The sequence below is a fragment of the Xiphophorus hellerii genome, chromosome 1, assembly GCF_003331165.1.
Source record: "Xiphophorus hellerii strain 12219 chromosome 1, Xiphophorus_hellerii-4.1, whole genome shotgun sequence".
Taxonomy (NCBI): domain Eukaryota; kingdom Metazoa; phylum Chordata; class Actinopteri; order Cyprinodontiformes; family Poeciliidae; genus Xiphophorus; species Xiphophorus hellerii.
This window is the reverse complement of record NC_045672.1, coordinates 9877610-9984457: the sequence shown is the minus strand read 5'-3', so window position 1 is coordinate 9984457 and position 106848 is coordinate 9877610. Positions and strand designations below refer to the sequence as shown.

Sequence of the window (106848 nt, the reverse complement as noted above, 5' to 3'; positions counted from 1 at the left end):
GCCAATGGCTTCAAACACAGAATGTGCGCTTCTAAAAATCTCAGACTTGACTCATTTTGACCTCACACTGTCTGCTCTTCTTCAATAGTTCAAAAATCAACATAATTACATAATTACAGAGTGTAGTAATGGGAAGCTAAAAGATGCTCAAGAAAATGTCTGAAAGGTTTTATTAGGACAGTAAAACTTTATTTCTGGTTAATTAGACTCACTATAATCAATGTTGGATGTGTGTTCAAGACAAAAGTTGCTTTAAAAATTGTCTACTGGTGTGGATGCCTATGCAACCATGTTACAGGACGTTTTATTTTTTATTTTATTAACATTTTTTAAAGGTGGAAAAAGTTAATATCATGGTTTCATTTTTTCCATTATGGCCAAGCATTTATATTGACTTTAAGAGTCAATATAAATGGATTTCATAGATATAAAAAATGAATTTGTAAGCACAAATGTGTCATCACAAGACGGTTACTCATACGTTTTACATAGGTGTTGTCTTTTCAGCATTTATTCTTCGAAAAGTAAGACAGCTCATCATATGCAGGGCAAAGCAGTCACAAAGTGTCTGCTTGGAACGAAGTCTCCGTGGAAAAGTCCTAGCTTACCATAATGTATCTCCAAAGGCCCAGAAACAAACCGATTTGACCAACCCAGATGGTACAGCAAAATGCATCAGTTCTAGGCTCTGAGGTGTTGAAATCCAAAGGTGTGAAGAAAAACGGCTTCACGGTCGGAGGGATTAGTTCAGCAGGGAATCTCTAGAATCCACCCTGAAAAGTTATGGATTTAAAACTTTCCTTTGTAGTTTCTTATCTGTCCATGAAAACATATTCTACACGCTCTCCTAGGATTTATCTGAATGCTGTCCGTTAGGATCCTGAAGTCTATAGTCTACAATCATTTGTAAACTTTCTCTCCTGATTTTCCATCAGCAGGCTACAGGCCCCCAGCGAACCCCAGCAGAAAGCCAGGGAGATTGTGAAATGCTTTATCTCCCTCCCCCCTCTGCCACCAGATGGTTCTGCTTGGATCATGTTGAATTTGTTGGAGCAGATTGTGCTATCTGATTCCGTGGTAAGCTGTGTTTTTTAACACCTCGGTGTTGTGCTTTTTAAGGATAGAGACCAGCATACACGCTTTCATCTTATCACATCTGGATAACTACAACACTCTCTTTGCAGGCCTCAACCTAAAAACCCTTTGATTTGTTCCAGATTGTGAATAATTCTGTTAATGCCTCAAGTGATAAGATCGCACCGAACCTGTTTAGCGTCTTTGAATTAGGTTATAGCGTTTTTAATAGAAAGAATATGGAAACTGTGACATTTTAAAGGTGGTTTATTGTCTCTTGGATATATATTTAAACTTACTGTGCCTTCTTGTTTGTATTATTTAGGTCATGTGGAAAACTAGAAGGGGAAAATACATCTTAAGTACATCTGGCTGACACATTCTACTTGTTTTCAACACATCCTTATCAAATAGCCTCATGAGGTGATTAAATGGCCATGGAGATCTTTAGTATAAGAAATAAGCAACATAAAAAATGGCCAACATAAAACACCAGACAACGTAAAACTTCAAAATTGATTCAGCCAAAAGTTTTCAAACGTTTTGACATTTTGTTGTCATTTGAACCACTCTAATGCTCACCTTTCATTGGGATTTGATGTAGCAAACTAAAGAAAAAGTTTTAGATTTCAATTTACGGGGCACAGCTGCCTCGTAAATTGACAAGTCCTGTGTACTTGTTAAGTAAAAAATAAAAATGCTTCAGATTTTCAGACTTGCTGATAGAAAATATGCTAATCTGAAAAGTATTCAAAATCTTCTGCTGCAGTTAAAGCTCCGGGTTTATTGGATATGTTTTTAACCAGCTTTGCATGCTGATATTTGTCTCTGTTCTTTGTTTTTGACATAATTTTAAGTTTTGCAACAGATTTTAGCATAGATCTAGGTCTAGTCTTTGGTCATTGTATGTTTTTGAAAGGGACTTCTGATAACTTAATCTCGACTTCTTCCTAAGAGGCCAGTTTAATGCATCCCTGTGCTACACACCTTTGAAATCATGCAGAATTTTTGCCAATTTCATAACCATGAGGAGCTTTTTGTTGGTCTGTTACAGAAACATCTACTAAAATTCAGTTGAAATTCAGTAGTTGTAGTGTCACAAAATGTGGAAAACATTAAGAGGTGTGATTGTTTTTTTCCAGGACACTGGAAAAAACTTCATTTATGGTCAGTAAATGAAGGATAGCTTCACCAACTCTATCAGACGTAAAGATGGAAAAAATCCTTTAAACAGATCTACCTAATTCTGATTATTTAAGTAGAATTGGCCAGTATGAGGTCACAAGCAAAACCACAAACAGAGCTGTGCCTGTTAAATGAAAAGCACATGTTGCGTGGAGCAGGGCAAGATCTGCAGCGTTTCAATGTGAGAACTGATCCTCTCCAGCACAAAGAAAGTCTCTTGTCCTCTATCAGCATCGGTGAGTTTAGACTCCTCCAGTGGGTGTAATCAGTAACAAAATAAGATGTTTGAACAAAAAAAGGTGTTTGAACTCCACCACATAAAGACAGCCCAGTGGTTCAGAGCTAATAGGTCTAAATCGGAGCTTACAAAGCAGCTGTGGCCTGTAAATTGAAATGTAAAACTTTTTCTTGGAATTCTTTTAAGTTGACTCAAGAAAACAGGAGGGAGGTTTTACAAATCTTGTCACTGCAGCAGGATATGAGTACAGGAGAACAATACATTCACCATAATTGCTGTTTCTGCTGAAGGAATACTCATTTTCAAATATGCTTTTGGTGGATTTTTTTTGTCAAACTCACCTTTCAGTGCATTTTAAATGAATTCCTATACACTTTACCACATTTGGTGTCAAGTATTGTACCACAATCAGTTTTTGTACTGTTTATTCATCTATTCATCTGTCTATCTATGACATCCTTACTCAGAACTAGGGACTGCTGAGTTGGTAACAACAAATTGCAATTGACTCTCTGCTTTTGCTAAATACTTATTCAGGAAGAGTGATTGCTGCAAAGTCAGACTCAAAGCAGTCAGATGGGTTTCCTAAGAAATAAAATGTTTTATCAAGAGGAAAATATTTTATAACTAGGATTAAATTCTAAGCTTTGAATCTGTTTGCATGATTGGATTGAATTGAAGATGTATTTCTACATATTATTAAGATTATACTTTTTCAAATTTGTCTTGGAGAATTGCTGTATTAATGAACTGATGTAAATGGAATTAAAATCCTGCATTATGTGGTAAAAATAAAAAAAAATCCTCCCAGCAAGATCACATGGTTGTTTATACCTAGAATGGTAACTCGCTGTAGCTCTTCAGTAGCTCTAATCGCAGACTTAAATACACTCAGGAACAATTAAAGGTGAACCAGTTTTGGTTCAGACTCTTAAACCCAATGATGCTTATTCAGTAGACACTCATGTTGTGAGCCAAACAGAAGAACTCTTGTTCTGATCTCCCCCCCAAACAAGCTGTGGGAATTATTTTCTAATAATCCAAAGATTTTGATCAAAAATTGATTGTGAGGATATTTGTGGTGATGTTTTTTTGTTTGTTTGTTTCATTTCTGTACAATTTTTAGATCAGCTGATTTCACCTTCCACTCACAGTTCTGCTACACTACAATTGTATCTACTATTTCATGCTTCATTAACCCTCCAAAGCCTTGAAAAACAGCCAAAGTATTTGCCAAAGTGCTGCCATTAAATTGCTAAAAAATTATTCTGAATTATCTTAAAGTCTGAACCTGCTAACTCTACTCACATGGCGTTTAAAATACTGCCAATTTCTCTTAGAGACACAGGGCCCACAATTTCTTTGTGACCTTTTAAATAACTAGTTTCTATTTATTGCAGTTTGTTGCTTTATGTTCAGCAGAATATATATACAGTACGCTTGTGTTTACACAACCGTCAGGAGAACAAGAGCATATGCAAAAATTCAACTTTGACGATAAACTTACTGAAACATGACAGAATAGGACTGGAAGATGTTAAAATGAAGCTTCATTTTAGAGCATTTCCAGAAAATCTGCAGCAGTTATAAAAGCCAGCAACAGAACAAAAAACACAGGTCAGTATTTTTTATTTTTTTTACTTTCATTTATAGTTCAGTATTTAATGAAGACACTGAACAGTGAAGTCTTGGTGAAGGCACTTTCATACTTTAACAAGTGATTATTAGGCCAAAATACAGACTGAGTGTGTTTAACCTTCAGCTGTGTACCTACTCTTTAACCTCATTCTTAAGGAAATAGGTCATCAGTCCCTTTGTTCACTTCTCATTGTCCACCTAATGAATCATCATTGTGTCCATGAAATAGCAGTCACTAGTCAATACAGTTGATGATATAGGAGCCAGTTAATTTCCTGGTCGCAGTGATATTCTTTTCAACACTTCCAGGAAAACAGCTCCAGCTGCAAACAGATGTTTCTGCAACAACAAAAGGAAGAACATGTTTTTATGCTGTTCGAACAGTGATGCCATTGCTATTAGAAACGGATGGAGATGCAGACTAAGTGCTGCTTCCACCCTGAACGGAATAAACAACCCTGAGCAAAACAAACACCTGGTTGGTTAGGGGTCGGGGTTAAGTCGCCACGGTAACGCTTTGGTTGCTGAGAAATCTGGCCTTTATGTGACGTACTGCTGGTTGTTTACCTTTACCCGCACTCACATCATTTCCTGTTCTCTTCCTGTTCAGGATCAGTCCTGAAATTGGATTTGTTTCTTTTTTTCCAGGTCGTCTTGATTGTGTTGGAGGTAATGAGCAGCCTGACAGGACCGGCTCATTGTGAATGATGGCGGCAGCAGCTGTGCGGTGCTGGCTGACGAAGCACGTACCTCTGGAACAGCCCACCTGAGACCAAACCCTTTTCAAACACACTCTGCAGTACACCCCATGTTGTAAAAACTGTCAGTGAATCACTTGACGTACCCACACATTCACACACACTTACACCCTACGGGCTTACGGTTGTAAAATTCGGTCAGGAAACAATTAAAAATCTTTATTTCTTCATGATTTAGAGCTGAAAAAAAAATTACAACATCTGTCTTCTGTCTCATTCAGCCCTCTTGCCTTTTGTGATATTATGAAAAACTGATTACACGCTGAGATTTAATAAACATCCAACCCTGTTATCCTCCATTCACCTTTGTGAGGCCTCACAGTAAACAGTTTCTTTAGTCTAGACAACACTTTAGTTCTGCTTTGTGTTCAAATTTCACAGATGTGCATGCAAGGATAAAGAATTATTCACATATCTTTGTGTGTGTGATCCATATATAGTATATTGGGAAGTCTTTTACTTCCTGCAGATTAATCAGATCTTGTGAGTCATTCTCTTTCCGTGCAAGAACATGTTGAAAGCAATGCAAAAATAGAAAAAAAAGAAACAGGTTTAACCTTTCATTGTGCAGTAGTATGTTCTGATATTTAGGTTAACTCCTACTCAATAAAACCTACACCTTCACACAGCTGTTTTCATTTGTACTTATGGTAATGCATTTCAGATGCCGATGCATTCTTTCATTGAAGTACCTGTGTAATATTTGGTTGATTTATTGTTTACTCAGTAAGAGGTGTTTCATCCATTTAACATGTGGAAGCACCTTACAAAAAGTCTTTAAAAATGTCCTGTTCACCGTTAATCATCATAAATACAAAATTCAGTGTGTTTTCATCTACAGGTGTCAATTTAACAGACTAAGAGCATATTAAACAAACTAGTGGGCAACAATAAAGGTGTTACAGATTATTTACTTTTAGTTAGTTATTTTTTGAAACATGTGAGCATTATGATTGGTTTTCCTTTTGGCTTTTTGAGTTAGTTTTCTAATTATGTCAAATACATAGAAATAATGAAAAGAAAAAGATACGGGCAGTTGAATGAGAAGACTGGACTCAAGCTTTCAGCAGAATTGTCCCCTTTACCAGATGAGCAACCTGGGGTTGTTAACAAATGATGTTCATTTACATTTCTTTGGAAAAGCACCGTTCCCCAGCATTGACTGTCAACAGACTAAACAGGTCCTGGATTTCTTTTTTTTTTTTGTAGAAATGTTCAGGTTTTGTCCTTTTTTCCAATACAGACTCACAGCCCTTTTCCAATAAGGCTGCGAGGGTGCAGCCTTATTGTTTTACAAACAAAATGTTTTTTTTACAGATTTGTTAAAACCGTCACCATGTTGTGACAATATAACATGAGACACATAATCTGTGAAAAAACATAAAACTCTTCTGCCATGTGGTTTTTCGAACATCTGCAGAAATGCACCGCTCCTGGTTGGAAACAACCAATCAAAAACAGGAGGAAGGTCTTAGTGCTGTCAATCATGCAGGTGTAGAGTTTCTTTTAAATGTGACATTGCTTTGCGTCTTGCTCTACAACAAAATTTAGAATTTGAAATAAATAAACGTAAAGGTTCATGAAATTGCATTCCCACAAGCATCTATGCTTTTCTTTTTAACACTGGAGTTGTAAGAAAGAAGTCCACTTTGGTCTTGGGCTCATGTCAGACTAGCCATGAGCTAGTCTGACATATATATATATATTCTGTTGATATAATTGTTAGTATTATTACTGCTCTGAAAGCTGTGGTTGTTTAGCCTCCTTCTCTTCAGGTTGAAGCATGGTTTGTCTCTGTTTTTTTGGACTAGTTGTTGATTCTTTGGATTCTGTTTGACTTGGCATGACTAGTCCGACTGTTTTTGTTTTGTTTTGGTGGATGTAAATCCACCAGTTCTGGATTTACATGTAAAACAGAGGCCAATAGAGCTATCTAATGCAGGTAAGAAATGAGTTATTTGTAACTTTAGGTTACAAATAACCTAAAGTTATTTGATACTTGTCTAAATGTTCAAAAATAAATGATTAAAAAATTAAAAAATAATGAATGAATTAATTATTTTATGATTTATTAATTTATTTTATTAATGTATTTGTTACAACAAAAGATACTGAGGTTCGACACATTATCATATTTTGTTCCTTTTTAATTTGTTTCCATTTCCAAAACGACTCCTAATGGAGTCATTTTCAGAAATGTTTGTACTTCCCTCCGACATGAAATCATGTGCCAACTATGTCGTCATCATTTGAATATGAAGTCCAAGACGCTCAAATGACATGACTCATAACATGAGCGTCTTGGAGTGACTTTGAATGTCCTAAAAATCGCTACATGAATTTGATGTATTATCATTATTATTATTATTATGATTCAGGGAGGAAGCAGAACCTTGTGCTGACATGAAAGATTGAATTTCCTGATTTTCCTTCAGGGACATTTTCTCTTTGGCTGAAGGTGTTCCTGACTGGTCCAAAGTGCTCAGCAGCAATACTGTGGAGTCCAGATAGTCTGCTTCTTTTCTCTGCAGAGAACATAACAATGATTAGATATGCCAATCTATTGTGAGTCGAGCCTTTTTCCTACAGCAACGTTTAAGCTGTAATGGAAACCCTTTGCTGCTGATGAGCCGTAACTGGAGATTCTCTAATGTCTAAGTACGATAAACTTTCCCAGATTGTCAGTCAGTTAAATTTTAAAAATTCTTTCAAGAATTTTATCCCTTATTGTCTTTATTCTCTTTTCTTCCCACTAGTTTCCTCATAAAGACATATGTGATTATTTGTCATAATTGTAGCTTTTTATTGTTGTATATATCACAGAATGTTGAAATGTCTTTTTCTCTTGCTGTGGGTAATCACTGAGGTAATTACTCCTAATTGGGTTCATTAATCATTAGACCTGTCAGGTTGTTTTATTGTCTGGTACTAGCCATGCGTGTCTGTGTATATTTTAAGAAAAGTGGGCAAGAAGTGGTTGATTTTATTCATATTATTCACATATTGTACATTTTTTGGTGCACTAACCAAATAACCAGTAAAAAGTCTGAAAAATGACGATTTAGCAATACTCAAAAACTCAAAGGTTTTCAGCTCTTTGCACAGATATGTAAATGACCTTTCATATTCAGAAGACAATAATGTTTCCATCAAACTTATTTCTCGCTTTAAAAATGTTGTGCTTCTTACCCACTGGGCAAATGCAACATCTTTTTTCGAACACCCTCTTCAATTCTGTATAACTGAGGGATTTCAAGAGTCTTTGGATGGGATCTGTAGATTTATTTCATGTCTGTTCTTATACATTCCACTTTAGGGTATGTGCTGTGTGACTGTTTCCAGTTCCAGGAAAACTAAAAGGCTTTGGGATATTTATTAAAATAGTTTTATCAAAAACAAACAAAATAAAAGAATCAAAAAGATGTGAAAGGTACGTGATGAAGCAAACAGAGAAAAAGTGTCAACTGGTTCCAAACAAGATTTCTATGTGTAAATCTGTTCATGTCACAAATATCTTATGTTATATTCAGGGACAAAAGCTGAAGCTGAATAAAATATGATGTTTAACATTACTCCACATAAAGACAGAATGTAAGCCTTTGTCTGTCTGCAATTTAACAAGTCTTAATAATTTAGTCATATCTGGACAAACATGGAGTAATGAAAAAAACACAGGGGCCCTCACTTTTCTGCTGCAACTTAGACCCAGTGATAAGGGTTAGTGGTAACCAGTAAAAATCAGCCAGCGGAAATGAGCTCAATTAAGACCCCACGGACCATTGCAAACCCGTTTTACTCTCGCAGAATTCTGACGGCCTTTGAAAACACAGGGGAAATTAAGGGCTCCAAGTCTGAGGATTACAGACACAATTTAATTTCCAGTGACTTTATGACTGGTGACAGCACGTTGTGCGTGTGTGTATAAGTTTAAGTGAATACTTAAACACATGCGAGTGTTCATGAATTAGGAATGAAAGCCTCACTTATTGCTGTGAGTCTCTACCAATGTAAATGTGTGTACATGTTGCCGGTGCCCACAAGCAGTTCTTAATGGAATCAGAATGATTCATGTCGGACACGTTTACACATGCTTCAATTTTAAAAGAGACGAGGAAAACATTTTAACCCCCCATCACCTCTGTACTTTTCTGTTTGTTTAATGTGTCGAAGGGTCTGCAAAACATCTGTCATCACATCGGCAGTTCAGCTCTGGAGATCAACTGTGAGAAAAGGTGGATGAAGCTCGTTTTTGTTGAAATCAGGGAGATAATCCACAAAACATGATTTGAAGGAACTCTCGTAAAAAGCAACATGGTAATTATATCAGTGTCAAGACAACTGGGTTGCAATAAAGTTGCTTTGTTTAATTAGGTGACGATTGAGACTGGCTGCAGGGCTCTTGATTTTTTTTCTGTATCTAACGAAAAATTAATAGTCATGCTTTTCTGTTCCATTGCATGCCATAGTACATTTTACAAACAGCACTTACATTTAAAAATGTAGCCTTTGTAATTGACATTAATACATTTAGACTCATACTTCAAAACTATTTTTGCTGTTCATATAATAAATAATTAACATTTCCCTTCATGCAAGCATCTACCTGCCATGTACAGTACAGACCAAAAGTTTGGACACACCTTCTCATTGAATTCAATTAGAAAGTGTGTCCAAACCTTTGGTCTGTACTGTATGTTAACATCAATATTTACAAAAACTCTGTGGTATGGTAAAGCTTGTAAACGCCAGATCTTTTACTGCCCCCATGTGGTCTAAACATGTAAAATAATGAAATGAGGAGACAAAAGGACTAAAGCACAGGTGTCAAACTCCAGTCCTCGAGGGCCACTGTCCTACAGCTTTTAGATGTGCCACAGGTACAAAACACTGGAATGAAATGGCTTAATTACCTCCTCCTTGTGTAGATCAGTTCTCCCAGCCTTGCTAATGACCTAATTATTCTATTCAGGTGTGGTGCAGCAGAGGCTCATCTAAAAGTTGGAGGACACCGGCCCTTGAGGACTGGAGTTTGACACCCCTGCATTAATCAATCAATCAATCAAATTTTATTTGTATAGCACATTTCAGCAGCAAGGCATTTCAAAGTGCTTTACATCATATCAAACACAGAAACACAATGCAACATAGAATCAACAATCAAAATAGGACATTAAGTCAGGTTCCATCAATAAATTTGTAATTGATTACGTTTCAAATACAATCCTAAACAGGTGGGTTTTTAGTCGAGTTTGCATCCATAAAAGGTTTATCTGTTACACTCCTACTGTGTTATATGGAACAAAATACCTATTGCCATTTTTATTCCCACTCACAATCACACAGTTTAAAACGATGTAGACAGCATTTTAATGGGCTTCTGGCACGAGGCTCCGTACTCCTCGTTCACAGAATTTCGAGCAGGGACTCCGCCGTCCCTCACGGATTTTTGTGCAATTCTTTTTGTAATTATTTTTTTATTTAGAAAGAGAGATTTCCATCACATTCGTTAATTACAGCTTTACCCATCTGAGATTGTACATGAGTATACAACCGGAGAATCCAAGTGATTTTGTCCATACTGCCTTTCTGGTATTTTCTTTTACAGACTATTACTAAATTTTGTTGTGAACAATAACAAAAATGAACAGAATTGAACAATAACGGGGATTGCACCATCTCGAGCAATAAAAAAAACACAAGAACATACAAGGGCAGGGCACATAGTTCTCAAGAACAATCAAATGAAGTCAGATCTAATTGGTTTTACATACTCAGTCCAATTGGTCCAGATCTTATAAAACTTTCCTCTTTCAACTTTGAGGGAAAAATAAATCTTTCCCATAACAAAAATCTGATCAACAATTTCAATCCATTCGTCGATAGTGGGTGGGTCTGGTTTTAGCCATTTCCTTGTGATGGCTTTCTTACTGGCTGCCAGTAGTATAGCCAGAAGATTTTTGTCTTTGTTGGTCCATGTGTCCAACTGTAGGCTGCCCAAGTACAACGTTTCACATTTGAATGAAATTTTTACATTGAATATATTTTCAATATGTTTGTGGAACTCTTCCCAATATGGTTTTATTACTTGGCAGTCTCAAAAAACATGGAAGTGGTTGGCTCCTTTAGACTCACCAAGTCTCCAGCAGGCGTCCCCGTTATTTTGATATCGTCTCTGAATGGGTGTAACAAAAAATCGTGCAATGTTTTTCCAACAAAACTCCCGCCATGTGTTTGATCCGGTCGAGACCCACTGCAGTTGACATATTTCTTCCCATCTTCTTGTGAGATTATTACCTTAATTTCCTTTCCCCATTTCCTCTTTATGTATTCTGTATTCTCATGTTTAGATAGCTGTATGGCATTGTATAACTTAGAGATAATTCTGCTGTCTGATCTGGGTTTAATTAGTGTTAGAAATACCTCCATGAAACTGGAATCATTTTTTCTCAACACCTCTTTAAAATTTCTATTAAAATAATGTCTCACCTGCAGGTACCTAAAAAATCATCTTTTTCCAGTCCATGATCCTTCTGTAAGGTTTCAAAACTCTGAAATATCCCTTTGTGGACAAATGAATAAAAGGTAGTTAAGCCCTTTGAGATCCATAACTTGAATCTGTTATCATTTCTATTTGGTGTAAAATCCGAATCATAGGCTCACCACCTCATAATTTTAGATGCGTCTCAGAGGCATTCAAAATATGATGCAGCACTTCTTTTTTTTTTCACGTCCGCGCGAACGTTTCTTCCTTTCTTCACGACGTCTCCGTTCTGCCTTGCAGACGTCGCAGCCAGATAGGAGGGGTTCTCGTCTCCTGGGAGCTTTGGGAAGTTTGGGGGGGTATTTGTCCAATACGACAGATTGGGTCTCTTTCTTTAATGTCGCTGACAGATCTGAGGTTGGGCCAGAGGTTGGGTCAGAGGTTGGGTCGGAGGTTGGGTCGGAGGTTGGGTCAGAGGTTGGGCCAGAGGTTGGGCCAGAGGTTGGGTCGGAGGTTGGGTCAGAGGTTGGGTCGGAGGTTGGGTCAGAGGTTGGGCCAGAGGTTGGGTCAGAGGTTGGGTCGGAGGTTGGGTCAGAGGTTGGGTCAGAGGTTGGGTCGGAGGTTGGGCCAGAGGTTGGGTCAGAGGTTGGGTCGGAGGTTGGGCCAGAGGTTGGGTCAGAGGTTGGGTCAGAGGTTGGGCCAGAGGTTGGGTCAGAGGTTGGGCCAGAGGTTTTGTCTACGGACTCAACTTCTAAGGTCAAGTGAGAGGTTGAGTCTTTGGGCTCAACCTCTGAAGGTTTTTTTGCTTCACAGCAAACTTCCCCAGCCGGGGAAGTCTCTTTTTCAGTATCGTCATCTGTAGACTCATCGTGCTGCGAGTCTTCTCTATCCGGTATAGTTTGCTTCCGAGTCCCGAAAGTATTGAACAGGTAGTCCGAGTAATCCACGTTCTCGTCTTCATAGCTGCTACAATCAAATGTGACACCAGGAAATAGTGTGGTCACAAGTTTTCTCACACCAGTCGTTACTAAATACCCAGCGCCAAAAGACAACGGAAAAAAGACGGCAGCTGATAAAAGTTTCTCCATATTACAATCCTAGTAAAAGAGAGCGAGGAGTTGAAATGTTATCTGTCAAAGTGCTATTTGTAAAATACCTGATGTTTTGAGATGGACGCATTCATAACCTCGGATGTTCTTTGATCTCTGACATAGATCTATGACATAGATCTATGTCATAGATGTCGTCATAGCTACAATGAGCTCACTGTAGTTCTGGGGGAATGTCTTGCTTCTGAACGTTGCTATGGAAACGGTCAGATCAGTTCTGCATGACTCAAACTATTAACCCTTTGCAAGTGTATATTTCAGGAGGCTGGGGATTAAAACAGGGATTTTAATAGTTAATTAGTAAGTTTAGTTTGACAATAGTATATTAAAACCATTAATTTAAGTAGGTTTTTTTTATCATTCTATCAGGTTTAAAATTTTGAATCATACTTGACTTAAAAATATCTTGAGAGGAAAATTAAATGTAACTTACAGACATTTGCTGCTGCTGTTGTTGTAAAATGTGACAAGAAATTTTGCCCGCTTGGAGAAGAGCTACAAAGAAATAATTTTGGTTTAATCATTTTACACGTTAGCATAAATATAGAATAAAGAATGATCCCAAAGAAATGATGCTGCCGCTCCATATTTGATGGGTTGTAAACAATCCACTCCAACACATTTGTTCTGTATGGTGCGGACATGCAAGTAATAGACAGAATGTAAAGTCTTCCAGCTTTTTCTGTGTAATTGAGAGCTTGACACCAACAGCAGCCCACATTGCTGATAGCCGGGAAGGAGATAAATGAGTCCATTTCTATGCTCTCCTGTAAACTGGTTATGAGTCTGTTGGTTTTTTGTGTATTTTAACTATTAAAACTGGTAAACAAATGTTTATATCTGTTTTTAAAAGAATAGCAGCTTCTCTCTTATGTCTCCATCAGATGACCAGCATTAGCAGCTTTTGGTGACATTATTATTAATAATAATTAGATTGTTTTTGAATACGATGCAGGATTTAAAATGAACTGATGAAGATGGTCTATGTGTCAAGTCTGGCCTGGGAGGGATGTCTGTGGTTCCTTTCTGGACCTGTTAAACCTTCAACCCGATGTGATAGATGTTACTGGCACCAGACCTAGGGGAATCTGAGCCAGTATCAAGCGGTGCAAAGGCACATGAATCCTTTGCAACCAATTTCTGTGGATCACAGAGGAAGCGAGTTGAAACAATGTTGCTCTGGCAGAGCTCGTTTATTCTGAGCCGCGCATTTTCAATTAAACAAACACAACCACAATACAATTCAAATGCAGTCAACAACATCCGGAGTTTCCACAAACAAATAAAATAAAATAAAATAAAATCCTCAAATAAAATAACATAATAGCAAAAGAAATTAAGAAAATCTAATCCTAAATTAACATAACCCAACTGAACAAAACATTCCATCTACAACACACAGTAAACACCAACGTTTGTCAGTTACAACTGTTTTTTTAACGTTTGTCAGTTGTAACTGTTACAGCGGCCACAAAAGAGATCAAGCCCACCACAAATAAATACACTGTTATAAGAAACAAAAATATTATAATGCTACCCAAACAATACTGACCGATCAAGTGATATAAATAAATTTAAAAATCCCCAAGGCTCCAACAACAAAAAGCAAGCTACACGCCGACACAGTAGTGATGTTACGTGATGTGCCGAGGCTTCGAGGCGTGTGTCGAGTAATGAAGGGGGCGTTTCCGTAAAGCGCGTATCGAGGCTTGCTTCATTTAGGGGAGGAGCCGAAAACGATGACGTCCGAAGCCTCGCTGCCTGGCTGTACCACGTGACTGCTTCGGGAAGTGGCTCAGATGTTGGCGCGGGGTTTGACAGCTTTAAAAACCCCACAGGCTCCATTCAAAATGTGGGTTGTTGTAGGTGAGTTGCGGTCAGTTGAGAGAGTGGATAGAGTTTTGATAGTTTGGATAGCAGAGTTTGGATAGTGGTTATTTAGTTTGAGACAGTTAGTTCGGTGTTTGGAGAGTTTAGGAGAGAGAGAGATAGATAGGAGATTTAGGAGCGCGAGGACAGGATAGGAGTAGGATGGAGCCGGCGAGAAAGAGGAGGATTTCCCCTATGTGGGAACATTTCGATTTGATAAGCCCTAACAAGGTAAGGTGAACTGAACATTTGCAGATGCATTAGGTTTGCTTATGAGGAACTGTATTTTTCACTGTTTCTTATTTTCTGTAAAGGTGAGGTGTGTATTGTGCTCCAAGGAGTTGGGGTACAATAATAACACCTCATCCATGTAGTGTCAAAAAAGAGAAATCGTGTGAAACCAAAAACTGTGGAGAAATTGTTGTTTCTTAATAAAAAATGCATGAAATCATCCAAGTTACACAAGCATTAGCCTATTCACTACCCCCTCCCTAGTTCCACAAGCACTTTCACTGTCCTCTGCCTGATTAAGCCCAGGCCATTTTTCTAGAGTCACAGAAAAACATTATTACACAACATGCCATATCACATGACACTACTATTTTGGGAATAATTACACACAGAGGATACATTCAAACAATATTTTATTATACACATATGTGTATACATAATTTATGTAGACAAATGATTTCGTCCTACACCTTTTGTGAAGTCATTCCCAAGAGCCATAATAGACAAAAATTCAATGCATCACACGTGTTAAGATACAGCTGGCTGTGATTATACACCTGGCCAGTAGGTGGTTTCGTGTGCACATGAAGCTTCAAGAAATGAACCCTTTCTCGAACCAGTTGGCTCAAGTGGTTCAATGCCTCATGAGGCTTCATCTCACCATCACTACGACACAGATCAACGGCAATACAAAACTTTGCAAATTATACATGTAAGTTATACAATAGACTCCGAAATTAATCTTTATATATGTACAGATCATTTTACATGGCCTATGAGAGTGGCCTTCTATCTTACCTATGGATCACAGAGGAAGGGAGTTGAAACAATGTTACTCTGGCAGAGCTCGTTTATTCTGAGCCGCGCATGCCCAGAGCCAGGAAACTCGTTCTCCTCGCTAGACCCACGGCGGCGCGAGAGCGCCCCCACTGGCAAGAAGACACACGCACACAACAAACACGTCTACACACACAGGAAAGAAACAAAGACAAAAGACAAGACCAACTCTGATAGAAAAATAGGGGGTGTATTTTCTATTTATTTATTAATTTTTTTTTACCTTTTTTCCTCAACCCACTACACTAGCAATTTGGTATTGTAATCTAATTCTTTGAAACTTGAAGTTCACACCTCTATTAGACAATCATTTCTCAGTAGCCCAGGGTCTAGACCCGGTGTATGAAGCAAAGCGTAAATCAAGGAGCTGGGTTTTTCCAGGCTAGTGGGACACAACAGATAGAAATTGATCTTAAGTATGTGTGCATAGATGCGTCTTTGTCAGTGACCCTCAGGACAACCTGTGAACAACAAAAACATTCAGCAACCATGGTAACTGCGGCCGTCAGACAGTAGAAACCGATGTCAGAGAACGTTGGTGTGGTTAGTTTTGAGTTTTAGCTGAAATTGTGATTTGTGGAATTTCTAACCGTATCAGAAAAACATTTGTTCTGCTTCTGGTGTGACGTATAAAAGAAAAAAAGACAAGCAGCACAAAGCTTACTTCAAGATATTTATTGTTGTATCACTGTCATCACTGATTTACATAAAATGTCAATTAAGACAGAGATCATCTCAAAGCAGAAAGGGGAACAGTATACAACACGTCAAACAGGTCCAGTGCAAAAACAAGGCAACAGAAGTTTTCCTGACTACATGACTAATAAAATTTTAATTTTTCACACATATATATTTATGTTTATATATATACTCATGTATTTGGTCTCATTAATCACAACTTCATGGAAAACACCAATTAAAACTTGAATCTTGTAGCCCAATATCAGTTTTTGATGAAAAAACAGTCAATAAATGATCAGCGTTTTGGAGATTTGCATCGTATTTAGGATTTAATTAGGAAGTTTACTTAGTTTAAAGAATCATCTTATGAATATAACATTTGTCCTCAGATGTAATAAGATGCACCAACAGATGCAAAAAAACCCAGACAGTTTATGCAGGATCATTGGCTCAAAAGGCATCGTGTCACAGTGTGACTCTCTGTCCTCTAATCAAGCTCACTGTGTCCTGTCGGCTCTGGCTGAACGCAGAAGGAAGAGGAGACTGATACTTTCACAATATATCAGCTACTACAATGGACAGAGGAACTAACAAGTTCATGTCATCATCTGGGAGGAGGTTACTGGTTTCTCAGTCACAAGCTGGTTGCAAACCTGAGGCCAGCAGGTGTCAGTCAGTTATGGTAGATCTGAAATTTGGTTTGATGACCTCAATATGAGAAGCTACAGACTGATAGGAGGAACCAAAGAGCTCTGTAAAGGTAAAGGCAAATCTTTGTGCTGGAAAGCAATATTTTCTAGCGACTTCAAAAAAATCTCAATCGTGAATTTGTCAAAAGTGGAAAAGCTTCTCATCACTGGTGCCAGTTACTGCAATTGCTTGGTATTATTTTGTTTCACCTGAAAACCTACTAAAGTTTCTACACTAGACCCTTAAAAACATTCAGGTTAGCGAGCACATTACTCTCTTTTGTAGCAAACAAAAACAGGAGAAGTAAAATAATCCAGCTCCGATTTACGCTGTCTAATCTGTTTAAACTCTGCTCTGAAGTCAGTCAGAGAGGATTCCCAGGTCTAATCTTTGCGTAGAGGTGACTGAGGGAATATTGGGGAAAACTGAAGCAATAAAAGCGAGACTGAAGCACAGAGATTTCCTTATTAATTGTCTGTCTGAATATTTCTTTTCGTACCCAAACAGCAATACACTACATCGTCAGTTCTGTGAACTCACGAAAACCCTTGCAAAAGTTTTCACAAACTCTATGGAAGCCCGTTTCTGCCATTTATTTATTTAAAAATAAATAAATAAATAATCTCATAATAATGAGATACTATCTCATATCTCAGATACTATGTCATTATTTTGAGATTGACGCTTAAAATAATGAGATATCTCAAAATATCTCATTATTTTCAGATACTATCTCATTATAATGAGATTATTTTTTATTTATTTTTTTAACAGAGTGGTGGAAACGGGCTTCCATACGTTTCCGCCACTCTGTTAAAAAAAAAATATATATATTTTTTTATTTTATATATTTTTAGATTATTTATCTCATTGTAATGAGATAAATAATCTCATTACAATGAGATTATTTATTTTATTTTTTTTAACAGAGTGGCAGAAACGTATGGAAGCCCGTTTCCACCACTCTGTTAAAAAAATTAAATAAATTATCTTATTATTTTGAGGTTGACGCTTAAAATAATGAGATATCTCAAAATATCTCATTATTTTGAGATATCTCAAAATAAAATACTATTTTGTATTTTATACAAAATAGTATTATATAGTATTATATCTACAAAATAGTAAAATATCTTATATTTTGTATCTTATTATACATTATTATTTAGTATCTCATTATTTTGAGATATTATCTCATTATTTAGAGATAATTTATTTATTTATTTATTTATTTTTTAACAGAGTGGCGGAAACAGGCTTCCATATTGTATTGACATTTTAATGCAATACAAAAATGTTTTTAAAAGTAAAAAAAAAAAAAAGGATGCAGACCCTGTATAGAAAATAAAAAAGGCGAGTTAAACAGCAACTCTGACAGATCATCAGTAGAGCGGTAGCTAATCTACCACATTGATCACTTATTAATAATCTTAAATAAACATCAAGCAATAAAAACATAAAACTGTAATGGACTGCATATTCTGTTTTTTTTGTGTGGCAATATTAATATTACTTTTATTATTATTAAAAAAACATCCATTTATTATCTAGTGTGAACAAAATCTTTTTGTACTGTGGGAGGAAGCCGGAGCACCCGGAGAGAACCCATTAATCCACAGGTGTCAAACTCCAGTCCTCGAGGGCCGCTGTCCTACAGCTTTTAGATGTGCCACAGGTACAAAACACTGGAATGAAATGGCTTAATTACCTCCTCCTTGTGTAGATCAGTTCTCCCAGCCTTGCTAATGACCTAATTATTCTATTCAGGTGTGGTGCAGCAGAGGCACATCTAAAAGTTGGAGGACACCGGCCCTTGAGGACTGGAGCTTGACACCCCTGGATGGCAGTAAAGTTATATTTTCTAAACTCAGTTGAGCAGGAAAAGATGTAAAGCAGGTTGCAAGTGTAAAGGATAGAAATGTTTAATTTACTGACATATACAGAGAGAAAAAGTGAAAGCAATAAATAAGTATAAAGCCACAAACTGTACAAAGAACAAACTGTTCTATAAAGACTAATTTATAGTGTTTATAGTTATTTAGATTTAATTTGCAGACACTAAAATGGATGACAGGGTGAGAAGGCAGTTGTTTTAGTTGACTTATGGTGTGATATTGAGATTAATTACCTTCTAGCAGAGAATGTCGATGGGTTAATAAACTCGCTAAGACTATACCTGAGAAATGAAGAAAAACCATATTGGTACCACCTGCTGGAGTGATGTCCAGAGACGTAATACAAATTTAAAAAATACTTTATTAATTTCAATAATCAGGGGAAATTAAATGTTGTTGTAACTCTTATTAATTCAAATTCTTCAAAGATTGCAGCGGTCTGTATTACTGCAAATTTGAAGAAACCTCTGACTGAAAACACAGTTTTCCCAATATAGACTCATGAACAGCCCGGTCAGGGTTGTTCATAATTTTCTTGATTTTATGAAGAATCCTTCTTTGTATTATCATCTCCAGTGGTTCCACACTCATCCCCAGAACAGAACCATAACTACAAACCGATAAAGTTGTTGGCAAACAGTTGATAAAGGATGGCAAACGGTTGTTTAAGATACATTTTATACATTTAGTGGGAGGCCCAACATGATCCAGGAGAGGGTTCAGCCCAGAACCCAACCTGAAAGCTAAACAGCTGCACACAGACACAATCACACATTCCCAGCCTCATCCTCACACACAGATATTCACATCCACTCTCCCAACGTACTGAAGAGAAAAAAAATGTCTTCCTGATAGTAGTTTCATTTATTGAGATGCATGTGTAGATAATACACATAATATTGGACCCTATACACCCTTTCTTTGGTGGTTTTTACGGATGTGGATTATAGGTACCCAAGCTTTGTTTTTAAAACAGCAACTCATGCATAATAAACTGAATGGTGATTTTAACTAACCAAAATTATGAGAGTTTACCATTATTTATATGTATGTGTCCTGAGTAGGAGACTGGAAAATGGGAATAAGAGCAAAGTTGTATTTACTGACCACAGACCAGAATAGTAAGTCCTCCTTTTAGTTACTAATTTAAACACAATGCACAGTTCTAGTGTATTCAATAAACAATGAAAAGATGATAGTGTTCAAAAAAGTCAAGCAAATCTTTAAGTAACTGCATATTTTTATTGTATTAATCAAAAACATTTTGACATGACATTTCACAAAGACCCAGGTATATTACAGTGCACCACATTAACTTTGGCCTTTGACCTCAGACTTTCAGCTGCAGACCTCCCAACACTCCACTGTACCTTTGCCACTATATACAAAGCTCTGTTGTCCACAAAAATTGTTAGGCTGAAGACACAAATCGTGTTCAAGTGAACAGTTTAATCTTGCACACAGACACATGCACTCACTCAACATACAAACACATAGTAAGCTTTTCAAAAAAACACCACATCACATAGAATTGGGATATAAGGAAGATTTGGAAAAGAGGGCTTTTAGAACAACAAAAGACTTTAATTGGACACTGTCTGCAGGAAAAAAGCTTTTCTATTGGCTGTAAAGGATTAAAAAATGCTAAGGACAAGTCCTTGTCAGCAGAACACGAACACTAGAGAAATAAATCTACATTTATAAGGAAAACACAAAAATCCACAACAACTCAGCTTATCTTTCCACATAAATACGTAGGAATAATGATATTTAACATTGTGCTTTCTTTACCTCTCCATCTCTCATGTCATCATGTCATTGTCAGATGCATTAGCCACAAACTTTAGTCATGCAAGTTCAAGCACAAACAAAAGCTGGCTGAAAAGGGATACTCAGGCATGTTTGACATCACTGCTGATTCAGAATTAGTTGGTGCACATATGTCCAAAGCGCTGATCAGCTGCTCCCTTAAGAGTTGAAAATTCACTTTTTTAAGTCAATCTAGCCCTGTTCAATGTGGTGTCGAAGTGCTGAGTGTCCCTTTCATAGGCGTCATCGTTGAGTTTAGTTTAGAGACTTAATTACACATCTATAAAAAGGTACATAAATAACAATGACAATGATATCATACATCTAAAATCCCCACGCTTTGCTTTTAACTGGGATGAATACACTAACTTAAGATAATTTGACTAAAACCATGACATTTGGTGGTAGCAGCACAAAACATATCAGTACAGATTTTATTTCTGTAAAACATGAACACATGTTTTATCTAAGAAGACCCACCAGTTCCTTTCTTGCATATCAAAGTACCACAGACAGGCTCCTTATCTGAGCCTGTTCAAGCAATGAACACTAGGGGGCAGGCTACACACATCATGTTAGCACAAGCAACCAACAAATATGGTTTCTTTACAAATTAAACACCTAGAGACTAAGACATTTAAAAAGGAAAATCTTGCTGTGATAACTGTCCTTTAGCTAGAGTTTATACCCTCAACCAGCATCCAATGATTTCAATGACTGCAACACTACATAACAAGTGATTACAAAGTGTAGAATATTTTTTTCACAATCTGTAGAAAATGAATTTAGTGTGCTGAACTAGGAATCCCGTACTCACTGTATATCAGCTGCTAATCTATGTATCGCTAACAATTTAGGATTGAACAGTGTGAAAGACATGTTGTACTGCTTAGTATACAGAAAAGAAAAACTTTATTCTCACTCATAAATATCATGCTAATATGGATATATTTATATATTTATAAACTGTTCTGTAGCCCAAAAACATGGGTTGTCATATTTTGAGTCTGCTTAAATCTTCCCCCTTTCCTTTCACCTTTCCTACCATATTTATCCCTTTCCCCACAAACCACTGTTCTCATTATTTATCTTAAATGCCAAAAATGCTGGAAGCAAAAAGATCGACAGTAAGAATTACTGTTCTGAATTACGACCAAATTATTTTAGTTGTAATTTTTTACTTAGAAATTGATGCTATAAGCTCTAATTTGGTTCCTAATTGTATTCTCAAATCTCTTTTTAATAGATTGATTTATTCGTTCTATTGTTTCTTCCAGCTTTTTCTGTTTCGTAAATGACTTATTCTTCTTCCACTTTATGGAATATGAGTACATCTATCATTACCCACTCTCTAGTGGTTTTAACCAGCAATTAGATTTTTTATTAAGAGGCCAGTTATGACTCGTTCCTAACTAAGACCATATAAACTGACTGAAATAAATATTCTGATCAGAGATGCACCGAGGAAGACTTCTGACATCTGGTGATTGGAAACGGCTGATTCTCAGCTTGACCACCTCAACTGTTGACCACTGGGTTTGAAACCTTAACAAATTGAGCCTAGAACTATATCACTATATAAGTACTGTTTCTTCAATTACCAGTAACCTTTGAATGGAGTTTAGTGGAAACTGGTGATTAAATTGGTTGACAGTTTTTCTATTATAACACTATGAAGCTCATACATCCTGCTAACTTTAACTGTAAACCATTTGAAGTCATCACCTGTGTACTAACATTAGCAGTAATAGAGGAAGTAAATCCTTCACTCAAAGTAATATTTATGGTTTTAAACTATGTATGTTTTGTATTTTTGTTTTGTGCATGGTCTATGTTCTTTTGGGCAGGTCTTTCAGATATTATTTATTAAATGTCTATGGTACAAGATTCCCACAGTGATTATAATTTTGTCATCCATCCATCCATCCATCCATCTATCCATCCGGGGGGTCTCCTCCCAGAGAGACATGCCTGGAACACCTCCAGAATGTATTCTAACCAGACGCCTTATCCACCTTCACTGGCTCATCTCGATGTGGAAGAGCAGTGACTTTACTCTGAGTCCCTCCCAGATGACCAGGCTTTTCACCCCATCTCTAAGGTAGAATCCAGACATCCTGTGAAGGCAACTCATTTCGACCACTTGTATCCACAATCCTGCTCTTTTTGGTCACTACTGAAAGCTTATGTTCGTAGATGAGGGATAAGAACGTAGATCAACTGGTAAATCAAGAGTTTCGCTTTTCGGCTCAGCTCTTTCTTCACCATAATGGGCATGTACAGAACTTGCATCACTGCGGATGCTGCACAAAGTTGATCTCCCACTCCATTTTCCCTGATCCATGTATCAGGGATCCCAAGATGCTTAAACTCCACTTCATTCCTGCCCTGGATAAAACATTGATTCCAGTCTTTTCAAAGTCATTGTCTAGGATTTTGAGGGGTTGATTTTTATCCTGGATGATTCACATTTGGCTGTGAATTCTGCCAGTGAAAGTTGGAGATCACGGTTTGATGAAATCAAGAGAACCACATCATCTGCAAAAAGAAGAGGTCGCCAAAAAGGATCCCCTCAATTCCTTTGCTGTACCAAGAAATTCTGTCCATATAGGTCATAAAAAGAGTTGTTGACAAAGAGAAACCTCCCACAGAAAACCAGTCAGACTTACTGACAAACCAAGTTCTGACACCAGTCATACAGGAACCTAAAAGCTGATATGAAGAGGCCTGGTACCTCATACTTCTGAAAACTCCTGAGAGACACTGTCATACCTTTTGAAATGACCAGACTTCCACTTAAACCACCAGGGTGTCAACCCAACCTGGAAGTGTCTCTCCTGCTTCCGAAAGTCTCATCATCAAAACAAGCCTCTAAAACGTTACATGGAACTGGTGAAGCTTTGCATTGGCAGGTCAAAGCTTTAATAATCGAAAATTGGCCAGAAAACCCTGATCGGTGCATCCCTTGTTTTAAGTCTGTTGTTTATGATGATACAAACTCAATGTGTCAATGGAAACAACTAAAAAAATAAAACTGACTCAAGAATCCAACCCCACAACAAATTTATAACATTTTCACAAATAATAATGTGTTCCACAGGTGCTGGTAACTCTTCATGGCTCCATGGTGTAATTTGTACAAATAACAAGTGGTGATAAGAATGGAAGGGGGGCCACAGAAAGATGTTCATCAATTACTCTGGTTCTTACAAACGTCAGTGCAACATGCACATACATTTTAAACATAATTACTCGTTTTCAGTTCAAGACTATATTTTTGCATCATTCTTCCAGTTGTCGCTTTCTCCATTCTGCCCGTATTTAGGTCACTTAAAAAAATGTTATACATTGAAGAGTGCTTCTCAAAACCTTTAGGACTGTTCATGAGTAGTTGTAGGGTGTTGTCCAGAGAGTAACAGGTAATACACTAACTATTAAAGTAGTGGAAATGGCTTGTAGAATAAGCTTTAGATGTGTGTGTCAGTTTATTGCCTCCTCATGAGGGTGAATTTCCTCTCGCGTATTTGCTAGTACACGTGACTATCCTAGTGAAGCAGTGTAAAGGGATCGTGCAGAATCAGTTTGGGCAGTAAGGCAGCGCATGCAGGAAGCTGGTCACAGGGATGAGGAATCAGGGGGATGGTGTACCATATAGTGGTGGTATCCACAGATAAATAAACACAATACAGGAGGTGGTGTGTGTCTGTGCATGTCTTTATGTGTGTATTTGTATATGTGAACACCTCCATGAGTATCTGGTCTCTCAGTTACTTTCTTTCACTCTCCCTCTCACTCTTTTTCATCTGTTTCTCGTCATCGTTACTCCCGAGCACTTCGCGGTGCCCGAGAGCTCAGTTTCCCATCATGGGTCCTGCGGTTTCTCCCCTTTCGGATCTCCTGAAGATGCTTCCACTTCTTATTGGCCGGTCGGACAGCAGGACCCAAAGGTACGATCTCCTTCCTTGGAGACTCAAAACTCTTTGACACCTGGTCTGCACCAGCATGCTTCCGTGCCCAAACTTGCTCACAAATTTGGTCAACAGTGCTGAGGTTAGGGTGGTCCACCAGCTGCATGAAGTCCCGATACCAAAGCTTTTGATTGGTCAGTGAGGGACCACTTCCGCTACGAGGATCTAATCGAACAGGAGAGTCGGAGGGAAGATTGGAGATGGAGGAAGATGTCGATGGTACGACATCTAAAGTGATGCCCAGCAATGTCTGGGTGAATCCGTGCTCCATAGCGTGGCATTGGTAGACACCGACATCTCTCTTGAGAACCCGACGAATCAGTAGGCCCCTGTCTGTCTGCAGGATACGTTCATCAAGATGTACCTAGAGTCAAAAATATGATTCAGTTCACCTCTCACAACATGATTCTATTTCTCTGTTGAACTGTCTCTATGTGGCCTGGTGTTTTTGTTTAGCTGTGACACCTTTCTTGAGGGAATGACCCACCTACATTTTGTTGCCAATGACCAAATGTCCTCTGACTACTTAAAAAACCGAGGCCCTTTCTGTGTTTAACCATTTCTCTCCTGGGTAAAGTAAATGAAAGAGCTACTAACAATATGGAATATTTTTTTATCTAATAGCTTTCTCTCCAAGATCATGCCACAACAATACCTACTGCTGATTGAAGCTGCTATTTATCTGTACGGATAGAAATTATTGACTTGCAAAGTGTCTTAAGATTACATTTGTACAGAAATGAAATGTATGGAAATAAAATGTAATTACTTTCTTAGCACATCTAGTGAAATTCTTCTTTGCAAAATAGTTCAACTCATTCTGAATTGATGGAGTGTTTTAAAGCAACAGATTTCGAGGTTTTTTTTCTTACAGTCTCTTAATTCAACTAATATAAAATCCCTAAATTAATTCATGCCACCAGTTATGGTCCCATGTGTGATGGTGCAAATTGTGAGTCATTTTTAGCAGCCAGATTTTGACATATTCTGAAGAGAATAAAAATGAGAATGTTTTTCTGATCTGTATTTTTAGGTAATGCACTAGTGACATTATCTAGTCAGTGGGCCCTTATGTATAAACTTACTCTAATACATTTTCAGTTGTCATGGGAGGTGAATCATCCAAGTCAAAAGTAAAATATCATGAATTATAGCAATAAGAAGAAAATAAGGAATTGGATAATCTGATAAAAACAAAACAATACAGTGACCTCAGACAACATCATTACAATGTGCCTTCATCCCCAACTCGTCCTTAACTTTCCCCCTCTCACCTCCTCTCGTGGGTTCTGTGGTTGTTTCTGATAAGTCCAGGTGACTCTGGCCTGAAGGGATTTGGGGATACACTCCAAGAAAGTGCTGCTTCCCTCAACTCCATACAGCTTCTTCTCTGCAACACGATGCTTGTGGTGGTCTGAAGGGGGCAGAAGACACAAAGATATAATTATAGGCTTGATTAGAAGCCTGTAATTTGATTTTAAAAAAAAAAAGAAACTGCCTGGAAAATATATGCCTTTCGGTAACTTGGCTTATGTTGTTTGGAAGGGCATTTAAAAAAAAGAAAACTATTTAGAGGTGACAGTTCTTGTGTAGGAAAATTGATTATTCCTCTATACAAGATCATGCCTTCTCATTATTTATCAGAACTTAGTGAGTCGATCCAAATATTTATACATATTGCGACTTCTAATGTCCTAACTTATGACACCTTGTGCTTCTAAGCTTTGGCTAAAAGGAATGAAAGAAAAAAAGAACTATTCAATAAATAGAGAGAATAAAACTTTAGCAGCTTTAAGGGGAAACAATGGTGTGCAACCTGCCAAACAGGCTGACCAGCAATTTTTGGCCGGTCCAGTCACATCTGAGACAATTACGCTGATCTACATCAGTTTTGCTCGGCTTGTATGCCACATGATTTAATCGTATTACCCAGGAGCTCTTTCAGCTGGAGTGATTAGCCTGATTTAGTTGTGGTGTAGAAACACAGAGAGGGGCTGAATGCTCTCTTTGTGGTCTGAGAGGACAGATGTCACCAGAGGTGAAGCGTTTTGGCTGTTTTGCCAAGAGGACAGTACGACGTTAAATACCAAGACATCCATCATGTCAATACAGGAAAAGGCACAGACAGTGTTCATGTGCAAAACTCTAGCCTTAAAACCTGCTACATTCAACATATTTTAGTTTTTTTCCACACAAATTAACCATTAACAAACAGGGCTGTAACAAGATCTTATAGCACAAAAACCTTACAATATTAATACTCAATACATTTATTGTGATTTTCACTCAACACCATGCAGTTGTTATTAGGTTTTGAGGAAAGAAAGGAAGGAGTTCTTTAATTGTGTTGACAGCATCAACTGAATGCTGCTCATCAGCACTGCTAAATGAAGCCATGACCTATCGCTACATTTATTTTTAAATGTAATTTCAGAAAATATACAAAAAAGCAACAGCTGGTTCAAGTTGGAACTTTAAACTGAGAATGTTGACATGATGATGAACTATGAATGTGAATTATTTAACTTTGACCTTACACAGGTCTAGTTGTTTTTTAACATTAACTGGTACAAGATTGGTCGCCAGACTGCCCATCAACAGCTAAGGCATTGAAGAAGCTTACACCAATTTTAAAACATCTTTGAAGCAGATTTTTGATAATGTGACAGTGACCAAAAGTACAAATTAACTTTAATCACACAAATTAAATAGCACAACTGGCTAACTATTACCAGTTGGGCAAAAGTTGGTATGTGATTCAGTGCCTCCAGTCAGAATTGAAGGTTTTTGTTTTCAATAAACCCTGTATTGTATTTGATAAACTGTGATTCAAAATATCTTGACTTATCACACCTGAACTTGGCAACTCAGTACCAAAAAAGATTCTTTAAAAAAACAAAGTATAGAGATTTCTAAAAGCTTTATTTCTAAAACAGAAAAAGAGGCACATTAATGCACTTTAGTCATCAGGATTAGACAAGCAAAGCACAATATATGGACTTAAACATGTAAGGAGATATTTTGCAGAGCCTTGTAAATACTTTTGGTGGTTAATGAAACCGTCACTGTATTCATGGAAACACAAAAAAAAGGCGATTATTAGTTTTCCTGGAAATATTGTAAAAATGTGGTCTCCTCTTGTTCTCTTGAACCCATTATTTTACATCCTCATAAGCTGAATGGATCATTACACTTCTACTAATAAAATTTAACTGGGCTGCATTTTACAGTACGAGTTCTGTAAATTTACCTCCTGAGCAAAGGGTGTTGGGGTCTCCGTTCCTTACATCCTGTCGACGAAAACGTCTAGATGGAATAAAAAAAAAACTGGTTATAGTAATTTCCACTTCTGTCGAGACTTCAATTTCCTTACAGCTATCTCTCCATACAGTACGTATGCCATAGACATTTTGTCACAGACCTCTTTGTATTCGGTAGGTAACGAGTACAGGATGTTCCGTCCCAAGCGCAATATGGATCTCGGGCCAGGCAGCACTCGGCGCAAGCCTTCCCGTAAACACTGCACCGGTGAAGCGGGACTTGGGCGATTCCTGTGTCCGAGCCGACATACAGCTGTTGCTGTGAAAATAGGCAGGGACAAGATGGAAACGTTTGACAAAAAGGCCTAAAGAATGTCCATTTATCAGAACTGAAAACAGCTGGAGTTATCTGTCATAAATCCAATTGTTTGTATCTCTAACAGTGACGACTGTGGTAATTTATGAAGCCTTTAGGGGATTTGAAGTGAACTTTCTGTAACCATTCTGATTTAGTATTGTCACTAATCACCTTCTTTTACTGTTTGTTTTTTCAACATATGGCCCACGGTGGTCAGGTTGCCGGTATGTTTCTGTTCCCAAAAAGTGTTTTGGGAACAGGGGAGAATCAAAGTAAACTTACCCGTTTGGAAGAGATCTGCATGTTAATAACAGATGAGGCATCCTGAAGAAAAGAATGGATTAAAAGAAAAATTAGTACCCTTAAAGTACAAATAAGCCCTTCTTTTGTAGCAGTTGAAGTTACTTGTTTGTATTTTTTTATTTTAGGGAAAACAAACATTTTTAGAAAGCAGTATTTCAAAAACTGCTCTGTTGAAACAAGAAATGTTATTATGCAAGATGACTGTAAAAAAGGTGAACATTCTTAAGTTTTGCTTTAAACTTCTCTCTACTTTAAAGCGCAGGATATCATCCAGCGTAAAACCATTAAAAGAAAAGGTTTTTTTTCTCATTTTTGCACATTCACTGCCCAGCTAGTAAATGTAAAGCATTTTTGGGAAACAGTTGTTGGTTAAAAGGGCTAAAAATACCAACATCTACCCGAATGATGACAGTATTGTTACGGTTTTTGTCAATGTTTTTTTTTTTTATTTCACCATTATTGCTGATTAAACTATTCTTTTAAATTGCTGGATAAGGTGATTGTCTGTTAGCTCTCCAAGCTATTGTCTCTTCGACACTAAACAAGAACATAAATCTGCACCTCATAAACTCACAATCAAAATGAAAACTTTGCTGTCAAACTGATGCCATGGTTTGTTGTATTTTAAATCAAATTTTCAGTGTTTTTGAAACTTTAAGCAGAATTTTTGATTGTCTTGACTTTGTTTTTCATCATTTTTAATGTCTGTCTGAACACATTTGAAAGTAAGTTGGGAAATTTGCTTTTCTGGTCACTTAAAAAACAGTGGCTACATTGTTTTTCTATAAATTGCTGCTGAACTGTTTCCAATATGTCATATAAAATAAATAGACAGGTTAGGTAAAATCATAAAATGTGGTATTTATTTCTGCTGTCTTGTACAATACATTGAAGTTTATTTTATTCTTACTTTGAAGACCTCCAGCTCTTCCAGTAAAAGTTCTTCCATGTTGTTCCAGCTCTCCTTGGGGACACTGATCACCTTCAGGACTGTCCCTTTGTCTGAAATACCACATGCTCATTATCTCCCTGTCATTTTCATTTTACTAAAGAGAAAATGCAAAGTGAAGAAGAAACCTTTCATGTACCTGTTCCGATGAACATGACGTCATACTGTCCATCAGCAGCATTGACTCTGTCCACAGCGATCTGTGTGAAGCTGTACTCCACATTGGTTCTAACAAACACAGGCCGTCGATTCATGGGGTACACCGGGTTGTACATCAGAGGGTGGTGACGGGCAAACTGGATCACATCATCTGGGAAACCTTTTGTGGATTCAAAACTCCCGAATGTCTTACTGGGACACTAACAGAAGGAAAGGAGAAACACATTTTGTAGTTTCCAGAACTTGGTAAAACATGAAAATGAAACCGTTATGACTGAACTTATCCATTCCATTCAAAAATATTTTTGCCTTTGGTTTTATACAAGTGGAATAAAACATCTGACTCATCAGTGTTTCAGCTGGTTAAGAATGCACCAAGCCACAGTTGTGGGGCCACATTGAGGTCATTATGGTGCGAGGGCTGTCAGGAACTTGGAGGAGATTTACTCCAGGTCAGAGTCCAGTTTCTCTCTTTAATTAAAATTCCAGCTCTGGATTTTCTGAATACTTAGGTGCACATTAGCACCTTGAGACATCTTAGCTTAAAACTAGGTTATTTCTTCTGTGCTCTCATATGAAGAAATCTGACTCATTTACTTTGGTCCAGTCTGACTGTAAGCCTTGAAGGCCTGTGGGATCTGTATCTGAAATCCAAATCAGTAAAAATGCAGTTTCTGTTGTATTCTTACAGCATAATTTGCCTGCTAACTATTCAGTATGTCTAGTTCTGCTGTGGTCTTTTAAAATGAAGTTCAGCAAGAACAAATCCTGCTGACTGAGCTCTTCTGTGGTTGGTGGAGTGTGAAACCCATATTGATTGGGACAACTGTGGAAATGTTTTGCATGGAAAACTGGTATTTAGTACCATACTGGGTTCTCTGAAAATACTACCATTACACTGTTATATTAACATTATTTCTTTCAATGGCATTACATGATTTTTGTTTTTATTTTGGTCAGACTCAACCTTGGTCTGTTTAAAAGTAAAAAAAAATAAAGAAATAAAAATATTCTTTACAAATTCATTTTTGAAAAGATGTAACATGAGGATGGAGGTTAAGAAATAACCTTATTTAAAAAAATGGGCTTTGATTATTTTAATAACCTGTTATGATTGGACATTATTACAGTTTGTCTGCTGTTTTGTCCTTGCAGTTATTAACATACCATTCCTGGGCGGGGATATGGCACTTTTCCCTGGAAAGGGACCCATTGGTAGTTAGGCCCCTCTTTGTGTGCAAAAGGCCCCAGGAAGGCCCTCCGGATGTCATTCATGGAGTAAAGACACACAGCTGAGCCTTTAAACACACTGCTGCTGGGGGAACAAGAGGAGCAGGGTTAGATACAACAAACACATGCATAACATGTATGCACTTTGCTTCCTCACCATTCACTTTCCCTAATGCATATCCTCACACACTCACTCTTGCGCATAAACAAACATGCACATGTGACTAGACTCTGACCTGGAAGTAGAGAAGACAGTATAGACCAGAGGGTTCTTTTTGTCCCTTGTCTGCAGCAAGAACACGTCCCCTGAGGACAGACACACACAGACAGCCCGGTCAGGTGGCGGTAGCCCAGAGGTCAAAGGTTGGGAAAAAGATAAACAAAGCCCTATGGACATGTCTAACCACTTTAAAGAGACATTTCGCTGATTAGTGGGGGTCATGACATGAAACAGAATCCACTGCAGCTTAATGCGGATGTCAGGAAACTCAGTCTTGCTTCTTGAACAAAGAAGTCTTAAAATGTTACAATTTTATAGAAATTTTAAAAAAGTTTACAAACTAATGAAGTCCTTTTTTTAACCAGATAACTCCTATAGATTATTAACAGTTTTACAGAAAGATTCTCTCTATTTTTGGCCTCAGGTGCGGTCCCAAGCTCATCATCTAGATAAGAGCCTCATCGTTCACATGGAGAAATGTGAATGGCAGGTGTAGCCTGAGGCGGGGTTAGGGTTTGGACAAAGTCTTCCACTTAGTTAACCTTTCCTTCCGTCATGAGATGAGCACAAAGGCAGATCATATTGTAGCCCGAAGAGAGTTTCAGACACTTTTATCAGACACATCTTAAAAACTCCTGCAGCAGCTGGAAAAACCACATGACAACAGGTCTGAGAAAAACATTACATAACAAAACATCTTACTAGAAAAAGGAATTTTGGAGAATATTGAATATTATTGTATAACAATTGATGAATTTAGTTATTTATGTATTACATATTATTTGGTTAAAATTTAATAAAACTTAATTTATAATGTTTTTTTAATAATTCTTCACATTAAAAGTAAAGATGCTGGTTCAGACAGTTGTTATTTTAATTTGTTTTATGCCTTGATCACAATTCATTTTATTTAAAAAATGGAGGACATATTCATCAAAAAAACGGTGAAGGTACCACTCATAATTTTACAATTGGGCATCCATAAAATTTCCTGGCACCTTACTTAAGGCAGCAGTTTGACTTGAACTGGTTTTTGTGAACTGCAACAAGGAAGACGATTCTTAAAAATGTTAAATCCATTAATTGTTGACTCAATAAATGTTTTGGATGACCGTCTAATAAATGAAACTGCAGGTTTCCACTTGTTTCCAGCAAAAGTGTTTTCTTTTTTTAAACAAGATGAATCAAGTTTATAATGAAAGAGAAATTTTAGAGATTAAGTTTTGTTTTGTTATTTTGATTGGAAATGGAGGGACAGAAATATTGTAGGACATACAAGAATCATAAATATTATTGTAAATCTGTATTGCACTTTAAATTCTGCTGTTTTAATTTAATCTGTAATATGGATCCTTTAAGGCTAAACACAGAAAGGCTTCTAAATCCTGGTGAATTTATCAGGTTTTCCTAACATCTTCTCCATTTACACCACCAGAATGTGTTTCTGAGTAGAGATCCAGAGGAAAGGGTCAGAAAATCTTCCAACTTTTTTTCCCCCTTTTCTTAAAGCTTTCCCCTAGCTTTTCTTAAGGCCATATAAATAATCTTTTCCCTGAATTGTACAGCAGATATTGTCAGAAATGGAAACAGGAAGTATACATATCATTCCAAATATCTCATATTTTTCCTACGCTGACTGGAAATCACTACAACAAAAGTTGAGGCACTGAAACCAGGTCAGCCTTTTTCATGATTAAATTAACAGTCTACAAATTTTATTTGAGTTTCCTGGAGAACCCGAACTTCATATATTTTGTATGTTATACAATACTAAACCTAGAAATGTCCTTAAATTTGTAGTTTCACTTGAGTGTTTCTGTCTCAGAGTGTGCCCTGTACACTTACGCAGCTCGTCAAAGTACGTGTCACTGCCATCAGCTCCTGGCACTGAGCAGATCAGACGGGTCTTGAGGAACGTTGTCCATTTGTTCACCAGACTTCTCTGTCCACCCATGTCATTCTGACAAAATAAAACTCAATTATAATCAGATTTTGCATAAACAGAGTTTTTATCCCAATTTTCCACAGTTGTTGGATGTTGATTAAGTGATCTCTCACCCTGCATAACTGTCCAATGCGCGAGTAAGTGGACTTTCCCAAACCTTGAGCTTCAACCGCTGTCTCCCGGAAGAAGAAAAATATCTTGTCGTCATCTGGATTTTCACTCTCAGGGACCCAAAAGGAGCCGACAAACTTTGGTTCTGGTTGGCAGAATTAAAGGCAATTAACGCAGCGTCAGTCATCACACCACGTTGTCCCATGAGGGCGCTTGGAGCTTATTTACAAGATGAACAAAAGGACACACACCATTGAGCCAGCGTGAGTCGTGCTGTTCGGTGCGAATCGAGGGACGCTTGCCCAGACTTCTGAAGATGGTGAAGTCTCGTCCCATTAAGTCTGTGGCTACACCTGCATAAAGCTCATCACCTGGGAAACACAAATACTTTTGATTCTATGCGAGTTTCAGAACACGCATGATTTTTTTTTACAGTTTGTCACATTCATGTCACTCTTCATCTGGCAGAGTGACATGAAGTAATTCATAGTAGGACACACATGGTTTTCAATAAAAATAAAAATAAAGAAGTAATTAAAACTGGAGAGTGTGACACATTCAGTCTCTGAGTCAACACTTTCTAGAATCCACCTTTTGCTGCAGTTGCTACACGATGCCTTTGGGAGTTTGTTCCCAGCAGCTTCGTACAAAACAAGACTAGAGGTTTTACCTGCTCATTGAAGAAAAAGGGTTCAGTCAAAGTGAAAGAAGAGCGACTGTAGCACTCAATAAACCTGCCCACTAAACTTTGATCATTTGACAAAAACAGGTTTTCTTCTGACTTGGTGAATATTTGGCTCCATCCATCTTTCCATCAACTCTTTCCAGCTTTCCATGATGAAGAAACTCCTACACCCAGCATAATGAGTGTAGGTGTTTAACCAAGGAGGATGGAGCTGTCAGGCTGATGTGCAGTGTTAGCCTCCCACCTCACATACATTCATGTAGACTGAAGAGCAAACATTTTCTCTCATCTGACCAAAGCACCTTCTACCACATGACTGCTTTGTCCTCTATGACTGTCAACAGGACTTAAAGTGTTTTTTCCACAGTGGGTTTCCTCTTGCATGCAGACTAGACTTGGGCAATGGAGAACTAATGATTGTGCTGTCAGCAGATTGCTTGATTAATGCTCTCCTCACCCGGCCTGTCAGTTTTAGGTAGCCACATTGTGATAGGTTTACCACTGCAGTCTTTCCATGTTCAGATTACTGACTGAACAGTGTTGTGTGAGACCAACAAAGCTTGGGATATTAGTCTGTAACCTGACCTTGCTTTAACTTTTAAACATTCCCTCTGACCTGCCTGGTGTAATCCCTAGTATTCATCAAGCTGTTTCTTAGCTAATATTATCTATCAAACCACTAAGATGGTACTTACCAGTTTGGCTTCCTGAAGGCCTCTGGTTGCAATGGTTTAAGCTAAAATGTATAGGGTTAACCATGTGTACTTTTTCTTGCATTTGACAATTATGCATAATTTTGTGTTGGTCTAGCACAAACAAAAAAAAAAAAATTCAATAAAATAGAGTTTGAGGTTGAAATTGACAAAATTTGAATAATCTCGGTGTTTATGGACATATTTGTAAGGCTTTTCAATCACAGTCCAAAACACAGCGCAAAATATGAAAACCTTAGGTAGACCCAACCCATACTAAAACAATCAAGTGAATAATCAGATGAGATAATGTTATAAGGGTTCAGTTACCGATTAGCACAGAGGCAGCGTTATGCCGAGGATCGTATGGACTCTTCCCTTTCCCATCCTCAACCTTTGAGGGGTCGATCCTAAACACATGGTCCTACCAGGGAACCAGAACACAAAGAAAATTATTGTTATGCTACAGCAAGCAAGCTCACCTATGAAGTGCTAGATTCCAACTGTAATGAAGTACATTTGTTTTAGTGCGCATTGTTTGTTTCTCACCTCCATCCTGTGTCCCACCTCCACAAAGGCACAGGTAGGGTGGAAAGCTCCGGTGCCACAGGCGTACAGATGGGTTCGGTTGTAGTGGTGCACAATCTTCACATAGTTCACACAGTCAGACTGAAACACACAAATTGTTCTGGAATTAATTTTGATTAAATAGTGATTTTTCTTTTTTGTGCCATCGGGTTTAATAATACATCTTCTAAGCATCATGAACTACATATATGACCACAAATTTCAGGTTTTTACAGGGAGCTGTACCAGGCAAAGGTTGGACATTCTGTCCTTCAGCTTATTGATTCACATTCCTCACATAGCTCCTCAAGCTCTGTGCCTGTGACAACACGGCCAAGCTCTCAGATCAAACTCCAGGACACTGTTGTGACGCTCTTTGTGTCCTGGCTGAACACACACATGCCTGCAGAATGTTTTTATAAGGGTGTCTACAGCTATTCGTGTCCAAATCCTAATCCAAATTAATTAAAGTTGACAAGTTTACCTCAGATCTTTAGACTTTCAAATGAAGTGTTTAGTTGATAAACTATATAAGTGAACTAAACTAAAAGCCAACTTAAACAACAACAATAAAAAAAACACCCAATACCTTCAAAACCACTTCTTGTCATCTTTGTCATTTATTCCCCTGTACATACACCACTTTCAGCATGTTGACCTCTTTCTGATCCTTCTTTGTCCTATCGGATAGCGTGTTATTGACCCCGAAGCACATCTGTCCAACTCAGAGTCACAGTTACAGTTAGCATGTTCTCAAGGGACAGCTAACTAATGACTTATGGTACGCTAAGAAACTATAAGATGCATTAACGGTGTAACCTTAGAACAGTGAGTTATGAGGGGGCTGGCCCTTAAATAATGAGAATGTGGACATAACAATGAGCATAACCATTATTATTATTGATGGCATTTTTCTATAGAGGTACATCATCATATACTGATATGATTTGTCTGTGAAAGAAATTGCTGTGCTACAATAATAGGTCGGAAATACAAAGTGTCCATGGGGTTGATGCAGTGACACAAAGCACTGGCAGGAAATTGTGCAGGTCATCAGTACACATACAATATCAACAAGCATGGACACTAAGAAAGGAAGGATGGAAGTTGGAATAAGATGTTGAGGTTTCTGGGAAATTTGTGTTTGAAACTAATCAAATGTTTTTTTTATTAGTGTCCAGTCCACAAACCTAGTTGGCTGTGTTCATGAACCATCTTGGTTTAGCTTCAAATTTAGACTGTTTTATTTTGCACAATAGTCTGGAATAAGATCAAGCTCTCAAGGTTCAAAATGCAGTAATAAACATGCCTGTGATTGACAGTGATGAAACACCAGCAGCCTAAGAAGACTGCATGAAAATATTTTCAGATACCTTAAACTTTCCCTTAATTTGTCTGATAAAAACCATGAATTTCTGTCTATTTTATAGGATTCTCTCTGGAAGACCACAAGTGACCGGAATTGGAGAGTGAAAAAATGATACAGTTTATGTTTTATGTTTACTTATAAAAAATAAAAAAGGGGCCATTTCTAATCATTCACCCTTGCATCTGATCCTTCAAAAAAGAAATAAATAAGTAAATTAACTGGCTGAGTTTCACAGTGTGTAATATGATTTCTGTGTGAATCTAGCTGTTCTCTACTCTGTATCATATCCCAAAATTTGAACTTGTTACAGACAGCTAACTAAAATTAAATATATCCCAAAGCGACAGGTTGAACAAACACAGATAAAACTATATTCAAATGTAAGTGTCTAAAGTTTGACTCAACCTTTTTAGTTGGAAGATGCTTGACATCCTCAGCCTAAATGTCAACCATTAGTGTGTGTAGTTGGGTTTTTATTTGCATGTCTGTGTCATCACATTGTGAGACAGTCTGCATAGCTGTGATTCTTTGAAGTGACAGGGGAGAAAAAGACACAGGACAGCATTTAAAAGATGCTTAAGAGACGCACAGGACAGGGACCAGGACTTATGCCAGCAATCACATTTGCTTAAAGGGGGGGTTTGAGGATCTGTCTGTGAATGTGCTGGTGGGGGATGTTTAAGGGTTCAGTGAACCTACGACCTTTCACTGACTCATTAGTTGAAACAGTGAGCAAAGAAAGCAGCCTGTGACCTCAACAAGGCCTCACTTGACGTCTCACCTTCCCCTCTTTCAAAGCTGTATTGTCCCATTGAGGATGTCTGTTTTCCCTCCAACCTTTTGTCTTTTCTGGAGATTAACTTGATAGATCAATTTGTTTTCTGTCCTCCCATCTGTCTGTTTTGATAAATAATTGCAGCAATGTAATTTCATCAATGCTCCTGCAATACTTTTATAAGTTTCATACATATTTATTTTATTGTATTCATTCTTTTCTATGTGAACATCAGCTCCCTTTATGCTGTCTTTGACATTGTCCCACATGTGTAAAACTCATGTTTTGGTTATCGCAATATATCTTTAATTGCAATGGAATTAAAACCATAAAGTATAACTCTGGGAAAATTCAGCTAATTCAAAATGATTGCCACCCTCTCCACCCCAAAGGTCAAAGTAATAGAAATATCTCCCTCAGTTTGATGGGTTTTTGGGCTAATTTCTATTAAGGTAATCTTTGGTTGATGCAGTAGCAATGATTAAAAAGGGCCTGAGAAAAACTACCCTGGTTCCGAGGTTTCCTGAACAGTAAATGCAGTGACAATCACATTCTCCTATGGATTTAAATCCAGCTTCAGAGTGTCACTCAGAGTCCTGAGTCAGACCAAGTGTCTCGGTGAAGTGTCAACTGTTTATAGCTGCTGTCTAACTGTGTTTATGCGAACATGTCTCTGTTTGTTTGGATGCTTTCCTGTGTATGCCTGTCTGTTAGAGTGATGAACCGTTGCGGTACGGGCAATTGTTTTACTCAATTTACTGCCTTTTATAGTAAAGGCCACACTAGGTTATTGCCCAAAGTGCAATATTAAAACAAGTTTCCCACCCTAAAAACTTGAAAGAGTTTGATAATATTGGAAAAAAGGAAACAGTATTTAGATTAAAACAAGGCTGCACAGTTGGTAGCACTGTTGCCTGGCAGCAAGAAGGTCCTGGGTTCGATTCCCGGCCCGGGGTCTTTCTGCTCGAAGTTTGAATGTTCTCCCTGTGCATGAGTGGGTTCTCTCCGGGTACTCCGGCTTCCTCCCACAGTCCAAAAACATGACTGTCAGGTTAATTGGTCTCTCTAAATTCTCCCTAGATGTGAGTGTGTGTGTGCATGGTTGTGTGTCCTGTCTGTCTCTGTGTTGCCCTGCGACAGACTGGCGACCTGTCCAGGGTGAACCCTGCCTTGCGCCCGGAACGTTAGCTGGAGATAGACACCAGCACCTCCTGACCCCATCAGGGACAAGGGTGTTAGAAAATGGAGGGATTGATGGATGGATAGATTAAAAGAGAAGAGAGTATGAAGACAAAGAGGAGGAAAAAGTGTGTGAGGTACAGATGACCCATGGAGATGGATGGAAAAACAGACTTCTCTGTAATTTGGGTCAAAAGTGTAAGGTCAGGGCTGTTCCTGTGTGGGTGAGTTTCCACTTAGAAACCAGAAAAAATAGAATAAGAAATGAGGAAGAAAAGGTCTACAGAAGTAAAAAGTCATTCAATAAAACTAATTGCACAAAAAGAGATTTAATACTCTCAAGTTTTTTTAAACTTTCTCATTCTTTTGTTCAACCTATTTACTTTTTTCCTGAAACAATTTTAATCCTTTTTTCACCACTTATCACCGCCGTCATTACTTTCTCTTTCAGACACACAAACACGCTGAAACCTGAATATACACAGTCCATCTTCTGGTCATTTGAAACTGGAGCCTGGATTTTTGTATGAATGGAGCTCGTTGTCTGTCTGCTACAGCTGTGTAATCACACTGATGATGGGTTTGCTTTACACACACGCACACTCACGCAAACACACACACGTTCTGGATACTTTATACACACCATATGGAAATAAATGTAAACAGAGGCTCTATAACACACAGAGGGAAATCAATGAAATATATATGGAGACGGTTTTGTGGCCACATTCTATCCACATTCTGATTGGACAGTAAAATATAAAACATATTAACTGAAAAACAGATGCACAAAAATTTTGCAAAGGACTTTAAACTCTTAAAAAATGTATCGCCTTGCATGCGATTTATTTCTGGGTGGTCTTTGGTAATCCTTAAATCAATTAGTGAAGTAGAACCAGATTTTACATGCATAAATAAATGCATGACAAGCTGTAACACCAGATCAGGGTAAAAAAAACAACAAAAAAAACACGTCTGTTTAAATTTAAACCACTGACCAAAGAAAAGATACTAAGTCCATGACAAAATGACTGAAGCTTGAAAATAATTATAGTACGTTTCACATGCTTTGACTTCCTTCTTTGAGTTCCTTCCATGCTGTTGGTCAAGGTCACAGAATATAATATGTTTTAAAGAGTTGCAGGTTTTATATTTTATTCAATGTAAATATGAACAACAGATAAATTATGTTCAGTTTCAAGCCAGTAATCACAATTGCATAAAATCTGTGTTTCTTATGAATATTCCAGCACACTATAAAAAATACTGCTTTTAGGTAAATAATGGTCTAGCTTTGCCTTTCAATGAATTTCTGTAGTATGCATAATTTGATTTCCTGGCATTAGCATCACAACTTTGAGAATGCTGCCATATGCACAATGTCAGCTGCTCAAACATAGCAATGACAAAACATTAATATTACTTAATCTGAAGTCTGTTAGCACTGAGGAAGAATCACTCACATCGAGATGCTAAATGCTTGAAGTAAGTCCCAACTGCAGCCCAACCTATGTTAGGCTTTATGAAGCTAATATTTACTTGACAACTCAGTGGTACTTAGAGACTGCTAAAAGTACAGAAACTACAGCAGATGTTGATTAGATTTTCTAGAAAAATAAAATAAATGCTGTTGTCATGGTCAAATATTGTACCCTGTCCAAAGATATTTTTAATTTTACATAATTTATCTAAATATATACGTGATATACAAAACAGACAAAACAGTATTAGCATTTTCAATAAAATTCACCATTTTTCCTCATATTTAGACTGATGTAATGGGTCCATACACCACTATACCTAACAAAATGGGAAACAGTGTAACTACAGCTTAACCTGTAATCATAGTACAAGATGCTATGCCAAAGCTCCAAAGTATTTTGATCTCTTTACGGCATTTTTACCTTTGGGTTCTTAGGTGTGGGGAGGAAACAAAACAAATGTTTTGACTTTTCATCAGAGTGTAAATCTCAGTCACATGAGGTCTAAAATAACCAGCTATTGAGGAAATGATCTCACCACATGGTAGGTCTAAAAGTAGGGGTGCTGCACCTATTATTGCATGTTATCACAGAATGCTGTGATTCTGTCTTGTGATGACTCCCATGACTCCAGTGGATTAAAAGGTAGTATTGTGTTGGTCCGGGTAGGAGTGGACACCTCCATAGACTTTATTTTCATGCTCTGTGTAAAGTGTGTGATGGCTGTAGGCTCATAAGAAGCCTGATGTTCTAAAGGTTTATAAACAGGAAGTTATTATGTTGTACTTTGTAATTGTGCTTTTCAGCTGGAAAAGAAAAATACATGACGATAATTCTGGCAAAAACAGTTTTACTGAACTAGTTCTTTACCGAGCTTGAGGTTTTGCTATTTTTATATTTTTCAGAGACACTTTGAAAAGGTTTTCTTTTGCGTGATTCTATATGACTCAGAAACTGAAAAACAAATAAGAAGGAAACAGGACTTACAGTAATGTCCTTGCCAGCCCAATTACACTCCTCTCTCCAGTCAACAGGAGCTGGCCAATAGATCTGAAAAATGGAAGAAAACATTAGAAATGTATCAGCCTTTTAAAAGATTTGTAAAGACTGACTCCAGTTTTTGTAAGAAAAGGCACTGTCATTATTATAAACACTTTTTTTGGTGAATTGTCATCATTTTAGCTCCCATCTCACTTCCTGTCTCTTCCCTCTATCTAAGTCTGTCATTTCCGATTTCATCTCCTCTGATACCTTCTTCCCCTGCACATGTGACCACAAAGTGTAAAAGACATCAGCTATGGTGAACCTGCAAAGCCTGGCCATAAATCAAACTCACCCACATGCCAAAGTCCATCAAAGCTCTCAAATCTCACACGTCAAACATGTAATTTACTCCAAACAGCTGTGAACACATGTTGCCACTAGACTGTGTTTTGCTTATGTAGCACACATAACTATAGCTTTTGTCAGTATCACTGTACATTCTTATTGTAAAAGTACACTGGTAGTTCACTGAGTATTTTTAGGACATTGGTAGTATAAGTCTCTAACTTAAAAAGTAGATTATGACTATTATGTGTTGTTATGTCTGAAGTTTCTGTTAAAGAGTTGTTCTCTTTTCATGTTTATTGAAAACTTTTTTGGTTTTTTTTTATCTTCTCAATCCCACACTTATCTGACTCCCTGAGGTCTGAAACAGGGTTTTTTTTTTCACCTTCAAATCCTTTTCAAACATGTGTGTTCTTCTTTGGAAGAGCAGACAAAAACTAATTCCTAGAAAGTGAACGGTAAACGTAGCTTGCAAAAGGTCTCACTTCCCAAGAGGCCGCCTTTTGTTGCCAGAATTACACGTTAATCTACTTTGTGATAAGCATGAATGACAATAATCCATCTCTTTTTGGTTCAAATAATATAATCTATTTCACAGCTTTTCTTAATCTTTATACAAAATACTAAGTACGCGATAGTGTACGATCGCGGAAGGCCTGCTGTCACTGGGCAGGAAGTGGGTGGACTCTGGAGACGTCGCCAGTACATCTCAGGGTGGTGAAACAGATACCCATGTTAGTAATTACAATCTATTAAAAGGGCTTCAATGTCAAAGCATATTTGAAATTTACCTTATGTTCTTGTTTGGCAATGTTGTCCAGTGAGAGTGACAGCAAGAAGTTTTTGGCCCCTACAAACAGTCTGCCCCTCTCTTCGTCCAGCAGCATGGCGCTGAAACAGCAGGAGCGCTCCAGCTCAAATCGCCGCACGCCGTGGTACTGTTGCAATTCTAGAAAAAAAAGTCATTAATTAACCATGGCAAGCAAAATTTAGATGATTTTTGTTAAATTATCATCTGCAGCATAAACATTTGGAAACTAAAGATTAGGTGACACATCTCTGTGGGAATAAAAATGTTTTTATACTAACTGTGTAGTTCCTTTTGTTAGAGTTGCTACCTTTGACGTAGTTTATTGCTTATGTTTCTCTTGGTTAATTTGGGGAAAAGAAGCAGAAAATAACTTTGTGTAACAGACAAATTCACTAAAGCGATGAACACAACACTGGACTAAAAACCTTTTCAACATCTTATTATTAAAGTGATCTGGCTATAGGCCTACAGTATTCTGTGGTTGATTAAAATATTTATTTTTTTGTTATCTACATAACATTTCAAGGCTGTGTGTCCCAAGGTAAGTGACTTATGAAGAGGGACACAACCCTCCATCAGTAATGGTTTCAATGGAAAAAATGAGTGACTGCCGTTACAAAGTTGGCAAAAACAAATCTACGGGGAACGGTGCCCAGGAAAATCTAGCTTGTCTTTGTAAATTTAAGTTACAACAGTCCACCCAGGCAAATGGAAAAAAAAGCAAACTTGTTGGCCAGAGAAGTTAGAAAAATATCCTCCCTCATTGTCCTAACTTAAACAAGGAGTTTAAGAAAACAAGACCAAAGCGTTATTAATTTACACATTTAAAAGGGTTTATTAGCTTGTTATTGCTCTAACTCTGATGCCATAAAAAGGCAGCCTGCATGACATCAGGGACTTTATTTCTCAATCTTACTATCTTGCGGCTAAAACAACCTAGACTCCAATAAAAAACGTGCTGAATCAAAGAAATGACAGATTTCAATCCAATAATTGTTAAGGAATGGTGCAGACAACCTCTTAAATCCAACTGTCTGGTTAAAGCTACACTTGCAGCAGATATTTTGACACCATTACTACTAGCTAGTAGTAAGCTTGTAGTTTACTACTTACATGTACTAGTACTACTTACTAGTAGCTTACTACTGGCTAGTAGTAAGCTATAAGATTACTTACAGCTTAAGTAACTAACTTACTTAAGCTTACTTAAAGTATAAGCTAGTTACTAAGCACACAAAACCAATGCTTTAAAGATAATGATGAATTATATTTCCGTTTTTGTCTTACCTGTGAAATACAATCGTGTCGTTACTTGCTGATGCTTTAGCAGAAAAACTAAGAGTTTGTAAATACAGCTACCATTTCAATTTGATAAACATTTTTCTTTCAATCTATGACTGAATTGGAACAATTTTAGTTGCACACATGAGACTTTTATTCCTAACAAAAACATAAAATATTATTGAGACACGATGAGGCCATCACTCATTATGCTTACTTATTAAGGTTTTAATTGTCATCAACATTTCAGTCTCTAACCTACAGGTCACCCTGAGTTGAAATTGAAGCCGGCACAAATTTCAGCTGGGTAGGCAGCTTGCAGTGAACCTCTTGTCCTTCAGACTGACTTCAGACTGTAATTGCCAGTTTGAGGCGATGGCACACATCCCTGGTTTATGTGGTCATACTGGGCAGTCAGCTGCCTCCTCTAGCATTAAAAAACTTGAAATGGATCAAACAATCACGCCACTGTATTTCCAAGCTGTTGGTGTAGGCATGCACACGTACAGTATTCAGTTGTGTCCGGTTGTTTGTTTTTTGCTTACATCGGTAGTGTAGGTTTAGGACAAACTGACCTTTGCAGAGAGAAATGTCCTTACCTTTGTATGAAAGTTTCATGCGTGGTGAGGAGGAGGAGGTGGGAGCGGAGGATGAGGAAGATGAGGAGGAGGATGAAGATGAAGCACGGGTTACTGAGCTGGAAGAAGAGTAAGCAGCAGCCATCCCAAGCACCAACAGAGAGCTGCAGGTGACCATCATCATCATCATCATGGTCATCATTTTGGCACCCTTTTCACAAACCGCTTTCTATCAAAAGCTAGTGTTTAGTGGCTTTGGCCGCTTTGAGTGCTGAGTATTTGTACTGAGAGATGATTTATTTATCTGGTTCTTGTCCAGTTCTATTTCATCTTCACGCAAAGTGTTTCTCCTAATTCGAAGAAAAAACAAACAAACAAAAAAAAAACAGCTATCCTGGCTTGTAGTTGCCGTCAGACTTATTCCCAAGAGTTTTCTGGATATATCTTCTGGTCCTCTTTTGAAGGATGACCCAGATCACCTCTCACATCCGAGACAGGACAAAATCATTCCGCCTGGACACAGGGACCTAAAAATAGAGACAGAGAGAGGGAGACGATTCAGAAAGGAGCACTTCTTGTGCCAGGGATGCCCTTGCGTACACACACACACACACACACACGCCCCCACGTCTGCAAATACACACACAGTGAGGTATATTTAGTCTGAATCAGATTGATGCTCATGCCAGGGTGTGTCAATGCCAACCTCTATTATGGCAGCCGCACTATAATCCCTTCAGTTTACAGCAAGAACCAGGAACAGAGTTTAAATCACACACACACAAGCTGACCACACCAATGAAGACAGCATGTGTGAGTTAGAGATATGTAGCGCCTAATGCCAAGCCGGGCACAAGCCTAATGCATGTCTCTGGCACTGCCAAGACAGAAGACCCACTCCCACTTTCTTTCTCCACTTTTGCAGACTGCATGAAACCATCCCATTGGTGATAAGCCTGCAGCTGTGGATAAAGGTATCACAGCTATGTGAGAGCTGAGTTATTCAAAGCAGCACTCGAATATTCAAGTATTTATTTTGAATTATACATCGCAACATGACATAACAGTTTATGAGTGTATTTAAGGATCTACAGAATTCAAGGTAAAACATTATCTCAGAAGAAGCAATGACTTGAGTTGGATATGTTTTTATTTGACTCTACACACCTGGTTCAGTAACCAGGTCACCGGCTTGTAAACTAATCAGTAGGAATGTATCTGTGTGGTGTTGTACTGGAAACACACACACACACACCCCCATGCACAAACCTTTCTTCTAGTACTTTGGACTCTGCTGCCGGGCTGACGGAACAGTAAAGCTATTCACTGGAATCAGCCTCCTTCATTATATTGCACCTCATAGTTAGCGTTGAGGTTTTTAATGTTTTTTTTATTATTATTACAATTACTCCTCATCACTGCCTTTCATCTGTTACCTCCTTTAAGAACTAACATCTTCTGTAATGTTAGAATTAAAATAAAATAAAAACATTTGAAATCTTAAACAACTTTGTACCAGTGCTCAAAACTGAATGTCAATTTTTAACTGCTAAAAAATAAAGAAGGTAGAGTAAAAGTAGAAAAATAAATTGAAAGATGAGTGAATTATGGTAATCGCAGATTTCCCAGATAAAAGGAAGCTAAATTTCCTTTTTTTTAGACTTTTACAGAAACCAAGAAATCAAAGGGCCAAAAAAAAAAGAAGTTCAGTTGCCCTTCATGTTTTTCTTCAAACACTATTGCACTGCCATCAAATGCTGTGGTGAAGAATTAAAACACAAAGACAATTTCCACTTGCACACAGACACACAGCACAGCAAAGACGGCTGGCTTTCAGTTTTATGAATAATGGAGCTATTGAGGCAGTGAGACAGGAGAGCTCTCATAGGCTCATGGCTGCCAGTCCACAACACAACAGGGCAAAGCTGAAAGGAGGCATAAACTCCCTCGTACCCTGCAGTAAATAAACACACACAAACATGCACACATGTAATGAATGGACAAAAGCATACACATTCAAGTACACAAAGCGCTACTTTCGTAGACCCGGCCTTTATGAGGTTTGATGCACATTCGTACAGGAATAAAACATTAAAGTGCGAGCAATAAAGTGTTACAATGCGAAGCAGAAAGAAAGAGACACTGTGTGTGTTTGGTCAAGGTTGAACACAAAGCTACAAAGATGCTCGCAGTATTTTCAAGGAGATGGACGTCAGCGCCCTCGTCAGCTGGGGCACCATGACTCGCACTAAAGCGCAGTTCACGTCACAGTTCCTGGGAGTGACAGAGGCTCCAGTGAAATCCTTACTCTCCTGTCGGCTTGTATAAGCCAAACGACTGGTCCCATTGTCCCTCCGAGTCTCCCAGAAATGTGTGTGTGCAGTGTGTATGTCTGATGATGTTTTCTATATGTGCTATCATCACTTTAAAAGAATGATTTCTCTGAACTAACTTGCTTATTTGAACAACACACACCTCCCAGTCAGCACTTTGTTCTTCAGACACCCACTCTTGAGCTTGAGTACTCCTTAAATCTCCTGCATGCTCCATAAAGCATCTTAATAAAAAAAAAAAAGAAAAAAATGCCACCAGGCTCACCGACACTTGCATTCAGTTCGGCTTCAATGGACATGGAGCAGCAGCATGCCAAGAGGGAATGGATTAAAAATAAAGACAGACATAGATTCAGAGGGGGGGGAAGACGAGGGGCCAAGCTGTCCTGTCAAAAAACAGCCTAAATAAGACGGGCAGACAAAGCAGGCCTCCTCCAGGGTGAGACGTGCCTTAGCAGAGAGAGGTTAGAGTGCAACACTATAGCACCAAAAGCAACAATGAGTGAATGAATATTAGCAACTTAACTTCTAGCCTTTCACTTTCATCAGGGTGGAACAAAGAATGAATGTTTGACACCCCCAAAGTAATCTAAATGGTGGGTTTATGCTAATCACTATTACAGGATCCTAATGACATTATATTGTCAGATAAGGAAGATTTTGCTCTGCTTTATAAATGTAGCAATCCCGTTTTACAGGGACAGCTCTCTCACAACCGCTGCTGATGTCATCTGTACGACTCTACTCTGATGGGAGGATCCAATGACCGTATGTTATGCTCATATGTTAATTAAATCCATAACTAACATTAAAGGCTGTTAAAGAAAGTACATTTGGATGGAAAACCTTGTTCAATATGCTGGTTCAAGTCAAGAACCCAACTCGGTTGTGTTAACTAAATCCAAGACTGGATGGGTCTATGTTTGACCCAGGATTTAATTAGCAAATTATTCCAATTAATATGGACTTGTTGACCAAGTTGTTTGAGTAAAGTGGCATAAGAAACAAAAAGAAAGATCCGGAAACAAGAAGCAATAGAGGCGCAGCACATATCAACTCAGATGTAGGAACATTTAAGTGAGAAAAGAAATGTTTAAACAATAAAAATAAACAGGTTATAATCACAAGACGAAGGACTGTAATGGGATGATACCATTTGATATCTGGGAAAGAACTAAAGGAATGATAAGAGCTGTGAAAAAGGGTGAAAGCAGAACTACATGAGTTCATAAATATACAACAAAAAAAAGCAGAGTTGTTAGAAATCTGATTTACAAGCACAAAGCAGAACTGAAAAGGCAGGGAGAGACAAAAACAGCATGTGAGACTGGAAGTGGAGGGAAGTTCTGAAAGGACAAGGCTGTAGGGATTGGAGCACTTGAAGCCTGCAGCATGCCTGCATGCATACAGGCCCATGAAAATAATGAAAACGTATAGGGATAGAGAAGAAGAAAAAAAGACTATGTGATGGAAAGAAAGGAGACAATTGTTTTGCCTGCAGAGAGAAAAGAGTTTCCCTGGCCAGCAACCAACAAGGCTAAGCCTCCCTGGGACCAAGAAATGAAAGGCAGGAGAGATGGGTGGAAGAGAAGGAGGAATTAAAAGGAGCGAGTGAGGCGGAAGGAGGGGTCTACACTTTAAAGAGCAAAATGCCAAGCAGCAGGTATCTGGTGGCTTTTGGCTCACTTTGATTGACAGGAGACATTGAGGACAGGAGGAGGGTTAGAGTGGTTAGCTTTAATGGGAATTTCCATCTCCGCACCATGTCCAGCATATAATCACATGCATTGCTCTGCCGAAAAGAAGGAAAATCTTAAGAAGGGATAAGAGTTGAACTCAAGGAGTGACTGAAAGGGAAAGAAGGCACATAAACACAGAAAGAAAAAAGCTCAATCTGAAGAGTTAACTGCTGCACAAATGGGAACTACAGAGTTTCTACAAAGAAACTACTTGTTTGGTGAAAATGAAAGCACAGATTTCACACTCATACATTTTTTTCTCTGTTAATTTACTTTACAGAATGTATTAAACATGCTAGCTCGTTCATGAATTTATTTAGGGATGTCTAATTAAATGGGTTTGGATGCTTTTACGCTGAGCTTTATACCACATAACTCTGAAGCTGTGTATGCCAGCAGCCTACAGTCCAACCCACAGCTCAGCTACATGCATCTCTTTGTGTGTTCTGGCTCTTTATAAGTTTGGCATTAGGTATAGAATTATCACAAGAGAATGAAACAAATAGCAAAATGCTTTCCTTTTTCAGATTAGCCTCTTTATTTGTCCATCATATATATTCCACCTGCTTATCTGTGCAGAGTGTGGGGTTGGTGTCTATCTCCAGCACTCAGTGGGGGAGGTGTGTGTTTTTTATTATTCATTTTATATAAATTTAGAATATTTTTATTCAAGTATAAATTCTCTTCTGTTAAAAGCTTAATGTATTTATTTTTTCAACCTACAATTAGATGAAAAGTTAGTTTTATTTTAACTTGTGGTTAGTGCTAACTTTACACACTAAACATAAATTCCATTTTTCTACAAGCATTTTATTTAGGAGGAGCAAATGCCAAAATGCCTCTTAAGATTGTAAAGGTACTTACTCCTGTATTTTACTAAGCAGTAAAACGGGTTAAAATGAAGCCTCAAGATGTAAAAGAAGAAAAACAATAGGCCTTGTGATTAATATTTTGTTTTCGTCTGTTGTTTTATCCGTTTGGACAATTTATCACTCCCAGACAACAAGCTACGGTTCAAAAATAATATGAACCGGGATATGTTGGTCTGCAAGGTCCAAGAGACTCACCTTTTTCTGACTGCACCCTAAGCATTCTTACACACTAATTTATGAGGCATGTAAAAAGTTGGATGTGACTTGTGCAACATTCCAGCTTGCTCTGTCAAACAAAACCCATGCTGGAAAAGCACCATTAGGAGCAATTGTTGTGTTTTGATTCAGAAGAGATATTCAGCCTTGGAAAGGCAGGTGCGGTTGGAGAAGCATGGCAGAACGTGGACATGCTGCAGATTTCTGCAAACAAACCCGAGGCGGGAGCAAAAGCATGGAGGGGGTACTGTGAGTTTTGGGCAGCATTTAGTCTTACTCAGAATTACAGGTAGGTGAGGAGTGCTTCACTTCTCCTCTGCACGTTCAAAAAAATGAAGCGCACAGACCACCAGTGGTGTGAAAAATGTTTAGTTTAGTGATGATTAACTAAAGACATTGAACTGAAAGTAGTAGATAAGCTGACAAAAATGGACTGATTTACACCAGCACTTAAAAATAACAAATTACGTATGAAGGTTGAAAAAATGAATTTTAACTAATCCTTTGTTTCCGCTTCATAAGCATGAAAGTACTGCATTGTTTTTAGTGACTTGTTGCAGCAGCACCTTATAGTTCACACAGTCTCATCTAAATACGATCTCAAACACACCCAAGTGCTATAATCAAAGTGAAGCAGTTTCACAACAAAAGTTAAACAGTGTTCATGGGATTTTATGCTGAAACAAGGTGAACCAGTAAATGTAAGGCGATTAGGGGCAAATAAACTGAGTGCTCAAAAAGAAACCCTGTAAATGAAGAAGCAGCGAGACCGCAGCACTCTGCTGGTTGCTGGTACTGAGCCAGCTGGCCCTGCAACATGAAGGGGAAGTTTCCCAGCCGGCAAACCTGTGGCTAATCTTTGTTTGATTTGGATTAATTATTCCAAGTATCGGAGGCTTAAATTGGAAAAAGAAATGTTGCAGTTGGAGTGGGTTCAATTTACAGTGAGGATTAGAGTTGGGGTCGCTTTCTGCTAAATATGTCTCATAATTGTGGCTGTTTCCACTGGTCAGGTCAGTCAGGATGGACTGGCCTAATCATACTTTTGATAACAGTATGGAGATGCACAGATCAGGCTTTTATGTAGCTCATATCAGTATTTAAGTTTCCTTCAGATCTGCCCATTGCCATTTTGACAAATTCATAGTTTTTTTCATAAGAAAAATAATGTATGAATGAGAAAAAAAAGGTTCTGAAGCAGCTCCTATTGATGCATCCAAACATAATGTCCTTAATTATTACGTGATCTTTTGTAACAAAACTTGCATCAAAGTATAGGTTCTGTATTTGACCTGCCAATCACTGATCAGAGCCAATTAAGGAATAATTGTCACTTTTTGATCTCTACCTGATGCCTCTTCCAGAAATGTATGACTTTTAAAAATACCTCGCTGTTGTGGTTCAGTAAAGTATTGTAATTAAATAACAATAAAGGTGCAATTAGAGTAAATGAAGTTTACTGGTCACTGTTGGCATACGGCTTGGCTCTGTGAGAAACAGAAGCTGCTGTGAATCAAGACCTTGCAGAGCTGCCTCTGGTCTTCTGACTGGATCTGCTCCAAAGAGCTCCCAGAGGAAAGACAACTCACTGCTGTAAGTGAAACAAGATCTCAGCTTTCATTGTAGTTCTGTGAAGAAAAATCCCACAAGCAATCAACAAAACATGAAAGATACTTTGATATGCAATGGTTTGGGAATAGTATTGTTGCACACTTTGAGGTTCTAAAAACAGCTGGCTGAGTAAAGCTTTAACAGCTGTTATGTCTTCATTCAGATGGTCCAGTCTATGCAGCTAAAGCAACAACAGTTTACATTAGTAACTAGGGTTGTTGTGGAATTAAATTATCACAATAATTTTGTCAAAGTGACTACTGCTTTCAATATGAGCTTCTCTGGCAGAGGTTTTAGCTATTTATTAAGCTATTTATAGCTACAAATGTTAAGGAGCATGCTTTAAGTCTGACAGTCCTGAATCTTATTTTTAGACTCTTATTTTTTACTCTTAAGCAGAAAAGAAACTAATTCTTGAGACATAACCAAAGATAACTGAGCGCAGCACATCTAGCTAACTGTTGGTCATCGTGCAGTGCTAAATTTAAGGGTTATTTCACAATCTGAACTTCACATTTCCTTTCTAAAACCTAAACTATTTGGACTCATCAAACTTGTTGGCCTGGATAGACTTGGATAATACAATATTGAACAGAGGTCTTTAAAAAGAAGCTTTTTAAAACTGTTATTCTATTTTTAAAAACATAAAAGGGGATCACTTTTAGCAGAAGGACTTTACAAAAAGTAGAAAAGCATAAAAAAACTCAATGCCTAAGCTAAATTATCATGCTGCATTTTTTTTTTACACCAAGTACACATTTAGAACTAACACAGTTTGTGATCTGTGAAAGATCTATTGTGCAAGAAAATTTGGACTTTTAGATTCTCCATGAATAATCCTAGAATCTCCTCTCTGCTCATTCTTGTGAGTCAGTATCATGTATGACCTTTTACCCATAGGCAGTATTAGACCTAGACATTCAGGCTGCAGCCCTGATGTTTAGTGAATAGTCCCTTATTCCATCCATTCATTGTTTATACTAGCTAACCCATGCAGGGTGGGAGGGAGTCTCTGATTCCACTTGGGATCAAATTTATCAATATATTAATAAAATCATTTACTTATACTGTAAAATATGACTGCATGGTCTGTATGTTTACATAAAACCTGAGCAGATTTGTTTGCCTGTCCTCTGTGTCTCATAAAATCAGTGTCTGTCACAAAATCTAGCAGCATGGCTTGTATATGACGGACAAACATGTGTTGTGCACCTGATTGAGCATGTGGTTTCCACCAGTTATATTTACAACATCTTTGTTCATGCATATGACATTACATTAAATGATATATGTCATGTCTTTGACTGTTTATGATTGTATGTGCTAAATGCTGAATTTGCACTGTTAAAAAATTGTGAAGAATTTAAAAAATGGTAAAAGTGATAAATGCCGTTAAACTAGGTTTTAGAATGCATAAGAAATATCACTTTTTGTTGATAAAATTGCACGACAGCGAACGCCTAAAGAATGAATTCTGATAAAACAAGTCATGTATCAGCTACATTTATATAAAAAAAAAACTCTGTCAAAAAAGTCATGTATCAAGTTTTAAAGTATTAAAATATCTGTGTCTTAGAGAAGTGCAGCCATATCTGATGAGGGACAAAATGTTGCATCCCGCTGCAGAAACAGCAGACTTAAACTGCTTCTTCTACAAGAATCAGGGTTATTTGATCCAACTTGGCACATTGAACTGATATGAGACGTGTCTGTTATCATTCACAAAAAGTCTTCTGCTAAAGCAGATAAGTAAAAATAGGAAAATTTGATCTTTTTTATCCTTAAAAGTAGTTTTTTTGAGTGTGTTTTACTCTTGATGCTATAAAACACAGTAAAAAGATTGTGGTACTTTTTTTTATTTATTTCACATTGAAAAAAGGAGACCAGGCAGACCATAACTCATACAACATGTCTGCTACTGTTTTCATTTTAAATGACAAAAAAATGACTTTGCTGTCTAGGTAAATTAAAGTACTTTCGGACTGAGCTAAGCCCCAGGATCCTCACAATGCCTCCAGTAACACCCCTATTATTAAGCTAATGTCATTCATATACAAAAACACTTGAGCTGTTTCTGCAAGCAATTAAAACTCACCTTCCCATCCAGTTCCAAGAGATCAAAATCTGCAAAGGTTCAGAAATGTCCTGGCCAGGATCAGCATCCACCTGAGCCCTTCATGCCTCTTGTTGCACTTATTGCTTCCATTATGTGAAAAACTTTCTGTGTCGTCGGTACTATCAAAGTTATTGCTCATCCACACCTTTGAACTCTTGCTGAGCTCTTAAATTTCCATTAAAGGTTTAACATATCTCAAGTCAAAGTAGGGAATGAGGATGAAATCGAAATTACTTAAATTGCAATAGAACTCAGAAAGCAGGAGAATACATAAATCAAAATGTAGCAATCCTGGAAGAACTTCTGGAAAAATTTATACGAGTAATTCCAGTGAAGATGAGACAAAGAGTAAGCAGCTCTGCAGTCCTGGCTTGGTGAAAAATAAAAGTCCAGTTAATCTTTAAAAAAGTCCTATCAGCAGCTGTAAGTTGAAAAGCGACACGGAGATCTGAGTATTCCCCCGGCTGCAGTCAGCTACACTGATGAACGACTGCACTTCAGCTCCTCTTAAAAAAAAAAAACGCAGCGCTGTGCACACACATAAAACTCCTCTTAACACACACACACACGGGGAGTTCAAACACACACACATAGACGGGGAGTTTTCACAGGAGCTGAGTGGAGCAGCAGAAACGCTCAGAGGGAGAACAGGCTGAAAGAATGAACCTAATTCAAAAGGGGAGAGAACGGATGGGAGAGATAGATGGAGGGAGGGGTTGAAAAGAGGAGAAGAAAGGTGGGAGGTGAGAGGAGGGGCGTGGAAAGGGCCAGAGACATGGGGTGTGTTGTTCTTCTCTACGAGTATGAATGCTACTGTATATTTATGTAGCTACCTGGGTGAAACGGTTTCCTCTTCTGCCCTTGATTGTGACAAGAAACTTTAACAAACCGCTGAAGGCAGAAAACCTCAACTAAGAAACTCCCTTCATAAAGCACTCACTGTTAAACACTGTATGACTTTTTCTCAAAAGGCACCGGAAAATCTAAAAAGTTCTCCCAACATAACCTCATCATACTTTCCACGTGGCTTCCCATTGTTTTTGGTTTTATTGCTGCTTTTTAAATCAAGGACGTCTGCAGTGGCTTAGTGGTATGAAACTTCAGACTCGGATGGAGGAATGAAGAAAAAATGCAATTCTGAGAATTTGGGTGAAATCAATATCACATTCAGACAGAAATCTGACCATTTTTTATTTTCTAAAAGAGTCGCCAAGTACATCAACACGTCTCCAACTCATTCTGTTTGACACACATTTCGAACAAAGACTTTTAGCTAGAATCACCTCACACAGTGATTCATGCGATGAAACAAGTTGCACAGCTCTCATCTGTCAAGGCTTAAAAACTTGGCTGTCAATCGCTGGAAGACGTGACTTGACACTTACTCTGACCGACACAAGACTTCCCTCTAAAGACTTTGTGTATTGGTGTATGAAGATGGCAGAACCGTTTGGATTAAAATCTGTGTAAACATATAGAGATAAAAAAGCTTTCCAGACAAGTAAGAACGGTTTAGGCTGACACCACAATGCCTCACACTCTGATCCACGCCCAGTACGAGGGTAATTGGCAAACGTTTGTGGCAAATGGGGGCTTACATCATCTTGTGGTCATATCAGGGCTCAGATGTGGGTCTGTCTTTTGTCGTAGTTCAATTCTGAAAGGATTTTGGCAGAAAAAAATCATGAGAGCTCAAGAATGCCTCTTGCAGAATTAAATACAACAGTCACATCAGGAAAAAAACTAGAGTTTTAAAGATATATCAGGATTGTCAGTCTCAGCCCTGTGTTTCTACTCTTTCCTATGTCAACAGTTGATGAACAAGCCAATCTATAGAGTAACCCGTTTGGCTGAAAGGACTTGCAAGTTGGCTGCAAATAAATGCCACAACTGCGTGGTGGGCTCCACTGTACAACGGACAAACCTGAAACTATTTAAGACTGCTCCCAATAGGGGTTAGAATCAGACTGCCTTACTAAAGTATGTGTATGTATTTCTGCTACAATACCAGAGAATCATGAAGAACAGGATTTCAATACATTGCATGCATTTAAACAGGATGAAAAAAACATCCTCATAAATAGTGCTTGTGCTAGAGTGACATGACGCAAACTGCAAGAGATGCAGATAAACAGATCACTCCTGCAACTCTGGCTCTATATGCACAATGGTCATCTTGATATAAAACCTATGATTGTCTGGGGATTTTAGTTGTGATTTTGGCTTTCCAAGTTGGAATTACAAATTTCTTGGGATGTACCTTTTGGACGTTTGTTGACTTTGAATTCAGAAATTCCCACTTCAAACTAACTCACCACAAAGCATTTGTTGTTACCTTTTCCCTTTTTCCCCCCCATTCATCTGATTCATTTGTATGTTATTTTTTAAGATTCCCTTTAGACGATTAAGGTGATTCAGGCTGTTAACAAGAAGACTGTTTCCATTCAATGCCGACTTCAGTCCAGAGTTTAATTGACCGGATGTGCCAACAGATACATAAAACAAACAAACTCTGTGAAAACAGAGTTCTTGGTTAAAGTCTTACATTTACACCAATTATTACATTGATTGTTTTTCCAGCATTCCAGCAGCAGGTGCCACACCGCACCCGGCAACCGTGACTCAGTCACGCTCTCAAACACACACAGCCCACTGTGACCCGATCAGGGGTCTCACATCAGGCAGCGCATAAAGCAAGGGTGGGCTCTGTCCCCAGGTTTGCAGGGCAGTCGTCACACAATGCACACTCATCTCCAGGCCTCTAAACACTTTCATGCACATTGGCATTTGCACAATTAAAGCTATATGTATGTCTCGACCCCGCGCCCCACCCCCTGCTGACCTGTCTGTCATAAACCAGCCTGATGTCTCTACAGGCTACAGAGTGATCTCTCTGATCGTGACAAAAGCCTTTGTCTCAGCTAAAGCTTCTGTGCTATTGAAACAGATGAGGGCTCAGTGCCCTAATTGTCTCCAGCTCAGTCCGTGTTTTATTGCAAGTCACTGAACCAAAATGATCTTTATGTCGGAGCGGACCAGTGTCTTCATATCAGAGCCTATCTTCTTGTCTATTTATTACTCCATCACAGTCTCAAAAGGTAACAACAAAGGATACATAGGAGGCACTAAACTGTAACAAGAATTAATCGTAATACGGGCCAGCTGGATCTGGATTGTGTTTTGTAAATTGATAGCTTGTTTTGTTTGATCATGTTTCAGGTTACATAATTTGGCAGGCAAGAACTCTCACATGGCTTCTCTAATTACTTCCTCTTTTTAGACATTTTTAGAAACGTCAATGATGTGACTGAGTGCGCCCTTTCAGCTGGAGCGATGCCAACTACACTCTCTTAAGGAGATTTTTTTATAGATGACAGTTTCATAAAGAGATTCTAGAAAAAGACCATAAATCAGTCCTTATTTAACCCGATTAAATTACTTTAGGACAGCTGCTTAAAAAGAAAACAGTTCTGAAATAAGCTTAGTACATATTTCAAGACAGAGTCATGTAACTCTGGAGGTGCAGTAAAAGGTTGTGCAATATTCATACTAGGTATTATATAACCAGCACAGCTGCTATGTACCTCTTGAAATCAAAATCTTGTATCACATATTTATCTCAGTAGCTCTGCTGTGACAAATATATTGTGACATTTAAGGATTTCTAGAGTGAAGGTTCTAACTGTTATATCTCTAATGTCAGACTTTTTCTAGAACCTAATTGGTTTTGTATACAGTCATGCAATGAAATGCAGGTCTCAAGTATGTCCAGAGATACCATGAACCATTTGGCTGGTTCTCTCATTAATCATGTTCTTGATTAATCATGTTAATCATGCCTGGTATGTAAGTTCAGGTGTCCATGCCTTCTTTGCTTTGTTGCTGCACTGTACTATTTCCATTTTTGGATAATGCACAGAACAGCGCTCCATTCAAAGCTCACGATATTGTTTTACAACCTACCTGTGATGTAAAACTCTCCACCACTTTAGTTCGGACATTTCTTCCAGGTCTTCATAATGCGGTTTGTTCACCAATGTTCTGCCAAGAAATTTGCTAATGAAGTGACTTTTGGAGGTGGTTAAATAAAAATGCACAGCCACATTTTTTAGATTTCTTACTTGTCGAAAAATATTAAAAACGATCTTTTGTTTTCCTTTGAATTCAGAAGTCTTTGCCACTTTGTGTTAGTTGGGCACAAATTATTCCAAATAAAATACACTGAATTTAGTTTTTGTAACATATCAAGATTGTTCAAGGGTATGAATACTTTTCATAGTAAACATACCCAATGAATCCCATATGTTGTGTTGAAGCATTGTGATGTTCAATATAAATGTGGATTTATTCAGTGGATATACCCTTAGTTTACTCTAATTACCCCAATTTTCAAACAGTTAAGTTAATCATTAATAAAGTCTATTATGATTACACTTCAAAAAGTAAAAACTGATGCTTACTTATACATGTAATGCAAAAACGTGGATGACACTAGTGTTGTTAAAAACAACAGTGCATTAACATGTATAAACCTTTATAACCAGATATTAAATTATCCATATTTAATGTGAAAACAATCTACTCAGCATCTGAAGCTGAAGTGCAACTTGAGTGAAACAGCACAGTTCCCACTGCCAAGAGGCTCAGCAACCTTAGCTGCCAAGTACGAAAACAGAGCCTGACTTGATTTTGGCTTCTAAAACTCAGAACCCAACTTAGCAGCACTGATATTAGATTAGCTATTAGATTTATTTATTTTTTTAATCGCTTAATCAAATTAAGCATGCTCACCGGGTGCATAGAAAAATATTAATGTAGCACTGACTCACTTCTGAAATCAACCTTGAACGAAACACCCAGAATGAAAGGGAAATACTAACGCCACACAGCTCGAGGATCACGCTTCATTGCACTTAATGATACCATATTGACTTTAAAAACTGCACCTATTACCATAAGTGCTGTGGAAGCAGAGTATTTCTGTTGGAATAGATTCCCTCAGCAAAAATATTAAATCCAGGCTTTTATTTAGACAGGCTCCTCGCACAGTACATGCCGCTCGCTCATGTGAACATTAGACTCACAAATGGATACAATTTCAGAGGATGATCAAAGTAAATATATAAAAGTAGGTTGTTCTTTCACACTTTTAACATTGCCATAATTCCATCCTTTTTAACTTTTATTCATTATAAGTGTGTGCACATTCTGTGTGTGACGTTTCTATATTTAGGCGTAGAGCACAAGCACATCGTGGCGTTGCTGTGCCCTAATGAAGAATGCTCTGAAAATCCTGGTGGACAGATGTAGAGAGCTTCTTTACGAGCAAGGGAGGAACAATGGCGTCAGCTAACATGCATACTACAAATAACAGCAACTCCTTTAATCGCCATGAAATTAATCTGGACATGGAGTCCCATCCAAGTCTTGAGTTCAACAGTTGCAGAAGCAGCTGGGCTCTGGGATGCAATGCCTTTGTCTGCAGTGAGGTCTTATTTTCTTATTAAAAGACTCAGCATATTTTAAATTGTTGGTGAAGAATTATTTCTTCATGGTTTCATCATGTTGTGTGAATTCAGTTTTCAAATCGTTTGCCACTTGTAAAGCTTTTAAAGTGAGCAAAGGTTCACTTTTCTTCTAGTTATTGTGCCCACAAGACAGTATATCTTTTAACTTTTTTAGCTTATAGCATCAAAAAACATAGTAAATTTTAGTATACTATGTGGAGTAGAGTTCAGCACATAATTATTTTCTTTTTTTTTACTTGTACCTTATGCATGACAACTCCTGTCGTCAACCACCACCAGCTTTAAGAGTAGCTAACTTTGACGACTGATGACCGAAGGTAATTTTCTGCAATCAGTTGTTGTCTGATTTTAAAATAATTACGTTTTCATATCAATCCATCTCCACAATCAGAAATAATAAACTACCAAGACAAATCGACTGATACGCAATGTTGGAAGTAACTGAGTCTGAAGTGGTTTGTTTACTGATAAGAGGAAGAAAAATGGAAAGTGTGAAGGGGCAAAATGGCAATGCGTGGGCACAAAGTAGGGCAAAATTTTGTAAAGCGGAAAACTTATGTTTCTTTCACAAGAAAATGGTTGCAGAATTAGAAAGGGAAGCCATAAAATGTGTAATGAACAAATTTACATTTTCACCCGTGGCAGATGCCAGAAAATGTTAATCGCCATCCCAACTTCTGCATTTATTTTGGGGCTGCCTTTTTTAAAGGAGTATTTAAAACAGGTACTGTCATGCTGTCATGCTTTCAGTAGGGAGGGAGCAGAGTTAAAAAAAGAAAAAAGATTAAAGATAAAAACTTATATACAGCATTTAGATGTGTCCCGTAAGTCCTAAATGGACGTCATTGACACGGTCCCCTGACCTTGTGACACCATACGGATTACAGGGGCCCCGGGGACAGTGTCAGGAATGGAAAAGAGTGTGTGTCTGCCACAGTTAGGGAGACACAGAGGGGTCGTGTCTGGGACCCCTTGGGGCAAAGGAACCTGTAATCCCCCCTGTTGCACTTTGATGTGATCACACCCAACTGAGAAAATGGAGGATGAAAGGGGGGCGGACTGGTGTGTCAGAGGGCAACCTGAGTGGGTTGGTGGGTGGGTGGGTGGATGTGGAGGCCTGCTGCAGGACACACACTCTTACACACTCAAAGGCACGCCAGTCACACACCTTCTGGTTCAAAGGGCGTTCAGATGGATAAGACCACCTTCAAACCCATGCATGGCTTTAGTGACAGTCTGCACACACAAACAAACAGCAGGCTGTCCAGGTCTCTCAGTGGATTACAGCGCCTTGCAAGACCACAGCCTCATCCCCTTTTTTCTACTTGTGCATTTATACACAGGCAGAATTTTTCACTTAAATCAACTTTGCTACATTTGGTGGTATTTAATGCTAGCTACATCTTGGCAAAGTAAAAGTGTAGTGATGATTGCAATCACTATTTGCCCTGCTCCCATTTTCTTCAGAGGAAATGCATTACTTTTTACCTACTTTTAAATAAGTGTTTTATGTGTAGTTGACCTTTGAGCATATTCATAGTCAATAAAGTACATCTTTATCTACATTGATAAATCTTTTTAGAAAATTCAAAAGTGTTATCTTGTTGTGTACTGAGGAGGTTTGTGGTTGCTTGGCAAATGTACTGCGAAGGGCCTTGTAATTCTGGTGTACACTCTAATTAACTCAGCTTGTTTTTATGCCATTGCTATTGGGCACAGATCTTAAGTGAATCAGATAAAAGTCAAAACATTGGAAATCACCTACTAAAAAAAGTCCTATAAACTTCAGACCGCACACAGTCCATATTTTCACTCCTAAATATCACTATATCTTCAATGAAATGTATCACTTCAATACTTTGAACGTGTAATCCATGCTTTATAAGGTGCATAGAGTGAGGTGCGCTTACTCCGTTGCTTGGTAAAGACAACCAAATCATGATCAGTTGACTCTGAGTGGAGAGTAGGAGTGGGAACATCTCACAATTAAAATAAACTAAAAACAGCCTAAGGTTTTTGAAAGTCAGTGTGATCAGCTCACAGTACTGGATTGTGTTTGCAAGAAAGACATGGTGACTCAAAATTCAAACTTGACCTCGAGTCCCACTTCATTTCTTACGACTAGTGGTCTGAGTCGAGTCTTTAGAATAATTTTTCTATCAAGTAATCAGGACTGAAATGGAGTCAATAGGTGTTTTACCTCATGTGCATCCGTTTCCTGTGAAAGGCTGCGCTTGAATTCTTAGCCACTGATTTTCACACACTGAGGGCTTAAAACAAACAACCTGTTCATGTTGGCTGTAGATTCTTATTAGTGTCTAAATCAACTTGAATAACGTGTTAAATGACTTGTGCACATTTTAGAACAAAATAAACTTTATTTATTCCCAACTTCATCTCACAGAGGATGCCCTGAGGACACAGTTGCCTAGCAGAAAGAAGGTCCTGGGTTTGAATCCTGAAATGGGATCATTCTACATAGAGTTTGACTATTATCCCCACATGAGTGGGTTCTCTCTGGGTACTTCTGCTTCCTTTCACAGTCCAACAGCATGGCGGTTTAGTTAATTGGTTACACTAGGTATGAGTTTGTGTGTGCATGGCTGTTTGCTTTACGTGTTTCTGTGTTGACCTGTCCAAGACTGCAATCTGCCTCTCGCCCAATTGCTGCTGGACAAAAGCACCATTAAATACTTTCACAGTAATGCCTTTTGAAGCAGCATGCTGCACCCCACCTTTCTGTGCAATTGAAAAATAAAAAACGAATTCAAATTGAAATTGAGATTCACTCATTCAAGGTTTTATAAAAAGTAAATACTGTGACAGACAAGCCTGTATAGAATTGTGGCATTGTTGATAAACTGGCATATTTGTTTTAAAGAGTTAGAAAGTAATTTGCACAGGGAAGAATGCTTGTTTCACGACTTACAAAGTTAATAGATAAGTTATAAATGTTGAGACATGACCAGGATCAATGTTAAAAGATTTCCATCCAGCAAATTTGATCACTAAATTTCACTCTTACCACCCGCTGTATTCCTGTTAAATTTACTTATAACTGTAGTCTCTATTTCAAATACTTTGTTTCTTCTCCACCTATGACGTTTATGATGGCAAGTGTTTGATCAATAATTCTGTAACACATACAGTGAATGCAGTGGATGCTTTTTGTATGCCTGATAGATCTTCATTTGTGTCATAAAGCCTGACAGCCAACAATAAAGCATTTGACTCTACAAAGACTAGGAATTTGTCAACAATATTTGTGTTAAAAAAGTGGTTAAATGAGATGTAAAGAATGAAAACACACACCGACACACACACACACACACAAATCCTGCAGAGCTGCTGAGCTGCCTCATTAAGACCTGAGATGTGATAGCACTGAGCAGACCCTGACTGATCCTGACGGGCACTGATCCAGCCAGACAGGCTGCTCTCAGCACCATTGAGGATTAATAACACACTCCCAAAGCACTCACACACACGCCCACACGCAAGGAGGAACACACACTTCCACAGGGAGCTGTTGAAACACTAGATTGTGCAGTTATTAGTGTTTGAGTGTGTGGATAGACCCCCGGGGGAAATCTAAGACAAGCTCGGTGCTGAAAAGATTTCACGAGAACATTAACGGTGCTCGCTTGCACAGGTGATTCTGCTTGTCACAATATGTAACAAATATGCCGAAAACACACACGCACAAACACACACCATGCAGTTCTCTAAGATACACAAACTGAATAGTTTCAGATTCACATTAGACAGTGGCTTTCTCAAGCCACTGTCTAATGTAAATTTGACTTATGACTGATTCACTCTTAACCCAGCAGGTAAGTGAAATTTAACCTTTTTGTAATTTCAACCTACAAATGGAAATCCTCCCTTCTTTGTATCACTCACCTACATTTCTGAGGTGTTTCTATCTTTGTCAGAAAACAAAACAAAAGAGATTTATCACTGTGTTGCGAGCAAATTATGGCCTTGGTACACAACCAAACCCCAAAGTAAATCCTTACAGGCTGTGTAAACCCTCACAAAAAACCCTTCCGCAGTTAGAGGCATGTGAAAAATGCAGGCTCTCATTGCCAGTCATGCAGAGTGATGCATAAAAGCATTCAAACAGAAGCTCCAATTTTCAGCGTTCCATTATTGTAATTTCACTTTTAGGTCTGAAAGCAGCAGTTTCATGAACCTCTGAGGTAAACAGTCATGTGCACCTAGACCACAGGTGAGCAGGACTGTCGGGTGGGCAATTAATCCCCCGTCGTCACCCAACAATTCACGACAGTTAAAAGGGGGAGAATGAAACTGATCAGAAGAACTGAGGAAGGTTATGTGGTGTGTAATTGTCATATGGATTCAGGTCATGTATAGACAGTGGCAGAGGTGTACATTTCAAGGAAATAATCCAACACTTTGTTTTCCCAGGACATAAAATGACATGATATAGAATAGAATAGAAATATTCTTTATTTTCTCCACATGGGGACATTTCTGACAGTTTCTTTATTTGGCCACTGGCCACAAGGTTGGACAAAAGCCCATATTTATTCTGCCATCATCTACAGGTGGGAAGATGGTAGAGGATGTTAAGAAGCAAACAGTTACTGCTTACTGGTTGGAAACTGCAGCAAAGAGCTTAGAGAGACAAAGTGTCCACAACGGTTCCTGTCAGGAAAAGGCATTTTCTGTCGCATTAGTACAAACAAAAACATGCTAAGCTCTGCTGGGTCTCTAACTTAAACAGTGTCCTTTGGTGGGGTTAGGACAAGACTGAGCTTTCAGGTAACTAATGCTCTGGGTGGGTTTGGCTCATATTAAAGGATGAGTGAGGCTGTGGGAAAGCATCTAAAATTTACTGCTACAGTAACTATAGTGGAGATTCTGTGATGTCCATGACCCATTTAGTAAATTCCCAGGGTCTCCTGAAGACCCTGGGAATTTACTAAATCATCATCTTTTTTGAATGACCAGCAAATTTTATTTTAAACTATCAGGGATTATACTGCTGCAAAGAAAGATGAATTTATTTTACAGATTCTAACACATCTTTAGCAGGTATGCCAGTAAGCTGTGGTCAGCACTCTGCATGGTGATGTATCGGTTAAACGTAACTGGTCTACATTGAGCTTATTATAATGTAAATCACTGTCCAGGGATGAGACCAAAACTAAAAGGAAAATAAGGGATATTTGAAAAGTTATTTAAGTTGTCTGTCCACTTCCTCTGAGACTGTAACACCTTTTCAAGGATCACTTTTCCTCTCAAATGCCTCTGAGCATTTCCTATCTCAGTGGACTTTCTGGCTTTCCTAGCTGCAACAAGCGAGATTTTCTCTGGTTTCAACCTCACAAGGAATATTTTTTTCAACTACATAACTAGTTATAGGATTTGAGTCGCAGGGATGGAACGCATATACTTGCACCATGCAACTTGTGACCAACATGAAGGACTTATATTGTCGGTTGCTGCTCCAAACCAGTGTGGTTAATCATCAGTGTGGGCGAGGGGGGCGTAATTTAATTATACTTTTGTAAAAAAAAAAAAATACAAGCAGAACAGATTTATTATTTCATCAGGGAATCAAGCGTGACTATTTCAAAGAGTGTCTGTGGAAACAGTTTGTCTCTGCAAATCACCAAATGGGACCATGTAATTACTTCAAAGTACTGCACCTGTTATGGTTTATCATTTTGTCTGCTTTTTGTTAAGCTGGATTTTGTGTTGACATTTTATTTCCAGACTCTTCCTTTGGTATCTTTTTGTAGCTTGGTGCGACTTTTTTTTTTTTTTTTTCCTTTTTTTTTCTCCGAAGAGTTTTTGCGGCGCTAGTGGCTCGTATTTTTTCTACAGTAGGCAGACAGGAAGGAGGGTGAGGAGAGGGGGGAAGACATGCGGTAAAGGTCGTCGGGACCGGGAGTCGAACCCGCGACGTCCGCGTCGAGAACTAAGGCCTCCAAACGTGGGGCGTGCTAACCTGCGCCACCACAGCACGCCCCGAGCTTGGTGCGAACTTTTATTGTTTTCTCAATAATGAAAAGATCACCATGGCTTGCTCTCTGCTTTTGTGTTTTAAAAATACACACTGTTCTAAGAATTCAAGTTGCCTCCCTTGCTGGAGGAAAAGTAGGTTTGGTTTTGGCTCCACGCACTATGATGTCAGGACGGGGATTTTTTTTTTAGATCATTGAAGAAAAGAAGAAAAGCTCTCATTAATATTTGGAAGACAATTCATAGCTTGTCATGTAGTAAAAACTCTAAAATCAAGTTCTGCAGATGCAGCTAACTACTTGAGCTGACCAAGAGAGGATGCACAGAATCCAGTCTGCTGGGAGGCTGGACATCAGAATGATTGACAGGATGTAGCTTAAAGATAACCTGCAGTAAATAACATTTGCACCTTTTCCTGCTAATGACCATCCCTCCTTTTATAATTTTGATATACTCTATCTGACAAGACAGCGAGTTACTTTTTACCTCTTGCAACTACCATTGCAAGCAATTTCTACAACAAGATCTGAATGCTGTCAGAGGTATTTATGATGATGTCTGCATTTCTCCACTTGATTAGATATAAAGTAGTTGTTTTGGGGTTTATTTGCATTGCAACATAAGAGAAGCCGGTGAAACAAGATTTGAGTTGCAAAGAAAAGATTCAGAAATAAACACAAACCACAGATTTTTGCAAATCATTATAACTGGCACAAGTTATAATGGAACATAGGCTAATTTTCTAATAAATACTACTTGAATATGCAGTTCCCTCAGATCTGTCTGGGATTTATTCCATATTATCAAGAACCATTTAAAGGAGTTTTTACAGGATCCAGATGAATTCCAGTGTGTTTATGTTTGCTGTCTTGATGCACCGTGGAGAATAAAGCTGGGGCGTCCAAGAAAAGAAAGAAAGTGGAAGAGCAGTCCTGATATATTCATCAGAGCTGAGCAAATAAACTTTTTATTGTTTCCCAATCAAATCCCAAGAAGAAAAAAAATATGCTGTAGGTTTTCTTTTAAAATAAGGTTGAGCAGCAACAATAAATCTTATTTGTAGGCCTCACAAATTCTAATGCAAATTTGGCATTTTCTTTTTTTAAACAAATGAACATGTTCAGGAATTTTATGACTCTAAAATTTAAAGGCTCTTTAAATCCTGACCGGAGAACAAAGGCTTCTATCAACAGAATGCAGCTGAATGGCAAGGCCATTAAAGCACAATTGAGTCCATATTTAATCCAGACCCGAATCAGGGCAAATCGAGGTCTGTCCGTCTGCGTTGCACACACACTGCATACACACCAGCGGTATAGGACACCGAGTGTGATGTGGAGTTTCCAGGGTAACATGGGAAATCACCTCATGATCACAGAGCCAACAGCTGTCATTAGCATAGCTCTCAAATCACAAAGAACAAACAGGCATACCAAAAAATGTGGCAACACACCAACATACCTTCCCAAGTCCACATCTTCTTGAGGAAATATGCAGTTTTATTTTCATGCCACTCACTGACAGGAAAAGAATTTTAAAAAATCCGAACAGGACATCAACTCAAGATGTCACAGCTGCCCAACAGGTGGATGTATCATGGGATCACAGGCATATGCAGCTTTCCTCTGGGCTATTTTAGATGTTTTTCGTCTTTATTAGACTTACATAGCAGATCAACAAAAATGCCACAGCTTTTTGAGGTCTACTTCCTGGTTTAAAATCATCTGTACACCACAACCTGTGTCTTCAGGTGTGTTTATACTGTTTGACCATAAAAGCTGGTCAGTAAACTATAGGAAGATGTGAGCTTTCCTGACCAAACTGTCATTTCCTCCCTTTTGGTCCAACATCTTTTCCTCGTTAAGCCACTCCACTTTCTCCTCCTCTCTCTTCTAAGAGCCAAAGTGTCAATGAGGGGAAAACAAAGCAGATGAAACTGAAAATTAGGGGGGGAGGGAAACAGAAGTAAGGGGAAGAGTGGTAAGAAATGAGGGATTAAGTGAGACAAGGTCAGTTGTCAAATAAAGAGAGTATTTTAGGGGAGAGTTGCTGTCAAGATAGGAAACCCAGAAATGTCTAAACAGTATGATAAAGAGAAACATAATGTCATATTTTTTATTTCCTGCTTAACTGGCTTTCTTCATATCCACAGAATTTTTCCCCTTTCCATCTTTTACACTACACTAATACAGTGTAATTATTAAGTTTGTTTCTGCTTCTATAAATAACAAAAAGAGCATTTCTTATGTATGTCTTTCATGTAAAGCCCAGATGAGAATCAGACAAATATATGTGGACATATATTTACTCATCCTCTTGTCATGATTGGGAAAAGTTTGCAATTTGGAAAAAACTTTTTTGTGTTTAGAAAAATAAAACTCAATGAGTCGTAGTTTTTTCCAAAATCTCATCTTATCTTCTTCTTGTGAACCAAATCATCGTTATCATCTTGCTTTGTTGGGCTGGATGTGTGGTTACAGTCCCTGGCAATAAAAAAAAAAAAAGAAAACTTCTAAATCAGAGTCTGAATTCCAAACTAAATCTAAATTTAGCAAAATAAAAATAAAAATTCAAAAACTTACCCAATGCAGTAAATACTGCAGCATTGGGCAACGTAATATTCAGGAGCAAGCAATTAATTTTAAAGCCAGTGATGAGGGAGTACAGTACAGTACATCTGCTCTAAGATTAAACACATGGAGAACACGGTACACATACGGTGTCCCTGACAGGGTAAAGCTACTTTAATGCTGTGTAAACATCAGCAAAGCCACACACACTCAGCTTCCTCTTCAGTCTTTGCTCTTACAGGGATAAATTGCACAACATGTCTATTCAAGTGGTTTTGTTCTCTACAAAGTAAACTTCCAGTCCTTTTAGATCACTCCTCTCTATAATTAACTTTACTTTCTCCTATAACAAAAACAAAAGCTTTGCGAAAACAAATGCATCACATTTACATTTTATGCTAAACACAGTAAGAATTGTTTTGAATTCTTTAAAATTAACTTTATTTTTATACTTCCTCCTAATTTGTAAGTGTTAGAGTGGGAAATACCAGAGTTACAATGCTCTGTTAGATAGTCGCATGGTTTCATCCGTATAGTGACATAATCATAATGCTTCTCTGTGGTATTGAAATTGCCATTCAACAGGAACAATAACCAAGGTTTCTATTTTCAAAGAAAATACAAAGCGCATTCACACCAACACTCTACTTTTTGTGGCCCACCTTTCCTAAATGTATCGAATATGTTAGCTACAATCACAGTACACCTGTTCCACTAAGCACACCAGCATAAAGATTTATCACCAGGTCTACTGTTACAACATCTGGTAGTTGTTCCTCTTTTTCTTTCATTTTCTTTCAGAAAAAAACCCATGGACACTGAACAAGATCTTTTAACATGGACCAAAACTCGCAGAGCAATGAAAAAATATTTTCCTCCTTGCAGAATTCTTTATTTTTTTGCTTTTTTGTCACATTTGCATGTGTTACATTATTAAATGAATGTTTAAACCAGCCAAAGATACAAAGATATTAAATTATAATTTTATTACTCAGGGAAAAGTCTGCCCAAACCAGCCTGGCTCTTTGTAAAAAAGATACTGCTGCCAAGACCTAGTTACTGGGGTTGCACCACTGTTGGGAGCAACCACTGCCTTGAAGTGTTTCCAATAACTGGCAATTCAGAAAAGCTTCTGAATTGTTTACATCTATGATTTGAAATTTCTGCAGGTCTGCTAACAATCAATCCCATGTATGGCAAAAGAAATTGAACTAATCATTGTAAGAAATCTGATTAAGTTAATTCAATGCACAGCAAGAGCGATTGCTTTTTCACACAGTACGACTGGTTTTGTTAGCTTTTTACCTTTAGCCTCCTGCAGTCAGCTTGACGCTGAGGAGGAGCGAAGAAAATGTCACGTTATCAGTGAGGTTTTTCTGTCAGACAGTCAGTTCTCAAAACCACACACTCACAAAAAAACTCATAAAAGCGCAAGCAGAGTAAGTGTAAACCCGCCAGCAGCACACAGGGTAAAAAGCTTGTGGGGTCCAAACAACCCCAACTCTTAAGACCACAGGAGAGTTAATAAATTATATTAGCATTAGAGAACTAGATTTTGTCTTTAATCTGGTTATCTTTGTCTAATGTTATAATTTGTTAATCTAGAAGCTAAAACTGAAGTAATCTACAAAGGTCTAAATATTGAACATTTTTGTGATTAAAGAAGGTACATTAAGACAAAGTTTTACAAAGTTAGAGCAATCGTTAGGTTTTTCTGTCAGGAATTGTTTCAGGAAGACTAAAATGTGAACTAAGGTTCATATTTTGCCACATGAGCCTCAATCAACATTGTGGTGACTCTCCCACAAAAAACAAAGCGCTTGTGTTCACAAGGTTAAATATTACCTTCCCAAGTTGTTGAAAGTGTAATGGAAATGTTCACATCCTCACAAAGACATACTAAAACCTACACATTTGTCAAGTGCCTTTTTTTTATTTGGCTGATTTTAGTAGTTTCTGTATTATAGACCTTTATTTTATAAATACATTTTGCTTGAACTTTAAGAAGCAGTGCTGGGAAGCAAGCACTTCACACTGAGACTTCGTCTGTGCTTATTTTTACATATAGCAGAGCAGTGCACCTTTTGAAGATAGTAAGTAGGTTAACTGCCTCCTTATGGAAGTTCAGTTTTTGTCTCCCTTTGAACTCCTTCTCGGATCGCCATCTAATCTTTAATGCCAGATGGTTTGGAAAACAAAACTGTCTGGAAAGTTGGATACTGGGAAAAAGCCTGGCACTTTTCAGTAAGTGCACATCTAGTGATTAGAAGGATACGTGCATAAATTAAAGTTAAAAAAAAAATACAATTGAAGCTTAGCATCAATTCCATGCAGAAAAAATATCCATTTCTTACTTTATTCATTTTTTATCTGAGGTTTTTGATATCAATAGACGTAATGCCCATTTGGATCACGAACGTCCCAACAGTAAAAGGTTGATAGTAAAAAATGTTGCATGATACAAACTACAAAAGCAATTCAAATTGCCTTTTCAAAGAGACAAATCAAAGTTATTGTATTTATTCTATTCAGAGTGAAGATCTCTGCTTTATAGACATAAGCAAAGTCATTCTACAAACAACAAAAGCATGTTTAAGAGAACCTGCTATGGTGGCAAATACCTGCACTCAGTTATTATCCCATCACTCCATTATATGTTAGTCTTTAATTTTCAATGGAACTGGAAGACCTGACACCAAAAGAGAATGACATACCCATATCCATACCTTCCTACTGATTAGGATATTTAACAGAAAAGCTTATGCGTCAGGAGCGTCAAAGACCCAAAATATGTTTCTACCAAATATGTGCACCGTTGTTAAGGAATTCATGCTATTGTGAATTAAACAATGGAACAATGACCCAGGAACAACCTTTTTTCTCCCACTCTGCAATATATATCTTTTACTCACCTCAGGGTGATAGAGGCTTGAAAGTAAAAGTTAGACTCATGTAATCGCTCGCTGTCTTTTTGGCAAATAATTATCTTACTATGTCAGAATATTTATTGAGAATTTACATTTTATTCATAAATATTCAGTTTATTCTTACTATGAAAGAAAAAATACACACGTGTACATGTACCCGGCCGTGACGCAGCAGGCCACCGTGAACTCCACACGTTCGATCTCAATGTCCTGCACTTTTCAGAATCAGAGTGCATTAGAAGTAGTGCAGCTGATTCACAGATGTGACGAGGACTTCTTGTTCCATATAATTGAATCATTTCCTCGTGCTTAGATCCATGGAACTAACAGATGATTTTCAAAACTGTGATGCCTTCTTCCCCAATATTGTATTTTTCTTACCATCTCCTGAGTAAAGTAACTTCTCATTCATTCTGCTCATATAAAGTTTCCTTTGAGTGAGGTTGCTATGTACTCCAGCCACCGCTGAGCCTCTTGACACTCAGCCATAATCATTAGTTCACCACAAACTTTTCTGACATTTAGCTGCAGTATGAGGTTGTAAATATCGACTAAATGTTAACGTTAACTATACTCTGCTAAAATGAGCTGCAAACATAATGAATTAGTAAAACAATCATGGATTTATCATTCAATCAGCTTTGAGTTTAAAATAAATTAGCTCAGTAGTTGGCAAGCTTTGAAAGTTTACTTCCTGTGGAAGTCGTAATTTGAATCACACACCAGGGTTTTTTTTCACAGAATAGAAGTGACCTTAGTTGAAGTCCCAACAAGCCTCTCTTGTTGAAGAAGCTTGGTGGTTAAACAAAAATGATCTCTTGTTAAATGAGGTTTCGTTGTGTGTGTGTGCATGCAGCTGACTGTTCTCAGCATTAAACTGAACTGGCCTTGTGCAGCTTGTACATCTGTTCATCATTAGTGGGATTCTCCCTCTGATACCCACTCTGTCCTGCTTTCTGTCTCATTGCACGTTCCCCTGCTTGTGCCAGAGCCTTTTCATCCTCACTTTCCTCTCTAGCATTTATGTTTTTACCATTTTCTGTTTTTGGATCGGTATAATAAGTTCTGTCATATTTAAATATTGTCTCATTTTTTAAATGCCTTTTTTTCTTCATTAATGGGGATCCAAACCCTCAGTTTTCCATCCAAAGTTTCACAGTCAAAAACCACAATGTAGTTATATACAGAGAGGATTCACATTGAAGGAGCTGGGATAAACCTGTTTCAAAGAAAACATGTGAAATGAAAGTGTCATGTGAAATATATTGTGCCATTCATTATAGTGTGCTGCTGAAAAAGTTTTGGAGTGTTTTTTGGGGATGACAACTGTAACCCTACAGTAACACTATGTTGCTGCTGCAAGTTTTTCTTTCTTTTTGATTATTATCAATAATCCTATAAACATCTTAGCATATATAATGTAGTTATTTAAAAAGTATTTTCTGTTGAGTGATGGCTTGTTGGCTTCCCAAACGTAAAGGGCAAAAAAAGAGAATTACCCTCTTTTTTTGCACATGTGGATTTGGTGGGGTGAAAGAAGTGTGATGTTGAGACACAAAACTGTCATTGAACCATGTGACACATGTTTACTAATCAAAAGAATAAGTTGCAAATACAAGTGGCTAAAATTAGCCTATTTCAAAAGGTGGCTGCAGATTTCACTGGAGCAGTTCACAGCCAAAGAGTAAAGCGCACGAGATAAAAATCAGCACTTCCAAATCCCAGACCAGAAGTCGAAAATAGGTAGAGTGCTTTCTCTGGGTTGGGAATGAAGTTCTGCCTCAAGTGGAGGTGTTTAAGTATCTCAGGGTTTTCAGATGAGAAGAATGAGGAAAAACAAAGGAGCGGGAGATAGATAGGTGAATCGATAGGCGAATCGATAAGCGTTGTATTGGTCGATCTACGTTCCCAACCTCTTTTATGGTCACAAGCTTTCATTAGCGAACTGCAGATATAAGAAGCCGATAGGAGTTTCCACCTACAGAGTATTTGGGCTCTCCCTAAGAGATAAGGTGAAAAAATGAAAAAGCAAAAAAAAGTAGCGATAGGGTAAGATATCTAGTCATATGGGACAGGTCCTCTTCCACATTAACATGAACCAGTTGAGGTTGCTGGGGCATCTGGTTGTGATGCCTCCTGAACGCATGGTGAGGTGTTCTGGGCCCGACCCGCTGGAAGGAAACCCATGGGAAGACCCAGGACACACTGGAAGGACAAAGTGTCTTGGCTGTCCTGGGAACACTTTGAGATTCCCTGAGAGGAGCTGGCCCAAGAGGGAATTCCCTCTTCTCGGCTTCTGCCTCCTCAACCTCACCCCGGATTCACCGGAAGATAATGGATGGACAGACGGACGGACAGATGGACATATGGATGCATGGTATAAATATCTGCAGACACCTAAGTAAACCAGTGTAATTACATCTGGCAGAAAAGTGCACTTATTTCTTAGCTGCAGCCACCAGGTTCAACTAAACTGGATTTTCACTTAATCAGTATCCCAAGAGTTGTCCAGTGCACAACTTATCAGAACCTCGTGCCAAATATTGTGAGCAATAAATTCATTGCAGCGAACACTGTATACATAGTGAAAAGATAATTATCTTCTGAAATCTTTGCATAAGCTGCATATATCTGTGAAGAAATGCTCTGGCTCAACGCTGAAGTGCTGCAGATGCAGCATGGCTGACAGGAGGCCCTTCTGAAGATAGTCAGTGCAAAATGAAATTACTTATTGATATCCATGTTTTTTCTACACAACCAAAGGTTTGCTGCATAGAATCTTCAAAAAAAAAAAAAGTTTGGCTGTGAGAGCATCCTGTGTTTGGGGAATTTTGTGCAAACATGTTACTGTGTCAATATCTTGTGCCAACTTTTAGATTGCACACATGTTGTATGTGTGATTAAAAAAAAGTAACAGGCGGACATGTCAGCACGGCCACAATGAATCTGTACAGGATTTGGATCAATGGAGAAATCTTCTTCTACTGTGTCTTTAAGGAAAGACTGTAAAATAGGTGATGAGTTTCAACAATGTGAATATTGAGGAAAGAGGAAAATATATGAGCCAATAAAGCTGAGACTCAAAGAGGAATTGGGTTCCACCTTCTCATTCTGTCCACCCAAAATACTCTGCTTTTATAAAACCTTCTTAACATTTCTTACTATTTCTTAGTCCTCATAATTATTTCCTTTTGTGTCCATCTTATCTTTTCTCCACAGATTTTTACCATCAAATTATGATCAACTTTCCAAGTCATATGATACTAATTGTATTTTTTAACATAGCCTTCTTCTTCAACAAGTTTTGATGAAATTACAAAAAAAAAAATTCAACTGTCAAGCAGCCTGTGTCCATAGTGGTTAATTATTTTTGCCTCACTTGTATCCTCAAGCAGCTCCTGGCCAACACAACCCTCAGATGGGGAATACATCTGCTCTCGGTCACAGACAGGTTTATCTGCAGTCTTACTAAACTCTGGATAAACACACCACACCTGCCACAGAGCTCTGTCTGGAAAGTCAACAATTCCACAGAAATGCCTCTTAAACCTATAAGTAACCCAGATGAAGTAAACCTAAGATCCTATGACTCCTGAACTGGTGTTAGTTACGCTGCAATGTGTTTTAAAGAAACTAAGTCAGTCAGAACATTTCATGTGAATAGAATAAAGAACAGAACACATGCGGCGTCGCTTTCATTAGATTTTTTTTAATGATAAGAAAATATAACTGAATATACGGTTGCAGTCAGAAGTGACCTGAAGTTATGGATGTCTTGATTTTCTTGGCTTTTAATGACGCTACTTCAATTCTTCTTTTTTTCAAGAGTGTAACTGGTAATTCAACAAACTACCTCAGCAAATATAAAAAACAAAATCTGCATTAATAAGTCTGCATTTATTGCAGATTTTTTTCAAGAGTCAACGCAGGGCCAAAAGTATTCATGCAAGTTCACTGAATACATATACCTCTTCTAATACTTGAGTTTTTGTAGCCATCAAAGCCTTTCTGGTTTAACTCTTATTGGCAGAAGTGGTAAAGATAATTTAAACTGGATCGTTTCCCACACATATTTTTCCTTTAAGAACAGTCCACAGATTTTAAAAGAGGCTGAAGTCTATTCATGCATTTGTGTCATCACATTCAGACTACTGCAATACTCTTCTTACTGGTCTAAATCAAATATTAAAGCAAACACCCAATAATAACACTACTTAATCTCATGCTACTATATGCAGACTGACTGTCTGCATGAATAATGATTTACTCCCCTTTGCAGGTTAAATGCTTCAAGTGGCTCCAGTAGGCTTGCAGAGTCGCTTATTTTTGGATTAAATCAGCTAAGAATATTTGACTAGTTACTTGCTCTCATAGACAAAGTAAAGGGCATTGAACTTTCATCCCAAGATGGTCAGGCAAAATGTTACTATAAGATAAATAAGTTACAGTAATGTCCATCTTACACCCTTCGTCCTAATATAAAAAAAACTATGCACAGCAGGGGCACATAATAAGTGTCCCAAAATATGTGAAAGACATGAAAAGACTTGATGCTCTGCATCAAGTCACAGACTGCGCTTTAATTATTTTCATTTAGAACCAGAAGGGAATATTTTAGATGCAACAGCATGCACAACAAAGTTGACAGTGTGACAAGCTTTCACAGTGGAAATACTGTACATAGCATGACCATGAATATGATCAAAACCAAAATTAATACCTAACTTGAACTACATAACAAAACTCAAAGGTATCTAAAAAGTAACCCAAACAATTATCCATATTTGTGTGTATTTTTATCTCAAGATGCAGTAAGTGGACAACTCAACAACTTTAACATATTTTGAGCAACACGCAAACATAAACTGTTAATCATGCATACACCTATTAAAAGCTGTCCCATAAAAGAGATCATGCAAGGCAGAAATGGCACAGTATTTATACGCAGTTTTGGTAGTTAAAAAAAACACCAAAAAAGACATGGTTTCTAAAGTTTCCACTGCTAATACAACTTCACCCTGGCTTTTCATTTACAATAAACTTAAACTACAACATAAAAAAGGTAATGACTGTAAGAAAAAGTGTAAGCAGTGCAAACTTCAGCTGTAACTTTAGCCTCGGTAAGAATCTTTTTGTTTTAAATTTTTTTATACATAATGCCATCTTTATCGCCACCCTGTGGAGCAGCATAGAATTTGCAGCAATTTTGATTGGAATCCCTTAATGCAAATCCATGTAGCCACTGACCAGAAAAAATAAAAGAAGCAATGCACATGAAATGTTTGATTTTTTTTTTTATTTTTATTGTTTTATTAGCCATAATGTTGTTTTTTTTAAAATCATATATTGGCTATGAATATTCTCTGGTTTCTGTGACTCTAATGAGTTCCTTCTTTTAATATTGGCATACTGATCAAACAGAAAAATAATAGGAATAACAGTTTTCAAGCTGAGTTCTTTTTTTTCTTTTTTTTTATCTTCTGTGTGTGCGGCTCAGCAATGGAAAAACAAAAATCCATCTCATTAGAATCCCTCTTGACATTTTGTCCAACTGTGGGATTTAATCGTTTCTGTTAGAGCAGTCATTTTTCATGTAAAGACCACATAATCGTGAACCAAGACAATTTGCTTCGTGCTATAATCTTTCTTTCTCATGACAGCTGCTCTCAAATGCCACTCATTGCTGTACTCTGAAATGTATCCTCTCCAGCCAATTTCCTAGCGGCTTATTGGTGACATTGTGGAAGTACAGTGAACTTTCTCCATGTGGAGTGGATTTCAGGAAGAATATCTGCTAAAGGCCAGATGGTTAAATAGGTTAGTCAAACAACACCCGAACTACATGGATAGATGACAATGCTACAGCTGAAAAGAAGCCGTGGAAAGGAGAAGGCTGGATGACAAAAACAGCTGAAAAGCAAGTGAAAAATAAGAGCTGAAGAGAAGGAAGAGTGAGACAGGACCCTGAGGAATGACCAAGGAAAGAATAATACAGCTTACCCATAAATCATATATTTTTTCCCTCCTTTTCTCTGTGCAACAACACCTCTAACTTCTCTCCAATTTTGTTGGTTTCTAGCGGCCAAAATTTCAGTTTTATACTTCACATTATTATATCAGCAAAGGAAAGAAGATTGTGTGAAATTTTATTCCATAATACAGATGCTTTTGTTCAAAACTAGAGAAAGTTGTCAGTCAATAAATACCCAGAAACCATAGCCAGCTTGGTTCTGGGCTTTAACTTGAGACTGGAAGTTCATGATGAATTCACATAATTTTGCTAAGGGAAACAGCATGTGGTGTACTTAGCCTCCAATAGTTTAGCAAATATTTCAACAAAAATATTTTCACCTTTCTGGCCACAAACTTCAATGAATCTCTTATTGTTTGTGTGTGTGTGTGTGTGATAGACTAACACAAAGTATCACAGAATTATGAAGAAGGAAAATTATGCGCAGTTTTTCCATTTGTTTTTGCAAATAAAAATAAAAGTTGTGTTCCTCCACATTTTCTTTTGTTCTGGTAAATAAAATAAGGTGCAATTTATTTCAACAGAATCACAGATATCCCTCAAATAATACTGCTTTCTCATGAAACTACTTGTGATGCACTCCACCTCCTCATCATAATTATCATCAGCAATAAAGCAGCAGCTTTATTCATAAAGCTCTTTGGTAGCAGCCACAGTTGAACCAAAGTGCTGGACATCAGAGATAAAGATAAAATAAAGCATCGAATAAAATGACAAAGTTAAACACACAACGATGTAAAGGAATCTAGACTTCAGTGGAAGACAGAAAAAATGAATCCTGTGTTGAAAGTAAACCACTTAAAATCTACTTTTGCAGTAGGACATGATGTAGGAACATGTTCAAGAAGGCTCTACATTTACTTTTAGACCTACACACACACACACCCCTACACCCCCACCCCCCACACACACACAACACACACACTTAAACATAGTGGTGAAGTTGGTCAGAGTCACTTTGGGCAAAGGATGGATTTAAATCCATAGCAATCCTAAAAGAAAACATCTGAGAGGATTCAAAAGACTCAGAAAGTTCACCTTAGAGTAGGACAATGACTCAAAACATAGAGGCAGAGCAACAGCGGAAATATTTAAACGGTCACTATGCTCGTGCATACTTTCTTCAACAAAGTTGCAGCTGTTTTTGCAATAAAGGGTAATTTAATAAAGTATAGATTCAGGTTGCTAATTACATGTGCACACCACACTATTCAGGTTCCTGTCTAGAAAAGAAAACTGCATCCCATGTCCTTTTCCTTCAATTTTGTGTTGGTCTTGGTTGTATTCAGGAAAAGAAGAAAAAAAAAATGTAAAGTAGTTCAAGCGTTATGAGAACTTTTGCAAAAACACGGGCGAAACAACTGCAGTCTTGCTGACACGTGAGACCCTACAATACAAACCACCGTTAAGAAAATCCTTTGTTATTTTCCAATTTATTTTGTTTGTTTGTGTTTTGCTTTGCTCTAGCAACACTGCCAGATCAATGCTTCCTCTGGGACTGCAGTTCCAACGACAGAGGAAACCACAACAGAACGCGATGTGGCTGAATGGCCCTGGTGGCCTCCTCATGATTCTGCTTAGTGTAGAAGACAGAGTACAAAAGAGGAGCAGAGCGGAGTCAAGTTTTACCCAAGTATTCATGTGTTCCAGTCCAAAAACTCTGAACCGCAGTGATTACCAGTGCAGAACAAGCAGTCTTGTGGTCCAACACATATAACTTTATGAAGCATTTGGAACTTGCTTTTTGGGGCATTTAAATACAGTTTCACTCTTGAAAGGCCCAGAAGTGTTGAACCAAAACGATATTCACAGTCTTAAGGATAGAGACGTTTTAAAAGGACTTGCTTACCTTTAAGTAGATTTAGCAATGAAAAAACAAACAAGGCATAAGAAAGTATTGCACTATCATTTGCTCAGTTTTTTTCCAGTGAAGTTTCTGGCTCCTGTGCAAACACATCAAGCAAAAAAGTGGGAGTAAACTATAGTCCCATTAAACAATATATCCCCCCGTTTAGATTTATCTTGACTTTGTTTGATCTTTTTGATGCATTTAACTACTTTATTTAACTACATCAAACATCATTATTACAAGACAAAGATAATCAGAGTACACAAAAAGCCGTTTTTAAGCTATAAATTGATTTATTGAAGGAAATCATGTCACCTTTTAACGCTCCATAAATCTACTTTTGCAGTGGGACATGATGTAGGACAGCAGGTTATAGCTAATTCACATCTGCTGTCCCTCAAGAGAAAATAAGCAGCTTAGGAACAGATCAGAATGAGAATAAGAGTAATGAACAAATACACAAAAAGAAACACAGGCAAACACACACAACCACTACTTCACCACAGTATTGACATACAACATTTACACACGTTGCACAAACATTACTATAGCGTTAACCAGAAAAGTAACAAAAACACTGATCTAACACAGAGAGCTGACTGTGTAGGGGATAGTGCAGGGGAATTGCATGGCTTAATCTTTTATGGAGGATGTTCTAGTAGAATTAGTAGTTTATTGAGAAAATAGGGACAAAGTCACAAGTGAGGGGGCTGAGACCCTTTAGAAACGTTATAAAGACAAATTTAAAACCCACTCAAATTACTCAAAGCTTATAACTTCTGTTTATCTAGTTGTCTACAATCTTGTTAGTTCTTGACTTTTTTTTTAATTTCAAATGTTTAAAGTTTTGTTTAGTATATAAAGTCTCAACAGGTCTTAAAGTTGTCTCACCAGCCGACGCCCAGCTTTAAATAATCTCTGAATGTTAAATGTCTGTCTGGTTGTTACAAGTGGAGCCAAAAATCTGGTTAATTAAAGTTAATTCACTGTTTACCAGAGCACAATGACGTTTCACACTGGATCAAGTTTGTTTGGGTGGCTTTTTTCCCCTCAATAAATAAAGTTGTCACATTCTGCCTCTACCCTAGTTGTGTTTTTAAAATCTATTTCACAATTTGTTATACATGTTTCAGATCGTTAAATAAATTTGAAGTGTGACCAAAACAGCAGGAATCTAAAGGAGTAGGCGTTATTTCGGAGCTCTGCTCTGCTGTTCCTTTGAGTTGTGCCTCCTCATTAATCAGCACACTTTGTGAGTTCATACCTAATGAGTTCAGACTGACGGCCTCCTCTAATTGGCTGTGTCGAACTGCGTGTATCCCAGGCTAATTGGCTCTTTGATTTGGGTGTTCATGAGGCTAATCAGCTAATTAACCAGTTGAGTCTGCCAGCTTAGAGTTTCTGAATCGGGGTGAGGCGGATGCTGCCGAGCAAATACTAGAAAATATCCAACTTGACATGATCCACCAAGAGCAATGAAACAGCCAGACTCCAAAGAACATGGTGTTACAGATGAGAGGGTTTAATAATGTATGCAAGGGAGATGTTGCATTGGCAAGGCTATCTGTTTCTTTAACCCTTCCGGTTTAAATCCTCGCAGCAGATAACTTAGTTGGTAAAAGCAAGAGGCAGGTGGAGGAAAGGAGCAAACGTCTGCCTCATTTTTTCAATGTGGAGGTTGAAACTAATTTTCACCAACAGTCAGTTGGTAAAAATGTATTTATTATCCATCAGCATAATGCTATGGGGAAGCTTTCTGTCAAACAAACCTCAAAAAGCAAGCAGCGGTAGTTATATTTGATCAATTTGAATATACTTTCCGATGAGGCTCATTTGTCAAATTAAAAGCACCTTTTGAAAATGTACATTTAAGCAGGCATTAAACATATTTTTCTTTAAAGGCTACATATCTGTTTTAAAAATTTTGTTTGTTTTTTTTTACTTTTGGTCTGATGTAATATTATTTTAAATGTCGTGGCGTTACCTGAAAACAGAAAATCCTCATCATTAACAGAAATATTGCTTTTAAATATCTAGCTGTGTATAATTATACTTAGTGATAGAGTTCCTGAAATAAATTGACTTTTTAATAATATTGTTATTTATTCCAGGGCTTTTTATATGCTGTAAAAGACAGACAATTTAATGCCAATTCAATCTTAAAATAAATGTTAAACTGAGTGAAATTAATGTATATTTTAATATATAAACTGTTTATTTTGTGTTTCAATTCGCAACAAGTTTTGTGTCATTCAATAACTGAATTAAATTGAATTATTCCACAGTCTGTGATGATTTGATTAGATGAGTTCATGTCATCTGCTAGTGTGGGTCCGAGCACTTCATGCTTTCCTTCAGCTGACAAACTCCATGGAGAAGTTATAAATATACATATTTAACTATCTTCTGTCCACACTTCCCAAAGTTGAAATTACTCAATTATTCAAAATAATATTTTAGTATTTCTTTTCCTTTGAGAAAATTGTTTGGCAGGACAAAATGTTACAAAATTACCAAGCAAAAAATGTTATTACCAACAAGCAGACACTAACTTGCCACAACCAGCAAATCTTACATCTCCTGAATTACCAGCAACAACAGTGAGTTTGAAGCAGCTTAAGAAGTCAATATTTCAGTAGAACCAGTCACTTTAAATATGAAAAGCCTTAATAAGATGACAGTTTAAATAGCTTACAAATTTTTTTAAAAAAGCTCTGAATCCTCTATTTTTAAATGGTGACAGCATGTCTAAAATGTGATTCCTCTCTAAGAAGTTGCACCACATGCATACAACCCACGACCTCAAGCAGTTTGGAGCAGGCACATAAGAGAATTAACCAAATTCAGTAATCTGTCAGTAAAAGACTTCAGCTGCACATCTTTTTGGAGGAAATCATTGAATTTAACCAGGAAATGTGATGTTTTGCTCAAGCTGTTGTTGGTGAAACAAACAGTATTTTTTGTCTTCCCTGTTGACATCTTTTATACTGTAACTAAGAAACACACCACCGTCATACAGTGGAGCAAAGCTCCACACCTGTCTGCTTTTCTTCACAATTACTCAAAGGCAGAAAGATTCTATCCAGAGTTATTTTGAAGAGCTAAAAGTAAAGTCAATACCTGCGACTGGCTTTAGTCATACAGGCAGCTCATTATGCTCTGATTGCCTGTAAATAATCTAACAGTATGAGCTGGGATTTGAGACTACTTAGGAAGATGACAGATGGGATTGGTAGCAAATCCCCTTATACTCAGCTCACTTCATTTCCATAAGTGTCAACATGTTTGAAGTCTTATGGCATAGAAGTAGTTATGGTATAAGAAGATTTGAGGCTTGGTTTTGTGAAATTAGACCAAAAAAAAATACGCGTAGCTCAGTGCTGCATGCAGGAATGCCCATGCCGCAATGCAACATTAATGAGATTCAGCAACACCACCTGTGTTGGAAGTCAGCACTTTAGGAATGCGCTGTGTCCGGATGAGCTTGTGTTTAATGATCAAGTCGCCTCTTCTGCTAATGAGAGCTGAAGGGAGCCTTTGAGTGAGTTCAGAAGATAAACATTTACAGACGTACGGGACTTTAAATAACAACAAATGTAAAAAAAAAAAAAAAAAAAAAGGAAAAACACTAATTGCACTCTGTAGCGAGTGGGAAGGTAATACGCTTCACCGTGTGTGGCTCTGTCAGAGTGAAATGATTCAGACACATGGGAACGGATTAGAGGATATCAAGTGTCTCTTCTGCACTCGCTCCCTGTGTTTTGAGCCACTGTTGATACGTATGGGAGTTTTTCATGAGACAAAGAATCCAGTCAGGAATTCTTTTAATTGTCCAAACTCCACCCGCCTCAGTGCTCAGCCTGCTCAGCCATGGTGAAACACACACACTGTCAATACATACGCATACCAGTCATTCTGCCTTCAAAGTGCTCAATTACCAACCTCCAACATATTCCACATGTGGGGCTGAAAAATTACTCCATAGTACATATATTTTTAGTTTTACCCATAAATACGTATGATTATTCATGCGCCCGGATAAAGAAGAACTGGTATGTCTTAGTTGAACGGTTAATGTTGTTCATATTGATTCTCCGCGGTACTGAAATCAGATGAGTTTTCTGTCCAGTAACATGGTCAGTAAAACAGGTATTGGCAGTTTTGGAACTGTGGGCAGATACCAAGTCCTGCTTGAAAATAATATTTAAAAAAACATCTCCACGAAGTTTGTAAACAGAAAGTAGCATGACGTGCTCTCGGAGTTTTCTTGTAAATTCCTGTGTTGAGTTTGGACTTGAGACACACAGTGGATCAACACCAGCAGATGGCACGAAATCATGAAATACAATCATCACAGACCGCAGAATGATCCTCACAAGTCTGTTGTGCCACTTTTTCCCACTCAGCTTTATGTTAATATTCCATTCATTTCATATGGCACTCCAGGCCATAAAATGACCATTGCATCACTTTGCTGCTACACCATTTTCTTTAGCGGTACAATGTCATGTATTCCAATTCTGTGATAAAAAGGAATTTGACATTTTCATTAGTTGTAAGCCATAATCATTAAAATGAAGAGAAACAAAAGAAACAAACACTTGCTGATATATATTCACTTTTAGAATTAATTTTAAAAAGATGAACTAAATAATCAAGTCATTTTGGTTCTACCAAAGTGCAGTATGCACAGGTTGACACTAGGAGATGCTAGAGCACCAGCCCTTTTTCCTCTGGACAAAAAAAAGTGCCCTTCTGAAATCTTTTGTTTTGTTTTTTTCACAGTGTAGTGTGTGGTCTTTAACAAAACTCACACTAATAAAGCAGTCAGCGGTTGGATGTGCCACAGAAGGTGCCTTTTTTTATATACTTGAGCACTTCCCCACTAAAATGTCTGTACACACCATTCACTGAGTAGGAGTGGGACAGGTACTGATATCAAGGTATTCAAAATATTTAAATGATGATATTTTAAAAATATATATATTCCCACCATGACATTGCTACGGCCCTCGTAATTCAATGCCAAAATAAGTAATTTAGAGTTTTATCAAGCAAAAACTGCAGGAAAGAGGCACCAGCTCTCCTGCAATCCTGCAAGGATAAGCAGGTGTAGGCAGTAATTGGATTAATGTGCAATGGCTGTTTGAGGAGTGCTGCCATTATGTCATTCCAAATGTTTTTAATCAAAAGCACATACATTTATATTAATGAGTCCAGGTTGTGTTTTTCATTTGCACCTTCTGAATGTGAGGAAGCTACTAAGAAAAAGAAGAAAAGATTTTTTAAAAAAGGAGCTCTTTTTGTGGATTATCTCTGCTGCCTACTGTGTTCACGGTTGTCCCAGACAAAGCTGCCCTTGGGGTGAGCTTCATCCTGCCCAGGTGTGTGTCTCTCAGTCTGTGTGTACCACATATAGAGTTTCCAAAGAGGGCGTCTCAGCAGGGCTTGTTCAGAACTGGTCGAATCACTGAAATGCAACACTGGCAGATAGCTGACACTCACAGTTGACACAGTGTCATTACTGTCCCTGCAGGATGCTGAGCAGAACTCATTTCATCAGATGCAGTTTTAATGTTTTTGACATCTGCTCTTAGATTTGAAATGGGGTTCTGGCATGCAGCTTGAAAAAAAAAAAAGCTAAAGGTGCATATCTGCATCAGATGCATCCACACATAATCTGGAATGCAGGCACGAAGACGACAGAGACAGAAACCTGAAATCAAATGTCACCTTGTGTCTGTCTCTCTTTGGATCGTCGCCCCTACAACTGAATCTCTCTCTTTGCTACTCGTTCATCCAATAATGGCATAAGCTGCAGTCAACATTCCTTCTTCCAGTCCTTCATACCTTCCCTGCATTTCGTGACAGCTGTGATCCTGCTTAGCACAACTCACAAATAGCAGTGACGTTTTTATGGTTAGATAACCTAAAAAACACACAGAATTTCTTTCTTCAGCGGAAAATGTCATGATTTAGAGTTTTGAAGTTCAACAGATAAACAGTTGTTCTGTTTCATCTCTTCTTTATCTCTTGGTTCTTTCCTCTTCCTGTCGCTTCCTGCTATTCCTGCCCGTTTCTTTTTCCATGTACCTCTGCCTTGTCTGCTCCCCTGCTTCTACTGGTTGCTTTTATTATTTAGCACCTGTCGACCGTGGAACAGAAAACCATGTCATGCGAACTGTCTGACGTAAAGACACACACCGACCTCCCAAGCTCTCGACCCGGCAGATGCACCCTCTTCTGAACGCTGACAGACGTAGACCTGCATGTGGAAGGTTCCAGATACTGTATATACATGCACACACATCAAACGCGCGCAGACAGACCTGCAGGCCTCTGACATTTTCTGATGTACATTAGCTAATGTGCAAAGACGGCTGGGCTGAATTACCTCTACACCTAATGACTATTTCATGTCTGGATGGAAAGGAGAGCAACGAGGACGAGAGGCCAGAAAGTAAATACAGGGTTGCTGTCTGTTGACCTGCATCTGTCCGCTTTGGAACTTTTATCATCTGCTTTCTGGATTCTTGGTTACATTATGATTAATATGTATGGCCTATATTAGTTTTTCTCTACAATTTTGACTCTATGGTCTTCTCCAAGTCTCATCCAAACACATTTTCAAATTTACTGACAGTCCCTGTATAGTTTAAAACTTAGCGTGCAATGCTTCTTTTATTTGATAATAAGAGAAAAGTTTTAGTAAACAGATACATTTCAGTTTTAATGTAATTCCAGTAAGAATTGTCCCTTCTTTACAATGTCATTTCAAGTTGAAATTATCTCAACGTAGCAGTGAGTAACTGAGAACTTAACAGAATCCTCTGAGTTCACACTGAGGATGGATTTCAGGACCTCACAGCCATCCCACTGAGACATCAAAACACAGCGTGTGACGGACGTGGATTAATTTTTACACCCCGCCGCTCATGGGCTCTCACTGAAGTCTCTCAAGCTTGTGTAATAAAAATGATTGACATTTTTATTTATTTTTTTCTCTATTCAGGAAGTGTTGGTGTATGCGTGTGTAGTTAAAGCATGCTGTTAAACCCTACTTCTTCACTGCAGCCCTGCAGGACTGCTCATACAGCTTTTGGACAGTGTATTTGGTTGATTTTATGTTCACTTCTCACCTTTTTTATTGGGATACAAAGAAAATAAGCATGGGTTTTGGCAAACATTTTGTCTTTTTCATTCACTTTCAAACGTTACTCGTTCAATTAGCTCAGTGTACACTCTGGTCCCAACATTGGGCAATTACAAAATCATTTTGTGCCACATTTCACAATCATTCAAAAATGATTCAAAACTAAAATGCAACCAAAATATATATATTAAGAGTTGGCAACTGCTAACTCATGCATCTAAAAGAAGCCTAATAAGAACCAGACCCTTATTCTACACATTTCTTCATACAGAGGGTCTGGACCATTGGCCATTGAGAAACGATTGCTTGCTGGAGGCAAGAACTCTGTTCAAGTTTTCAATTTTACCCAAGATGTATGTAATACGTTTGACACTATGAAGTTTACCAGAAATTTCCTGCACTGTAAACAACCATTCTCCACTGCAAAGAGTGAAGTGCTGTCAATGTTAACTCAGTATTTGAAAGCGTTCCAAACATGGACTGAACGGCTTCGTTCCTCTGCTGCCATTTCTGCAACTACAGGCAGACTACAATTCTAAAACCCTGCAGAAAATCTTTCATCTTTCACAACTTTTTCTGTTTGCTGACTGAAATTCTACCAGAGGAATCCAAGTGAATGGGAGAAAGACCGGACTGTGCACACATATAACATACTAGGTACATGTAGATAACTCACAGCTAAAATTTAGACAACAGAAAGAAAAGACCTAAACAGATTCCACTGTAAACAAAAGAAAGCAACCCACGACTTTCTTTTTTTCTGTATACATGCAGTCACACTGCTATTCATGGACATTACTTCTTATGCAGACATCCTGCTGTAACAACTTTCACTCTAATCCATCACTGGTTTAAAAAAAACAACAACACATCTATCTCTCAACTTTACATTCAAAACTCATCTGCTGTTCCATTATTTTCTATTCATCCTTCTGTGCAACTCTGGCTTTTACAACTCTAAGCAGTCAGATTTAAGATCCAAGCTATCTGTCAAGCAGACTTTATGGACCCATCTCACATATATGTGTGAAAATGCACAAACCGAATATGCGTGTGGTATGTTGGAGATTTTCTTTCTTCGATTTATAAATGCTTATTTTTGATTATAAATAAACAGGTATGTACACAAAAACAAGTTTTATATGACATATGACAAGAAAGATAAACTAAAGGGAATTGGACAAAAAGGCCATTTCAATTAGACATTTATTGCACTGATATAGTCAAAACTCATAAATTTACTTAGACAATCATTGTGAATTTGTTTAATGCCATGAAAAGGGGAAACTAATATTTCAAACTAAACAATAAGCAATATAATAAATTGATTAAATGAGACAGAAACATGTGCGAATTACTTATTTAAGAATTCGGAGGCATATAGAAACAAAATTTGGTGGCTAAAGACCCCGAAAGAGCCAAGTAGAAAAAGAAAGATAGTAAGATTGTTCAGCACGCAATCTACAATGTGAAAAATAGTAATGTGCAAAAGGTTTTAAAAGATGTGCAAAGTGCACCAGCATTTAAAATGTAATTGCTTGAGTGAGGTGGTCAACCAATAAAGTATATTAGCCCGGTTTGTATTGCACACGCCAATCACTCCTGTGTGCAGCAGACTTTAAAAGATCAGTGTCTCTAAATGTATTAAATTAGATGTCAGGAGGATAAGGGTATATGATCTAGGCACCTATATCTGACTATTTGTCTTGTTATAAAATACAGTGACGATTTGGGTGGTAACATGATAACATGTATTTAATTGGGTACAAAAACTTTGTTGATTCCAACTCCAAATAAAAATGAAAATCTGAACCCAAAACAAATAAGTAAACAACTATTAAATATTCCTTAAATCATTTATTTTGAAGAAGAGGAGCCCAAACATTTTCCTATAATCTGCCCCTCAAGCCACACTGCACAAGTTCAATATCTTTTCCACAAAACCAGATATATCTGAGCTCCAACTAAAATACCTGTCTCTCCATCTGAGAATCCCATTTTGGGGATAACATATCAAATATTTTTCCTTCAAATATTGTCAAGCTGCCATTGAACTCTGCTCCTGTTATGTGCAGAAACCTTCTGCTCGCTTTAACTCGGATAGGGTTTGTGTCGTATCTTTGGAGTAAACATTCTTTACACCTGAAATTGTGCTCACCTATTTGATTTAGTAGCACACACAGTGGGAACAAGTAACATACAATAATCATTTTGTAAAGTATTCAAACTGAGTATTTTTAAGTTATTTCTGAAACAAAATCTCTCTGCCTGGATGTCTGGTTGTGGGTGAATGTCTGAACAAAGATAGTGCTCAGTTTATACACATGAACACATGTGCTGGGAGAGACCAAGAGATGCACTCGGTTACGTCTGAGGTGTATTTGAAGATTTAGACTTTTTGAAGTTGAACCCCATGGTGAGCGAAGGCGGGATTGCTGAGCTCTGTGGGCGTGTGTGTCCTGAGTGTAAGGGGGCTTTTTCATACATTTATTTGTCTGTAATGTCTGGATTTGGGATTGACTGCTTTTTGTTGTTTGTTTGTTTGTTTAAGGTTTTTCTGGCACTAGAGGCCTTTATTTACAGTAGATCCTGTTTGAAATGGGTGGAGAGAGAAAGGAAGAATACATGCAGCAAAGGTCCCAGAGTTGGAAATGGCACCCGGACGGCCGCGTCGAAGACTAATGGCCTCATTATGTGGGGAGGCCGCACTACCTCTACACCACACACCACCCCATCGGGGTTGACTGTTGTGTTTATAGCAAGGTTAAAAAAAAAATAGGTTTAAAGAAACAGAAATAAATCCATGGTTTGCGCACTATTTTTTTGATTGAATCCAAAGAATTGCAATAAAGACAAAAATGATACATCAGGGAGATTTCAACAAAAAGAATGGGTTGAAGGATGGAAGGATATAGCTTTTATCTGGGAAAGGAGAAGCCAAATTAGAAATGTGGTATGATCCCCCTCCTCCTGGGACTGAGTCAATTAGCCTGCCTGGAGGATCTGCCAGGAGGACGGAGCAGCGGCTGGGGGATGGTGCTGATAAAGAGGGTGTTGGTGGGCGTGAATGGGTGATATGGGGACGAGTTGAGACAGGACAAGGCCAAAGGTTGGGGGATATAAAAAAATAATAATAACTGAAATAAAATCAAATGTGCAATTCCACATGTGGAAAAGATTTGTCTATTTTAATTTATGAGTGCTGATTCAGTTTGTGCTTAAATGGCCATCAAATAAAATGGCGGTTAACTGTAAACGATGCTCGACGGTCAGAGTATCATACATGTAACACATGATACCCTTGCATTAATATGGATGGGCTGGCAAATTCACTAGAGACACAAAAAAAGGAGCGATGAAAAAGAGGGTTGAAGTGATGATGGGGAAGGTGTGGCAGCAGCTGTGCTGCAGGATTAAACTGAGCATCGAATAAGGATGGTGAGAGGCTGGGTGCTCTGGCACAGAGCCACTTCTCTACCAGATCGATACGTCAAATCACAGCTGGAAACATAGACTGGACTCTGCCAAAAACTCCCTTTAAAATATGGTGTTAGTTGTGAAAAATGTTGAAAATTCCAGAAAAAATAGTGAACAAACCATTGCAAATTCTGCTGTCCTTTAATTTCTTTAACAGTCTTCCTGTAATACAGAGCAGCTGGAGGGCAGCAGTAAGTGGGATTACAGGTGGGGGGGATAAGAGAGGCAGTCCAAAAAAAAGGGGGAGGGAGTCAGAGGAAGCATGAATTGGCTTTGTGTGTCGTTAACATTAACATCTGCAAATTTAGGAGATAGAAAAAAAACAAATGCAAACAAAGACATCATCTTCGGATGCACAGTGCCTTGCAAGCAGCAGTTGTGCTCCCTTTAACTCTTTTTACATTTTGTCCTGTTACAACCTATCTCTTGAATTTGTCACTGCAATTTTACATTATAGAATAATACCAAGTAGAACATCAGCAAGAACAGGAAAGAAAAGTATTTACATGGTTTTCAAAGTCATTTGTAACTTTAAATCCAAAATGTGTGACATCTATTTGTATTTAGCCCCTTCACTCAGGTACCCTTGAGTAAAATCCAGCGCAATCAATAACCGTCAGAAATTTCCGATTTTACAAAGTAGAGTCCACCTGTGTGAAATCTAATTTCAGTGTGGGAAGATCTTAGAAGTTTTTTTTTTGGAGAACATTGGTTAACAACATTTTCAAAATTTTAATAATATGACAGAAAGTCGAGAGCTACACGTTAAATATCAAAGTATATTCACCAGTTAAATGGTCAGGTTGAAGATGTCCGGGATACATCCATTTGAGATTCTTTGGAAAGACTTGAAAATTGATTTTCGCAGACACAGTCATTTTAATCTGAACTTGAGATGTTTTACAGAGAAGAACTGGTATAAATCTGAGTCTCTAGTCTACCAACCTGGTGGAGAAACACCCCAGAAGAACTGCAGCTATAACAGCAGCATAAGCCGGTTCTGCAAATTTTGTACAGTATTTTTTTTGCCTGCTTTCACTTCAAATTATGTTGCAGTTTGTGTTGATCTATCACAGAAAATTCCACCAAAAACATTTGATTGTATGTTTATAACACAATAATATAAAAAAAGAAGTTAAACATATGCAGTTAAAATACTTGCTGGAGAAAAAAAAGAGTTCACTTAAGTGTAAAGGTAAAGCTTCTTTTGGTCTTAGGCGTCTTAAAAATGTTAATTGTGCTCATGTTTACATAGTCTGCATTTGCATACAATATATGACTTGTGTTGCATAACAAAGTTATACAAATTATAGCCTAGTTTTAAATCGCTTTACTTGCAAACATGTCTTTTTTACATTTGCTTAGGCAAAATGGAATTAGAATAGGACAGAGGTGTCAATCACAGAGGTTTGAAACAAGAAAAGTAACAAAGGCAACCTTAGCATATGGTTTCACCCTAAGCTACTAATCTTTCACTGACTGTTGTGCTAAATCAAATAAGTCTGTTGGACATCCTCCAGTGAGCTTTCATCAGAACAGCCAAATTATCCAGTCACTGTCAGAGTACGTAGTGCCAAGAATATTTTCTGGGAAAACCTCTGGAAGTGTTTGCTTGCTTCCATGTGAGGGTTTAAGAAAATGCCATACCATTGAGTCCATTCGTGTAGTATCATCACAAGAGGCAGCAGAGGGTGGCAGGTACTTGAGTGGCGGGTTAAAGAGGCAAAAACGCAGGAGGAGATACAGCAAGGCACACGCTCAGCAGTGTGTCACCAGGCAGACCGGTGTCTCCTTCCTTATCTGACAGGCACACTGCAGAACAGCAAAATCCTCTGCATAAGCCCCTCAAGCTTTCCCCTGGGACATAAGGGTAGAGCTGGAGAGAGTTCCTGAAACAATTCCAGTGCGCGTGCGTGTGTGCGTGTCTATTTGTGTGTTTGCTGTGTCTGCTTGAGCGTGTGACGAGTTGTCGGGAATCTCGTTATTTTGCTATTGCCTTGCGTTAAGCCCACTGATTCCCCCTCACCTTCAACACCACATGACTGCTCAAGGTGATGAGACGGGACAGGCCCAGTTTCCCTAATGCATGGGTATGCATTCAGAAACCTCTGCACAAACTCAAGAGTGTAATTAATGGTCAGCCTGGCAATGAATAGATTGTTCTCCACTAGTGACAAATTCATCAAGAAAGAAAGAAAGAAAAAAGAAAGGTTAGGAAAGTGGAGGGTAAGTAGAAGGCACTTTCATCACTAACACAAGTGGTGGAGTTATTTTTGTAAAGGCTATACCGTCTAGCATCTGAAGCATTATAAGCACATTGTTACACCAATAGAAGTATTTAAAGTTGATCATTGTAAGATATGCTTACAGACTTAAAAATAATGTGACTGTATAGCTCTATTCTGATGAGATAGAGGTATAACACTGAATGTTTGCTTAAGGAACTTTGAATCAAACACTGAAGGATCTTAAAGTCGAGCTTTATCCTTGAAACCCAGTTTGAACAATAAAACACTGTGCTACCTGAAACTGCAACACTGAGGTTTCTTCCAGAGATTCTAGATGTTGGCATTAAAATTAACATTGAAAAATGCTTTGGTTTTTTTTCTATGATACCAATATAATAATTAATTTGGTGCAAACTGAAACACATCTAATCACAATGAGAAGAAGCAAAGTTTTAAACAGATTGTCTTTCCTCCAGATTCAGTGAAGTGGCAAATCACAAACTCCTTTATATGTAGGCAAAAAAAATTGTATTTCATTAACCAACATGGTTTTGCCTTAATATCTGAAAAAACATCCTTACTGTTTCACCAGGAGAAAATGCATACATAACATCATAACATGAGCAGTTTATATAGAGAATGAATAAACCCTGCTGACGAAACAATAAGCCCAGTGTTATAGGAAGTTTATTATGCACTGCCAATTCTTTCTGTGAATTTGCATTGCTAACTACATTATACATCACCTTGTTGTGGCAACGTGGCCATAAAAAAAATCAATCCACTGCATCATAAATTTCTCAAATGCCAGATATCGTGACGACCTTTCCTCCCAGATCCAGATATCTGGAGTGCCTCTCTCTTAGCCGAGACGTTTTACAGCTAAGAAGAGCAGCCCTATTATGGAAATAAACCTTGCAGCCAAAAGCAACACTTATCTGGCTTTGACATCACTATAGACAACGATTTGTATGGAGTGATTAGCAACATCCTTTGAAGTATTGTATTGGTAACACGGGGGGGAAAAAAACTTGTTTTAATAAAACATCCAGCTCATCCCAAATCTCCCTAGATGGAGTAAATGTCCCTCCTAAATTTTAAAGTTGGTTTACAGAGTTTAAACCTATTGCTTAACTTTTACACTTGAGTTCAAATCCTTCTTGCTCTCAAATAAAAATATGCATTTCTTAATGTGGAGAACACTATTCAATCTTCATCACGTTCTGCTGTATTTTAAACCTTCAAAATTGTTATTTTTGGTCCATATTGGTCAGATCTTGGATGTCTAACCCAGCATGTCTGTCTGTACCTGTGCATAGAAGTAGAAGAACAACATTGCTAGCTCAGTAATGTAAAACCTAAAGCTTATTTTTGGTCTTATTTGTTTCCTATGTTAAAAAAACAAAACAATAGACAATGGCAACAATGCGATAATGTTAGATTCAGCTAAACTGTCTTGTGTCGTACCTCAGGGATCTGATCTGGGTCCAACTCTCCTTTGGCTGTACATATTCCTTCCTGGCCAAGTTATTAGTCAGAACAATGATATTTCTCAACTTGTTTATGCTGATGACATCCAGATATATTGCTCGTTCAAAGCTTGTACATTTTAAAAAGGATCTTGTTTAGATATTTGCCTGACAGATATCAAGCACCGGTTAAACCACAACTTTCTTCTGTAAAGCAAGGAGAAAACTGAATCTCTGATAATAGCTCCAGACATTAGAATCCCAGACATCAGAAAACATATCAGCTTTTTAGACTTTTTCTGATTAAATTTTAGACATTTGGTTGTCCTTTTTGATAGTTGAATATCATTTGAACATCACTCCAAATAGTTGGTAAAACCTTAGAAACATCACAAAACGTAGACTGCTGATGTCAAAAGCTTGTACTAGAGATAATTATCCACGTTTTTATACTTTCATGTTTAGGTTATTGTAACAGAATTAACCTGTTTAAATAAATCAGCTTTGGATCATATTCAGCCCATGAAAAATGCTGCAGCAAGACTTTTAACAGGCACCAACAGAAGACGGCATATTGCTCTAGGCTTGGTTTCTCTTCATTTGTTGCCCGTAAACTTTAGATTTAATTTTAAGATTGAGGTCTTAACTTTTAGGGTGCTACTATGTCAAGGCCCCTATTGTATTGCTGACACACGAAAACCCCCATTCTTCTTTCCATGCACTAAGATCAAGGGTCAGAATTTGTTGGTAACCCCACACACTCGGTGGAACTCAGTCCCGCTTTTCTTGCATCGTACTGACTCCACTGACCCTAAGAAGGCTGCTGAAGACATTTTTGTACAGGAAAGCTTTTAATTAATTAACTTGATGTTTTACGGTGTGCAATGTTTTATCTGTGTGTCATTGTGTTTTATCTCCGAAGCACTTTGTGATTTTTAGCTGTGAAAATTGCTATATAAATTACATTTACTCCAGTAACGCAAATATAATGTGTGTGTTCCTTCCTGTCTGATAAGTTCTGCCCACATAAAAAGGTTACACTTGAAAATCAGTCACGAAATAGCCTACCATTTTATCTACTTGTTGCAACAAAGTGATGGATTGGAAAACTGTCTTTGCTGACCCAGGGCTCAACTCTATTGTTGCCCAACCAACCATCCATCCAGTGGGTTAGGCCATCCTCATGTATCATATAACAACTTTAAGGCATGAGTCGTTTATTTCCACAGTGCCTGCAGAAAGGTAGTCAAAAAATGTGCAACTGGACGGCTTCTTTGAAAATACTGCTTGCTTCAGTGTCACAGGATATGACAAGAAAAAAATAGACAATTTTGCATAGAGGAAATCACAAGGTAGTCAGGTTGTAAATAGCTTATGTAAACAATAAGCTTCAGAATCCCAGATAAGAACAGAAAATATGCCTCTTCAAACAATCGGTTGTACTTGATTTTCTTTAGTGGCTAAACGCATATGGACACCATTAAGGATTTTTATGGGGGACAAGTGAATAAATTTAAACCATGTTTAATTATCCTTCCACATCACAGTTGTGCAGTACTCTGTGTTGGTCTATAGCAACAAAATACGCTGAAGTTTGTGGTTGAAATGTAACAAAATGTGAAGAAAGTTTAAGTGCTACTTTCGCAAGACTATTTCTGCCAAACCTTCTTTAATGTCCTCTCTAAAAAATTGCACTAATTATGCTGTTCATTAGCTAAGCATTTCCTTTAAATCAAAAGGCTAGTAAAAGAAAACCAAAAATTGAATATTAAAAAAGAAGCTAATAAAACTTTGATGCTAACAGCCTTTTGCTTTTTATTTGAATGGAGGGATGACCTCCTCTGCAGTCTGTCCCCTCTGGCTATAGGTGAAAAAGTCAATATTTCAAGAGAGCACAGACATTCATTTAATATTTCAAACAAAGGAAAAGTGACATTCCATGCAAACATGCAAACAGACAACCAAGATAGAGCTATAGACTAGCAATATCAGATTAGAAACTACATCTTCTAAACTTTTCTGTGCTTGTTGTGCACACATGCTAGCTGGTTTCTGCTGACTTGGTGGACAATTTTCCACCTGAGCAAAGGGTTAAAGCAGGTCAATGTGCTTTTCTGCAGAGCCAGAGTTGAACTAGGGGTTAATGGGTTTTAAGGTGTGACAGCGGATCAGTCTATAGGTACTTTAACCGTAAAGTTAGCTTGGTGGTTGATTCATCACCAGGCAATCAGCAGACCCACCTTGAACCCAAACGATTGTTGGGTTAAATAAATGTCCACTGTGCAGCTATCCAGCGTAAAAGGATTGTGCGGAAATGTGTCCGCAGCATGTGACCATGTGGTACATGTGATAAAAGTAATTTCCCCTGCATGTCTCGTTAGATATACCAAAGCTGTTTCTACTGAGCAAGACCTTAACCCAGCCACCTAAAGTGTGTTTGCCATACACAAAGGGAGATATAGGGTAAAACCTGGACCTATGAGTTTATGTCATTTACTCAAAACAAACATTTCACACCATGCAGCTAAGGCATTATTTTCTTGTAGGTAAGTATCTCAATAAGACAAAGTTTACTAAGATAAATTTACCTCATTAAAATGACCTGATTGCAGGCAGACCCTAATAGTAAGTTGTGTTAGAAAAAAAAGTAAGAGCAGATGTTTCGAAGGGCACAGGACACAATTATTTATCTGTACTTATCATCTTGGCTTGTAACCAACTTCTGCCAAGAGGTTTAAAAAGGACAAGATTTGGCCATGTCTGACATTTTTGGTATCCCCATTAGATTCTCAGCCAATAATGAGGAGCATTTCCTTATAAACTAGTGCTGTGCCTACGTAACCACTTGCTAATTTTTGCCACTAATTGATAGATACCATGGTGAGGAGAACTTACTGATATAAAATGAGCAGCAGACTGGAAAAGAAAGGGGATTTAGATTTGGTATATAGAGAAATGGTCTTAAGATTTCAGAAATTGCTCACATGCTCGGACTTTTCACACAAAATTATATCAGGTTTACAAAAATTAGACAGATTGTTTCAAGATGATAGTAAGACAACAGTAGCTTAAACAACAACTTGTTAGAATCAAAGTTAGTAGAATACCATATATGCACAACAAATCTTGAAACAATAGGCTCCAACATTTGGTGCCTCTGATGTCAGCTAGTAACAGAAAACTGAAGCTACAGCTCTCACAATCTCACTGAAGTTAGAAAATAACAGTTTGAAAAAAATGCTGCCTCGTCTAACAAGTCTCGATTTCAGCTACAATATTCAGAATGGATCTGTCCAGAGACTTAGACTGACTGCGTTGGTATTATGATGTGGGAGGTTTTTTTTTTGGTACCTTACAACCCTTTTGTACCAACGCTGCACTGTTTAAATGTGCCTCGTCTAACCTGAGTATTGTTGCTTTTAAGACCACAGTGTACCCATTGTCCGATGGTTACTTCCAGCAAGATATTGTGTCTTGTCACAAAGCTCAAATCATCAACAACTAATTTCTTGAAAATAATTTCATGGTACTCCAGTGGCTCCAAAGCACTCCCTTTGGGATGTGATTGAATGGAGATTTGTCAATATGGATCAAAAATGTCTAATGAATGTTTCTGACTCCTTGTTGAATTTTTGACCCAGGGAATTAAAGCAGTTCTGAAGGCAAACCTGGCTCCAACCTGGGCCCTGCAAGCTGTACCTCATAAAGTTACCAAGGAGCGCATAGTTCTTCTATCAAAAAAACATTATGTGTAGAAATCTGAGAAACCTACACCATGTAAATAACATTTAGTGAACTGAAGCACCTGAAAAGTAAAACCAAGATAAACATAAATGCTCCACTATTGATCTAGGGAGCATTTTTTCAGTTGAAATGTTTGTGGAATAAATCCTGTGGCGTCTTGTCTGTTCCCTCCACAGACTCCGAGACATGTCAAACCAGTCACACTGCCATGTCGTTGCGGAAATATTTTTCAAAAGGGAAATCAGCAAATGACAGCATAATAGCATTTTGGAAAAATGTGACGATGTTCTTTATGGAAGGCTTTTTTTTTTTCTATGGATTAAAAGCATTGCAAATAGCAGCACCCAAAAGTATTTCACTTAAGTAACTTTGACAGTTTCTTTTTAGACCCACGAAAGGGTTAATGTTTAGGCACCAAGGTATGGTAATAGAGGGGTTAGTGTGCAAAACGCATCTGGGCTGGTGGAGTGGGGGACTGCTGTATGACTGACAAAGCACACACGTGTAAGCCAAAAACCCACTCCCTTACACACAAAACAAGAGGATGCTTAGTGACAAGAAACAACAAAAAGCATGGTATCGCACAAAAGGCAGGACAGACAGAAAGTCTTTATATAGGTATGTGAATAGCGAAAGAAAAGATGGTGAAGATGAAAAGAGGAGGCAGGAGTGGGACGGCAGAGGAGCGCAGTGTGGCATGGGATAAGCCACTGCTGTTCGTAAGACTGGAGAAAATGCAGAAGTAATGAGACTGGTTGGAAAAAAACAGAATCCATTAGGAATGGGAGTAAGAATAAAGAAAAAAGAGGTGAAACACAATCCTAGCAGGTGTAAAAAACAACAATGAAGAAATGCTTGAGATTAAACAGTCAACAAAAATGTGCTATTGTTTAACCATGTCAAGATAAGAAACTTGCATAAAAGTCCTATAAGACCACATTATATAACTTTAGCATTGCATGTAACAGAAACAACTGAAAACTGCTTGCAAAAGAAACTAGAAACTGACTCTGAATCATTCGCTTCCACTGGTAGAAGTAAATCACACATCCCAGGCACAGCATGGAAACTATTATCTGTCCCTAGTTTATCCTCAAGTATTTCCCTTACTTATGAAATCAACATGAACAACAACACAAACACAAGGAGCATTCCAAAGTCCCTTTAAAGTTAAATCCTCTTGCACTTTTCCAGCAATAGTGTATTAGTGTAATCCATCACAGCGTACACCTGAACAGGGTATTCCCAGCATCAACACACTGTGGCTTTAATTCAGAGCTATAAATGATTTGTTTAAAAATAGAGAGAGCATCTCTATAAATATCTCTCTCTGAGTTAAAATAATCCTAAAAGAAAAAGGATGAGGGAACTTCATGGATTATGTAATTAAATCCCATTCTCACCTTCATCACTGGCTTCCCTCTGCCTGCGTCCCGTTTCAGTCCTCAGCCCCTCTGAACCACTTTCTCCTGAGCAGGTGCCGTCATGGTCAAATAGTCCACAGAAAAGAGCTGCTATTTAGTTTCTTTTCCTGAGCTTTTTTTTCTGTTTCACTCCTTCTCTGAGCCTTGTAGAGATTTGTATCCCAGACGTATTTATGTGCGAGTGTTTGCGTGCTCACAACTACCAAAGGTCCTGGAATCCCCGGGTCCTGCGCTACAGAGCGAGCATGGCTGAGCTCTTTCTCCGTCTCCTTCTGCTGCACTCCTTTCCCTCCCATCCTGGCAGAGAGGAGGGGAAGACACTCAGGGGGTGGGACAGAAGACAGAAGCTGCTTTTAGAAAAACTCTTTCTCTATCTGCTCTTCCTCCTCTCCATGCTCTTTATTTCCCCTGTGTGTCTCTTTTGCCTCAACTTTTACGCTCTGTCTTTTGGCTTGCCCTCTGTGACCGATACTCTTTCACTGCTTAGCAAGGCGTGAAAGCAAAGCCCTGTGTCTTGCGTACACACACACACACACACACACCCCCACACACACACACCCGTCTTTTTCCTTCAATGCCACTCCCTCTGCCACGGTCCAGAGGTGAAGTATCTTCGTCACACAGTCACAACACACTCTTGTTCCATAAAATTGTATATATCACTAAGACTGTCCTGGTTAAATGAAGGTCAAATAAACAAGATCATCTTGTCTATCTCCCAGGATTACAAATAGCACACTTTGACCCTGTTGAATGTCACACGTCTAAACTAATTTCATTGTTTTTCTGTTAACCTAAATGTCAATTTTGTCCAAAGATTGTATTTTTATCTTAATTTTGCAGTATTTTTTTTTCCAGGTAAGAAATTATGTTTGTTTTTTTTTGTTTTTTTTGCTGGACTTGCTTATCTGAAGGAACAGATGTAACAATATAACCCCAAACAGAGCAGTCAGTCAGTTATTTTTCCAGCAACATGGCTCTGGATTAAATTGAAAAAGGAACGTAGCTTTACCGTAGTTAATTACATACTGTGAGGGAAAAAAACGATGTCCTGATTTTGGCTGCAAAAGTGATATTTCAGAAGGTAAATTCAACAATCTTACATGTAACATGAACTTTTTGAAGTAAAAAATACAACTACAGAATTTTTATCACATCACTTTATGACACACTTGCACACAATATTAGTGTAGAGAGTTGTTTCATTTAAAATGAAATCCATAAATACTGTTATTGATAAATAATTTATAAATACTTCAATCAAATAAATAAGTATCCCCAGAAAATATAAACAAAATAAATATACAAAATATGTTTTAATGTGAAGCTTATTTTGTCAACCACAGTTTAATTATTTTTTTTCAACATTTATTAATTTATTTCAGGACTTATTTATGCATTTAGTTTATTGTTTATTTGTTTTATAGTGTTGATTCATTCTGGAAAGCTTCATGGACTTTTATTTTTTAACTCGGTTTTTATGTCTTTCTACTTTATGTTCTTATATTCTAATGAAGGAGTGGAGTTTTCTCTGTAGGGCGGCTCTGGTCAGAGTGCAGTGACCTGAGAGAAAGCGAACTTCAGCACATCAACAAGAGGGCGGAACGTGTGAGTTATTAGCACTTTAAATGACGTGCCGGGACAATGAGAGATGCAGAATGTCTTTGGAGTGCGGGAACTGGTCTCCTTTTAATCAAAAGCTCTTCACAACCTGCTCAAATAAACACAACCCAGTGGATGCAACGTCTACCTCAGAAAAGCCACGCATTTCAAAATAAGAGCACGGCCATAGCTTCACTTCCCCCGCTTACAACGGAAAGCAAGTTGTGCCAACGCAGGGGAACCAAATTCTGTTTGGGATAATTACCGTAGCAGGAGATCAGTAAAATAGAATCGGATGTTAAATCATGTCGTAACAATCCTTAGCATACGTATCATCCCAGGCTTCTCCGATGTCCTCCATATTGGCTGCTAAGCAATTTGTCATCCTGACTTGTGGGCCCAGTTGGTTCATGCTATGATGCTAGTTGGTCCAAACAGCACTCAGGGGGAGGAACACTTGGTTTGACTGTTCATTAAGGTTTAAGACTAGTTTGCGTGAAGCAGATGTGAACTCCCTCCCCCAAGCACTGCCCTCTGACCAGACTCTCTCCACAGAGAAAACTCTGTGCCCTCATTTGAATATACAAACACGAAATAAAAATAGTCTCAAATTTAAAAAAAAGTCCTTAAAATAAAACGCCATTATGAAATAAACAATGAAATAAATGCATAAATATATCCTAAAATAAACACGTAAATAAACAGCCAAACAGCTTTCCATATATTAGAGACATTCACTAACCAAACCTAAGCCCTAAATTTTTCTAACTTTTTTTTTTCAAAGTGGCATCAAAACATCCATGCCTTTTGCTTTTTTTGCTTGAATCTTGTTCATTTCAGTTAATTTGAAATATTTTGTAATATACCATGTCTGTCTACAAAGTCTGTCTTTGTATACCATACCTTGCCTTGACATTGACATTGGTATTCATCATGTTTCACATTCCAATCAACCTTGTTTTTTATCTACACACTGTTTTACAAATTTTCACACTTGGTTTGTTCTTGAACCATGAGTTCCTAATGAACCCCTCAGCCAATCTTTTCCCTCTGGTTTCTGTGACAAGGGGGCAGCAAAACAATCATATCTTAGAAGTCTGACCCACTTATCAGAATCTTTTTAAAAGTTTCTGATCAATTGGACATTTGCCCTTGCTACAGTCTTCAACAACAAGCTTACTGGAAACCTCACCAGGGCTGGGCATATAGTTACAAGATTCAAACAGTCATTCTAATGTAAAATTGAAAGAGAAGAGCCAAACTTGTATTTTGTTGTTGTGTTTAGCTGAAGTTGTTTGTTTTGGAGTTGTGCTTCACAAATTGTCATTATTTTTTATTACTAGATCTTACAACAGGCTGCACAGTGGGGCAGCTGTTAGCTCTGTTTTCTCATAGCAAGAGAGATTTGGGTTCAAAATTCTGCTAGTTTTTATACTCTCCCAGGGTGTTCTGCCCTTGTGCTGGCTTCCTACCACATTACAGTTAACGATTAAGCCAAACATGTTGACTGGCGTTAGAACTTTTTACTTCAGTAAAACAAAAACTTTGTTTTCAGTGAAAACCTGCCTCCATGGCTTGCTCACACGTTATCTGGCTTATCGTGCTGTAATCCAAAATCATACTTTCTCACTTCCCGAAGATGCTCCCACTCTAGCGAGCCCTACCCGAAAATGGTTTCAAGCACAACTACGCAGCATTAAGCAGTGATTCATCGAGATGTGTAACCCACGCTTCCATGTTTTAAGACTCTGCCACTCCTTTTCCTGCTGGCTGGTTTTTACTTGACCTGATGATGTCTTGTTGCTCCCTCTTGTTTCCCTATCGATTCGAATTTCCTGTTACAGTCATACTGTTGCTCCTCTATTAGCATGATTTTTCCCATATTTTTTGTATTTTAAGCTATTGTCAACTGGATTTTGATGCTCTAATCAGCAAAGCTAGCCCCAGCAATGCAGCCAAAGTAAATATTTTTTGCTGACATATATTTTTATGATCAATACGCTGAATAACAAGACTGTGGTAATGTTAGTGTGCCTACAATCAAAAATAGGAGGAAATAGGGTGACAGAAGCATTATAATGCCATAAGTTATTTTACACTTATTTGGTTCCTTGTTGAATTTCTCAGTGTAATATCTTTATAAATATATATACTGTATATAATGTCTGAAACTATCTTAACTCTCAGCATAATGATAAAGTCATTTTGGTCTGTGGCTTACAAATAGAACTTCACTTTGAAAAAATAATCCCTCACTATCTTTTTATAGTGAGCAGATTTCGGCAGCAATTAGATTATTTTAAATGTCAAGACAGTTTTTTGACAGACTTTCTTATGTACTACTCAGACAAGGACTATGATGACAGGAAATCCTGCTATAATGATGCAAAAGAAAAATGCCACCACTGTTCAAACCTGAACCTAAAGGAACAAATTCACATAGAATATGAACAAAATGAGAAGTAATGGTGGGAGGTGGAATGTGATGAGCACACAATCACACAATTGTGGGATCTTGCAATGTGGACAATCTCATTGTCACTTGGAGTTTCACACCCATGCAGATACACAATCAAAGGTCAGGCCATTATGTGCACATAAACAACTTCTTCTTAATCTAAACGCTAATGTAGTTCACACTTATTAATGCATAATACACACACAAGCACACAGTGTGCCGCCTGTCTGGCGTCAAACTGGCACCATTGAGACGGCCATCTCTAGAGACTGAGGAGGGAACCAATCACAGCTGCCTGTCAGCAGCTTTTATTATCACCCACGCAAACACACACACAAAACACACACACAGTGGAGTCATGCACTGGTGTTTATACCAGTGCGCGTGTGTAGTCAAATGTAAATGTTTCTCCTGTCAAACAAAACTAATTAGAAAATCTAAAAGGAAATCTAAATTAGATCAGTTTATGTCATTTTAAAGTTAGATGAAAGTGACAAGTATTAGGAATTGTAACCGTTTTGTTGTTCAGCATGCGAGTTATTGTGCATTTTCTGCAGCATTCTGATTTATTCAGCTGTAAAGTATTAACATGGAGTTCATTTCTATAGCAAAGTTCCCTGTAAAGGCTTGTTTTGACTTAACCAAGTACAGATATTATAGTTATACTGAATACATATACAAACGTGTGATGTTTTATTAATCACAAAATCAGTTTTGTGTTTTTCTTTTTCTGTAATTCACTCAGTGATTTATATTTTATCAATGCAATTTTATATCGCTCAGCTAATTAGAAAATACATTACCCCAGCTAAACATGATATAAAGTAAAGATTTTAATGAATTAAATTAGAAAACAAAAGAGTTTTGAAAAAACTTCACTCGGCAGTATGCTTTGACATCAGTTTTTAGCAGGAAGGATCTTCATGCCTCGTTTCCACAGAGCAGTACGGCACGGGTCCGATGTAGTTCGGCACGCTAGTTTATGGTCCGGCACATTCAGAGTGTTTCCATACCCTGTTGGACTTTCACTTGGTGGATGGGGTTAAATGTAAACACCTAATGCACGTCATACTTGTTCAATGACAGGCACTAGCATGAAGACACACACAGTACGTCTCGTACTTGTTGAAAACTGTGACGTTTTTTCCATCCTCCAGTCAATGAACTGTGTTGCATCACACCTGTAGTTCCGCCCTAACCGTACCATAACTTTGTCCCATGGACATACAACCGAAGGGAACCGGGAATGGTGCGATGTGGGTCGGTTGTATGGCTGCTTTTCTAATGCAAACAGACAAAAAGGCACATTCAAACACACTAACCGATGTCATACTGCTCAGAGGAAATGAGGCATCACAGAGGAGCGGGGCTTAGTGAAGCAGTAGTTAAAGCATCGTTTTATAAAAAGCTTAAAGACATTGTAAATTGTACACTTTAAGTTAAATCAGAACCTTATGAATAAAAATAAAGATGGCTCCTTAACATTCTTTCAAACATTTGAACATCATTGCAGTGATATCTACTCAAATCTTTTACATTTCATTTCTTCCTCCACTTTTGTGTTTGCCTTTGTGCTTCACTAGAAGGTTTATTTTGTGATACCTGTTGCAGAATGATTGTATAGATGCCAGCGCCCTATTGACAGTTTGGAGAACGAATAAATTAATACAAAAGGTATTTATTGAGACAAAACAAGTGGGTGTTCTGCAATGGTGGAGAAAACACATTATGGTGTCATGAAATTTGTTCCCCAAAAAATCCTGAAGGAGAATGTTTGGTCATCAGTTGGCGGCTTTAAGCTTAAGAGCACTTCGGTCATTTGTTGGGTATTAATTTCAGTTACGAAGTTATGGCACGACCTTGAACGGGTCGTTTTTACTTGTGCCTCAAATGAAACAAGAAAGACTGGGGCACAATTCCTACTTTCTCCACAGTGACTCAAAATACTCAGAGCACAAAAGATTGAAGGCAGTTCCTGCCACAAAGAGTGAAACAATCAACTATTGGGTTTAGTTGGTAATTACTTTCCCGCGTAGAATAATTTAAGTTTTTTTAGCTGCCTGTGAAACTTGACAGTTTGATTATGTGAAACATTCATGTTTAATCAAAACATGCAAACAGAATAAACTTATAAAGTGGAGAGTAGTCCAGGTATAACTGGAGGAAATAGTCAAAACCGTGCCATTGTTGCTGTGGCTTTAAGCCAACAAAACAAAATGATGTGTGAAAAGGTACGTCGTCTTTTCTCGTGCTCTCGGTTTACGTGTTTACAAAGTTACAACAATCTATGAACAGATGGGGTTTTAAATGTCTACTCTTTGGAGAACATTTCTAAAATCACAGTTTTTCACTTCATCTAGCGAGTGTACAAGAGGCGCAAAGCAGAAAGAAAAACTTTGCTTCTTAAAATGTCTGTGTTAGTGTGGTGAGAAGTCATTTTTCATTCTTTTATTTGTTCATACACACTATCTTTATTAACACTATCTGTACTTACTTTATTTTATTAGCCACTGAACACTTTCATTGTTTCACACTTCTGAAAGGGTTTTCTCACGAACTGATAACAGACACCTGACGTAAAAGATGATAAGCCTCAGAGCAAAACAGCCTCTGATGTCACAAACCGGACATGAGCATGTGAAAACTGTCACGCCATGGTGAAAACATCAACACCTACACAACCGAGCCACCGAATGTTTTCCATTGCAACAAAAGAAGTATCCACCCCCAACCCCATGTGCACACTAATGCACCCATTCGCTCACTTTCTTTCTTTTTTTTTTACCCCCCTCTGATAGCTCACAAGGGCTTGGATCATTTGTTTTTGTCAGCGCCTTTTGAATTTTTGTGGCTGATCATTTATTTATCAGTTATCGATCGGCTTCTTCGAACCAGCACATCCTGCCATACATATTAACCATCTCTTTTTCTTTTTTCCCCCCCACTAAAAGTAGGAGAAATGTTTCAAAACAAAGAAAATTCTCTCCTTGTCTTCTTGTTTTGTCTTTCTTCCTTATCTCACACTCACTCAAACGCATTTGACCTTGTTGTCTCTTTTTTTTCTGCCACAGCTAACCTTTGCTCTCTCTGTGGTGTTCCTTTCATATTCTTGCGTCCTTATCTAAAATTACCTTCTCCCCTTTAAACCCATCTATCCATCAGTCCCAATTTTCTCTCCTTACCCTTCTCTGCACCTTACCCCTCAATTCTTCTTTCTTTAATCATTTTTGCTTTATATTCTGACTTCATCTGCCCCCTTCATGCTTCCCTTCTCTGGTTTATCCTTCCCCCTCTGCTTCACTACCTCCTGAATCCCGCATGACCACCACTTCTCTCTTAGTTGCACTTATTCCATTTTCTCCATCTATCCTCATTTAACTCAGAAACTCCATCATTTAGGTCTTTTTCTCTGCAAAGTCGACAAAAACAAATCTATGCATCTGCATTTTCCACATTCGCCCGTCCAACAGCCTCCCTCTAACACAACCCTCCCTCCCGCCACCCTGACGTCTCTCTGTTTGTTCAAGGCCTTTTCTAACAAGGCCGGTCTCCTCCCAGATCTCGCTAGGCTATTGTCAGTACTGAGGTCTGGATGCACACACACATGCAACAGAGCACACAGAGAGTTATGTGCAAGCACAGATACAAACACAGACTAATTAACATGCATTCAAAAAGTACTCAATAGAGGTCCCCACCTCTTCTTTCCTTTGCCCTGTCCTTTTTATTTCAAAGTTTAGCCTTTAACACACACACACACACACACACATAGAGAAAACAGCCAAGTTCACCAGGTGTCCAGCACTAAACTTTTTTCCAGCCAGTAGTGACTGATGTAGACTGGCAACATATTCCCTTCTTTGAGAAGCAAACAAAGAGCTTTTTGAAGGAGCACCTTCTCCATTCACCATGGCTTTAGAGTTTCTTTGTATTTTGTGTGTTCATTTATGGCCAGAACATTTTTTTAAAGTTGTATCTATGCATTGCCATTTCTTGACTTCTGGCTTTTTTGTACATGTTAGCAAATACATTTTTTTAATTGTGTACTTTCACAACTGACTGTCGGTTTATTTTTATGTGTAGTTAATATTTTATGTGCATCACTTTGGATAGAAATACAACTGCTTTAATCTCGCATGCAATTTAACATAGTTGTAAAATATTTCTTGAAAATTTTGTACAACAGCTTATTTCCATCAATTGTGGGACTGATCCACTCTTGGGCCTGAGAAGAGAAATATAAAGGCCCAAATATGAGAAATGTAGATGCCTGCTTAAACATTATTGACTCAGAGAGATTTACTTTTGGCAGATATTTACTGGACAACATTATGGTAGGATATGAATATAGGAAATTGCTTTAATTTGTTGGATCTCAAAGCAAGTTTGTGCCGTCCCCCCGGTGATAACAAAATTATGCCTTATTGGTATAAAACATGCCAGAGGGATCAAAGGATCAAGTCAATCCACAACTTTAGACAGGGTCCAAGTGTTCACAGGCACATTCTCTAGCAGCTGCACACACTGAACAAGTTTAGCCTATTTGTATTTCTTAGCATTTACATAAGCAGTAGCGATTTAGTGAGTACATGTGAGAAGTTGTATAGATGAGCCATTTTAACAAAAGCATCTCTTTCTGTAAATCTGATAGAATCTGATCATGTTAAAGGAATCTGTGACATTTTGCTGCAGACATTTATGTTGTGTAACCATACAAGCAGAATAATATTTTCTAACCCATGTTTTTTACTCAGTATCATCAATAGTTAAAGTAGATGTTACTGCAGGCTTATGACTTAGTCCTACCTATTGGATTTGACTGAGTAATTTTTACGAACTTGATTTTGTAGATCTCTTGAAATAGTCTTGTGAGAATATATTAACATGTTAATTGAAAATATAGCCAAATGTTCTTAAACCATTAAAGCTGCAGTAGCCTAGTGTAACTGTTATTTAAAAGAAAAACGTATTTTTGGTTTTTTGTTTTTTTACATAATTATTAAAGTGCCATTAAATTGACACAATCTCACATGAGACAGCAAAAAACATCAAGCTTCTCCACTTCCTCATAATGCCTCTACTGCCATCTGCAAAAGCAACCAATCAGAACTATGAGGAGGGTCTTAGCACTGTCCATCATGCTTGTGTACAAGCTGCTAAATGTGCTAATGGTAGAGAAACAACTTAAAAGTTCAGGGAAACACTATCTGCCATCATCAGAGGCCATGGTAACTAGCCTTAGCACTCATGGCAGATCCTGCTATCGGAAAGAAGCTGCAGCGTAACAGAGAGCAAGGGAAGGATGTGAGCAGTGTCACTGACAACATTAATACCCTGGCCCTGATTGATTGCTTCTAACTGAGCTGTGTATTTATGTAGTTAGCACTAGGAGCACTGGGAGGAGGAACAGGAGCTCGATTTCACAGACTTTCTGCCTCATATTAAACCGACAGTGGCAATTTTAATAAATATGTAAAGACAAACAAAACATTTTTTTTATTTATTTATTTTTTTACAAATTACATATTGCACCTCAACTGTTCCCTCTCAAGTTTTAGGTATTTATTGTGTAAGCATAAACTGATTCCTCTTCTTTCTGCCACGTCTGCTCTCATAACAGCTCCACCGTTCATATAAATATTTTACATCCAAAAGTTAAAAAGGCATGTAACTTCACACTCCACAGACCCCGGTGAATCCACCACTCCTCGCCTCTGACACAAACAAACACACACTGAATACAGAAACGTGTGTATTTGTAG

General features: G+C 38.0%; 1 protein-coding gene across 3 annotated transcripts; it reads right to left on the bottom strand.

Moving 5' to 3' along the window:
• Window positions 1-19908: 19908 nt before the first annotated feature.
• Window positions 19909-97454, bottom strand: sema3b (sema domain, immunoglobulin domain (Ig), short basic domain, secreted, (semaphorin) 3B). 3 transcript variants are annotated; one of them, XM_032570860.1, is made up of 18 exons: window positions 97006-97454; window positions 43767-44272; window positions 41867-42024; window positions 40734-40796; window positions 34925-35044; window positions 34706-34799; window positions 33250-33369; window positions 33001-33143; window positions 32788-32902; window positions 30959-31028; window positions 30660-30807; window positions 29473-29692; window positions 29295-29386; window positions 28364-28405; window positions 27885-28042; window positions 27714-27769; window positions 25738-25877; window positions 19909-24827 (listed from the first exon to the last, which is right to left on the bottom strand). In XM_032570860.1, the coding sequence occupies exons 2-18, from the start codon at window positions 43945-43947 to the stop codon at window positions 24315-24317; spliced, it is 2433 nt and encodes an 810-aa protein (XP_032426751.1). In that variant the 5' UTR covers window positions 43948-44272; window positions 97006-97454; the 3' UTR covers window positions 19909-24314. The 3 variants fall into 3 exon arrangements, with proteins under 3 accessions (XP_032426751.1, XP_032426739.1, XP_032426760.1); XM_032570848.1 differs by lacking the exon at window positions 97006-97454 and adding an exon at window positions 52612-53263; XM_032570869.1 differs by lacking the exon at window positions 97006-97454 and adding an exon at window positions 52612-53262 and having other exon boundaries at window positions 30660-30804.
• Window positions 97455-106848: the final 9394 nt, after the last annotated feature.

Excerpts from the sequence above, each read along its gene's own strand:
- sema3b (XM_032570860.1), bottom strand. The coding sequence starts at position 43,947 with ATGATGACCATGATGATGATGATGATGGTCACCTGCAGCTCTCTGTTG. Across the intron at positions 32,903-33,000 it reads GCATTGGACAGTTATGCAGG|AATGACATGGGTGGACAGAG; the intron begins GTGAGAGATCAC and ends TTATTTTGTCAG. Across the intron at positions 25,878-27,713 it reads CAACACCCTTTGCTCAGGAG|ACCACCACAAGCATCGTGTT; the intron begins GTAAATTTACAG and ends TGCCCCCTTCAG.